This window comes from Pogona vitticeps, chromosome 5 (genome assembly GCF_051106095.1).
Source record: "Pogona vitticeps strain Pit_001003342236 chromosome 5, PviZW2.1, whole genome shotgun sequence".
NCBI lineage: Eukaryota > Metazoa > Chordata > Lepidosauria > Squamata > Agamidae > Pogona > Pogona vitticeps.
The window spans coordinates 1857478-1993699 of record NC_135787.1 but is presented as its reverse complement, the minus strand read 5'-3'; the positions used below and the strand labels follow the sequence as shown (position 1 = coordinate 1993699).

At 50.4% G+C, this 136222-nt stretch overlaps 4 protein-coding genes and 1 long non-coding RNA gene across 7 annotated transcripts; 2 read left to right on the top strand and 3 right to left on the bottom strand.

Annotated features, from left to right (window-relative positions):
* Nucleotides 1-278: 278 nt before the first annotated feature.
* Nucleotides 279-5055, bottom strand: TEX261 (testis expressed 261). Its single transcript, XM_073002180.2, has 6 exons — nt 4903-5055; nt 3947-4026; nt 3284-3437; nt 2787-2854; nt 2403-2505; nt 279-1547 (listed from the first exon to the last, which is right to left on the bottom strand). The coding sequence occupies exons 1-6, from the start codon at nt 4970-4972 to the stop codon at nt 1432-1434; spliced, it is 591 nt and encodes a 196-aa protein (XP_072858281.1). The 5' UTR covers nt 4973-5055; the 3' UTR covers nt 279-1431.
* A 15593-nt stretch (nt 5056-20648) lies between these two features.
* Nucleotides 20649-42642, bottom strand: LOC140707667 (uncharacterized). The gene is made up of 3 exons (XR_012087846.2): nt 42582-42642; nt 40904-41375; nt 20649-22878 (listed from the first exon to the last, which is right to left on the bottom strand). It is a non-coding gene; the product is annotated as an uncharacterized LOC140707667 (long non-coding RNA).
* An 8740-nt stretch (nt 42643-51382) lies between these two features.
* On the top strand, nt 51383-73230 carry NAGK (N-acetylglucosamine kinase). 2 transcript variants are annotated; one of them, XM_073002182.2, is made up of 10 exons: nt 51383-51539; nt 61867-61951; nt 63909-64007; nt 64928-65069; nt 66152-66262; nt 68282-68394; nt 68817-68904; nt 71416-71513; nt 72253-72331; nt 72799-73048. In XM_073002182.2, the coding sequence occupies exons 1-10, from the start codon at nt 51511-51513 to the stop codon at nt 72894-72896; spliced, it is 942 nt and encodes a 313-aa protein (XP_072858283.2). In that variant the 5' UTR covers nt 51383-51510; the 3' UTR covers nt 72897-73048. The 2 variants fall into 2 exon arrangements, with proteins under 2 accessions (XP_072858283.2, XP_072858282.2); XM_073002181.2 differs by having other exon boundaries at nt 51385-51539; nt 72878-73230.
* Nucleotides 73231-76053: 2823 nt separating this feature from the next.
* On the bottom strand, nt 76054-115775 carry PAIP2B (poly(A) binding protein interacting protein 2B). Of its 2 annotated transcripts, none has more exons than XM_073002183.2 (4): nt 115580-115775; nt 81540-81703; nt 76791-76976; nt 76054-76386 (listed from the first exon to the last, which is right to left on the bottom strand). In XM_073002183.2, the coding sequence occupies exons 2-4, from the start codon at nt 81693-81695 to the stop codon at nt 76330-76332; spliced, it is 399 nt and encodes a 132-aa protein (XP_072858284.1). In that variant the 5' UTR covers nt 81696-81703; nt 115580-115775; the 3' UTR covers nt 76054-76329. The 2 variants fall into 2 exon arrangements, with proteins under 2 accessions (XP_072858284.1, XP_072858285.1); XM_073002184.2 differs by lacking the exon at nt 115580-115775 and adding an exon at nt 114175-114271.
* Nucleotides 115776-122256: 6481 nt separating this feature from the next.
* Nucleotides 122257-132634, top strand: LOC140707668 (uncharacterized). The gene is made up of 6 exons (XM_073002185.2): nt 122257-122368; nt 124414-126648; nt 127683-127744; nt 129066-129107; nt 129571-129746; nt 130083-132634. Exons 2-6 carry the CDS (start codon nt 124660-124662, stop codon nt 130646-130648), a joined length of 2835 nt encoding a protein of 944 aa, XP_072858286.2. The 5' UTR covers nt 122257-122368; nt 124414-124659; the 3' UTR covers nt 130649-132634.
* The last annotated feature ends 3588 nt before the right edge of the window (nt 132635-136222 follow it).

Genomic DNA, 136222 nt, shown 5'->3' with positions numbered 1-136222 from the left:
TCCCTGGATTGCCAGGCTGCCCCCAAACTCACTGGCAAGCAGCCGGTAGCCAAGCCTCACACAAATCTTTCTGAGCAAAAAGGAAACTCCATCTCCAGCCCACCAAGGCTGTTCCTCCTCATGTCCTAGGTTTTTCACCACTTCAGAGCCTTCGGTCTGGACAATAACACGCTCCACCGTGCCCCATCTGACCCAGGCTTGTAAAGTGTTTAGAACCCAAAAGCACGGCTTTAATAAAGACCCTGGGGAGAGGAGAAAGAGGAAGCAGTTCATATCGCTTGCTTTTAAGGCAAATTTAACTATCACACCTTTATTAACACAGATTGTGTGCTAAAACAGAAACCAAATGTTCATTAATTTAAGAACAAAATGATACCGCGATCAGCCTTCGCCAGCTGGAACCTCCAGAACTCATTCCAGGGAAGGAAGATGGCCACTGGCAAGCCTAGTCTGCCTGAAGAAAAAGATATAAGCCTTTTGCACTCCAGGAACATTCAAGCAGCCTCTGGTCACTTCTCCACAAGCAGTCTTTAATTTTTACGTCCATATTCTCTCTGGTGCTCGGGGAGTCCAATTTCCACTTAGGGTGGCAGGTTCCCAGTCAGTGAAACCTTTGCCAGAGGGCAGATATGCCCTCGTTTTTGAACCGGGCTCCCCAGGTATGCAACTCAAATGCTGAAAGAGTGGGGATTGAAGAAATCTGCACAAATAATCAAGCCTAGATTGCCCAATTTTTTTTTTTAAAAAAGGCCTGTCAATGACTCTCCAAAAACACCTCAAGAGGGGGAGACTCCAGCTAAAAATGAGGGAAAGGAGAGATGCTGAGTTCCTGGTCCATGACATTAGGATCCATTTACAGAGAAGCTGATTGCCGATGTGCCTCCAGAGCTGCTTGTCCCAGCCCGACACCCAGGCCAAATTTCTCCCTGTGTCTCTCCACCGACACCCCAATACAGATGAATGAAAAAGTGCCTACGGAGGTGTAGCCTCTCCCTCGTTCTCCACCAATTTCCACACGGAAAAACTTGGTGGGAGGATGCACATGACTTCATTGTAAGTCTGCGTAAATCCCTATCATACCTCGGAAGCCCTTCATTCCAAGGAAAAGACAAGTCTGTGAACAAAAGCGCCTATCCCAAAACCATTTTGGCTCAAACAGGAATCGATAACAAAAGTTCACCCTAAGGACAGGAGACACAGGAACCCGAAGTCTCGTACGGCTTCTCAGCTTTCCTGACCACAACCACTTTAATAAAAGGCCATCAAAAATGGGAGTGGTCCAGAGCAGAGCCTGTGTGGGCCTGAGGTCGCTGGCCCGGCAGTCCCCAGCATCTATTCCTCCCAAGCGTGTCCCTTGGAAAGATGGGCCGGTCGGCAACCTTGCACTCAGAGGAGGAGCAGAAGAAGAGGCAGGGGAGGAGGGTGGGATCATCAGTAGATCTTCTGGCGACTTGGCAAGATGGCTTCCTTAACGAACGAAAAGATGACCAGGATGCCGGAGCGTTTCCCTCGCTTCCCTTTCGTGAAGTAGTTTGAGACCACGTCGTCTGAAAAGACAAACAGAAGGGGATCAGATGTAATCAGACCCTCCACGAAATAATGCTTTTTTTCCACCCCAACTTCACTTGCCCAATCCCCATTTCTTTGCGGGGGGGGGGGAAGAGAAGTATGGTCTCTCTCCCTCCCCCCACTCCCAAAAGAGCTAATGACTCCACTGCCCCATCTTGCTGGACTCATGCGTTTCTGCCAGCCAGGATCAGGAGAAGCGAAGCCTGCCCCTTTGTCTCTGGAGCTAATCGACTGGACAGAGTGAATGCATGACTCGGCTCTTGGCACATCCTGTACAGTATCGGTACTACATCCCAGAGACAGGTTTTTAGCAGCAGAAAGATAAATAGACTTCTGGGCAATGGCTAAATAAATCTATATTTCAGGAAAAGGACAGGCATGAGCAAGAGGCTTCAGGGCCAAAGACAGCGACACAGCATCCATGGCCAGCTGCACTTGGCATTAGCCACAGAAGTCGCCAGCAGCCCCAGTCAACACAGCTGCTCCACCTAGTCCACCCTAGGAAGTCCTGTGTTTGCTCTAAGGTGATGCAGAACTGCTTCTTCAACATCAGGTTCAGCCCTTTCCTAAGCCTCTCTGGACTCACTCTAGCCAAACAGGTATCTCTGATCTCTCCCCATTGATTCACGCCAAACAATGGCATGGCCGTCCCAGATTTTCCTGTTTTGCCCCAGTCCAGGGTTTGATTTTTTATTTTTTTGGCATTTTGGTTGTGATGCATTAAAGAGTAGACCTTGGGGGCAGGGAGCTGGCTGGCACTGGGTGCCTGTTCTCGAAAGATGCCCCTCTGACCACAAAGTTCACTAGAGCATGGATCACATGGCGAAACTCACCTCCCGGCTGCACTGTGGACGGCAGGACGTTTTCCCCAGCCGACAAGGAAACAAAGAACGCAAAGGGGATGAGCCACAAGCAGAAAGTGAAGTAAGCAAGAACCTGGGAAGGAGACGGGAGGAGGAAGTGGAAGAGGAGGAGGAGGAGGTCACGAAAAGCCACACACTTGGCACTACACAACCTGCCCTTCCCCGGGCCTTCCCAAACAGAGCGTGCCCCACGGTTGGTGTCCCAGAAGCTCCCATCAGAGCTAGATCAGGTCTCGGAAGAGTCTGCCGCTGCAGGCTCACCTGCCAGGGCCGCCGTTCACGAGCCGCGGCGGCAGAAAAGCCAGATGACCAAGACACACACACACACACAAATGCCAAAAGGCTGTTTCTTACCTCCGAGAAAGGATAATACTCTTCTGCAAAATACTGGAACGCTAAGTAGTGATTCAGGACAACCAGCCCTGCCAAAGGAAGGAAGGAAGGAGTTTCCACGTAAGAAACAAAATTCTCCTGCACATCCCTCAGCTGCCCTCCAGCCCCTGCCGGTGGCCGCGCAGGCGGAGGGCACAATGCCAAGCAGAGGATGATTCAGCCCGATATCAAATGAAAGGGACATGACAGAGGGTGATAGTCACTGAGGCGCTGGTTCCCTGCCTGCCTCCAGAAATAACCTTGGGACATAACGGGCAGCAGCAGCAGACAAATGGCTATTCCCTAGCTGTGAGCTCCTCATTTGCAGGGATAAAAGATCTACTTGTGCAATAGGATTCTAGCAAGACTGAATGGTTCTGCATAGTCCCAGCAAAGCAGAATGCCTAAAATTGAGAGAACTAGAAACCAACCAACTAACCAACCATCCAATCTGGCTCCACCTTCTTCCAGATACTCACCACAGGACAGTATGAAGTTTGGGGAGGTCAGCATGATGAACGGGAAGGTCTGCAATAATCCGAAATAGACCAGGTTGGTGAAGAGGCCCACGCCCACCATCAGGCCCGGGAAGTGTTCAAAGAGGTACAGCCCAACCAGCACGGCGGTGGAGAACTAGAAAAGATCGCAGAGCACCGTCAGCTCCAGCAGCCTTTACCGACCACACACCAGCCGGTCTGGCTGAAGACATCATCTGACAAAACCGATCGTTTGGAGTCCTCTCTGGTCTCAGCTGGCTTGCAAGGGCCCATTTAGGCGCCTGTTTCCAAAGGTACTCCCCAAAGCCTCCAGGCATGCGTGCGCTTTGGAGAGGAAATCTCAATGGGACAAAGCACCTTCCCACTTTCCTCCCCCCCCCGCCCCAGAAACCACAGAGAAGGCTAGAGGAAAGGGGCCAGAACAGCTGACCAGAGCGGTCTTCCCAGGGAACGGAAGCAAGACCCAAAGAGGCAGCCCGGCTTGCCCTCTGAAGGAAAGTCTCTCTCCCTCCTGCTTCACCTCAAGCATGACGCCTGGGGGACTCCTTCTTACATGCCATGGTGCGGGTTCAGGTCCAGGCCCGCCCCAACGCTCTCTCTCCAGAGGATCCCCCAGGAGACGGGGAGCGCGTTGCCCGCCCTTACCCAGATCATGTACTTGATGACCCTGCTGGTGGCCACGGTGTACTCTTCTATCAGCTCCGCCAAGTAGTACAAGCCGGCCGCTGGAAAAGGGAGGAGAGAAGGGTTGGGGGAGCGGGCCAGAAACAAAAAGTGTTTTTTTTAAAAAAAGGCAAAAATGTGGTGGCTCCTTAAAGGCAATTTTTAATACTTTTTTTTTAAAAAAAAATTTACTGTGTGCTTCTGTTGGCAAATCTGCTACCCCAGACATTGTTTTGGGGGATCTCCTTTGTTTCACTTAACGGTCCTATTGCTCCAGGGTGTTCACCGCAAGGAAGTTTCCTCCTCCTCCCCCTCCTCATCTTGCCTTGGGCCCAGCTGGAAGGGACCCTATAAGATCATCAAGACCAGCCCCTATCAAAGAAGCCCGAGGGGGCAGCGGCGGTGGGGATTTGAACTCCCAACCTTTGGCTCCGCAGCCGGAGACCCCTCAACCCCCGAGCTCTCCAGCAGAGCTTCTCCCTTCAGAGAGAGGGGCTGAGACGCCTTATTATTGGGGGGGGGCTTTGCATGTGGCCCATACCCCACAAGCGTCAGGAGGGAAACACAGGGCTGGCTGGGGATGATGGGAATGGCAATGGCCCATGCCAAGAGGCTGGCGGGAGGCAAGAGTGGGGTTGCAACCCACCCACCCCCACCCCCGACCCTCGCCCCATTCCTCAAACGAGCCCTCTCCGCAGGTAGACTGCTCCTGCCCGGGGAGGCTCCATGCCCAGCGACGCAGCTGGCGGCCACGCCCCGTTCCAGGGAGAGCCGGGAAGAACCACTGCGAGCGGGCGGGGGGGGGTGGGAGAGGCCGCGCCCCCTTCCCGGCCTTTTCCCCGGGCCGTACCACCGGGGCTCCCGAGGCGGGGGGGGAGGGCGAGGGGTCCGGCGGCAGGGCGAGACCATTCGCTCCCTGGGGAGGGGGGGTTCCTCACCGATGCCGAGGGTGACGAAGGCGGCCTGGATGAGGAGCGCGAGCCAGCTCAGCGCGTACATGAACCACATCCTCGTCCTCGTCGTCGCCTCCCCGGGCGCCTCGGCTGCCGTGGCCCCGCCCGCCACTTCCGGCCGCAGGAGGAAGTGGCGGGCGGGGAGGGGGCGGGGGCGCCACCATAGAGGGCGGGCCGGGAGGAGCGGCCAGGGAGCGCCGCGGCGGCCTCTAGCGGGCGGGCGGGAGGCGGCCCTGCAGGCAGGGCGAGGCTCCGCGGGGCGCTCGAGTCCCCCCCCCCCCGAAAGGCTCGGGGAAAACCTTGGCCGCGGTCCGGGATCCGCCGCGTGGGAGCCCCGGGCGCCCCTCCCTCCGCTTGGCTTCCCCCCCCCAAAAAAAACCAAGCCGCCGGAACTGGCCCCCGCCTGGAAATGGGGAAGAGGAGGAGGAGAAGGGGAATGGGGGGGGGGTCTTTTGTAAAGGGGGTGGCTCTTGATTGATGGCCCCGATCCGCGGTTGGGAGGGTCGCCTTGCGCAAGAGCCGAGACGCCCCGCCGGGTCTTGCTGGAGACCCCGCTCGCCGGAAAGCCCCAGGGAGAGCATGCAAGGGGGGGGGGGTTCTATCTACAGCCCCCCCCCAAAAAAAAGAACACACGCACACACAATTTCTGGAGCCCAAGGAGGTGTTATAGCCCGATGAATGTGTAGGTGAGGGAGGGGCTTGGAACGGTTCCCTTGTTGGACTACAACTCCCAGAACACACACACACACACGGGGACCAAAATGCACCAGCTCGCCGTGAGGTTGGAACTGTTGTTGTTGGGGGTGGGGGGCTCTCAGCCCTGCAGTTATTACAGGTGAAAACCAAAGAGAAACCAGAAAGTGAAAAAGAGACCAAAACGGGGGGGGGGGCACCTTAAAAGTCGAGCTTTTTCTAGCCGGATCGCCTAGAAAAAGCTTCCCCAGAAAGTGAAGGCTGGAGGAAGGGCGACGGAGGGGGGGCAGCCCCACCATCCAAAGGGGTCCCTGCCCCACAATCTCCTTTGGAAGACTCGCCGCAGCCCTTGGGCAGGGAAGCCAAGCTCTCCACCCTGGCTTGGCTTTGAGGAGGGGGGGGCATCGCTCCCGTGACTTTTGCACCCCTGTTGGGGAGGGGGGGTCACTGTAGAGCTTGGGAAAAGTGTTTTTTTTTTAACGAAAAAAAATTGCAACTCACAGACACCTTCTTAAGGCCACGCTGGCTCCATTCACTTCAGGTGGGAAGAGGTCGCCGCAGCCAGCCCCCCCCCCCCATCCCCTCCTCATCCCAAATTCGGCTGGCAGACTCCATGGACGGTCCCAGTTGCAGAAGCCAAGCACTGCGGCCAGCCTGCGTGGAGGAAGGTCCTGGCCGGGACCGGGATTTCCCCTCGTCCTTTTGCACCGAGGTTGGCTTCGCCTGTTCCCCTCGAAAGGAAGAAGGCCGGCCGGGTTCCCTCTTCCATCAGGAGGGGAACTCCGCTTCCTGGGCAGGTCCAGACAGAACCGTTCCCACTGGGCTGAGAAGGCTTCGCCTCAGCTCCAGGTTCACCGCACCGGCTCGGCTTTGCAGGTGGAGCCTGGAGAACAGTGACCACATTCCTCCATCATCCTGCAACGCCACTGGGTGATCTCGTGGGTCAGGTACTCGGGGCAGTTATCAGGCTAAAGAATTGGGGAAGAAAAAGCTAAACTTCTTGCAGGATTAAGCATCCTTCAGTCTCAAGAGACTCTGGTCACATGCTCTGAATAGAGGACTTGGAACAGCATCTAGAGTGGCTGAGAAGGCCAATTCGAGAGTGACAACAATCCCTTCCACACTGAAAACAAATACAATCTGTCCCCTGTCCAGCTCCCTAATTTTGCTCGTTTTGGGACTTCCTCTTTGCCTCGGCCTGCTGGACAAGGGTCTCTTCAAATTGGGAGAGGCCATGATGCATCGCTGGCCTCCAGGCTGAACGCTCAGAGGTCAAGGTTTCCCATCTGTTGAGATCCATTCCTAAGGCCTTCAGATCCCGCTTGCAGATGTCCTTGTATCGCAGCTGCGGTCTCCCTCTGGGGCGATGTCCCTGCACTAATTCTACATACAGGAGATCTTTTGGAATCTGACCATCAGCCATTCTCACGACATGCCCAAGCCAACGTAGACATCGCTGTTTCAGTAATGTATACATGCTAACAATTCCAGCTTGTTCTAGGACTGCTCTGTTTGGAACTTTGTCCTGCCAGGTGATACCAAAAATGGAACATGTTCAGCTTCCTCTCCTGCCGTGCACAAAAGGTCCAGGACTCACTGCAGGACAGGAGTGTGCTCAGGACACAGGCTCTATAGACCTGGGTTTGGGGTTTTCTTATTGTTGCAGTTACTTTGAAATTGTCAGATCGAAGTGATCTGTGAGATCCATAAGTGAAACCTTTTTTTACACTTTGTTTGCAACAGGCATGTGAAACTGTATCCTTAGCCCATTGTGCTTTTGGGTGGTTTGAGTTCGAAGGATTCTGGGGGACATTTCTCATATCCCCTGGCTTTGTTGCGCAGCACCCTCCCATCCTGGTAGAACACAATGAAGCCCCTCTGATTTGGGATGCTAAGCAGGGTTTGGCTTGGTTTGCCTTTGGAGGGGAGTCCCCCCCCCCAGGGAATTCCAGGAGGGGTCTTCAGGTAAGGGTTTGAGGCGTGTCCTGCCCGGGCTGCTGCCAGTCAGAACTGGCTGGAAGAACCCGAAAGTTCTGGGTCCCGGAAAGGCTGCTTTCAGCGTTGCTGTGTAACAAGAACAAGCTGCATCGGTCGATCCCGATCTTCACCCTTCTGTCTCTGAGGCAGGCTCCGGAGTCCAAGAAATAACCGTATGCTGCATCCCACATCACATTGAAGCCCCTTAAATGTCACGGACTGTCAGGGGCAGCTGTTCCTTCACATCCCCTGACAATCCTCAAGCCGGCCTCCCCGGCCGATCTCTGACAAGGGGGAGCTTTTCCCTCCGGGAGAGAAGAGCGCGAGAGTCGACATCGAGCGAGGAGGGCCCGGGAAATGCCATCGAGGAGCATGAACGGAAGGAAGGAGCATGAGATGCCCTTCATTAAAGCTGTTTGGCAGCGAGGCTGTCAGGGACGTCGGCCCGGATCGCCTTCGCCCTGGCTCGCCTGTGGCCTGGGATCGGACAGGGAGCAGAAGGCGCGGCAGTGGAGCCTTGGCTTCGTCCGTCGAAAAGGGGGACAGCTCCTTCCTGGTATACTTGTGCCCACCTCTGGGGCAGTGGCAGACACATGTGTAGTGTGCGTGCGCATGCATGCATGCACACATGCACTTGTGCCTTCACCAGGCAGTTTTGCACGGCAGCTGCGTAGGGGCTGCCAGGCCCCGGTCTTAGCGGCAGGCATTCCGGTTTGCCCCCCTGCAAGAGTGGACGCTGGGAAAGGACAGTAGTTTTGCCTTTCTGCTCCCTTCTGTCCCACGGGGGGGGGGGGGGGGAGAGGAGTCTCCAAACCCGTGGGAGGGATGCAAGAGAGATTCACGGTGTCCAAGAAGGACCTTGCCCTGAATGGGATTCAAGTGGGTTTTCGATGTTATTTTATTACATGCACACAAACAAACACACACACTCTTCAGGGAGTGGAATGAACCGTGTGTGATTCTCTCCCTGTCCATTTCCTCTTGACAGCCACCTTCTGGGTCAGACTGGGACGACTCCAGGGGACCCGAAGCATTTTGTGGCTCAGCGGGGATTTGAAACCAAGATTTCTCTCTCTCTCTCTCCCCCCCCCAAAGTCCTGGCCTGACACATGCTCCTTGCTCACACAATTCCCGAGACTCCGAGGACTCCATCCCACCCCTTCTGCCTGCGAAGGCTGTGATTTGTTGCTCAGGAAGACGCACACAACCCCTCGATCTTTTGGGGCGCACGCAGGGTGTGGCCTCCTGGGCCCCGAGATGGCCGGCCCCGGCCGGGACATCCCCACAGCCCTACTGAGACAGTCCAGGTGGTGGACATGGGAGGGGGGGGAGCCCTGCTTCCCCCCCCTCCCTACCTCCATGGCCTAACAAGGCTTCTTGGGTTGTGCCCCAGGGGGGAGGGAGGCCTTTTCCTCGAGGGGTGGGGGGGAGGGGGAGGCAGTCATTACCAGCCTGACTCCTGTCATTCCCAGGTTCTCCTGGTTTTAATGAATTGCTTTCCATGGGCCTTCCTGATTCATTTAGCCATTGGGTTTCCTGCATTGCTGAGAACCCCTTTGACCTTTTTTAAAATGCAAAAATGGTATAAGATGCACCTATAAGCCCAGCCCTGGTGGGCTGCCTTGTAGAGTTGGGTGGCTGGCAGCTGTCCCTGATCCTTAACTGTCGTGTGAATGGCTTCCGTGCTGCTTCCAGACTGCACACTCTTCTTTTAAAACCCGGATCCCTGCACCTACATTGCACCATCCCCAAAACCATCACCCGCCACTGTCTTCCAGTTTTGGAACCTATCATAAACAGGATCAGACCTGGTTAATAACTGAATGAGAGGCCACCAGGGAATACCAGAGGTGTTCAGGCAAGTCTGGTTGGGGGGGGGGGGGGTGAGGGACTTGACTGAATGTCTGGAGAGCCATTGCTGCCAGTCAGAGCTGGCAATATGGAGCCGATCGTCTTATCTGGATAAAGCAGCTCCCCCCCGTTCTGACGAGTGAGCGGGATCTCCTCCTTCCATACCAGCCTTACCTGTATGCTGAGAGATCTGTGTTGGAGGCTCCCTTACGCACCGTAGACGGCAGCCAGGAAAAGGGCCTTCTCGGTGCTGGCACCCCATGGCAGGGAATGTTCTCCCCACGAAGCGTCTGTCCTACCCATGTTGTTTTCTTTCCAGTCTCAGGCAAACAGTTGCTTGTTTCCCCAGGATTAGAACAAAAAACCGTAGAGCTGCTGTGGTTTATTGCTGAGTTCAGTCCAGATCCTAAGGATCTCCAGGTAAGGCTTGGGGGAGACCCTGGCCAGGAAGGTGGTGAAGGAAGGACAGCTGCCAGTCAGGGTCCGCCACCCTGGGCTAGATGACTCGGTTTGAGGCAGCCGCAGATGCTCACACTGACGTTGTTGCTTTGAGCTGCTCTGCTTCTTCTGGTTCCATTTTGCCAGTGCCTTTCCCGGACTCCAGTTATGCTGGTCAGCGGATGATGGGGGCTGGAGTCCAGGAAAGGAGCTTTCCCCCAGCTCTGACTTTTTGGCCCCCAGGCCCTCACTCTCCACCCTCTTTGACTCAAACACACACACCCTTATGCCATCTCTGTGAACTCCTCCCCACAGACTTTACATAGCAGGGCCTGGCTAAGAAGGGAAGTGAGGAGGGATGGGGGCCCTGCTTTGGCATGGAGGGAGGGGCTTTTGCAGGATGTTCCAGCGGCCCCCTTTCTGGGAAGGTTAATGCAAAGGGACGGCACAGGGAACGTGGGTCTTCCCACCACCCCCCATGGGGCTCTCGGTGGGGCCTGTCTGCTCAGGCTCCACCGACCTTGTCTGGCCCTTCATGCTTCTGGACAGAGAGAGCCCACCTGCCACGGGAGAAAGGGAGCCCTGGAGTTATCAGGCGATGATGGAGGATGCTGCCAGTCACAGCCTGGGGGAGACCAGATGTCACTGCAAGGAGGGGGCGCCCCCTGCTGGAAACAGAGGGGTGGAGTGGTACCCATCCCTCATCCCTTTCCGCTCCTGTCAGTCATGCAGAGCTGGGAGGGGGAACTCCCCGCTCCTGCCACTTAGGTGTTGTGCTTAATGAGGTGTTGTGCTTAATGAGTCCAGGCTAAACCCAGAGATCTGGGTTCTAGATCCACGGAACCCTGAAGCCCACCGGCCAGTCACCCTCCTCCAGCCGGCCGGCCGACCCCACCCAGACAGGCCTGTTGTTTGTTTCTTTGTTTGTTTGTTTGTTTGTTTGTTTGTCAGACAAAGCAAGGAGGGTCCTCCCCCTGGGAGGAAATGTGGGGAAAGAAATGCAACAAACAGGTAGCCAGCAGGAGGGGTTTGGTCAGTGGGTTGAAAAGATTTTTGCCACACCTTTCTCCTTAAGAAGGACCAAAGGCAGCTTACATCATTGAAAGGCAATATTTAAAGCTACTGTAAAAAAACAATATGTCTACAAATACTGAAAAGGATCCAGCAAATGAGCTGTGGACAGAAAGGGTCATACACACCCTCTCTTTCCCATCCCACCCCTTCTTCTCCCTCTCCTCCTGCCCCACTTTTCCTCTCCCCTCGGCCTCTGAATTCTGCTTCCCCCTTCAAGGTGACCTATGGTTTTCCTGGTATCGGGGGATCTTTCACGGTAGATGGAGATGATCCGCAATGCAGAGCGCAGGTCAGTCCACCTCCTCCTTTACGGCCCCTTCTGGTTTGTAGACAAGATGGAGAGTCGAAGGGACAGGAGGAGTGCACTGGGAGCAGTCGGCCTGCGGGGCCGAGTGGAAGCCGGACACCCCTGGCCCGATTTGCCCCCCGCGTGTCTCTCTCTTCGAAGAGTAAAGAGCAGGTGGACGGGGCTGTCCTTCACCCAGAGGAGAGAGAGTGCCCCGAGATGCCCGGGCCCCAGTCCCCGGTCCCCCTCTCCCACCGGCTCTCTCTGCTTGGCAGAGGAAGAAAATGCCTTTCTTTTTCGCCTGACCTCTCGCGACAAGCGCTGCCCTTTCTGGATTTTTATTTCCAACTCCATCGTGTTGCAGTCTGTCTCATCTCCCGGCTTGCAATTTGTACCTGTACGGCTAAAATCTTTTACTTGTTCACCCGCTTCCAGCTCCCGACGCACAATGGCCAAGGGGACTAAACATAACACCGATGTGTCAATGGCCTTTCCGAGGAGATGTTCTTTCTGCAGCAGAGGCTTGGAAAATCGTGGAGGTCAAGGCGGGGGCTTCAGAGGATGTGCGCACGCCACGGCCCTTTGCCCACCACAGAGACCCAGCTCCTTGCCATGCCGTCGCTGGGAAAAGGGAATGGGAAATGGAGATGCCACAGACCACATTGGATGGGTAGCCAGCCGTGCTGTCAGCCTGAGCAAAATATTTCCCCACAGAGGCCCGTCTGGTTTGGCCAAAGCCCACTCCGATGTTCCTTGTTCTGAACACCAAGGGTCTGCCCACTTTGTGGCTCCTTCCAACACATCCTGCTATTTAATGTTGATTTTGCCCTTTCCCTGTGTGGGCCAGGCTCCTCACCGGGACTGCTCTCTCGTGGTGCTCACCAACAATCCTGTGCGGGGGCTTGTAGAGAGAGAGCTCACAGAGGTGGGAGAAGCCGAGGCAGAAAGGAGAAACGAGGGGTGGGCTTCCCTGAAGCTCCTCCACCGATCTTCAGCGACCGTTTCCATACACATTGTAAACCATGGCTTCTCTTATAGATTCATGCACACACAGAGTACTGCTAATGCTTTGTGTGCAAATGATGTAGCATTAGAAATTGAGAATGTTCCCCCCCCTTTTTTTGGATGCTGGCTGGGGGATTCTGGGAGATGTGGTCCAAAAAAGGAGCTTTTCCAACCTCCAGGTAACAGCACATATATATATCAGCATATATATATATATATATATATATATATATATATATATATATATATATATATATATATATATATATATATATATATATATATATATATATATATATATATATATATATATGTATATGTATATGTATATGTATATGTATATGTATATGTATATGTATATATGTATGTATATATATATATATATATATATATATATATATATATATATATATATATATATATATATATATATATATATATATATATATATATATATATATATATATATATATATATATATATATATGTATATGTATATGTATATACACACACACACACTTGCTGCTTCCTTCTGAGTATTTCAATTGTCGATCCAAGCAGCGATGGGGCGAGGCTCCCTGTTTTCCTATCCGCTTTCCCCATGTTGGCTGTTGCAGAGGTTTTTTTAATGTTTGGTTAAATTCCTCTGCAGCAGAAGTGCAGGGATTCAAAAAGCAGAGTACCTTCCATTTCCCCAAAGTGAACCGCTCCTTTTTCTCATTAACTGGCACTTACAGTCGCAATAACTCCTTCTGAGACATTTATAGGAGAAAGAATAAAAACATTACTTACAGTTGTGAACAGATCAGACAGCAAGGTGGGCAAACACAATTGCCTTCAACAACAAACTTCAGCAGCCTCCAGAAAGGGGGAAAGAACACAGAGCAGATAGATGGGTTCTCTTTTGAATTCAGAATCAGGAGGGAATGATTGGTTTGTGCTGGATAGATTGATAGCCACCCCAACGCAGAAAGTTCCCTGCAAGCCAAAACTATTAAAGGCAGCATGTGAGGCTGCAAAAACTCCCATATTGTCTGGTCACATGTATGACTCTCTGGGTTTGAGCATGGCATATTTATTTGTATTCTCAAAGGTTTTCACAGCCAGGATCCGATGGTTCTTGTAGGCTTTTTGGGCTGTTTGGCTGTGTTCTGAAGGTTTTTCTTCCTAACCTTTCACCGGTCTCTGGCCAGCATCTTCAGAGGACAGGAGTCAGAACTCTGTCTGTGCTGTGGTGTAGTTTATGGGATGGCTGAGTATAGCTGTGGGATCAGCTTTTGTCCTTTTGAGGAGATTGGGTGATTATGGTGATCAGTGTTTTTTTTTTGTTGTGGGTGTATTGTTGTGATAAGGGGGAGAGATTATCTGTTACTGTGATTGATGGGTGTTTTTAGCTGGTCTTTTGTGTGCAGTGATCACGGGTCCTTGTGGCTGGGTAGAGTTCGTTGATCTTTTGCAGACTGTTTTTCAGTGCTGGGAGCCAGGCTTTGTTGAGTTTTAAACTTTCTTCTTTTTTGTTGAAGCTCTGGTGGTATTTGTGGATTTCAATGGCTTCCCTGTGCAATCTAACATAATGGTTGCTGGTGTTGTCCAGTACTTCTGTGTTTTGAAATAGGATTTCATGTCCAGCTTGTTTCAGGGCATGTTCCGCTACTGCTGATTTTTCCGGTTGTTTTAGTCTGCAGTGTCTCCCATGTTCTTTGATTCTGGTGTGGATGCTGCGTTTTGTGGCCCCAATATATACCTGGCCACAACTGCAAAGTATCCAGTATACTCCTGCAGTGGTGAGGGGGTGCCTTCTGTCCTTTGCTGACCATAATAGTTGTTGTATTTTTGTGGTGGGTCTGAATACTGTTTGCAGGTTGTGTTTTTTCAAAAGTTTCCCCATGCGGTCTGTGACCCCTTTGATGTATGGCAGAAATGCTTTATTTGTGGGTGGCTGTTTTTCCTCTTCAGTTTGGTATCGTTTTCTCGGTTTGATGCCTCTTGTGATTTCATTCTTGGAACATCCATTCGCCTGTAGGGCCCAATTCAGATGATTGAGTTCGGTGCTGAGAAACTGAGCTTCACAGTTTCGATTTGCACGGTCTACCAGTGTTTTGATTATGCCCCCTTTTTTGTGGGTGATGGTTGGAGTTTTTGTGTAGGTACTTTATTTGTCTGGTACTAGCCTCAAGACCTACTCATAATTTTCGGATTGTCTTTGAATCATAGAATAATGCAGCTGAAAGGGGCCTGCAAGGCCATCAAGTCCAACCCCCTGCAGATCCAACAAAGGGTTGGTTTAAATTTCTCTTGAATGCCTCCAGCGTTAGATGGCTTACCAACTCCTGAGGACATTGATTCCACTGTCATACTGCTCTAACAGTTAGGAAGTTTTTCCATATATTAAGCTGATGGGCGGTATATAAGTCAGATAGATAGATAGATAGATAGATAGATAGATAGATAGATAGATAGATAGATAGATAGATAGATAGATAGATAGATAGATAGATAGATAGATAGATAGATAGATAGATAGATAGATAGATAGATAGATAGATAGATAGATAGATAGATCTGGCTTCCTGTAGGCTTCAACCCATTATTTTGTGTTCTGCACTCTGGGATGATCGGGAACAGATCCTGCCCCTCCTCTGTAGGACTACCTTTCAAATATTTGAAAACTGTTATCATATAACCCCTCAGCCTTCCTTTCTCAAGGCTAAACATGCCCAATTCTTTCAGCCTTTCCTCATAAGGCTTGGTTTCCAGCCCCCTGATCATTCTGGTCGCCTTCCCCTGAACTTGCTCCAGTTTGTTGATATCCTTTTTAAAGTACAGTGTCCAGAATTGGACACAAGGTGAGGCCTTACCAGTGCTTAATAGAAGGTAACTGGTATCTCATGGGATTTGGAGACTAGACTTCTGTTAAAAATAGCATTCAAAAATAGCATTGGCCTTTTTTTGCAGCCGCATCACACTGTTGGCTCCTATTCAGCTTTTGATCTACATCAGACTTTCCCACGCTTTCTTCCCTGTGGGCCACAGGCACTTTTTGCATTGCTGAGCATGATCCAAAGAAGAGACATGCCATAGCTGTGGCTTCCCAATCCTGCTAGACAAGGGGTGATTCATCCTGCCAAGGGACTGCGCCAGGATGGAGGAATGGCTCCCCTTACAGGGTTGGGCTGGGGAGCATCCAGGTGGCACAAGGGTCTCAGTTGGATCCCATTTGAAGTAGGATCAGTCTGATCCAGAGGATCCTCGGATTTTCTTAATGTAGGGAAACACACAGGATTCCTCGTGGTAGTTCAGGAAGGCGTGCGAGAGCTTTTTTGTGGAGGACTCCATCCGCACACAGCACGAAGTCTGCCAGCCCCAGGATTTTGCCTGATTGAACCACCACAATTCAACCGGGATCAAGCGGCTGCCACACGGTGCCCTCCCTGTGGTTGGGCGGTGGGCAGGAGGGGGCAGGTGTGAGTGGCATGGCCGGCTCCCTCAGCTCCCCAGCCACAGCACGGCCCTGCTCAGCGCTTGCCGGGTGCCCCTGCGTGCCGCGTGCTTCCTTCTTCCAGCGGAGGAGGAGAAGGCATCTCCCCTTGGCCGTGATGTGGCCGTCCTGGACCTGTGCCAGCTGCCAGCCGGGCCTTCCCAGCGCGGTGGACCGTGGGCTAAAGGGCGGCCCTCTTAGCCTCATTAGTGTCGATTGCTCGCTGTCCTTAATGGCCTCGGAGCCGCCTGGCAGAGGCGAAGGGAATCTGGCGATGGGGAGGGCGCACAGAGTCGCCTTTCTCTCGGAGCCGCAGATGGCGTGAGCTGACTCAAAGAGCCCCATCCGGGGATCCGTCCAGAGCGAGGATGACCTAATGAGGAGGACCTTCCAAGAAGGAGGGCAGCTGTATTCCCACCATCCGCCACTCCCCACTGTTTTTCTCCTCTCGATCGCCCGCTCCTCCTCTTTCTTCCTTCTCTTCTGCTCTTGCAATGATGAAGATGATGACGCACGAGGCCCTTTCCAGAACAACAGAAGTTCCGAAGGGCAGGCCTCTGCCCCACAGGGCTTACAGTCTAGCTCGGAGGCACACACACACACACCGATTTCCAAGGCAGAGGTGGGACATTGCCACCAGCTTCCACTGGTCGGGGTGCCTCCTTGGCTTTGTCGGAGGGGGTTGGACGGGCCTGAGAAAAGTCTCCTCGCCTCCTGATGAAATGCTCCCTGGACCTGCTGCCTCGTGAGGCAAGGGTGGTGGCCTTGGTCAAAGGCCCAGGATGGTGAATGAACGGAAAGAAGCCATTTCGAGAGGGCCCTGGGAGACGGGCACCAGCGAGTACCATTAACGGTGGTTTTTCTGTTGGCTTCGAGGACTGCAGGGTGGAAGCGCCACGTCCGGCAGGGAAGGGGAGGTGGGGGGAGCTCTGGAGGGAGAGCAAGGGGTCCCGTGAAGTCTGATCCCCGAGGATCCCACGAGCCTTGTTAGTTCAAAAAACTTGCTGGAGAGGATGTCAGTGTACCCATTTTACAGATGGGGGAACTAAAGTAACAAAACGACACATTAAACCTTCTTCGTGAAACATACGTGGTGTACTCTCGAGGAGCTCCATCATTTTTTTTACAATATAAACTTTTAAAAAACTTATATATAGAGAAGCCCCTCGGAACGAATCGTAGCCTCCCACATCTCCATTCCAGGGACGGCCACCTTTGCTGGCCACAGGCTCCCTCCACGCCGGGCCGGGACCTCCGTGCTTCGGCCAAAAGCAAAGGGCAGTTCCCTGAGCGTCTGCAAGGGTTCTTCCGGAGATGGGGTATCGAGGGGGTCCTCCCTGGAGGCGAACCCCAAGAACACGTCACCCCCATGGTGACTCTTCAGCCCTGCAGGTTCTGTAAGGGAAGCTGAGCAGCCACGACTGCTACGGGTGTAACCTCTGGCAAGGGACGACGTCAGAACGTGTTCCTGCTTCTTCCCGTACCCGAAGGTTGTTGTAACCATCAGCCTGATGAAGAAGCCTGCCTTTTCAAAGAGGTTTTGGTAGTCCAGGGAAGGAATCACCCAATTCAGCTCTTCCGTTTATTGTTTCCAAAGTTATATTCTGTCACCGAGGGCTGCTCTGAACGAGGACGTCTCTGAGAAACCCGCCTGTTAACATTACACACACTCACCTACGCGGGGCTGAGGTTGTCAAGGCTCCCTGACACAACTCTGGATTAATCCAGCCTGGCACTTTTCTCACCGACTCCAAGTCACAAGGGCCAACCTGGTGTTCATGAAAACTTTCTGCGCATGCGCGGCCTGCCCGAGGCCGGTGCAACCCTCTCCTTCCTCTACCCCCCCACCACACATGCCCCTCAGGCAGCCGCAGGGCATTTGAAAGAGTAAAGAGGAAAGCTAAGCCAAGCCGGCACACCTCGGTTGTTGTGCACGTGTTCACATGCGCAGCAGTAAATCCCAGGAGGTCCTTTGTAAGGCACCAGCATAGGCAAACCACCCAGAGAAGTGCATTGTGCATAAACACCCTTGGGTTCCCGGTGTTTGGCAGGGCCAGGGATCCACACACCGAGAGGGCTGATCCATGCGCACACCGAACGCCTGTTCCCGTGGCCTCTTGGGAACGTGGCGAATGTGAGAAGGACCTGACACAGGGGCTGCCGTGCGGTCTGTTTGTTACAGGATTCCTAACAGGTAGTGTCGTCATTATTTTCTGCCTTTCCTACCAAGAGCTCAAGACGGTGTGCCTACTTCCCTACTTTCTCTTGACAGCAACCCTGCGAGGGAGGCCATGCAGACAGACAGAGAGAGAGAGAGAGACTGACCAGTCCAGGGCCACCCACTGAGTTTCACAGCCAAGTGGAGCCTTCAACTCACCTTCTCCCAAGTCTCAATCCAAGCCTCAAACACCGGAAATGAGTAGGTGAGCAGACAGGTATAGCTGTAAGCTCTGGGTTTGTTTTGTTTTGTGTGGGGGTTTTTTTGTGCCTGATGTGAAAATAACAGTGTTGCTGGTCCTCCCCGCTCCTGGGATGAAGCCCCCAAGGACTTCCCCAAATTAGGATTCTGTCTGTGGATCAAAACAGATTCTGCACCTTTTCTTCTAAATAATGCGGTTGTGTGTGTGTTGTTGTTGTCGTCGTCGCAGGGAGCCTATGGCTGTGATGTCTCTCTCTCTCACACACAAACACACCCCACCCACCCTGTAGATGTTTCAGTGAATTTGTTCTTTGAAGTTCTCTTCTTCACCGTGGACTTGGGAGGAATTCCCCTTGATCTCGGTGGGGCTTTGCGTCTGGACAGGGCTGGACTCTAAGGCAGGCTGCTCTCTTCTTAAGCGCCCGTCCGTATGACACCCAGCGAGACACAAACAGACCGAGACACACAAGCGTGAGACCAAATGGCTGGTACGAGCCGTGGGCAGAGCTGTTGGTGGCTCCTGTTGTGCCCCGTTCAGGAGGAAGCATCTTCCAAGAGAGGCTGCTGAAAAGACAGGTGGCCGATCAACACTCTTCCTTGGGCCCTGAACGGAAACGTCTCTTGTCCCTCCTGGCAAAAGAGAACAAAATCAGGCACATAGACGGAGAGCTGATGCAGGAGAAAAACAACCACCGGTCCCGGGAATTAGGGAAAGGGGGAAGGCCCTGGGAGGGACTTTATCCCAACGTGTTAAGATCATCAGGGGAGGCCTTCCTCTCGGTCCCATCATGCTCACAGGTGCATTTGGTGGGGACACGGGAGAGGGCCTTCTTCTCTGGGGCTGCTCCTTTAGACTTTGGAACTCCCTCCCACTGGAGACCAGACTTAGCCCCACCTCGGCTGTCTTTCCAAAAAGCAGGCAAAGACCTTTCTCTCCAGGCAGGCTTTCTGTCACTGCCTAAAGGCCTAAATGAGGTTTTAAAATAGATGGTTCTGCCTTACTGCCTTGAATGGTTTTTTGTTTTTTTTTTGAGTGTTGGTTTTCTTTACCATTTTTAGTGTGGCATTTGTCGGATCTTTTTTACTATTTGTAGACTTCGTTTTTTCTAGCTTTTAATGTTGTCCACTAATGAGGTGAGCCGCTTTGGGTTCGTTTTAAGGAGAAAGGAGGGAATAAAATATTGGAAATAAACAAAAATAAAAATAAAATGAACATGCCAATCCATAATGGGGTGTGTGTGTGTGTGTGTTTGCAATCGAAGGCAAGGGTGACCACAAGCCATTTCCATCGGCCAGGCTGGTTCCTCCTCTCCCTCTCCCTCTCCTCAGCCCCAGACAAGACCTTGGAGCCTGTGCGCCAACCGAACCAAACCAAAGGAGGAGAGGGAAACCGAAAGCAGATCCAGCCTGTCCAGAAGGAGAGAGACGAGGCCAAGAGAACCCAAGGCAGGGGGAAGGTGGAGGGGAGGTCCTCCAGATTTGATGGCCTCCCTCTGGCTATTTCAAGGTCCTCTTGCAGGAAGCAGGCATTCTAGACGCCAGGCGCATCTAGAAGAGTTTTACCCATGATGGTTGTAAACAAAAAGCCCCTTCAAACAACACCGGGGGAGTTCTAGCGCGAGCTTCTCGGAGGCAGAGCCCAGATTTGTGATCAGCAGTGCGACACTTCAGGTGCGTTGCTGATGAACATCTGTATGTTGGCGAAGACATTTGGCTCTCTTTTGGTCTCCGGAAGGTCACGCAACACTCCATCTCTCTTGCTCTCGAGGGCTTCCACGCCTCCTTCTGCTGACAGCCAGGATGCTGGGAGAGCTTGGCTCCATCTCCAGGTCTCAGGCTTTGGACTTGGGGGGTTGAGGCAAGGGGTGCTGCTGAGCTGGGAGCCCCCTGTGGCTGCCCCCCCTCTCCAGGACCTGCCCTTCCCTTCCCCCAACCTCCCCTGTTCCGCCGGGCTGGGTGAACAAGGCTCTCAGTGGCTGCCCCAACCACCACCACCACCACCACCACCAGGCGCCTGTCCTATTCCAGAGTCAAGGAACCCAGCGGTGCCCGTCTCCCTCTCCTCCTCCCTTCCTGTGCAGGGAGCAGGAACCTCTCTTGTGGATTTTGGGGTCTCTGAGCCCCTTAACAAAAAAGAAAAGCAAAACCAAGGCAGACTGAGAGGGTCAACGGAGAGGCAGGCTCTACCCGCCAGGCCACCCTCTTTGACGGCTGCCACGTTGGTGCAGGACAAATTGCTGCTGAAGGACACCCACCCTTGGCCCCAGGAAACACAAAGAAGAGTGCCCCCACCCACCTGTGGGTTTTTTCCCCCTCCCCAAGACCCAAAAGGACTTAAAATGGGTTCTGGATTCTCCCCTCCCTCCCTCCCTTCCTCATGGGGAGCACATTCAGGGCAGTTTGGCCAAGATGCTGGGAGGGGGGGGTGTGAACTTTGCCATGAGCCGGCCAGGGAACATGCCGAGCTGAGGGCCCCCCCCCCCGTCATTCTTTATGCACCCCTGCCTTAATGCACTCTGACATGGTAGCTGCATTTGGTACCTCACACATAAGTGATCTGAACTGCTGTGCTATTTTCGTTGATGCTAATCTGCTCCGTGTTTGGACGCAGTTCATGGCTCGGTCAGCCTTGCCCTGATACTATATTCCCGTTTGTTCCACTAAAGGTTTCTCTGTCTGTTCGGCTAAGCCTTGATGGGCTTTATGAACCGTGAATGCACCGTGGTTGGGGACCGGGGCACGTGAGCGCGCTGCCACAGCTGGGAACGAACAGCAGCAGAAGCAGGGCGGTTTGGACTGGAGGAGATGCAAACCGTGGCAGAGGGGTGGTAGAGGAACGGTGGGGGTGGGGGTGGTTCACCCCTCAATGTAGAGGAGACCTTGGGGTAAAGGGGAAGGGGTTGCTCAGAAGAAATCCCACAAAAGGCACAGACTTCATTGGCGTGCTGGAGGAAACCCTAAGTAACAGAATCAGAGATTCCCAGAATCATAGCATGGAAAGGAGTCTCCCAAGGGTCATCTAGTCTGACCCCCTGCTGATAGAGACAGGAAACCCACCCCTGGAAATATCTCTTACAGGGAGCCACCCCACCCCCAGCCGGGGCCTCCAACAAAGCAGAGCTTGCCACCCTCCCCAAGTGATCCCTCCTGCGGTTTTTACAAGTGCCGCCCTCTGGTTTCCGTGATGGTCAGCCAACTGCCTGGCGAGGGTCACCCTTGGAGCAAGGAAAAGTGTCGCCCTGGTAGGAGGTTGATCTCAGCCTCTGAGAAGCATCCGTCTGCCAAAAGGAGGAGGATTCTAGTCCTGAACATCACAGCAAGTGGTCTAAGGTCCACCCTTGCCCCTCGATGAGCATGCCGGATCCTCCTAAGAACTGCTTTTATGCCCGGGGGGGCAGATGTTGGCCTTATTTCAACCCCTCGTGGCCATTCCTGGGTTTCCAGTATTTTGCAAGCGAAAGAAGCAAAAGGCAAGGGGTGCGCTGCCTTTATTTGGGGAAGAAACCCTTCCCCGGAGCGTGAGGAGACACGCTTCTGAGTTGGCAGTGCTAAGGCAGCACCTCAGAGAGAGGTGTTGTCATAAAAGTTGAGGTGTGCAGTTACTGGTATGTAGAGAGAGAGGTCTGAAAGGTTATTCACCAAGAGAGAGTGAAACAATGGAATCTGTTCAGCTGTTTTTCTTTTTCTTTCTTTCTTGCATTTTGTTTTGTTTTGGGAAACCATGCCCCAGATGACATGGGGCCGGTGGGGGGCTGAGGCTTGGCAGACCGGTGGCGTAGGCTGGGAAGGAGAGCCACAGCATCCATATGTCGACCGAGGGCCTCCTTCTGACAAGGGGACAAACGAGGCCCGGGTATCTCTCTGCGTGCATGTCCGTCTGTATCCATGTCTGTAAAGGATGCTCCCTTCCCGCACATTCATGACCCTTGCGCTCGCTCTCTCTGGTCCCTACCCCACCCCCCATCCCCCCCACCCTGTTGTAGAATTCTGTGCAAAGAGGGACTTGATGCTTCTTCACTGGCCCCCCATGCCTTTCTCTCCCCCAACAATAATTTTGCCAGGGTGGAGAGGATGGGAGTCGGGTGGTGGTGGTGGGGATGATGATTAGGGGGTGATGTCTGGGGACATATTGCCTTGTAGGCTGCTGCTGTTATCAGCACGGAGGCCCTCCCATTTCTCCAGAGCATTCGGGGAGGGCACTTTTAGACTTTGGTTCTTTGGCACTTTGCTTTCCGGGGAAGAGGATTTCAACTTTGCCCGGTGGAGGAATCAAGGCGGCTTGTTCTGGGAGCTGTTAATGTAGCCAAGAGAGGCAAGCCGTTGGCCGATGGCTACCCTTTGGCCTCAGCCTCCTGTCCTCACACCTCAAGAGGGAGGCTGGGGAGGGGGGGGGGACTCCCTGAATCCCAGCACCATTAGGAGGTTGGCTAGTGATGTGTGAACCTCAGGGAAGGAGGGGAGGGCAGCTCAGGAAGCGGGAAGCAAGCTGCTGCGGCCAAGAGGCCTCTTGTCCGAACCCTCTCTTCTCTAGGCGGTGGCAACTGGGGGAGGGGGGGGGCTCCGAGAGACGCCTTCTCCAACTCCCAGGGTTGACCCGCTGGAAATTCCCGTTTGCAGTGCTCAAATGCGGATGGACGACCTTCCCGGCTGTGGGTGGCAGCCCTCCATGGCAGCTTCTCTTCCTTTGAACGGGGCAACGCAGGACACTGAAGACCCGGCCCTTCCAATTCCGGGCATGGTCTGGGAGGCGAGAAAAGAAAACAAAACTTCAGTCCATGAACAGCCTTTTCTCCTCTTTCATCCAGAAAGAAATTAGGAAGGAGAGGGGAAAGGGGGTCATGAGCGGCAGTTCCCACCCACCACCCACCGTGAAGTCATGCAGAGACAGAGAGTGGAGTCAAGAAAGGAAGAACAAGACCCCCGGGGGGGGGAGAAGGCGCTCACCCCCCCTGGCCCATGGTCCTGAGCTCCACGGAGGGAGAGGACGGAAAGGGTTCAGAGTCAAATGATCCGGCTGTGGTTTCATAGAACTGTTCCTCTGAACACTTGGGAGGTTATGGGTAGAAGATTTTTTTAAATAATGTGTCGATTTCCATTAGGCCGCTCCACAAAGTGTGGATAACATGTCAGGAACTGGCAAAGACGACTTTCTTAAATAACGAATCCCGGAATCCTCAGATTCTGCGGCCGGTCATCTGAAAAAGTTCTATTCTTAGTTCTGTGGATAACTCATCCCTACGAGATGGGCTTCTGTCGGTCTCTCCTGAAGGCCTGCCCAACAGTGGCTTGCTATTTTTTTTCCTGCCTTGTCAAGTTGCTCCCAACGTACGGCAGCCCTGAGAGCGTTCTCATCGTTTACATTTTGAAGCACAGCAAACGTTCCAAGAGTGAGCACCTCTTGGTGAGCTTTCCTCTCCAAGCAAGGGATTTAAACTCAGCTCTCGGGGGTTCTCCTCCAACCCTCTGCCCGACATGGGCACATCCGTGGCAACAGCCTAAGGCCGTTGCCACAGTCCACGTGAAAGTCCACGTCAGCTCCATCACATCTGGCTGCGCTCCATGTCTAAGATTCATCTGCTTTCATATGGCTGCCATGCTGCTCGCAGCTACGTTCCTCCTCCGGGCTGCCTGCTCCTTCCCTCTTGGTTTGCACGACCTTTTCTCAGGAAGAAAAGGTGTGGGAGTAACACCCAGGAGTCCCTCACGCAGCCCAGCTGGGCTGGCAGACGTGGGCACCTCCTGACACTTTTTCTGCCACTCCGGAGCTGCACACACATCACCTCCAGCGCGTTCTCTCACTCGTTTTTGCTCCTTCTCCTCTGCTGCCCACCCGCCCGCCTGCCCGCCCCTTCCTCCCCCTCCGGATCCATCTCTTTTCCATTAACACAAATACTATCACCCCCTTGCCTTGCCAGATGTGGTCTGGAGTTCTCAGGCAAAATCAGCTCACACTTGGCCAGGGCTGGGTTGCGCAAGATGCTGCCCAGGGGTGACGTGGCACCCACTGTACTGAGCTGACGGGCCTTCGGGTCCCCACTGGGCTGTGGCGTGGGAGTCCTCCTCCTCGCCCCTGTTCTGAAAGAGTGAGAGCCCCGCCCCACCCCACCCCGGCCAGCTGACCGAAACTCCCTGGGCATCTTTTCGGCAGGCAAACAAAACGAGATCCGTGTTTTGCAGGGGTCAAAACGCCGGACCCAGCCAGGACCTTAGAAGGACCTCAGACAGGAGAGAGAAGAACAGATCTGATCATGAACCTGCTCAGAAAAAGAGCAGAGCTCCCCTCTTTGGAGCCTGGGTGGGGGCCTGAAAGGGGCTGAAACCTACGGAGGGAGGTCCAGCCACGTCCCATTGCCAGCTTGACCTCTGACTTGGCACTCTAAGAGACCTGGTTCGAAGCTGCCCTGGGCTATGGCAGCAAAGATCCTTATTCAGACTACGATTCCCAGAAGGACCCGTCCAGCACAGCCCTCTGTGGTCCCCCCTGAGGAATCTGGGCATTTAAAAAGAGAAAAGTAAAAGGGATTTGTCCGCATAAAAGGAATTTTCCAAACTGAGGCCGGGCGGCCCAGCCCTTTCTCACAGATGCATTACACATGGCACTGCAGCGCAGCCCGGCCCCCATAGTCTTGAGAGCTTGGGGCAAACAATTCTTTTGCTGTCTGGGGAATGATGGGAGTTGTGGTCCACAAAAAAAATAACTTTCCCGTGCCCTGGATTGTTTCCACATTAGGCTTTGGGTAGACTGGAAAGGGACCCCTTCTTCATACACCTTGCGCACCGAGGCACATCTCTCAAAGCGCAGGGGGGGGAGCAACTGAAGACGCCGGTCGATAAAACCAGGGGGGGTGGGACTCAGAACCCTAAGGGAGTTGGGGGAGACCTTTCCCTGCCAACGGAGTTGGCTTTCGCTGCCTCAAAACAAGAGCAAGGCAGCAGCTTTCTCTCCCGCCTCTCTCTCGGGAGCAGCTGGTGTGCCGTTCTATGACCTAAATGGATTCCCAGATGTGGTTCTTAGGATCATTCTGGCTGTTAATAATTCATTGTGCCTGAGCTGGAAGAAGCACTTAGTGGAAAATCCTCCTCACACCGACTCGCACACCCCTCGCCCCTTCCTGGAGAGGAGAGCGGCCAATGTGCGGGTGTGCAGAGAAACGGAGAAGCGGCCCTTCCACCACCAGCCACCCACCCCCACCCCCCGCCCTGCACACGCCAATGTCACAGTCCGTGGTGACCAGGCACCCTGTCCCGCCAGGTCGCTTCTTAGGTGAACGTCCAGAGAACGAACCTTGCCAAACTCTGCCGGATTCTTGTGTGTCTGTGTGTCTCTCTCTCTGTGTGTGTATGCACATGTGCCAGCTTTGTTCACGGTGAGTCTGTTTGGGGACTCGAGGCGAGGGTGCTGCCTTTGACCTTTAAAATCCAAAGCAGCTGGAGAGGAGGAGTGCCCAGCTCAGAACGAGCCTCCCCCCCCCCCACTGTCATCATCTGCTCCCAAAAGATCAGGTGCTCCAGTTGGGAGCATCTCTCCAAGGGGTGGATCTCAAGAGTCAGAGACCCTTCTCCTGGGAGGCCCCTTCAATGCTCACTTAGAGACAGGCAGAGGAGACCGTAACTCCCCCCTCCAGAGATCAGAACACTACAGCTCCCATCATCCCCCAACAACCCAGCCATGCTGACTTGGGGATTCTGGGAGCTGTGGTTCAAAGCAGTCATGGTTGTACAAGTCAGGGTCCGTCATCCCAAGGCATAGCGGAAGGTCGTCTTCCCAAAGGGGCTTTGTCCTTTGGTGAAGTTTGGCTCACAGGATTTCACAAGAAGGCCCACTCAACCTTTTTTCTGTTGCTACTCCTAACCCTGGAAAAGCCCCCGATGTTGGGAAAGAGTGAAGGCAAGAGGAGAAGGGGACGAGAGAGGACGAGACAGTTGGACAGGGTCATCAAAGCAACCAACATGAATTTGACCCAACTCCGGGAGGCAGTGGAAGACAGGGGGGCCTGGCGTGCTCTGCTCCATGGGGTCACCAAGAGTCAGACATGACTTAACAACTAAACAACAACCTGCTTTTTCCTGAGGGAATAAATCCCCCACGATGGGTAGCATACACTGTAAAGCTGCTATTGTGTACAGAAAAGGGAACAAAATCCAGTGACCAACAGCACCCTAAAACAAGCAAACACGTCTGGCGTGTCCTAAGCAATCAAGGCTCCCAGCCTCTGCATATTCGCTTAGGTGAGAGGGCAACCACACAGCTGGGAAGGTGCGGTTTGTTCGGCTGTGAGTTTTTGCACCATTCCCCAGGGGAAAGCGAGTAGCCACCCAGACCGATTGGCAGAAATCAGCAGGGGCAGAGGCAGGGAGAACCGCTCGTGTGACGCTCCACCAGCGGAACTGGGGTGGTTTCATTTTTCAAAAGCCACCTATTTCATGCACATAGTGGATACTGACGGCAGACAGAGGAGGATCTTGAAGATTTCTTTCTCTGCTTTTTAATGAAAATAAGAAAAGTTTAAAGACTAATGTGCAGGAATCAGCAGGGGCAGGGGCACAATGCTTGGTTTGCAGGGAACTTCAGCAGCAAAAGCAGCCTTAAAGTGATAACAAGTGCTAAGTGGCAAGTTCCACCCCCTCCCAGCTTTGCAAATCATTTCCCCAACTGTCCTACCAAAAGTCTGTTCCAGCACTGAGTTGAAACCTTTAAAAAAGGGGGGGGGGAGATGATTCCACAGCAGGCTTTCCTGCATTGAGTTTTGCATTGCATGCTCACCAGATTTTAATCTGAATTCATCAGCGCCCAGTCCAAGGTAAAATGTGTGGTAAGGGACGATGTAGTTACTCGCCAAGCTTCAGTGAATGTGTTCCTTGCTTCTGGGCAGGTCTGTAGAAGACCACCATTTGAACTAGAGGGGGGTCGTTGGGGAGCACCAGCTTCCTGTACCTTTCATATTTGTGTGCAGGAAGAGATTTCAGCAGAGGTAGCTTGTATTAAAACCGGCGCATGCTAAACTTTCCTCCACTATTAAAGACCCGTGCCCTCTTCTCATCTGGTCACCCTATACATGGAGTAAGGAGTGTTTGAAAGATTCACCATTTCCGGTTCTCCTTATATGTGGATTTTGGAGTTTTCTTTACAAACCTGCATGCTGTTTATGGTTTATGTGATGGTAAGGGATTTTTCTGGGCTGGGGGTAATTATTTACCCAGCACCAACCCATCGTTCCTTCCAACTTTTGAGTTTCAAAGAGAGCACCACCTCTATCCTTCTCTTGGGTCAGCTGATGGCAATTGTTCATTGCTGATGATCTGTTTGGGTGGTGGCCTTGTATGTGTGTAGTAAAGAAAGCATCATATACAAGTCTGCAATTTCAAGCAACTATTAAAGAAACTTTTTAATCTTTCTCCTACAAATGTCTCAGAGTTGTTGAGATTTAAACTGCCTGTTAAAGAGAAAGGGGTGGACTATTTGGGGTACTTGTGACTATCCTTCTCTGTGGATCTCTGTCCTTACACTGTGTAGCAAAAAAAGAATTTTACTGGAACTCCTAAACTCTACAACAGTAGAAACCTAAGATTTGGGTGTAGGGCAACAGTCCTAGAACTCTTTAGTTGGCATTGTGAACAAGTGTCCGCTTTGCCACACGGGCAAAGTATTGAAATGTGAGGCCAGAAGGTTGCTGTAGTATTGTGTGATTGTAGAAGGGCCGTCACAGAAAGAGGATAGGCCCTCTTTCCAGCCGGCTGCCCTCACCTGGACGTCTCCTGTTTGTGCAATCATCAAACACACAACAGGATGAGCAGTGAAGAGCCAGAAAACCACCAGAACTTATTTAATGAAAAAAAGGTGGCGGGGGGGGGGAGATCAAAAAAAAATATTTCCTTGCTGAACAAGGACATTTTTTAAAGATATATGGGGATTTTTTAAAATAGAAATCGCATTAATAAAAGGGAAAAGGTCAATTAGCTTTACAAGAAACATGGCAATTTTGGAGAAATGAAGGTGCTGTGGAATAACAAGTAAACTGGAAGTATTCGTATTGGTCCCACTGAAGGAGTGCATATGTTAACTGTTAATTGTCATATTTTGTGGCATTCTATTTTACATATGTAACGTAAATGTATTGTTTAGCAGTGTCGCTTATGTTTCTGTTGTTATTTTAGTTGTTTAAAAAACACAGTGGGGGGGGGAGAAAACCATGTGAATTGCTTGTGTGGGGTCGCTCTTTGGCACACCCAACAACACAACAGGGACCCAACCACTACAAGGTCGCAGTCTTCCCCCCCCCCCGCAACAGCCAGACCCGAGGGCCAAGGGACCCCACGTTGTCATTTTACCTTGAGGTATTACATTTCTCTGTGCAGAGATGCTGGGGCACTAAAGCCTTCAGAAAAGCTCTAGCTAGCCGCTCAGCTCCTCTCAAGTCTTTGGGGCGGATCCTGCACCTGGAGCAGGCTGCCCTACGTCAGAAAGAGCAGGTTTGGTGCACATATTCAGATCAAATCCTTGAAGACTCCTGGGACCCATCAGGGGGAATTCCCTCCCTCCCTTCTCCCCCCCTTCAAGTTTATTAACTCATTTTCTGCCCCCGCCTCCGGTGACTGCCTGGCAAATGTTCCAGATTAGCACAGCCGGCTGGATTTTCTCAGCAGGAGGCCAGGATGGTGTGCCGATGCCCGCTCTTTCCCACCGTGCCCTCCCCTCCAGTTGCGCCTGTTAGGCAGGTTTTGCTTCCACCAGAATTCCTGAGATGGTTAAGAAGCCTGGGAAGCACAAATTGCTGAAACTGGAGGCATTTGAAAAACTGTGGTCGCTGTGTATCCTCCGGAGGTGCTCCCCGCCACCCTGTGCCCTCGATGGGGGAGCTTCCTCCATCGTTTCCAACCACTTCGGATGGAAGCTCAGCCCCGGGAGCCGTCCTGGAGTAGCGAGGCGTCACCACCCCGTAGTCATACAGTGGTGCTCGCATGGATGAATACGGTGGCTCAAGAAACAGGAAGGCAGCCGCCAGGGCTGGCAGTTGTTGAGCTGCGGTCCCGTGGTTGCAAAAAAAAAAAAGGCCCATGCCATTTTAGGATGCATGAATAGAAGCATAGTCTCCAAATCCCAGGAGGGACTAATTCCCCTCTGTTTGGCACTGGTGAAACCTCATCTAGAGTCCAGTGTCCGGTTCTGGACACCCCACACTTCAAGAAGGATGCTGACAAACTGGAGCAAGTTCAGAGGAGGGCAACAAGGATGGCAAGGGGGCTGGAAACCAAGCCTTGTGAGGAAAGGCTGAAAGAACTGGGCATACTTTAGCCTTGAGACAAGAAGACGGAAGGGAGAGAGGAGAGCAGTTTTCAAAGACTTTGAAAGGTAGCCCTCCAGAGGAGGGGCGGGATCTGCCCTCCATCCTCCCAAAGAACAGGACATGTCATAATGGGCTCAAGTTATAAGAAGCTGTATTCAGGCTGAATATTAGGAAAAACTTCTTAACTGTTAGAGCGGTACAACAATGGGAAAAAAATGACCTCAAGAGGTGGCAAGGGCTCCAACACTGGAGGCCTTCAAGGGAAACCTGGACCACCGTCTGTCCGATCTGCTTTGATGTGGATTCCTGCCCTGAGCAGGGGGGGTTGGACCTGCTGGCCTTAGGGGAACCTTCTGACCCAGTAATTCTACGATTCCCTCACAGACAAGGGGGGGGATAAGAGAAACATGGGCTGGGATGAAGGGGAACAAGGTTGGGCCAGAGGCAACCAGGAGCTACAAAGAAGGGGAAGGATGAAGTTTTCATCTTGACTCGGATTCCGCCGTCCACTCTTGCCCCGGAGGGGCCCCCAGGCTGACCATCCCCGTGCCTGCTTTTAGGGAGGGCCACCCTGCCTTAGAAGGTTCGCAGAGGACCGTCTTTGCACCTGAAGGGCTGCATCCAAGCATCCTTTAAAGAGCAAGAGCCCCAGGAAGGAGGGAGATCGGGGGACCTTGGAGTTGCCCATCCACCACTCTGGTCAGCACCACCTGGACAGCAGGCTCAGCTTCACACGCACAGCACCCCACCCCACCCCAGACCTTACCCCCACCCCCATGGTCAACACAACTTTTCAACACATCTACCTGAAGCATATTTAGATTTTGTTTGTTTGTTTTTAATTTAAGGGTCTATGAATGATGGTGCTGGTTGGCTTATTTTGGGACCTGTGGATCAAAAAAAAAAAAAAAAAAAAAAGAATGTCCTCAGCATCTGATTAGCACTTTCCATTGAGATTTACGAAAATATTATCTGAAATCAGCGATGCAGAAATTGAGAGACGTTGTACGTCCCCTTGCGGGGAGCAAACCGCATCACTTTCTGAACGAATTCCATTTGTCCTGCAAGTTCCTTTTCTGTTGGTTTAAAAACCTATTCTAATCTAGACATAATCTAACCCCATCTATGATTAGCAGAGACGTTTGGGATCTAAGAAAATCATCCTCGGTGTCATCAAAGGGATGGGGACTCTTCCTGGTGAATAAAAGCCCAGCTGCACGGCAAGCTGGACTTTTCCCATGGACTCAAAAACAAAACAAAAATTATCTCAGGCAACCCTGAAATAATCTCAATTATGGGAGTGCCGATCATTTTTAATGACTCGTTTCCCTTTGCTGTAGCAAAGATGACAGGCCTCCCTGCCACCTCCAATTAGCTAATTGCCTTGCATTTGTGAACTGACTCGATGGCCCAGTCCGCTGGTATCCAACGCGCCCTCTTCTCCCCGCTCCCCCCCCCCCCGGTTTGGTGTCTGAGCAGAGAAGGCATAATTAAGCCTTCCTTGAAAACCAGAGGCAAACAAGGGGGCCTGATAACATAATTGGGAGCAAGTGGAATCAGTGTGTCAGTGCCATGACATCTGGGGGGATATCAGGCTGTGCCATGGCCCGGGGAGCTTTCGAAAGGGTAGCAGGCACCCATTCGCTTCCTCCGGCCCTGAGTGCACACTGGAGCATTTAAACGGCATCAGTTTAACATCTGTCCATTTCTACCGATGAAACCTCAACCCTAAGAACTTCAGAACCGCAGACTCAGTAGCCACGGGCGGCTTTGGGAGAGGGACGGCAAGTCGTCCATGTAGGTGGGCGTAGGAGCCGGACGTCCCCGTGGACCCAGCCCTTTGCCTGGCACCCACCGTGTGGCCTCCTCATTAGCTATGATTCAGATAGCAAAGGAATTACTCTTTCCACCCGCCCTATGAGCTGATGGGCTCAAGACTTTTGTGAAACAGGCTGGCCTGGAAAAGCCGGGGAACGAAACTGAACAGTTGAGGAGACTTTTTCAAAGCAACAGAGCTGGAAAGAAGAGGGGGCGAGACCTCCTCAGCTGGAGGGCAGGGTCCGGATGGGCAAGGAATCCTGCACTCACTTGCGCTCTGGGAAAAACTGGGAGGTGGGTGGAATTTCTTTCTTTCTACGGTTATGGTTATGTACTTTTCTGGCTTTTATTGTTTGATTTTATATTGTAAGCTGCCTAGAGTGGACGAGTCGCCCAGATAGGCGGGGTATAAATCAAATAAATAATAATAATAATAATAATAATAATAATAATAATAATAATAATAATAATAATAATAATAATAATAATAATAATAATAATAATAATAATAATAATAATAATAATAATAATTTCTTTTTTTTCCTTCTCCCAGCAAAATTCCTCTATGTGAGGGTCCCCCCTCTCCTTTGAAAACTCTCACAGAATTTCATCATCATCATCATCATCATCATCATCATCATCATCATCATCATCATCATCTCACAACTGCAGAGCTGAAAGGGACCCAGTCCAGCCCCTGTCAAGGATGCACCGGGGGGAGGGGGAATCAAACTCCCAACCTCCCGCTCCGACAGCCAGAGGCCTCAACCCCTTGAATTCATCAATCTTTCGTGGTCTTTTCTTGTCCCAGAAGGAATACCAATCCGTGCCATTTTATTCCTGGCATCCTGCCAGCCCAAACGAAACATGAAGGTAATAAAGCAGGAAAGAACAAGACAGGAATCATGTCATCACGGAACGCAGATAAAATCTGGGGAATCTATCGGGGAGTCTGGGCGAGGTGTCTTGCCACAGCAAAGCACGGGAAACTGCAGAGAACGAGAATTTTGTTCAAAACGTCCTTCACATTTATTCCCGTGGGGTAGAAACCAAGCACCATGGCAAGAAGGAGGCCAAGGGCCAAGAAGGGCCTGATGAAGAGAAGCTGGTCACCTCAAAGACCAAAGGAAACCACTTGGGATCAGATCGGATCAGATCCCACGGGGGGAAAGTGAATAGGAAGCCAGGAGAAAAAAGAGGAGGGACGTGATCAACCCTGCTTAATGAAGCCGGCACAGCTACTGATAAGAGGTCTAATCTGCTGAATTGACACTGCCTGCCTCCTAATGTGGCTTACAGTTTAACTGACATGGCAGGAAAGGGGAAAGGGGTGGGGAGGGAAGAGGAAAACAAAGAAATTCAGGCACCTGCTCCTTCCTAAGACGTTTTGTAGCCTTTCTCATACAGATGGACTTTTAAAAAAAATTACGTATACCCTGCCTTTCTAACAAAAATGGTACTCAAGGCAGCTAAAATGATGATGTGTACAGTTTATAAACAAAAGCCCTGAGTCCACTTCCTTCCCCTTTGATTCGCCTTAAAGGGCTGGTTGAGAAACTGCCCGCGGTCAAATCCACAGCAGAAGCTTTGGCCGCAGGCGTTTTCTTGACCGCTCCTTTAAGAGAAGGCAAAGAAAAGATTTCCTCAATTTTTTTTGGTAAGTGTTACAACACGTCAGCGATAGTCTACATACAGTTTAAAATAAAATTCACTTCCCCGCCCTCTGCTGAGTAGGGGAAGTGATTAATTTGCCAATATCCTGAAGTGGCTTGCTTATTAAGCCACTTCACGATGTTGGCAGGAGCTATTTCCGCCTGAACGGTCCGTCTTGATTAGATTGTTCTAATGGAGCCCGACCGTCGCCAAACGGCCCAAACGCACCCAAAGACATGGGTCTCCCAAGAGAGATCAGACCTCTCTAGAAAAGGAGCATGGTCAGCGCACTGGCTTTGGGCGTCTGACAGGGCCCCTGGTTTGGGAATGTCTCGAAGGAGGTTCCTGGAGAGGAGTGGAAATGATTAAGAGGAAGAGGAGAGAAGTGACACGGGGAACTGTGAGTGGGTGAACGAGCCTTGCAGCCGCTGTGTCGGAAGAGAGAAGAGACCCGAGCTGGCTTTGAAGGAGAGGAGCCCGTAGAAGAAGAGAGGGAAGGGAGAGAACGCAGGGTCCAAATCGTGAGCTTTAGGCACGGAAGGAAAAACAAGGAAAAGGCCAAAGGCAGAGAAGGAAAAGAGGGAGCGAGAACAACTGAAGGGTTCAGGAGAAGGAGGAGGGAAAAAAACCCCATCCTCTCCAGGCTTTGGTTCATAGGGGGCATGAGCTCTCTCCTGGTCTCACTGTCTTCATAGGCGCCCCGACGCAGGGCGGGGCCTTTTCAGCAGCTGCCCCCTGACCCTGTGAAACTCCCTCCCGCAGACGGCCAGGCTGGCACTTAATCCTGATGCCCTTTATTTTCAGGCTGGGTTGGAAGGTGTGAACCTGCTGCCGAGGAAGAGGGGGGTGTGTGTGTGTGTGTGTGTGTGTGTGTGTGTGTGTGTGTGTGTGTGTGTGTGTGTGTGTGTGTGTGTGTGTGTGTGTGTGTGTGTGTGTGTGTGTGTGTGTGTGTGTGTGTGTGTGTGTGTGTGTGTGTGTGTGTGTGTGTGTGTGTGTGTGTGTGTGTGTGTGTGTGTGTGTGTGTGTGTGTGTGTGTGTCCCCTTTTAAATGCCTTTTTTCCCCCAAGAGATGTTGACCACCTTTTTAACAATACGTTTTACTCTTTTTAATAACCTAATTTATTAGACTTGTAACCGCTTTATTAGCAGTGTTTTCAAATCATTTGTAAGCCACTTTGCTATGTAACACACATGGACACCCTGCCAGTGGAGCCGAACAGTTCTTTTACGGGTTCCACAGGGGAGCCACCCCAGAAGCAAACACCCACACCCCCTGTCCCATGAGAATCCCCCTCCCTGACGACTTAGTCTCTCTCCCCCGACATCCACCTCCAAGGAGGAGACAGGGAGCAGGGCCTCCTGCCGAAACCCAGCCTGGCGTAACAGAGGAAATGGTCATTGTTCTCTCTGTGTGTGTGTGTGTGTGTGTGTGTGTGTGTGTGTGTGTGTGTGTGTGTGTGTGTGTGTGTGTGTGTGTGTGCGCGCGCGCGCGCGCGCGCACGCATGCACATGCACATGCACACGCGGATTGCCAACCCACCCACTTGGTCCTCTACACACCATCTTCCCTGTTCATTAGCTTCCCCAACATTGTGGCACAACCTCTGGGGATCCTGCCCACCCCACGCTGAGTTGCGCCAGCGAAAGCCCCGTGGGCAGAGCACATCTGGGGCACCATCAGCTCACAAACAGCCCGGCCGCTCTGAGCTGGGAAGTCACATTCAATCGTCCCTTCTTTTATCTGAGGTGACAAGGGACCGGGCGGGAAAGGTCAGTGTCTGATGATGCTGAGGAGAAAGATGATGTCAGGCAGGAGACAAAGAGGCCCTTCATTCCATCCATTTTCACTTCCTTCCTTCCATCATCAGCTCCTCCTTCCTTCATCAGTTCCTTCCTTCCTTCTACCCATCCATCTATCAACTCCTTCCTTCCTTCCTTCCTTCCTTCCTTCCTTCCTTCCTTCCTTCCTTCCTTCCTTCCTTCCTTCCTTCCTTCCTTCCTTCCTTCCTTCCTTCCAAATAATCAGCTGGACCTCCTCGCTAATTTCCCCCAGATGGCACCTCCGTGAGAGGCCCCAAATCTACGGAGGAACGTTTGCTCTCCAAATTTCTGGGGAAGAGACTGCATTTTTTCTGGTCAAACTCACTAGTAATGCCAGATTAGGTTTCAGTTGACTCCTAATCGACTCCCTTGCTTGAATCCTGCGGAGCAGACCATCGGCCCTTCTGGACAATGGTTGAAGATACAGCCAAACCCAGATCTTAGGTGATGAAGGGAACCCAGAGATCCAGTGTTCTGCCTGGGGATCCACCACAGCAAGTCTATGAAGCTGCAGCCCTAGTACCGCGGTAGGGCACCTGCTCCCTGGGTTCCATCCCTGGCATCACGCAGTAGGGCTAGGATCCTTCCCAAAGCCCTGGTGAGCTGCTGCAGCTGCTGCTGCTGCCAGTCAGAGTTGCCAGTGCAGGCCACGATAGAGAAGGAGGAACCGATCCACCAGAAGTCAGCTTCTTCGGTCCCTTTGCGCCTGTTGCTGTCTTGTGACCGTTCCTCCCTACCCAGGGCTCTCTCTGGATGTATTGGACTACCATGGCCAGGATCCCTCAGGCCTGCACATCTGCAAGGCAGGAGATTTGCTGAGGCCTGCCAAGATGAGGTGGGCTTCAGGCTGGCAGCTTCCTGGTCTGCCCTGAAAACTTTCCTGGGAGATCGCAAGTTTGCATAAGGGGGAAAAAAAGGGGCCAGACCATTCCCGGGTGGTCCCCCACCCCACCCCACCTAATCTGTCGGTTCCTCTTGACAGGTCGCCTGGTTTGGCTCTAGCTTGGCCAAATGGCTGGACTCTGGCATCATCATCATCATCATCATCATCATCATCATCATCATCAACTCTCAGGGCATTTCTGCCTCTCTTCTCCCTATCCGCCTGCTTTGCTGGGGCTTTTGGATCTGGGTGGCGAGTCAGAACTTCGGAGGCCTGGGTTTGAATCCAAACTCACCGGGGGGGGAGGGGGGAGTGTGGAACTGGTAGATGCCACTCCTTATAGATCTCGCTTGCATTAAAAGCTCGGTTAGGGTTGCTAGAAGTCTATTCCAACTTAACAACACACAACCACACCACCACAACCACAAGGACTACACAGCCTTTCCCATAAACACCCAGTTTGGCCCCAAGACCCCACGTGGAAAAAGCCTGGCAGGAATCGACCGTCGTCAGGCAAAGGAACTGCGTGTTTGTGCTTGCTTCTGAGCTATGTTTTTTACCCCCTCTGTGTGAGTTTTGATCACTAGGCAAGGGAAATAAACAAACTAAGAACTTGAATTCACTCAAACTCTTATCAACAAAAGTGAAAACAGCAAGACAGGAAAATATTGTGCTGTCTTTAAAATGAACACCGTTGTTTCAGGGCACACTTTCAGGGCATCCAACTGACTTCTTCGGCATTTCTTACACCCGAGGAAGTAGGTCCCAAACCACCAACCCAATCCAACCTACCCACCCACCCACCCCCCGCTGAAATAAATGTGTTCATCTGAAGGGCTCCTCAAGAATCCTGCTCTTTGTTCAGGCTTTCCTTAGCCGGTTGGTTAGTTTGCTTTCTTGCTGCTGCCGGAACAGATTCACACAGCTGCTTCTCTGAAAGCAGCCCCGAAATATTAATTATTAATCCTCTGATTAAGTAATCAGCTTCTTTAACTTGATGACAGTGCTTTTCTGGCTTTGCCCTCTCGTCTGTAAGGGACCGTGACGGGGCTTGTAAAGGCTTCCCCTTTCGCACGGCAGGGAAGACGAGCCACCAGAAAAGCCCGGCCTTCAGGAGGAAGGCGAAGGCGAATGTGTTTCCAGACTCTGCCAACCCTTTGGGTTTTTCTGGTGGCGTGGATCGTACCCAGGACCCCTAAGGCCAGCCATCGCAGGTGGAGCGATGCAGAGACAGGGTCCATTTCGAAGCATGCCAGTTGTGTCATCAACATCCATACGACGTGCCGTCCGGGCAAAGAAATCAATTCACCCCCGGGAATGCAGCACCCAGAGAGCAACGGCGTGAACCTGCTCTTCTTCTCTTCCTGCAGTACCGATATGGGTGATGGTTTTTGCAAATGTTCCATAACTCTAACCGGGCAGAGCACTCCTTGTGCTCGCGGAAGGACACTGGCTACGTTCACTCCAGGACCGGCATCACTCATCCCACACAGAGGCCATCGTACGGCCATGGGGCAGAACCCACACCTTAGGCCTACTGGCTGATCTCTGCCAGAGGGCTAGGCTGCCAACCCAGTTGGAGAGGAGGGCGCCAACGGGGAGAGGGGCACATTTGGGAAGAGCCGAAGAACAGGAGAAGGCATAAGGGGATCCGTGCACAAGGCGCACTTCACAGGAGAGCAAGGCTTGAGGTGGAACTAAATGGAGTGGAAGAGCTCATTTCCAAACCTCGTGCCTCTGAACTCCGAGCAAAGCCTCATTAAGCGGAGCTGCAACTCCAAAGCCATCTTAACAGCATCCAAAACTCAAGCAGTCTCTCTGGGTAAAATGCACACTAGGAAAAACAATTAAGTTACATTTAAAAAAAAAAACAAATTTGTGTAAGCACAGATGGTGGTGGTGTTCTCCAGAAGAACGAACTTGGGGCTGAGGTTAACAGTTCACTGAAACCATCAAAGCAACACACCTTGGTAGTGAGACAGGCCAATGCTAGGGGATAGAATATAAGGAAATAGAGTGAGAATAAAACTGCCCTGCCTCGTGGGACTGCAATTGGAGCAGCACCTATGCAGTCTCGGTTTTCCATTCTCAGAAAAGATCCAGAGAATCTGTAGCTGAATGATCAGGGTACCGGAGCACTTTCCGTTCCAAGGAAAAGCTCAAATGTTTGGGGCCTTTTATTTGGAGAAAAGGCGGCTCCGACTGAGTACCCAACGCAGGCTTAGAGCATCACGTGTTGTTAAAAGAAAGTGGATTGGGATGTTCCTTCTCTCACAACACTGGTTGTCCCGGTGAAATGGACGAGATGGGCCAGCCAGATGGATGAAGGGGAACTTTTACCTGCCGCGCCCCATTAATTGATGGGACTGTTCAGCTGTCGTGATGGCCGCTGGCCTGGATGCTTTACAGTACTAGGGTTTTAGCCAGATCAAATTTGGGAGTAAAGGTGTTTCTTTGGCTGCTGAATTCATGACCATTAAAGGGAGATGCTCAGATTACATGCATTCCATTCGGCCTCTGATACGATAGGTTAGAGGAGGGCGGGAAGCCGACCACAACACAGCCATTGCCGTTATGCCACGCTTGTTGTGAGCTTCTTGGAAACATCCGGGGAGTCAATGGAGAGAGAGAAGGCTGGATGATCCGGATCCTAACTCAAGAGGGCTTTTCTTGTGTCCTTAATGGTAGGGAATCGGCATGCAATCTGAGGGGTTTACCTGGTACCCCTAACAATGTTGCTGAGGGATCAGTGTTGGGCTGTAACCTTCAGATCATACCTGGCATTCTGAAAAGTGAAAAAGGAAGGAAGGAAGGCAGGCAGGCAGGAAGGGAGGGAGGAAGCGAGGGTGCAAGCATATCTAAATGTTAGCTGCCTAGCGTGGTCGTTCGACTAGATAGGCGGGGTATAAATAAATAAATAAATAAATAAATAAATAAATAAATAAATAAATAAATAAATAAATAAATAAATAAATAAATAAGGTACACAGAAAGATGCACTAGCTTGAATCCAGTAGTAAGTCACAATCAGAGTAGGTCTACTGGATTGTTGGACCTTGCAGAAGAGCTAACTCACCCAATCCCCCACTGATTCAATGAGCCTACTCGAGTTCAGCAGGATTTCAGCCACTGTGTTGTGGCGGCATCTGCCGCATGCACAAATTACGTGAGCGTACCACGATGCAGACCGGGCTCCTTTGAGAACTTCTGGCTGGGAGGCCAGCCAGCTGAAAAGTGGGCTCAAAGGACGGCACAAAAGAGAAATAAGAGAAAACCACCTGCCCCGCCTTCTCGTCTACACAGAACGGTTCCTAATTCATCATGCCTTGGAATCTCCTTTTTAAAAAGTTTTGGCACTTGGTTCCTCCCTTCCTCTTTCTTCTCCGAGAGCTCAACTCATGCAGGTTCCAAGATCTGCTTGAACCGTGAACTTACATTCAGAGGCAATAAAACAAAAAAGAAAAGAAAAAAAAACCACCACCACCCCCAGAACAACAACAACCACCCCACCCTAATCTACAAAGCCACCAGACCCAGAGCAAAATGCCAGCTGGGCTAGGCAGTAATTTGCCAATCTAGTGGCTTGAGAAGAGAGTTCAGAGCAGAGCCCATTTTGTGTTCTCGAAGGCTTTCATGGCCGGGATCAGATGGCTGTTGTAGGTTTTTTTGGGGCTGTTTGGTCAGGAAGAAAAACCTCCAGAACATGGCCAAACAGCCAGAAAAACCCACAACAACAGCCCATTTTGTCTGTCGGGTCAAAGGCAGGCTGAGTTCCAAATCAGCATCTTGGGGTTGCAGTGCCATCCTCTTCCGTTGGCACGCCCCGTGTTCAACCCCTGCCTGTGGGGCGCTCCTCCAGGCTCCCCATGGGTCATCCAACAGACCTGATTCCAGCTTCCAGATGCCTCGAGTGTCCTTGGTCAGAGGCCAGCATTCCCTTGGAGCTGCATCCCAGAAATTCACTCCCGCTTCCTCGCCTGCAACTCTTCCATGCCTCCTGACTTAAAGAACAAGCACGTAGAGTAGACCTTCTGACTCCCAAGGCCCTCTGCTTGGGCTAATCACGGAGGTGCACGGCAAGGAGAGCCAAACACAACACCCACCTTTTGTACCGCCTACCCCTCCTTTCGTGCAATTGGTTTTCATCCAGGATTTTGACTGGCTGGGGTTCACGCCGCCCACCCTTTGTGGTATAGGGCTTCCACCATTCATACCCTTGGGAGGATAGGAAGGGAAAAGAGGGGAAACCGTTCCGTTCCCCCAAAAGAATTTCCACGACGGTTCCTCGAGAACGTTTTGTTCCCCTAGCCGGAATCTCCTCTCCTTTGAGCTCTTGAACCAAACAATCCGTGCAACGCGAAAGCAGAAACGCCAGGAGTCCCATATGAATTCTGCAGCAGCCCAGAGCATAAGAAAACCTGGGAGCCCCAAACCTCCATAGATAGAAAAAGCAGAGCTACTCAAAAGCGCAGCTCCGCAGAGCAACACCGCCCCTTACTCAAAAAGGTTATGAAGCCGGTCTCCCTCCTGGGCTACCTTGAGATATAGCCTCTCCATTCCTTTCGCCAAGCCTGTTCGCTGCGCCATCCGTTTCCACCCAAACCGAGGAACGTGGGATGGGGCCTGCACCTCTTGACTAACGCGGGGGGGGGGAGGGGAGCGACCGTATTTTGGCCACCAATGGATTCCTTGTGCCACCCTCTTTAGGGACCCCCTCCACACCCCCTGACCTCCATGTTTTTCCCTACCTTGGCCGGCCTCCTCATTTGCTGCGAAGGAAAGCGGTCTGGTCATCGGCCCCCTTGGGCCATCGTAGAGGGCTGAAAACCACCCCAACTGATCAAGATGGACGATGTTGGCCTGTCTGAGTGTCGACCCAGCTACAGGGTGGGTTATGTGCAATACAAAATGACTGGCATGAGCGCTCACCAGTGGCCTCCCACACACCATCACATACTTCCTGAGCGCATGCTCGCGAAGACAGCCAGCTTCACCATCCGATAACTGGACTCTTAACTTGGGAGCGCCATGTGAGCAGGGGAGGGGAGCGGAGGCCATACCTTTGCCCGAGGGAAGGCACCCTGCAAGAACACCTAGGGGGGGTGGAAACCAGACATTGCTTATGGCTTTCCCCCCAAGCTGACCCAAATCTTTCTATTCTGTGGTTAAAAGAGTGCCCTTTGATTTGGCATTCCATTTCGCTTTAGGGATGCTGAATCAAGCAGCTCAAGGTCAACCCCTCCTTCCCCATCCACCCCAGGCCTCTCCCAGTCCACGCAACTGGAGAGAATGGTTCTTGCCATACCTCTCTCGGGTTTCCAGTGTTCCCCCGCTCATGAGGAAGCGGTGGTGGTCTTGGAGGATCCAGAGGGGGAAAGGACCCTTCCTATGGGAGACCTTCTTCCCAGGCCTTCCCATACACAGAGAGCAGGCATTCAGAGGTTTACAGCCGTTTCTCGTACACTCTTAATCCCAGTCTTCAACCTGTTGCAAGCTGTCTGCTCTGGGCGTTGAAACCAAGATCCTGTTGTGGATGGGAAATTCCTCAGGAGCGACCTGCAGGCTTGCGCTGGGGTGATTAACGGTTCTCCTAGAAGTGCACAGAGCCTCTGGCAAAGCGAGAGTCGGGAGCATCTCTGCAGGAGAGGAGGAGAGGAGTCCCTGGATCCAGAGAGGAAGCATTTCCCTTCCAGCCAGAAGTGAAATCTGGACGGGCAAACCTTGGAAGGAACTAAACGCCAAGAATTATAAGGGGTCCCGAGCAAAATCCTTTAAACCTAGATTGAAGGGATTGGACAGATTGAGTAAGAAGAAGATGAAAAAAGAGAGATATCATGGTGGTTACAAAAAAACCCCCACCAAAACCCTGAAAAGCAACTTAGCCAGATGTACTTTGGAGATAAATGTTTACAGGGAGCCAAAGGCAATTTGGGAGCAAGCGGTTGCTGGACGGCCACTGTTGAGTTCTCTCATTTTCAGATTTAGCAGATTTTTGGATGGTTTCATAAAAATCAGCTTTGCCGGAAGCATCAGCGAGGCTAAAGAAATGCATGTTTGAGGCACATACCGTGAGAAGCAGCGGCTCTCTTAAAACATTTTTAACACTCTTGACGGTGGGTCCCAATGAAGCCAAAATTCCAGAAGACACGTGAAACAGCAAAAAACATCAGAAAGCCCAGTGGCATCAGAAAAGCTGCTGCCGTTAAACCTGCCCCCCCCCCCCCCGCTTTCCATAGTCAGAGCTCTTTTTTTGGCCAGATGCAAAGTTGCAGCATAAAGAAGTTGGAAACAGCCCTGCACACCATGGGGCCTGAAGCAGAAGGCAAAGTTAGGGAGAGGAGCCACTTCCCCTTATGGAGTTCAGGATTCCTGCGCGCTCTTCTCCTCTTGCAGCCAGAGGACGCAGAGAGGGGATCTGGCGCTCTCTTCCGTGTCCAATATATTATAGACGAGGCAAGAGCGAATGAATTTCATCCACCAGGAAGGAGACTCCGATTCTGCCCTAGGAAGAACCATCACTGTTCTCCCTGCTGGAAAAGTTCCTTAGCAGTCCGTTGACCCTCTCTCTGAAGGAAGGCTCCCAGGGACCAGGTGGGAACATTTTAATCCCAGTTCAGGGGACACAGAATTACACCAGAAGACAATCCAACTCTCCGGAGTTCCCATGGGGAAATTTCCAGGGGATGAGGCCTCCACGCAACTGGGTCTGGCAAGGTAAGGACCTCACCGGTTTTAGCTCACTTGCATCCAGAGAAGTGGGCTGCAGTCCATAAAAGTTGGCAGCCCAATAAAACTTGTTTCCCTTGCCAGGGGCCACACCTTTCTTCCTTGGATTTCCCTTGTAGCCGCCCTCCCACGATATGGTTGCAAATGTGCCTTCTATCCACCTCCAGATTGTCACAACATTTCATGGAGGAGAAGCTTGGCTCTCCCCAGAGCCCACCCACCCAAATCCCTCTGGAAGTCAGGCATGGGAGACTCACCTCGGCCTCAGCTTCCCAGCTGTCTCAACACCGGACTGAAACTTTCTCCCAAGTTCACTCCAAGCAAGAAAAGAAAAGGCAAGAGGCGAAGCAAGACAGGGAGGGCAGGGGGCTCCTTGAGCCCTCCCCTCCTTCCCCTGTTAGTCCCTGCATCGGCCACCAAACCGGACAGACAGGCTGGTGCCAGAACGCTGGGGCAGTTAATGAAGTGGAGAATTGGGTGGCGGCAGCCGGGCTCCCCTCGCCTCACCCCACGCGCCCACTCCTGCCTGATGTGCTTTGGAAGCTGCGGTTCCCTTAACCCTTGCCCTGCCACAGCGCAAGTGGTTGGGAAACACTGGGGCTGGAATGAGAGGGTGGTGGAAGCAAGATGAGCAGGGGATGGGAGGGAGTCACAGCCCGGACCACGCCTGACGTGTGGGTGTGGGTGCGCTTGCACCCGCCCAAGAAAGAGATGCTGAGAAGAACTGAAACGCCTTCAAAGGTGCACATCTCAGACGTCCCTTGGGTTGCAGCAAGGGCGGTGGGCAACGCATCCCTGCGCAGCGCTCCATGCACCCGGCTTGCAACGCAACCAAGGAAAAGAAGTAAATGGAACTGGGCTGAAGGCCATCGTTTCTCATGGGGGGGGGGGGTTGGAAGTGGTGCAGTGAGTGCTCATTTCACTTGTCCTGTTGTGGTCGCCCTGAGAAGGAAGAGCATTCCTGGAGACGTGGAGCTACGCAGCTCTCGCCGTTTCGTCCTCCTCTGACGCCTCTGGGAACCCTGGGATTGTTGGTGGAGCAAGGGACCCGCAGTCCTCTGGCGAGGCGCAAGGGAGTGCCCAGAACCTGACCCAAACTGCCGGGCCTAGGATTCCATTCTGCTAAGGTGCCATGAGAGCTAAAGCCGGACGGGGCTCTTAACACTCCTCTGTGGTGTGGATACAGTCCAAGGGCTTGGAAGGGAAAGCCTTCCACAGAGCCCAGCCTCGTATGCGCTCTCCCTCCTGATTTGCTCTTGGTTCCAGAGGAGCTTCTTGAGCATCTGGCACAACAGGTGCCTTCCAGATGCTGACAGGCTATAGCTCCCATTGGCCCAAGACCAAAGGGCAGGAACCGTGGGAGATGCCGTCCAGCTGTCCGTCCGGCGAGGTCGAGAAGGACACGCTTTGCACCCTGTGGTCTACAAGCCCAGGATCTCAGGAAGGCCAGATCCGGCACCAGGATGTGAGGTTTCCTCGCCCTGCTTTTACAGCATTTGCTGGTGGGCCTCGAGTGTTTGCAGCAGCTGCATTCCTGGGCCAGCTCGCTTGATGGAAAATGGATTGGGATCTGGCGCTCGTTTCCAAGGTGGAAAATAGCTGGTTTGTCTCAAAGGGTTTCATCTCGGCCTTTCCACGAGCCTCTCAGAGGGCAACCCCTGAACATAGGAAGCGGCCCGACACCAACCCAGGAAGCTGCCCAGATACCAAGCATCAAATGTTCTTTGCTGACAAGAGACAGCTCTCCAGCGATGACCAGTTTCCCAGTCCTCGCTGAAAAGAGGAGACAGGATCTGTGCAAACATACCCACAAATTTCAACTAGGGAACGTTAGGAAAGCCTGCAGCTTTCCTAAATAGAGGGACCCGTCTCCATTTGTCCTGCTGAAAGATCTCATTCGTACCCTTGCAAATCCCGGCAGGGCCGACCAGAAATTCTGCTTTGTTTAGCGGAAGTGTCTGCTTTGGAAGCCCTCGAAGGCAGGGCATGACACTTCCGAACAACATTTATGACAAACCCTCCAAAGTTGAAGCCATAAAGTCCTCTTGCGACTGCAGGGCAAGGCATTAGAGACAGAGCAGCCCTATGACTCAGGTCACCACCAAAAGAGTTACCCTCGTGGCAACTTAAAGACAGACTAGCTTTTTCTGGATCCCACCTCTCTTGGTTGGCTGTGCCTGACTCAATGGGCTGCAGTGCCTTGAAAGGCACATAACTAAACTTGTTACAGCTTGCCCAGACACGCATTCTTTTTAAAATTTTACACCTGGTTCACCACTGGTGTGTGTGTGTGTGTGTGTGTGTGTGTGTGTGTGTGTGTGTGTGTGTGTGTGTGTGTGTGTGTGTGTGTGTGTGTGTGTGTGTGTGTGTGTGTGTGTGTACGCGTGTGCATGCACCATCCACACGATGCACAGTTTGTCTCAGTTCAATCAGCAACAAAATCTGTGACTTTTGCAGGTGTTTCTTTCTCCTCATAAAGCAATTTTTTCTTTTTAGCTTGGTTCATCCTGGGGGGGGGGCATTTCCCCTTTCATTTAAAAGGTTAGCGTTCCCCTACTGGAAGGGGATCAATCTTAACAGCAAAACAAACCAGCTTCAAAGTAGCAGATCTAGCTGGGGATAAGTAGCTTTAATATTTCTTTAAAATGATTTCATTTCAGGGGAGAAGTGCTGAAGTCTGTTTGTTAGCTTATTAGGTTTATCAGTTTGCCCTGGGGGATTAGGTTTCACGTACAGTAACTCATCAGGACATGGGAAGTTGAGAAGTCTGGCCTGCTAGTAAAGGGTAGCTATTAGTCATTATTGATTTGATGGCACAGGATGATGGTGATGATGGTTGCCAAGCTTCACAGCTTTCAGCACCTAGTCAAAGAAATTTCCCTTCTAACGGAGACCTGAGCTAGACCAACAATGGCATCCTCTCTAGAAAAGCAAAGTGATTTTAATGCTCCCAACAGTTTAAATGTACTTTAAAGTGTGTGTGTCTTTTCTTTCAAAATTTATACAGTATATTATATTTTATTTATAAAATTCCATATATGCATTGCATTCCATGCATGGCATGGAATTACAAACGTTATACAGTACAGACAAATATTGCGGGGGTGGGAGGGGGGGGATTTACTGCAGGAAGCTAAGAATTTCTTATAGAAAAAGCACGACCCACAGAGAATGGCGACAGCAGATGGCTAAGGATCACGGTATCACAAAACATACCTCCAAAGGTAGGATACTCTGGTCACCTAATGAGAAACAACAAGTGGAGGTTGTTACAGCTGATCATTCAAGGTATAACACATGAGAAAAGAGGTGCCGGAAAGAGAAGAAGCACTTTTTGGCTCAACAACCTGGGAGGCAGGTTTGGAGACCTCGGGCACCTCCAACGTCACAACAGCCAGGATGACAACCAACGTCCGGCAGGAGAAGGATGGAAAGGGCACATGATGTATTTAATTTTGGTTACCTTTGGGTATCTTATTATCTTATTTTGGCCAACGGGCCCTAAATTCTGTCATAGGGTAGAATACAAATACAAATAGGCTAACTAATTAATTAACGAGGCCTTCCTCAACAGGGCAACCATGCCCCCCCCCACCATTTCCAAAGGCTGGTGTTTCTTTTCAAAGCCCCTAAAATGGATCAGCCAGTGGGGTCCTCTCTCCAAGGCGACTTGATGCTCGGCACCACACCTGACATCTGTTTGGTGTTAGGGTCCCTCGCAGGTGTGACTCAAGGATTCCTACTTTCTGTCTTTCCGTCCATGTTTTTATGACCCTGTGGTGCCCTGAAGCATTTTCTGAAGAGGGGATGTCAACCCACAAAGATGGACACACACACACACACACACAGAGGGTAGGGGTCAGGGGAGAGTAAGGCTCTCCTGGGCGCAATGGCCGCCATCTTGGTCCTTCCACCTGGTTTGTGCAATCTATGTGCCATCATGAGTGGGATCTGGGGTTTGGCTAGCAGCCTGTCAGCCTCCCACTGCCTAGCAACCGGAGCTCTTAGAGAGGACTATGGTTGCTATGTTGCCCTAGCAACCACCGCTCAAAAGCAAGGCTCTGCGTGGCCTAGCAACAGCCCTCCCAAGCGTGACAAAGGTCCGCAACTTCTAAAGCCCACATCTGGAGAAGGATGGCCAAGGAGGGCACTGCTGGGTTGCCTAGCAACTCCTAAGATGGAGGCTGAGGCCTGCAAGCAGCATGAGAAAGCGTTCTCATCGCCATCTGCTGAATTCAACTAAAACAAGAGAGAGAGAGAGAGAGAGAGAGAGAGAGAGAGGAGAACCCTACAAGGGAGAGTGTGGAGTTTGTCCTTGACCCAGGGGTGCGAAAATGCCATTTTCACCCTCGACTGCAAGCGTGAATGGCGGACAAAACCCGGGGGGAGGGGCGCTGCCTTATCCAGAATTGAACTCTTGGCCTCCGTCACCCAGTAGGTTCCACTAACTGCCGTTTTTCAACCTTTGGCCTCGGAATGGGTGAGAATTCTATGTCCGTTAGTTACAGATAAGAAGATCTGGCTCATCAGCAAGTGCTCTCTTGCCACGATGCATTGCTTCTGAAAGTGAAGGATCGGCTGACGGACGGCCATGGCCTGGGGGACGCCCTGGTTGTGTATTCATTGCCCCTCCAGAGGTATGTTGAGAGGTGCTACCAAATAATGAACAAAGTCAAGTAATACAGCACCAAACCCATCCATTTCATGGACACCAGCATCTCATCTTTACTTTCGTGGGCTTCCTCATCACTGCAGAGGGTGACAGCAGCCGTTAAATTAAAAGACGCCTGCTTCTTGGGAGGAAAGTGATGACAAACCTAGACAGCATCTTAAAAATGCAGAGACCTCACCTTGCCGACAAAGGTCCGCATAGTCAAAGCTATGGATTTTCCAGCAGTGATGTACGGAAATGAGAGCTGGACCATAAAGAAGGCTGACCGCCGAAGAATTGATGCCTTTGAATTGTGGTGCTGGAGGAGGCTCTTGAGAATCCCCTGGACTGCAAAGAGAACAAACCTATCAGTTCTAAAGGAAATCAACTCTGAGTGCTCACTGGAAGGACAGATCCTGAAGCTGAGGCTCCAGTACTTTGGCCCTCTCATGAGAAGAGAAGACTCCCTGGAAAAGACCCTGATGTTGGGAAAGTGTGAAGGCAAGAGGAGAGAAGGGGACGACAGAGGACGAGGTGGCTGGACAGTGTCATCGAAGTGACCAACATGAATTTGACCCAACTCCGGGAGGCAGTGGAAGACAGGAGGGTCTGGCGTGCTCTGTTCCATGGGGTCACGAAGAGTCAGACACGACTAAACAACTAAACAACAACAACAACAAAGCATCTCAGACAATGGCTAAAATCAAGGACAAGTTTTCCATGCTCACCTCCAGCTCTAAATATGACACCAGAAGAGGCTAGGCTAAACCGATGCCAAATAAAAACGATACACCTTGTCGAAGGGATGGCAGCTGCAGAGGGTGGTCTCTTGCTAGGGCAGTGACCCCCAGCCTTGGGCCTTCAGATGTTTTTGGACTTCAACTCCCAGAAATCCTGGCCAGCAGAGGTGGTGGTGAAGGCTTCTGGGAATTGTAGTCCAAGAACACCTGGAGGCTCAAGGTTGGGGACCACTGCACTAGGGCAAGGCTCAGCTGGACCATCCGAAAGTCACGTAATAGACTTTCAAGTGAAGTAGGAAGATCAAAGAATAATAAAGTAAAATGGGACTACTTGGATAAAGTTTCTGTGAGTGTGGAGAAATTCAATCCATGTGGCACTTAGGTGCATGCAATTTATCACCCACCATGTGTACAAGAGAAGAACTAGCAAATCATCCAGATAACACTATTGACGTAGACGGTTTCTAGTCAAAAACAGTATAATTATCTTAACATCTTAATCTGTATTTCAGATAAGTCTATAATTTTAAACTGTTCAACACTCTAATAAGAAGAAAGCAAGAATAGACAACAATCTACTAAAAAGCACCATTTCTTCATATTTGAAGAGAACAAGAGAATAAAAATACTCTGCACACAGTTTGTAGAGAATGTAGCGCAGTTGATCTCTTGCACGGCTCAACTTTCACAAGGTACAGAAAAAAGAGGAAGTGCCCAAACAGGTGGATTTGAGCACCCAACCTCCTAAGGGCTCTGGGCTTCTGTTGAAGGGTCTGATGGCCAGCATTCTTGGCCGGGGGGGCAGAAAAGCCACCCCCGCCCCTCAAAACGTTAACAGGCAGGCCAAGTCCTGCTCCATCTGGGATTCCGGCCGGCCGAGTGCTCTGTAATCTAAGCAGGATCTGTCCTTTGCCCCTTGCTTTGATTCACTGCACCAATCCTCAATTTTCTTTATACAATCTGGTGCTTATGCTTAGCAGTGATACATGGAGATAAAATAAACAACAGATACCAAGTGCACGAAGTTTGATAATCAAAACACAGCAGTTTGTCTTTAAGGTGCTACAACGTTTTTGTCTGTGTTATTTTTCTTTTGTTTTTGCCTGGTATGCTAGCAGGACTTAATGCCATGAACTAATGCCAGGCTCCCTCAGAATAAATGTTTTCATCCAATGCAGATGGTCGAACAACAGTTTATTTACTAACCTCTGGCACCCTCTCATGTCAATCCTAGAAAACTGCTCCTCCTGACCATCCAGAGGAGGAAGAGAGGAACCTGGGGCTGAAAGGAAATGAAATGGTTTCCGAGGCAGAGGTGGCTTCCCATTGATGTTCACACAAACACACACAAACACGTTTCACCTGTCCCTCCGACATCTCTGGTTAAACACGTTTTTTTTGTTGTAATTTAAAATAACGCCCAGGTGGGCAATCCTAGGCCAGCGGAGGCAAATCCATCCCATCTTCTCAGACGGATCGTCCACTAAATTTCATGCCACATAATTCTAGAAATGGTGCTAAGTGTGTTTGACTGGAGGCAACAGAAAGAGAGAGCCCGGGGGGGGGGGGGGGAACCATCAGCAAGCTTTGAGTTTCTCTTATTTCTTCCACTGCAGGCCATGATGAGGAATTAAAACATTATTTCCCTGACCATTAAGGATCGCAGTAAATGTCTCAACACTCTGCATACGATTCTTGCATTAGAAACACAGACAGAGAGAAAAATCATATTTTTGCATGGAATTATACCTTTTTGCAAAAAGCCATGCAGATTTTGCAAGTGGGCAAATTGCAATAAACTAGGCTGTCTGCAACTTATTTCAGTTTTGGCCTATGTAGAGGAAAAACAGAAAACGGGCCACACCTTAAAAGGTGGATGGATTTCGTACTTCCGTCGTCCACAATCCACTTCCTCGACATCCATAAACTGCTTTATTTGGGTGGGTTGCTGGCGTCTTGTGAAGCGGCCGGGCTGCCCTTCTGTGCTGGCTGAGCAGGTGTGGACTTTGCTTCTCAGACAGACAGAAAGGCAAGGAGAGGCATTTCTTTCTTTAGCCACCTTCTCTACTGTCCATCTGGCTACCAAGGGCCCTGGGGGGTGGGGGGTGGGGTGTTTGGAAACAAAGAGACTCGTTTGTCCTGGAGAAATCCCAGTTTCCTGTTTCTTGCCAGCTAGAGGCACCCCTGCTTGGATGTCTGGGGAACTCCCGGAATTCCCCAGACAGACACCACTTGGGGGATTCTGGGAGCTGTAGTCCAAAACCCAGCCCTCTCACTCCACAGTCCCCATGACAGGGTTGAGCAGGTGTTCTTGCCAATTCCACTCAGAGGGTGCCTTCGGACCAGCCCTGCTCTTTCAGCCTGGCCTACCTCCTGGGGTTGTTCTTGGGTGATCCTTGCGAACAAACCCCGGCAGGGATGGCGAGAAAGACGCAGCCCAGGATGGGACCAACTTGCAGCGAAGGGCGAAGCGCCATCCGGGAAGCGCCTGAAGGTCCCCCCGGGAGGTTCCAGGGGGGGGATTTGGGGAGGGCGGGGGGAGGGGGGCTGGCCGGAAAACCTGAGTCTCTCTCTCTCTCTTGCTGTCCTTCAGTGTTTGTAGCTTGAAAGGTGGCCTTTTCAGGATGGGCAAACTCACTGTTTTGTTCTAAACGGCAGGCCGGGTAGGTGGGGCTCGTCAGCCATGGAAGGCAGCCCATCTAGGAGAAGGAAAACTCCGATTTCAAACCTCCACTGCCTCGTGGCTATATCCACTGATGGAAAAGGCTTCAGGCGTTAACCCCCTCGAGGCAAAATGCGGAGCCAGAGTCCCCGAGGCAATTCGTGTCGTTCTGGCAACTCTTGCAACATCACTGGTACCAGTTGTATTGGCTCTTGCCTTTCCATTGGACTATTTCAGTGACATAGAGAGGGGGGATCTGCTGCTTGGGTAACAGGCTATCCTCCATATTACCTTACCCGGGCTTCATGCTCTGGAGAGGACACTCCTCGATTCAGAGCATGTTACCATAGTCTCTCGAGACTGAAGGATGCCTATGTAAGGTGGCCCTTTTAAGGAAGGAAGCCGCCTTGGGTCCTTTACCAAGGAGAAAGGCAGGGTACAAATATTTACAATAAATACCATATATAAATCTCCCAAGGGTGTCGGGAAAGGGGGGGGAGGATTGCTTACTGTAGGTCGATTTCTGGGCCACCTGCCTTCCTCCCGGGGGGGGGGGGGGGGTTGGGCATCCCAGAGTGAAAGGAGGGGAGGGAAAAAATCTCCTTTCTTGGAAGAGAAGGTGCAGGGTACAAGGGACGAGGGAAGCTCCCCCGTGCCCAGCCCTTCAGCTGCGTTCTTCCTTCCTTCCGCCACCCCCACCCCGTCTTGTCCCGCGCCTCGCCCACCTTCTCCATGCCCCCCCCACGACAACCCTGCGAGGTGGGCCACCAGGGAAGCCCTAACAGCCAGCATTGAGACAAACTTCAACACACACACACACACACACACACACACACACACACACACTCCCCCGCCCCACTCCTAGGTCGGCCAGGCGTTCTCTCCGCCGGCAGGGGGCTCGCTTGGCACCCCTCCTCCCCACTCCCGCCCGCCCCCCCCCGTTGCTCCTTAGGTCTCCGCCCAGCCCAGCGGCGCTTCGCCAGCACGGCGGCGACGCCCCTTCGGCTTCGGCTTCGGCTTCGGCTGGCCGAAAAAAGAGGCGGAGCCTGAGCCGGGGCGGGCTGGCCGGGCGCGGCCGGAGGAGGTCCCTTGGCGGCGGGCCGGCCCTCCCGCGCGTTGCGCCCGGAGGCTCCATGGAGGCGATCTATGGCGGCGTGGAGGGGTGAGTTGGGGGGGGGGATGAGAGGAGCCGGGACCACCATCCCCCCCCCGAGAGAGAGAGGGGACGGGCTGGGCTCGGGGACGCGCGGAGCCTGGCCCTGGGGCGCGGGCGGTTCCGGGAAAGACCCCCCCCCTCCGCGTGCCACTCTTTGCCAGCCCCCTCTCGCTGCCCCCCCGCTTGGAAACCCTGGCTGGGGGGTTCTGGGAACTGTAGTCCCCCCCCGACCCCGAAGCAACGTTTCCAAATTCCACTCCCCTCCCCCGCCCCCCCCAAAAGGAACCTTCCCGAGCTCTGCCGCCCCCACCTCCACATTCAATGGGGATCTCATCCCCCCCCACATACACACACCTTGGTTCAAGGGGGGGCGGCGGCCGAGGGGTCTGCCCGGATTCCTTCCGTGCCTTTTTTGTCAAAACGTTTCCTTGTATCAAAAAAGCTTGCAAGGCGGATGGCCCGGGTGTGTGTGTGTGTGTGTGTGTGTGTGTGTGTGTGTGTGTGTGTGTGTGTGTGTGTGTGTGTGTAAATATATGTAAATACTGTATACTTGGATGGATGGATGGATGGATGGATGGATGGATGGATGTGTGTGTGTGTGTGCGCGCGTGTGTAAATTAGTAAACGGGATAAATGGATCCGTCCATCAGTTTGCAGAGAAGAGGCCACTGGGTTGCTTTTTTAAAGAACAGCAGGAACAAAACGGCCAGGAGGGAGGGAGGAAGAACAGAGGGTGCCATAACAAGAGGGTCGGATCCAGGGTCCAGATCAGGTCTAGATCAGCCCCTTTCCAGGGTCCAGATCAGGTCTAGATCAGCCCCCTGGATCCAGGGTCTAGAGATCAGCCCCTTTGCAGCGTGGCCAGCCCGGGCATCTCTGCTGCCGGGGGGGGGGGGGAGTCCCCATCTGGTCAGAGGGTCTGAGTGTCCGACCGGGGAGGGCTTCTCCTGCAGGCGGGACCCACGCGTGGGGCTGGCAATGTCTGGGGACTGGACTAGAGCCCTCATGAGGGCCGGGAGTCCTCACCGCATCGCCAGATTTTGAGGGCCATCATTTCGACGGTGCCCAGAGGCCGGGATGTGCGTTGTGCGGCCGGTCGTGTCCAGCCACGTACTTCTTCTTCGTCCCAATTTCCTAGTGGTCCTGATGGGTGGACCCGCGGGCGACACACTGCAGCAGCCCAGCAGACAGAGCCTACCCCAGCCGGGGTGCCAGTTCTGAGCCCCCGCCGGGCCTCCAGTCAAGGCAGGCCCTGTCAGCCACCCCAAGCGAAATGGGAGCGAACGCGCGCCCCCCCAAGAAGGGGCCAAGCACCCCCTCCCAAGCCCACCCAACACCAGCAGCAGCTCCCTCTTGCCTCGATGAACCCCAGCAGCAGAGGTTTTGATTTTGCGAGTTCTTCCCTGCCCGGTCGCTGAAAGGAAGGGTGGCAAAGCGGTGTCTTTCTTCTGATGCAAGGCCCCCCCTCCCCGGGTGATGGGGGCCTTCCCGCTTCTCCTTTCCTGGATGCGTCTGTGTTAGATCCCTTTTGGGGGCTCCGCTCCTTCCCCGGGAGACCTGGCTGCCTTTCCAGAGTGTCTAAAGCATGGCTTTCCAGACACTTAGAAATACAGCTGCCACCCACATACCGCCATACCATGGGCAGGGCAAGCCGGGCCTTTGGGAAGATGAAAACATCTGTAACCCTCTCCCCCAGCCGCCCCCCCCCGGTCCTGGCCAGAAGGGCCTTTTGCTCATGTGTTGCACATAGAAAGTGACCCTGAGAGTCAGTTTGGGAGGGGAGGGGCTCCCCAAAGGCACCTTTGCACATGGTGCGCATCAAACAGAGCACGATTGTTCCTGAAACGACAGGTGGGCTGCAGAAATAACCTAAGCGCTTTTCTTGGTGTAAAAACACTTTGTGGAACAGTGGTCATCAAAGGGCACACAACCTGTGAGGTGTGTTCCAAAAGTCCTTGTCGTGGGGTGGAACCCACTCCTCTGACCGGCCTCTTCAGCCCTGGTTTGGTGACTTCCAAACCTTCACAGAAAACGAAAGACCTTCCCTCACCCGGTCAGAACTGTTGCTCTGGGCTGGCTGACCTTGGAGGCTTTTCAGATGGGTCAGTACGGGGGAGGGGTTTTGCTTCTGGCCCTGGAGGTCCCAGATATGATCTTTTTCCTGTAAGAATGCGGAGCTGACCTGTCCTGTCCTTGCCGTTCACCCCCTCAAACACTTCCCAGAAAGTTTTCTCCCAGGGATTTCGCCAAAAGCTCATGGGATGGAGAGCAACTGGGTCTGTGAGGGATGGCCAGTTTTGACTGTCACATCTGTTGTGCAGGTTTTCAGTAAAATCACGTCCTTTTTTTAAAAGACGGGCACAAAGGTGTCCAGGACAGCTGGTGAAGATCGTTGTTTTCCTATCAGTGAAGGAAAATACTATGTTGCTGCAGAGTCCCCTGAAAGTGGAATAGAGGACAGTTTGGTGAGTGCCCGCACATCTAAGGTTACTACTTCTTGGAAGCACCTGGAGCTTTTCAAGCTGCTTCCAGGCCCACAAATTTCTAATAAAATGGCAAGTGTGAGGCTCTCCAGTGAGCAAGCCTTCTTTTCTATCCAGTTCATGCATCACTTTTGTTATCTTGCTAGTTTATGGCATTTTTTCAAAAGTGCTGATCTTTGTAATTGGAGAGATGTTTCTGTCTTTCTTTCTGCTACTCAGCTGGAGGACAGCAGGAGCAAACCGTGGCAGAAAGATGTTTCAGCAAGAGAGAAATGACCAGGTTGCATGAACTCAAAGATGCCTAGGGACCGGGGGCAAGACTATGGTTATAAATAGAAAAGGAAACGCAGATGGCTGGAAAAGCCCCTTGAGGCAAGGGTGCTTTTGTGTGCATGGCGCCGCTCTGCGCTTTCTGTTTAGGGTGGATTCCTGTCTTTTGGCTTCCCCTCTTCTTGCAGCAGGGGTGAAAGGGGGAGCTCACACTCCTCAAGTCGATTGCATGCATGGCTAATATGCTGGAGGGTGGGGTGTCTCTTAAAAAACAGATGCATGTATTTGGTTTCCATAAAGAACCCCCATTATCTGCAAAACCAGCCCTGTCACTTTTCAAGCCATCGTTGGCCGAGATGATCCCCTTCACCGGGTGCCGATTTGCCCCAGTCTGGCGTGAAGCTGGAAAAGGCAGCTGGTCGGATGTTTGTGTGATGATCACCTGAGCTAATGCCTGGGTTGATTTGGCACCGACGCCTGTTTGTTCGGGGGGGGCGAGCGAGCACTGGCAGGACACCAAATGGCACCGCGTTTGTGTCTCCCCACCTGTTTTACAAGGGCTTGGTGGGGGAAACGGGCTAAATGTCTTGCATTTTGAAAGTTACACAGGGGCTAGGGAAAGGTTGTTTTTTTTAGAAGGCTTGTTTTTCAATCTGTTTCGTTCATGAAACACTTGACGCTGTTTTCCCCCCCCCCTTCCCCAGTGGGTTTTACTTGGTTCCAGCATGCCTTGCTGAGTTGCTCGCAGGGCTTTCAGAAGGCTACTTGTTTGGGAGAACTGGCTAGTTGGTTCGCCACACGTCTGTTTCTCAAGCCCTTGCGTATCTACAGTTTGAAGGGGGCAGATTTGTGCCACTGGTTTGCAGAAATGAACTTCTAAACCTTTCCCTCAGTTTCTGTTCTCCATTTCCATGTGTGGCGCATGCTTTGCGCCGCTGGCGTCTCCCTTTCTGTCCTTATGTCCCATCAAGTCATTTCCGGCTTTTGGTGACTCTTACATTTTTACCAGCTTTTACCATTTAAAAGGATATTGAAATGAACCGTGGGGGGGGGGCTGCAATCTATGAAGACATGTGACAAAACATGTGACAATGAAAACATGTGACAAAACACGTGCTCACTGGAAGGACAGATCCTGAAGCTGAGGCTCCAATACTTTGGCCATCTCATGAGAAGAGAGGACTCCCTGGAAAAGACCCTGATGTTGGGAAAGTGTGGAGGCAAGAGGAGAAGGGGACGACAGTCTTTTTAAAGCATTTAATAAGATAATCATGAGATTTATATGGCAAGGCAAAAAACCAAGAGTTAAAATCAAGGCAATGCAAGATGCTAAGCAGAGGGGCCGCCTTGGACTTCCAGATTGGGTTCTGTATTATAGAGCTTGTATTTTAGATTGGATAAAAGAATGGATAACCCTAGAAAACGATAGATTACTCATCTTGGAAAGACACGATTTGCAATTAGGTTGGCATGCTTATCTATGGTATAAAAAGGATAAAGAACAAAAGAACTTTAATTCACACATGATAAGAAAAGCTTTACTGGGAATGTGGAGAAAGACTATACAACAAATTTATTATAAAATACCTGTATGTGACACCTGTATGGGTGTCACCGACAGAGGCCTTTACACAACCTAACCTTATGACAAAAGCAAATCTTTTAAGATCTCAGGATTTATTTAAAAAGGATGGTGAATTAAGCTCTAAAGAGGAGCTAGAGTCACAGAATGTTTATATAAATTGGTGGCCTAGAGCACAGCTAGAATCTACTGTATCTGCAGTGGACCCTTGACTTACAGACGGCTTGACTTACAGACTTTTTGAGTTACAGACTTCTCTGGCCGCAAAATTTAGATTTGACTTGCAGACTGAGATTTGACTTACAGACCAGAAAAAAACCAAAATGGAACAAAAACGGCCTGTTACGGGATTAATCGGTTTTCAATGCACTGAAGCTCAATGGAGACTTGACCTACAGACTTTTTGACCTGCAGCCACCATTCCAATACGGATTAATTCTGCAAGTCAAGGGTCCACTGTACTGCCTGACTGTATTTTCCCTGCCTTCCCTGAACCTTTCTTGACCTAAGAAAAAAAGAAATAAAATATCCCCCTCTAGTGGTCGAAGGCAGAATAGCAGCTTCCCATTAGTTTCTATGGACGGAAAAGAGCAGATACGGATCAAATGGTTTTCAATGCATTCCTATGGGAAATGCAGATTTGACTTGAGAACTTTTTGACTTGAGAACTGCCTTCCAATACGGATTAAGTTCTCAAGTCAAGACCCCACTGTATATTGAAATGAGAACATTATAAGGCAGAAAAAGAGTAAACAGTATAACTTAAAATCTTGATATGGCAATAGGTATAGATTGGATATCAGTATGTTATTGTCTCCCCTCTTCCTCATTAATTCCAATTCCCCTTTTCCTTTTTGTTTGGAGAGAGGCAGGCAGGGGAAGTGTCTGTGTGGAGGTCGTTTCTGGAGTTTAACCCTCCTGGGGTTTCGGAATGGATGGTGCTGTCGTGTGTGTGCCCTTGGGCGTGTGTGGCAACGCCGTGCCTGCTGGTTTGGAGTTGTTCTTCCAGCTAAACTAGTGATGAAAGGGTCCCGCTTTCCATTTCTGGCAGCCGCCGCCTCGCCGCACATTCACCCCAGCAGGCAGTGAAAGACGAGAGCCTGGACGCGGAGGACCTCAGGTCTGCCAAGCGATTAGCGGCCGTGCGTCGTGGGTTGCCTCTTGGTTGGGCATTGCTTTCACCCCTTTGTCTGGAGCCATTCCTTTCGACGTAACTTTGGCACAAAGGCCAGTGTCCTGCTCACTCGATGCCCCCACTAATGCCCAGGCTGTGGATCTGGAGAGAAGGCAAGCAGACAAGAGAAGCGGTTGAGTTTGAGTGATCCCCAGGTGGAAGCTTTCCTCCATTGCAGGTGGGGAAGAAAACTCAAACAAGGTGGGGGATCTGGTCCTCACCGTCTCTTAAAGCCACAGAAGAGGACACTCTGGTAGGCGTTTGGGCTGGGTTGGCAACCTTCTCTGCTGCCACCAGCATCACATCCCCCTTCCTTCCCCAGAAAATGTCCAAGTGACAATCCACCTTGTTTAAGCTTGTCCTCCTTGCGGATGGAGTGCAGCAAGAAAGAAACTGTACAAAGGAACATAGCTTAGACCAGGGGTGCCCAACCTTTCCCCTTCCCTGGGCCACATTAGAAGATGAAAATTTGGTTTGGGCCGCACATAAAATAAAATAACAGTAACGCTGCCTGATCATCCCCCCCCAAAAAAAAAACCCATAGAAAACATAGTTAACAAATGAAATTTATTTGGAGATGAATTTAGTGAGATGTTTGACATTGTTTCTCAGCCACCAATGCATCCATATTTGGTTTGATGGAACTTGTTGCAATTCTCAGTGAGTGCTCAAGGTGCTCATCAGATATTTTGGTTCTAGTTTTATTCTTTGTGTGCTTCATCCTTGAAAATAGCTGCTCACAAATGTAGGTGCTTCCAAATAGCGATGACATGAATAAGGCATGATTGTGAAGTGAAAGATACCCAAGCCTACTACTGTTTCAGAGGCTGTGCATTTCTGGCTTCTCAGAACCACTTGACTAATGAGTAAGCAACATTCTAGACTTGGATCCAATCCGGCAGGTCACCTCTTACATTTTTGAAAGAGGGAAAGAGACTTTAACTCTGAACAACAGTGGAATGATGCTTTCCATTTGTCCACATTTTACTTTTTTAAAAAATGTTTTGTTGCATTACCTGCAATGGTTACTTTTTGGAACACAAAGAAGTGTAAAGATGTTCCTTTTGAATTTTCTCACCCACATTTAGGCTATTTAAAAATTTTAAAAACCAAGGAATGAAGAAGTAATCAAAAAGCAGCCGGCATTCTAGCAATGACATTCCAGCAAGGTTAAGAAGCCACTAATTTTTTTGTGTATGTGTATGTGGTATCACTAGCAAGCAATCAAAGAGAGAGATGCAAGTTTGTTTTTAAGTTACAAAAGTAACTTAAAAACAAAAAAAACCCTTTCCATAATACAGTGGTGCCTCACATAGCGATCGCTCCGTTTTGCGATGCATTTTTTGCGATAGCAAGAGATCGCTTTGCGATGTTCCCTATGGGGGAAGTTCGCTTTGTGATGACCAATCATCGCAAAGTGACCATTTTCGGCCAGCTGATTGGCGGTTTACAAATGGCCACCGGGGAAAAAATATGGCCGGCCGCTGTTTTCTGGGACGGATTCCTCGCTTAAGAGGCACCAGAAATGTTTTAATGCGTTTCTATGGGCTTTTTTATTTCGCGTTGTGACGTTTTCGTTCTGTAGCGATTTTTGCGGAACAAATTAATGTCGCAATGCGAGGCACCACTGTACTGCTCTTTCACACAGAGTTCTAGCCCTCCAGTAACAACATCTGTGGTCAAGTGCATTCTGACATGGCAACCCTTTTCACTGTTTTCCAGGTAGACAATACTCAGAGGTGGTTTACCCTTCCCTTCTTCTGGGGGTGCCCTGGGACTGTGCATCTTGCCCAAGGCAATTGAGGCTGGCTCTTCTCACAGAAGGCACAGCAAGGAACTGAACCCCTACCTTTTCCCAAAGCACTCAGCTACCTAGCCATCCACACCATCCATTTATCCCAAGAGTGGCAAGTTTAGGTCAGAAGAGGTGCAGCAAGGCTAAGGCTGCCTGGGGATTGTGGGTGTTGTACTCCGGAAGAGAAACGTGCCCAAACTATGAAACCAAGGAGCCAAGTCGGCATCTCTTGAAGGCTCAGCATAAGGGAGGGAGGGAGGGAGGCTGGCAGCCAACCCCACCCCACCCCCCAGCCGTGGCTCACCTGGCAGAGAAGGTCCTGTAGGTGGCTGACGCAGGCGGCATAGGCGGCCTGGTCAAGGTGCCCGCTGACACTGTAGTAGCGCTCCAGGAGGGCGGAGTCGCGCTGCGCATCGCAGCAGCTGAGTATTGCACGCAGAAGGTGGGCAGGTACGACGCCACGCCAGGCAACAGCAGCGTGTGGAGCAGGGCGGAGGGCAGCCTGGGCCGGCGGCAGGGAACCCAGGAGCACATCATGCTTTGCTTTCCTACCTCAGGGAAAACGCAGCCTGTTGTGTGTGCCAGTCACGGGGAGGACCCTGGCGCGCCCTCAGGCATGACGGCCTCCCGCGGGCGCCATGGAGTCCTCATTTCCACACACCCCGGCTCCCAGGCAGCGTTTGCAGCCGACTCTTCTCCCTCGGCTTTGCACCTCGGAGGTTCCTCGTGCGCTTCGCCGAGGGCTCCCCCCCCCCCGAGGCCGGTCTTGCCAGAGGGAGCGAAAGCAGCTGCCGCGGTTGAGAGAGACGGGAAGGGAATGCCCCACTGGCCCGGGTGCAATGAGCGCACGGGGGAGGGGGAGCGGCACCGTTTTACTCCTCAAGAAAGGGCGAAGAAGATTCAGCGCCGGTCGTCCTGCCAACACCCAGGCCGCCCCCTCGCTCTCAGAGGCGCCTCAGCCCCGAAAGCAGGGCGACGAAGCGGAGGCTCCGCCTTCCCCCAGCCTTTTTGGGGAGTGTAAATACTCGCTGGAGTGGCGCCCGCCGAGCGGACGGAGCGCCAGGGAAGGAGGCGCAGGCTGAAGCGTCGGTCCTCCCGGCAGCTATCCGGCTCTGCAAAGGGCTGTGGAGCCTGACCGGCCGTTTGGGCACCCGTGGCCAGTGGCACAGCCCTTTTGCCTTGCCGGGTGCAAGTGGTGCTCTAGAGGAAAGTCAGAGTTTTCCTGCCCTAAGCACTGGGCCGCATTACAAGCTCTCCTGGGCCGCATGCGGGCCGCGGGCCGTGGGTTGGACAAGCCTGGCTTAGACCTCTGACTTTGGGGGCCAGCCATTCCCAGAATCCGCCAGCCCTGATTCTCAATGGATTCTGGAACTCACAGGCAAAAAACACAAAAAACAAAACAAAAACCAGAATACATTCTGGATACTGTTTTCTTCATGATGCAACTTGAGCCTTGTGTGTGTGTGTGTGTGTGTGTCTATGCGTGTGTGTGTTGCAACCCTGGCAGCTCTAGGTGTGCATGCATGCTCATGCAGGTTTGAGTGTGTGGACAATATATACCACAGAGTGTGTGCAGGACACAACTGCTGCTGCACAAATATTGAGTAGCCTCCACAATTCAACCCCTGGGTATTTAAGGTGAGGCATATGTTCCAAAAGAGAAAAGGGGCTTTTAAGGCTGGTGTCAGAGAACCGTTTTTTATTATTATTTGCAATTAAGGCGCTTGTGTATCCTTAGGCATGGAATTTTCTTGTTTTGTCCTGTAAAGCCTCCTTAGGAAAGGGGCCAAGCATTATATGGAGTGCAGTCGCCAGACCGTTTGGGAGTTCGATTCCCCGCTTGGTCTCCCCGATAAGAGCTGGGCTTCTTCAACCACCTCGTAAATCCAAGGATCCATCGGGCCCCTTCCAGCTCGGCGGTCCTGAGGTGGTGGGTTCCAGAGGAAAAGTTTGACCCAGCCCGTAGGCCCTGCTCTCGTGCCAGGACTTTGGGGTGGGGGTGGGGGCTGCTGCTAGGGAAACAGAGGCAAGAGCCGCCGTGACTGCCAGTGTGAAGGTGAGATGCTGCGGAGGTGGCACCTTGCCACAAGCGGGCAGGTTGAGAGGATCACTGTCTGCTAAACAAATCGGGCCGGGGGCACGCCTGAACTTTGCTGTGTCAGCATAGGAGGCCGAACGTCCTGAGCATGTTCTCCTTTTGCAAATAACCTCATGATGGAAAAGCCACGTCTGGAGGTTGCCATGGGGAAGGCCGGCCAACCTGCCAGCCTCATTTCCCGAAGCCCCGTCTCGTTCGCCCACTTCCTCCTCCTGCTGATGCCTGGAAGCCGACTTATTTATAACCTGATTTCGTAGCCTGGGCCCGAGTGAAACAGCCTTGGGAAGTCATGTGGGACAAGTTGTGAGCCGCCTAGAGTGGTCTATTGACTAGATAGGCGGGATATAAATAAAATAAATAAAAAATAATAAAGTAGGTTTTGGACTACAACTCCCAGAATTCCCCAGGTGCCATGGCCCCGAGCATGGTCTCCCCTCAGTGCTCTGCTGAGACCCCCCACGCAGCAGGTGGGAACTTTGCCAGGCAGCCTACTTTTGATTTTCCATATAATAAAAAGAGTAGGTCATGGCTATGCAGAGCAGGGGGGATTTTGGGAGTTGTAGTCCACATAATATTTCCAGGTTCCACAATACCTGGAGAAAAAGGGCCTACTCTTGACACCTGAGTGCAGACAACACTGTCCTGAGAGCAGGTCACTTGCCTTTCAGGGACAAACGATGGGAAATATTCTGGAATTTCTCTTGGTTTAAAAAGTAACCCATCCACGTGCCTTCTGCTGTTTCTTCTCTTTTATTGTCTTTTGGCGTTCTCCTCCCCACCAAAAAACCACCACCATTTTCTCATAGCAAGTGGTATCCTGGGTCATTTATTCTGTCCATGCCCTGTGGTGAACATCACTGAAGAAGTCTGTAGAACTCCCTGCCACTGGAAACTTGGCTTATTTTGTTTTTTTTCCTTGCTTCCCTCTCAGGGGAGGAACCCACTCCAAGGTGGTACTTCTGTCTGAAGATGGCAAGATTCTGGCAGAAACAGAGGGGCCCTGCACCAACCACTGGGTAAGGCCTCTCCCCCCCACATCCTCCATCCCAAGGTGCAAAGGTGAGGGGGGGAAGAGGGTATCTGGCTTTAGAACAAGCCTTTATTCGCAGGTTGAGTGGGAAGAGAAATGATCAAAGAAATTAAAAACAAGCTGTGTTTCCTTCCCCATAACATCTGGTTTGATGTGATTATTTCAGGAGATCTAAATTTGTTTTCCTATAAGGCAAAAATCAGTTCATTCCTCCAGATTAACCTGTGGAATCCAATCCACACAAAAGGGAAATTGTGCTTTGGAGAGGGCCCTATGTGGAAACGTTCTCAAACTTGCAAGGCCCCCATCGTAGACGAAGGAAGTTCATTTGAGACCCTCTTTCCCAACAAGCAACACAAAAAAGAGCCCACCAGCCGTTGAGAGGGAACTGTTCAAATAAACTTTCATTTATAATTTTTCATTGCCACATGGGTAGGTAATAGGGTATGTATTTGGGTGAACTTTCAGCATGATGTATATTCCCCCCCCCCATCCCTCCTGTGAGTAGCCAGCCCGGGTGGCCTTGGGCCAGCTGCATGGTGATCCCAGGGCATTCCCCAGAAGAACGGAAGGGGAAACTACTTCTGAGTCTTCTCTTATCTGCAAAGGGTCTCTGTATGTAAGGCTTGACTTGACTCCAGAGGAGGAGGAGGATTGCAGGGAGAGAGGCAGTTTCACAAACTGGACTCCTTTGGTTTGGAGTGCCTCCATATACAGTTGGACTACAAATCCCATGAGCCCTAGCAAGCAGAGTCAGCGCAGAGGAACTTGGATGTGGAAGTCCAGCAGCCTCTGGAGGACCACAGCTGCTCCGCACCGCCTTGATCCATCTGCTTACTGTATTTTGACAGGGGCTCCCTGTACATCCCCTAGAGAAGGTGCCAGGTGACAAATGGAAATAAACGGCTGAGAAATCAATCCTCGGTGGGGCTGCCAGAGACGACTAGGAAGAAAGTGATCTGCAAGAATGGCCATGCCTCGAAGGAGCCCAAAGCTTGCTTTACTTTTTTTATATTAGGCGTCTTTCAGTCTCAAGAGACTAGGGTAGCATCCTCTGTCTGGAGGACTTGGAACAGTGTCTTGTGTGGCTGAGAAGACCAATTCGAGAGTGACAGTCCTTTCCACAATGAAGACAAATACAATCTGTACCCCGTCTAGCTCCCTGATTTTGTTGCTTTTGGGACTGCCTCTTTGCCTCGGCCTGCTGGACAAGGGTCTCTTCAAATTGGGAGAGGCCACGATGCACCGCCTGCCTCCAGGCTGAACGCTCAGAGGTCAAGGTTTCCGATCTGTTGAGGTCTATTCCTAAGGCCTTCAGATCCCGCTTGCAGATCTCCTTGTATCGCAGCTGTGGTCTCCCTCTGGGATGATTTCCCTCCACTAATTCTCCATACAGGAGATCCTTTGGAATCCGACCACCAGCCATTCTCACAACATGCCCGTGCCAACGTAGACGTCGCTATTTCAGTAATATATACATGCTAAAAATTCCACCTTGTTCTAGGCTACTCTATTTGGAACTTTGTCCTGCCAGGTGATACCAAAAATGCGTCGGAGACAACACATCTGGAAGGTGTTCAGCTTCCTCTCCTGCCGTGCACAAAGGGTCCGGGACTCACTGCAGGACAGACATACTTTGCTTTAAGTGTGTGTATATTTGAGCAGGAGCGACAAGCTCATTTGCACCTTCCCCACAAGGTGTTCTTGGACGACTGCTCCTGGAAGGCTTCACCCCTCGCTGGGCTGGCCAGGATTTCTTGACGGGTGTTGCCGTCCAAAAACCTCTAGGGACCCCAGGTGGGGCACCATGGGGCCTACGCCCTCTGTAAGAAGACTTTGGAGAAGAGGACAGAACTGTGTCTGGGATAGTTTTTGTGTGTGTTGAAAGCTGGCCTGTAAGAGTAAATGATGGACATTGTTTATTTCCCCCTTTTGGCGAGCAGCTGGTTGGCTCAGACAAGTGCCTGGAAAGGATCAATGCCATGGTTAATGAAGCCAAAGGGAAGGCCGGAGCCAACCTGCAGGTTCCTCTTCGCTCTCTGGTGAGTATCTCTTTGCCCCCCCCCAATCCTCTTGTGCCCCCCCTTCCCCAGGAAGCCTCCAGGCCAAGCTTGAACTCCTCGGAGGCTTGGGAGCCAGACCTGGCCCTTTGGAGAAGACCACCTGGAGGCAGGGGAGCAGCCGAACCTCCGAGCGAAGGGTTGGTTGGGAACGGCATCACAGTTCGGAGGCTCTCCTCCTCCGTCCCGGGGAATCTGAATGCCCTCGGAAGCCTTTAGTGGCTCTTCTGCGACCGCCATCAGGGCAGACGCCCCAAAGCATTTTTCTGGCATGATCCGTCCATCTCCCCGCAGGGCCCAGCAATATAAAAAAGGAAGGGCTGAGTTTGTTCCAGGAAGGCTTGGTGGAGGGTAAACCACGGGGCAGTGTGTGTGTGTGTGTGTGTGTGGGGGGTTGTCAGCTCTTCCCAGTGTTTTGCACTTGGAGGCCGAGAAGCCCCGGCCGGCAGAGGCAGCACCAGGGATTCTGGGGCACTGAAGTGCAAGGTGTGCGGAGGCTCTACCTGAGAGACAGCCGCTGGAAGAGGACGCTTCTCGTGCTCAGAGCGTCCGTGGCAGGCTGGTGGAGACGGCAGCAGAGAGGAGGAGAACTGAGATCCAAGTGGAACAGGTGTGGCATATGCTAGGGGTGGAGATGCTGCCAGGACCACTCTGAGATTTTTTGCAGAGAGGCTGAAACGGCCCTTTCTCTGGGGTCCTAACTTCTGCGTGTTCCATGAATGGGGGTTCCATGCAAGGCCGGAGAATGCGTGACGCTCTAAGGCGGTTGGACTACAACTCCCCCCCTGTCCTAGCCAGCCCAGCGGGTGGCAAAGGGGTGCTGGGACGTTGGCCTTGGGCAACCTGGGCAGGTTGAGTCTGTGCCTGCAGGGGAGGCTGAGGGTGGATCTGTGCGTCCGCAGGGTCTCTCTCTGAGTGGAGGAGAGCAGAAGGAGGCCATCAAGAAGCTCATCGAGGAGATGAAGACCCGCTTCCCCCACCTGAGCGAGAATTACTACATCACGACCGATGCCATCGGCGCCATGGCCACGGCCACCAACCATGGTAAGAGCACCCGCTGGGTGGTGGCGAAGATCCCCCTCCTGTGTTGGTACCAGAGCTGCCAACTCTCCCGGTTTTAAGGTTGATCTTCCGTCTTTGTTTTTCTTCAGTTTCTTTTATTCTTTCTTAGGGAAAGCCCCGCGCACGTTTCTTCTGTAAACTTTAGAATGACTTCCATTTGTTAGCAAGTCAGGAAAGGATGGCTTTGCCGAACCTGAGCTGCTAGGCCTCTCACTTCTAGCCTGCCCAGCAGCTCAGGTTAAGCAGTGTTCTTCCTTGAACCCATCCCTCTTGCTAACAACTGAGGGATTCTCACATGAACTTTTCTCCGCCAAGAGCTAAGGAAGGGGTGGCCCTCTGGATGCTGAGGAACCTGAACGGTCTCTCTCCTCTCTCTCCTTGCGGGCAAAGCCAGTTGTGAGGGAAATGGGACCTGAAGTCTAGCCCCATGTGGAGGCCTGCGTGGGCCCTCTTAGCTGTGACCTAAAATGAACCTATACGATCTCCTTACGTGTGCGTGGAAAGAGCACGCTTCTACCTTCCTGCCCCCTCTCCCCAAAATCTGGCCTTTTGTTGAGAAAGCCCGGAGGTGTGTATTTCCCTTGGGGCATGGTTTGGGTCTGAAGGGGGGGGCTGGCGAAAGATCAGGGGCTTTGGGGTGGGTGCCCTTCCTTGCTTGAGGTTTGCCAAGGCAGAACTCCCAGCCAAAAGGAAGCGGACGGGAGAAGGGGAACCAGCCCGTGTGGATATTGGCTCGCCCACAAGCCCTCCAGCCGTGCTCCCGGCCTCTGGGCCGAAAAAGACAAAAGGGGGGGCAAGGGGGGTTTCCCTTCCTTCCCTTCCCAGCTGCTTCTTTGGGTGCTCTCGACACTTCTGTAGGGAGGGCGCGCTCAAGAGCCCAAAGTCTAGGGCAGTTGAGGGTCTGCACCCCTCTTGGGCCACCTTTCAGAGGAGGCGGAGGTGCTCGGTGGAGGCCAATGATGGTGGGACGTGTTTGGCTGCCGATAAACACGCACGCACACACACACACACCTTCGCAGGCTTAAGTCTCGACAGGAGGTTCATGGGTGTCCTTCCCCTTCCAGGTGGAGTGGTGCTCATCTCTGGAACGGGCTCCAACTGCAAGCTGATCAACCCGGACGGCTCTCAGATCAGCTGTGGAGGATGGGGCCACATGATGGGTGACGAGGGCTCAGGTAAGGAGACGGGAGGTCAGGATTCCCTGGCCCGGAACCTGTGGCACTTAGGTTTCCTTGTGGATCTGCAGACTTGAGCTGGGCTTTGGGTGCCAGGTGGGGAGAAGTCCAGATGGGTAAGAATTGCTCCTAGTCCTGCCCTCTTGGCCTCGGCTTTGCCTGTTCTGTCCTGGGTCCTGGGCCCGCTGGACCTTCGCTGATGGGCACTGAGCCCCAGAGACCCTGGATCTTCTGTCCTTAGTTCCTGGGCCATAAACAGTGCCCCCTGTATCCCCCCCACCCCCAGCATCAAGGAAATCCAAACCAAAGATAGTATAGGGGCATTGAGTCCTTGTTCTGCCACAGGATGATGCTAGGGAGGCCTCATCAGTGTGTTGCAGTCTCCGGAGAGGTGGGAGTGGTGAAGGCCGTGCAGGTACATCAAAGGACACAAGGGCCAGAGAACGATTCCAAGGAAGGAGTCACTTCTGTGTCATGTACATTCTCCATTAGTACCACAATGGACAGTGGAGTACCACAGTTAGTACCACCTCCTTCTGGAGGTTTTTCCACCATAACAGCCGAAGCACACCTGATCTTAGAATGATAGAGCCATGAAGTCGGAAGGGGGCCCTCTAAGGCCCCCCGAGTCCAACCCTCCTGCTCAAGGCAGGAACCCAAATCAAAGCAGATCGGACAGAGGGTGGTCCTGTTTTTCTCTTGAAGGCCTCCAGGGATGGAGCATTCACCAACTCCCTCTGAGGTCATGGGTTCCATTGCGAGACCGCTCTAACAGTTAGGAAGTTTTTCCTGATACTCAACTGAAAGTTGGATCCCTTAAACTGGAGCCCATTGTTGCGTGCTCTGCACCCTGGGATGAGTGAGAACAGATCTTGCCCCTCTTCTGTAGGACAGCCTTTCAAATATTTGAAAAGTGTTATCCTATCACCCCTCAGCCTTCTTTTCTCAAGGCTAAACAGGCCCAGTTCTTTCAGCCTTTCCTCACAAGGCTTGGTTTCCAGTCCCCTGATCATCCTGGTTGCCCTCCTCTGAACTTGCTCCAGTTTGTTAGCATCATTCTTGAAGTGTGTTGTCCAGAACTGGACAAAGTACTCAAGATGGGACCTAATCAGTGCCGGATAGAGTAGTGAATAAAGAACTAGTATCTCACCGGATTTGGAACTTCTGTTAATGCAGCCTAATATAGCATTTACCTTTTTTGTAGCTACATCACACTGTTGGCTCCTATTCAGCTGGTGATCTACAGCAGTTCCAAGATCCTTCTTGCTCATAGTATCGCTGAGCCAAGTATCCCCGATCTTGTAACAGTTTGCTTTCTTTTTCCGAGGTGCAGGACTTTGCACTTATCTCTGTTGAATTTCATTCTGTTGTTTTCAGTCCAGTGCTCAGGGCTGTCCAGATCATTTTGAACTTTCTTTCTGTCTTGTATTAGCTCTTCCAGCCCATTTTGTGTCTTCCACAAATTTAATTAGCATTTTCTGCCCCCCCCCCAATCCAGGCCATTAATAAAAATGTTGAAGAGCCCTGGGTCAAGGACTGAGCCCTGGGGTGCCCCACTTGTTCCCTACATCCATCTTGACTGCTTTCAGAAGCTTAGCGAGGCTCCTGTTGAGGGATGGGAGACCACCAGAGAATCCCAAGGATTCCCAAGCAGGACTGGGAAAGAATCTTTCCTAAAGCCCTGGGATCCACAGCTGTCAGACAGAGCTGACAATAATGGGAGAATAACGGGACCAACTGTAGCAATGGGGGCAGAACACTGGCTCTGTGGCCAAAAGCAGCCAGGTTCATCCCTGCCCTTCCCAGGTACCAGGTGGGGAGGAAAAAAAGTCCCTGGAGAGCCCTGGACTGGATAGGAAGGCAAGGGTCATGACCTGGGAGGAGCTGCTGTCCAAAAACCCTATGCATGTCTTCCAGGAGTGGTGGTGGTGGTGGTGGTGTTCTCTCAGGCCTCCAGCATCCGAGCCAGAGCTGGAGACAGTTGCTTCCTTTAACCCCCTTCCATTGCTGTCTCCCCAGCTTACTGGATCGCTCACCAGGCAGTGAAGATTGTGTTTGATGGCTTGGACAACCTTGAGGTTCCCCCTCATGACATCAGCTACATCAAACAAGCCATGTTTGATTACTTCCAGGTACGTGGCTCACCTGTCCCCACCAAGTCTACTACCGTTGTCCCGCTGGGTTGCGTAGCTCTTTTCCTGTTGAATGCCATGGGGCGAACGATCATTTTGGAGCAATGGAAGAGAGATCTAGCGCTGGCCGGAAAGGGAGGGGCCTGGGAAGGTCTCATGTGCCAGCCCCCATTGAAAGGAAGAAGAGACGGATGTGCCATAGCTCCTCCAGGCGGGGAAGCGTTGCAGTCTCTCTCCTGGTGGAAGAAATGCCTGCCCTGATGAAATGGCAGATCCGTTGGGGATTCAGGGATAAGCTGTGTGTCTGAGCGGGTAGAAGCAGCCTAGATGTCTGTGTCTGATACTGGCTGACCTCAGCCCCTTCTTCTGGATGAAAAACCTACACCTGCCCCACAGGATTTTGGTGTTCCCCATCTCTGCAGGTCTCTGACAGGATGGGCCTTCTGACTCATCTCTACAGGACCTTTGAGAAGTCCAAGTTCGCAGGCTTTTGCCAGAAGCTGGCTGAAGGTAAGCTCAGGACGGACAAGGGCTTTTGTGAAAAGTATAGGGTTTTGGAAGGGTCCAGTGGAGCTTGGGGCCAGTCTCGCAACCGGGATGGCTTGCCCACGGTGCATTCTTTGGTTGCTGCACACCGGCTTTTAGGACGGGGTCTAGAGAGCAAGGTCCCAATTGCAAGTCGGTGGCCCGTGGGGTGCTGGAAAGCACTCTTCAGACTGTTGAGGCACCACCACTGGTCTTTCTGGCTAATTCCCCTCTTTGAGTGTGGGAATGGGGCAGGCAGCTGTTCTGTTTTGTCATCCTGTCAGTTTCTGGCAGAAAGAGACAAACCGGCAACTCACAGCACTCTGGAAAGCAGGTGGTTTCCACCATGCATGGTCTATTAAAGTCATTTCGAAACAACTGGAAGTGAAAGCAGAAGAAGCTACCCTGGGAAGTCAGGGCTGCTGCAGCCAAGGGTGCTGGGGTTTTGGGAGAAAGGAGATGCTTCTCACTGCTTTGTTGGTCCGCAAGTAAAATGGGGACCATGATGCGGTTGAGGCTTGTGAGTTTCTATTCCACTTCAAAAATGCACTGGCCCGGTTTTCTTAGCCTTCCCACAGAACCTTGTGCAGGCAAAAGATGGCAATGAAACTCCTTCCTGTGGTTGTTGTAGGTTTTTCTGGCTCTTTGGCCGTGTTCTGAAGATTTTTCTTCCTAACTTTTCGCTAGTCTCTGTGGCCGGCATCTTCAGAGAACAGGAGTTAGAACTCTATATGTGTTCTGGTGTAGTGTGTGGAATAGTTGAGTATTTGTAGCTGTGGGATCAGCTTTTTCTCCTTTTCAGGAGATTGGGTGATTACGGTGATCAGGGTGTCTTTTATTATGGGTATATTCTTGTGTTAAGGGAGGAGATGGTCTATCGCTGTGATTGATGGGTGTCATTAGTTGGTCTTTTGTGTGCAATGATCCCCGTTCCTTGTGGCTGGGTAGAGTTCGTTGACCTTTTCAGGCTGTATTTTTCAGTGCTGGGAGCCAGGCTTTGTTGAGTTTTAGACTTTCTTCTTTTTCACTGAAGTTCTGTTGGTGCTTGTGGATTTCAATGGCTTCTCTGTGTGGTCTAACATAATGATTGCTGGTGTTGTCCAGTACTTCTGTGTTTTGAAATAGGATTTCATGTCTAGCTTGCTTCAGGGCATGTTCAGCTAATCACTGCACACAAAAGACTAGCTAACGACACCCATCAACCACAGTGACAGATCATCTCCCCCCTTATCACAACAATACACCCATAACAAAAAAACACCCTGATCACCATAATCACCCAATCTCCTGAAAAGAACAAAAACCTGATCCTAGAGCTACAAATACTCAGTAATACCACGTTAGGAAGAAAAACCTCCAAAACACAGCCTAACAGCCTGAAAAACGTACAACAACCATTGGATCCAGGCCATGAAAGCCTTCAAGAATAAACTCCTTCCTGTTTGTGGCTCAGTTTATGGTGTCAGTGTGGGTTGGAGCCTTTGGGGGTATTGTAGGAGGAGGCATCCCATAATACTCTGCATGAGTATTCTGCTGTTCCGTCAGCCACGGCTCCAGCCTACAAGAGCCAAGATGACCCCCGGCAGGGTGCGGGCAAGGACTTAGGGTGCTCCAGACTGGCTTCCCTGATGCCAGGATAGGCCACGGGCTGTTCTCGCGGCTGCCAGAGCCTCCACTTTCCATTACGTGGCTTGCCCAAGAGTGCTGCTGAAGGGGTTCAGCTCCACCAGTGTGAAAAGGATTCGGTCCCGCACCTCCTTGTGGCCACAGGTGCACAAACGCTAGCTCTTCCTGAGAGGAGACCGATTTTCCAGAGGCAGAGTGCGTCCAAGCAAAGCCGGGGCTGTGTTCTGCCGGTGTGGCAACACCACCACCGTGTGGTCTGCAAAGGGCGCCGGTCACGTTTTTCTAAAACCGTTGCTCCAGCTGGGTTTTTTTTTAGGCCCCATGAAGAGATGGAGGGGAACCTCCTGATGACTTCACTTGACAGCAGTGTTTTTGGGGGCTGCCATTTAAATTGCCCCCAGCCGTCCATAATAATAACTGTGTTGAAGGCATTGTAAAGGGGGGGGCCGAAATCTAAGGGGATGTCTCCCATCCCTCTTCCCCTGACTTAGCCTGCGTCTGGAGGGCTCAGAACCAGCATAAGTAGACCTGCAGCAGTAGCTGCCCTTAAGCGCATGGCTTCGATGCCAGGCGGACGATAACAAGCCCATGTGCCACGTGCGGACGTCTAACAGGGTTGCCAATCGGGGATTCCTCAAAACCAGCCAGCCCATGCCAAGTGCTGAACTGGGATTGGGGAGGTCAGGGCTTAAATCTGTATTGTGGCCGGGTTAGGGACCAGTCACAGGACAAGACGGGGGAAAAGGGGGGGGAGGGGTGTCAGGCTGTGCCACTTTGGTGGTCCTGTTGAGGTCCCGAGAACCCTGGCAGGTCAGAAGAGGCCACCGGAGGAGACAGAAAGGAAACCCCCTTCCCTCTTTCTCCTTGCAGGGGCTGAGCTGGGAGACCCCCTGTGCTGCTACATCTTCAAGAAAGCTGGAGAGGTCCTGGCCCGGCACATTGTCGCTGTGCTGCCCAAAATTGACCAGGTGCCTTTGTATCCCTAGTCCTGTGACGCCGAAAGGAGATCGGCTCAGTGGGAGGGGCTGGGGCACAAGGCCGTCACAGGCGGTAGACCCAGAACCCGGGGGGGGGGGGAAATGTTGCTCTGCGCACACCCACTCCAAATTAACTTTGGGCACCATTTCAGCCAGGCAGGAGTTTATAATGGGGACAGGGGGAGGACCCTGAAAAGGCCTTGCTGTTTCTCCCTTGGAAAGACGTGGGTTGGGATAGAGCACCAGGTTTCTCCTGCACGGGGCCAAATCCAGCCTCTGTGTTGCCACTGACAAGTGGTACTTTTCTGCTGGCCAGGGACTCATTTCTTCTGGATTTGTGGAAGGAATGAGAAAAGGCGACTCCTTCCATGGAAATCCCACCTGGAAATCTACTCCGGGCATGTCCGGCAGCCACACGTGATCTCAACCCAGAATGCCCACCTCTGTAAAGAGGCTGCTTTGCCAGAGGCTGTGCTGGGGGCGCCCTTCTGCCAACTCGGGCAATGTGCCCGAGTTTCTCCCTCCTCTCCCGGTCTCTGGCCCCAAAGGTGCCTGGCTGTGTGTGTGCCCCAAAGCCCCAGGTTTTGTTTTTCCGTCTCTGAAGGCTGCTTTGCTTGAGTGTCCCTGGAAAGGACACATCTTGCATTTGCTGGAGGGAAGAAGAAAGGGGTGGGTGTCTCGCGGAGGGGGCAGATCCGGTGAGGTGACTGTCCCATTTACTTCTTCTCAGAGCCTCTTCCAAGGTGACCTGGGATTGCCCATTGTGTGCGTTGGATCCGTGTGGAACAGCTGGGAAATGATGAAAGAAGGTGAGCAGGTGGAACGTGTGTGCGTGTGTGCGCGCATGCATCCAAGGGCGGCAGGTCTGCGTTTGTCCAGTGATCTGCCGTTTGGGCTAGGAAGAGAGAGAGAGCCCTAGGAGGCTTGAGACTCAAATGCTGTACAGAAGTGGGCAGGCAGAGGGGCTCCACAGCATGCTTTTAAGGAGCAAGTGGAAGAAGACAGATGCTCCGTCACATCTTCTTGGCAGGGAGGGAGAGCTTTCCTCTCTGCATCACTCTCACTAGCCAGAGAAGGAGAAAATCCAGAGAAACAGGATAAGCTGCTCTGCCCCCTTCGCTTGCTGGAGAGCGGCTACAAAGGCAAACAATGACAAGCCGTTTTGGCCCAGCTTTTAGTCTGCTAGGCAGAAAGATGTACCTAGAGGAGGTTGGTCAGCAAAGTAGCCGCCTCCTGGTCAAAACCTCAGGTGAGTGATACGGTTCACCCGAGACAGAGAGCCCACGGGAAGGTGAGCCTCACACAAGGGTGCGCTGCGCTACTCCGAAGGAGCTACCGGCACTCTTCTCCTTCAGGGTTCGTCCAGGTCCTTGACCAAGCCCGCAGCGAGCACCCCGGCAGCGCCTTTTCCAGGTTCAGCCTCCTGAAGCTGAAACAGTCCTCGGCCCTGGGAGGGGCCAGCCTGGGTGCCAGGCACATTGGCCAAGACGTGCCCCTCGATTACACCGCCAATGTGGACGTCTTCTACACACACTCCTTCGCTTAAGAAACGGGGGCAGAGCCTGTGAGCGGCCACCCGCCCATTCTCCACGTCATCCCTTGCAACTTTTTTACATTCAGGTTGTCTTCTCTGTCTTGAAAAGAACCATGTTGGACTTTTTGTATGGGCATACTTCTTACCCTTCATTAATAAAAAAGCAAGACCACACAGAGGGCATCGCCACCGTCGGCAAGTGCTTCTTTGTAAGTTGCCCGCCATTTGCTTTTACGGCTGTGAAAGCGTGGCAGTCCTGAGTGAGCTGCAGGAAGCCTGCCCGTCCGCCCAGAGGTTAGATGCTTTGTAGGAGCCCATAAAGGGATGAGGCCGAAGAGAAAGAGGTGCTTAACAAACTGCTCTCCTGTCTGAAGAAGTGTTTGGGTTAGGGTGTGTACTAGTTTGCCAGCAGGTTCACAGGGGTGTTCTTTGTGGCGAAAGAAATCCTCTTCATTTATGGAACCTTCCACCTTGTGCTTCAAACTTACTGTTTTCCACAGTATCTCAGGCGGAGGAGCTGGTCTTCAGAAACTGATTCTCCCTTTCAGGAGATGGCACGAGACGGAAAACCTGACCTAAGGCAGGGCCCTTTGGCTTGCAGCAGCCCAGAGAGTACCAGCAATGTGGTTGGTAGCTTCCAGGAAGACCCTTGGCAACCACACCCAGCTCAAAACCAATTTATTTTTAAGTAGGTGTTGTAAAAATGGACAGCACATCATTGTAAATACTTCCTCCCTCCCCTAGACAGGGCCTGCAGCGTGGGAGAGAAAAGGAGGGCAGGAAGGGACAAACGGAAGGTACCAGAAGCAGTTTGCCACTCACCCTCCCTCTACGTGCCCCACAGATATTATAACATCTATATATCCCGACAGAGTATGCTCTACTGGCTTTAGACCATAGCTCTCATTCCCCCCCCTCAGGCAGGACAGTCAGAAATGGTGGGAATTATATTCCAAATCCTCAGGGGGGGACCAGCTTGGGAGATGCACCGCAGGTTGTCCTGAGGAGAGGGGAGACAAGCCTGGACCCCAGGCAAAAAGGGAAACAGCAGCTCCGTATTCTGGCAGCTTCCTCTCCCCACCCTACCAAAAAAATGGAAAATGGGCAGCTAGTGTCCAGAAGCTAGAGGAGAGCTCAGTCCCTGCCCAGGAGCTTTGACTGGGGTGGAGGGAGACAGTGCACAGCCTGCGAGAGAATGCTCATTCCCTCTTCCTGTTTTGTGGGACAAGCATCTATATGGGACCTCGGTTGGCTGCTGCCCACAGATCAGCTAAAGGCCAGCTGTTCTGGCTGGCCCAGGGATGGGGAAGAAGAGTCCCGGTGCACAGGTAAGCTTGTGGCCAAGTACCATTCCACCCTTCCTTGGAAGAGCTTTGCCTGCACAGGCATCCCTTCCAAGGCTGTGGCTCTGTTGCATTCTTAATGCAGAAAAAGAGCAGGGAGTCAGTGTTTGCTGGGCAAAAGGTGCTTTACGGTGAGCAGGGACCACATTTTTAAGAAGACAAGGATAGGGAACAAGGGGGGGGGGAAGGGAATGGTGGTGCAAGAACAAGAATCCTAGAGGCTACAAGGAAGAACCATGGCTGTTAACAAAGGCTACGCTCACACTGCCTTCTCTCTGGCACAAGCCTTGAGGACAGGTGGTGGAAGATGGCAAAAGGATACTTTTGGCTAAAGAAAGGCGCCCGCAGCTCTGATGGGGAGCCAGTTTTCTCTAACTACCACTTGGTCTTTTCAGCTGAAGACAGCACACCTCCAACTATTAGGGGATCTGTCGTGATGTAACAAGTTACCTTAGCAATTTCAAATATTACACCATATTGATAAAGCCAGGGAGTAAAACGTGGGGGAAAGGGTCCACATGTAAAGTTTTTTTGCTTCCTGAACAAAATTTGAGCTACAACAGCAACTCCCCCATTTGCTCCCTTGCCCCCCACAAAAAAAATTCCTAAGAGAACTGGCCAACTACAGCCTGCACAGCCTAAGTCAAAGTTTCCTTTCCCCTGAAAGGAGCAAAAGTGGAATCCAGTTCTAAAGTTTAGAAACACAGTCAGGGTCAGGGGAATTTCATTTGCACTCCTGAATGCTGCTGGAGCCTCTCTGCAGAGGTGTGGGGAAATGGCGCCCATGCCTGCTCATGGGGCCAAGACACCTCTCTCAAGTTTTGGTTCTCCTTCCAAATTACTTTGCATCGGGAGTGCAGGAAAAGCCATCCTGTTGGCCAAGCACAAACAATCCCCAGAGCAGCAGGAATGTGTGTCCCTGGTCTCCCAGAATTCCCCAATGGTGGCTTGTAGGAGCTGGTGATGATGATGAAAGCCCAGGAATGGGCCCCTGCCCTATACTGTATTTCTCGAGTTAAGCTCATTTGTATGGATCAGGCAGTGGCCAGGTGGAGAAGTGAACTCTGCCTTTCCCAGTTATTATGTCTTAGTTAAAGGAGGGTGGAGGTAGGAAGCGAACGGAGAAAAGGGAGATGGACAGAAAAATATTTCCGTGGGGTTCTGTGTTCAGGATCACCTTGCCCCCACCCCGCAGACCAAGAACCCTAGAATATCTGGGGACACTAGTCCTGCGCCACCAGCAGGAGGCATCCATGAACTTGCAACCAGAGGGGAGAGAATTCAAGCAGGCTCCGTAAAACCATCTGTGTCGCCAAGGGTCCCGCAACCGCAAGAGGTTTAGTGATGGGTACAGCTCGGTTTGAAGCTGGTGGCCCAGGGGATGACAGCCTCACCAGCTGGGAGCACAAAGCAGCCTGGGAGGGGGGGTGGCGGCAAGGGGGGGGGGAAGCAGAGGAAGGGGCTGCTCCAAATCCAGGAGGAGAAGCTGAAGCGTGCGGCTGCTGGGGCAGGCTGGGAAACTTCCACCAAGAAGAGCCATCCGGACTGCCTTGCCTGCCCTGCAGCAGCACCCACCCAGTATCCAAAGCACGCTCAGGGAAGGGGGGCTGCCCAACGAGCAGAGCGGTGGTGGGGGAAGACCCAGCCGGGAGGAGGCGGAGGACGTTTGTCGCTGTTTTGACACCAAGAGAAAAGCCAACAAAAAGGCACACCCTCCCAATCCGTCACCTGTCCTACAAGGGGTCCGAGTCCTCCTCAGTTTGTTTCAGAATGTCCTGATGCAGCAAAAAGCGAGATGGGTCGAGTAGCGGAAGATGCCCCAGTGCTCTGCCCACAGAGGGTCTCTGTCCCTCCCCTACTTGTGGATCACCCGCCCCAGCCCACCCAATCCAGGGCAAAAAAAATGTCTCTGTGAAGGGTGTCTGAAGGTTCAGTACTTCACTCCAGGGATAAACTCCTTGGCGTCGGGGTTTAAGGTGCTTTTGCTCTGGAAGGGAGAAAGGAGAAAGAGATCAGCAGCTGGCAGGGACAGACCCCTTGCCAAGATGGTCTCCACCCACCCGCCTCATTCCAGGGGTGTCTCCCCACACGAGACACCCCCGCCTTCTTGCTCTCAACACCCCGTGTCTTCTGATGTTAAAAACCACGGTGAGATCAGTGAATGCAGTGGGCTCTATCACACTGACACAAAATAGATGTCGAAAGCACAGCTGATTCGCCTGCTCCAAGAACCTCCTACACCTCAGGCACATTGGACTACAACTCTCATCATCCACAGCGAACACAGACAGCTGCTGCTGCTGCTGGTGGGGCCGCAGAGCAGCTCTGCCACCTTTTCCTCCCTGCCCAGGCTGGTATCTCCCCCCCTCCTGTTAGCACTTCTTTGCTCACCAAAATGTCTTCCGAAACGTGGCCGTGGGTGCTGTCGTTGACCGAGAGCCCGTTCAGCTGCTGCTGCAACTGCCCGATGCCCTGGGGCAGGTCGCGGGACGGAATGAACCACTCCTGGTCCTCTTCGTCCAGCATCTCCTGGAAGCAGCGGTCAAGGAATTCCTGCTCCTGAAGCTCTTCCTCCACCTAGTCAAGAAGAACAGACCCAAGGAGTCAGAAATTCTGCCGCCCCCCCCCCCTCCGTCATTCCTCTTCACTGCACGAAGACTGCAGGACTGTGCACACTGACTCTATTCCCCCACCCCCATTTATCTATACAATGACGGTGGTGGTGGTGGTGGCGAAATGACCACAGAGACCCTGAGTTCCAGTTTATGGGGACAGCCAATCTCCATTTATCATGCTGATCTGCCCCCAAAGTGTGGGCAACAAAGAAAGCGATTAAGGGGGCCGGCCAGGGCACACACAAACAGCATGGCAACAGACATGCCCAAGTGGCTCATGCCACAGCCAGATCTCCAGTTTAGCTGAAATAGAATCATGGCCAATCCCACCAAAGAAAACGTAAGGCTTAAATGATGAGATGTTCTGGGTCAGCGAATGTTTGGGAGCGGTCTCTGGGACTCAGGCCACAAGCTGCTAAAGAACTGTATGGCAAACCCAATACAACAAGGGGAGAATTAAGGAACCCTTAGGGGTGGTATTTATGTTCGTTTCCGTCTCTTGTGGTTTCACTGTTGTTGCAGGGCACGCCCAGTGTCCGCTCACCCGCTCGCACCGCTTGCTGCTTGGCCTTTCCGGGTTTGTACAAATACCTTTTTGCCAGCAAGGGGGAGCTTTTGTTCTGCCTTCCAAACAACGGAAAGCTGGCTTGGACATAGTGTCGGGAGAGGACAGGGCCCTTCTCAAGCTGGCATGAGTTATTTCTCAAAACGTTTCCTAAATCTAAGAGGTTCCTCCTCTTCCTTGCTTGGATCCAGCCTGTCTTGGGTTGTGCCTCTCCCGTCCCATCATGTCTGCTGTCACGGGAAGAGGCAGAGGAGCAGCTGCTCCCAGAAAGAGGACCGGGACAGGGCAGCCCAGCCCAGGTTTGGGGTGTCCTGGGCTTGCGCCAGTTGCCACCAGAGTGACCACATTGGGAAGGGAAGCTGCTTTCCTCCCAGAGGACAGCCGGACGCCCCCTTCATGAGTGGGTGAGGACGAAGAAAGCATAAGCATATCTGCAGAAAAAAGTAGGGAGACCTCTCGGGGTCATCGTAAAGTATGTGATGCCTTTGAGCTGAGACCTGCAGCAAGTCTCCGAGGCAAAGCTACAAACATCTCCCCATCTAGGGAGAAAACTGTCTCTTCCCCCCCCCTCCACTGCATCCAAGAGAAGGGCCCCCTCCAGTGTTTTTTCCACTGGGTCTGAGAAAAGCGTCCCTCTGAGCTTCACAGCAGGCAGCAGCACATACTTCTGGGCCCATACTTGGAAGCACCTCGTGAAGGGCTTTGCCTCCCCAAGTTGTCCCAAGCCTCCCATACTCAGCACGTCGAAACACAGACGATCCACATGTCCCATCAGATTTATGGCTCTCGAAAGCACCACCACCACCAAGTTGACTGGATTCTTTTAAATCCCTCTGAGTTTGTCTTGCAGCAGGAAGTTCCACAGATTAACGGGGAAGCATCTCCCAAGAGCTTTCTCCTCTTCAACTTGAATGGACAATCAACTGCTTTTAGGATCTCTGGCTTCGGGGTGGGGGGATGCAGTTCCATCCACTCCCCCCCCAAAAAAAACTCATAATATTCTTTTGGTTTGACCTTTTCTTTGGAATTACTTCAGCCGCTGATGGACCAAATGGTCAGTGCAAGCCTGTTTCACTTACCCAAGGGGGCAGACTGGTGTTGCTCTGGACAGGGCCCCACTACCAACAAGTGGGGGAAAATCAGCTTTGCCTGCCATGCAGGAAATGGTTTGAAAAAAAAATGCAAGGCCAAGTTATAGCATTGGCAACAGATCTCACTGCGCACCCTCCGTATTTAGCTCACTGAAAAACTAAAAAATAGGTATAATAACTTTTAAACACTGTTTTCTTTAGCCAAAAAAAGTCACTTTGTGCCTTCTAGTGGCCAATTTGGTTTTTTAATTCTTAAAAACTGGGATATAGCAGGCTCCCAATTTCAACAGGGGAAGAACAAACCACTCCTCCTGCCTTGTCCCCTATGGTATTATAAACTGCAGGACCATTTTTCAAGAACCGTCCGTCTCCTGCCTCAGTGACCATAACCAGGATGGGTCTTAGCCAGAGACAGAGTTCTGACAGGAAGACTGGATCCCTCCTTGCCCTCCTCCTTCCTGTGGGTGTTTATGCCACTGACTTCAGGAAATCAGGAAGGTAAGCTGGAGTTCTCTTCTCTAGACAAGAAAGCAATCCAGTTTCTTGCTTCTTCAAAGCCCACCCCAACCTCCACACAAAGCCAGCAAGACCACAGAAGGCAGGCACGTCGCCCCTGTGGAAGGTCCCTCCTGCTGCCTCAGGGTCTTCCTCCTGCATGTGCTGCTGCCACAACGCAAGCTTGGCAGCCAGCCAGCCAGGAGCCCAGGACAACAAAGGAAGCAGCAAGGGCAAGCCGCCTACGCTCGGAGCAGAGCGTTGAAGCAGTTCCAGACTGGCCGGTTCCATAAGGAACTCAGCGATATGAGAACTGTTTACCTGATATATCGGGAACTCCAGCCTTGAATCTGACAAGCTTAGCAGCTCAAACTAGCATCACCATCTCACACACAAACACACACACACACACACACACTCCTGCTTCTCTGAGGCCCCTCTCTGTGACTAGGATGTCAAACAGGAAGCCAGGCCAGGGAGGAGGTAAGCAAGCTACGAACAGGGATGGAAAGCTCAAGTACTCAGCTACGGCCCTCCAAAGAGAGGGTGTGGGGAAGAAAAAGGGCGATGGAGGGATCTGGAACAGGCAAGCAAGAGAGACACAAGGACAGTAGGCAGCAACAGAAACAAGTGGATCGGGAAGGGAGCTGCAAATCCTGCTTTGAAATAAAAGCCTGGGACCTGGTGCACACAGACGTTTGACACTCAGGTGGAGGATCTCCCGCCTGTCGGACAACCGAGAGCCCCAACAGCACCTAAGCTTCGGCAGGCCTGCACAGAGATACCCCGGAGGACAACTCCACAGCTATAGCTGATAAATGACAGTGGTGCCTCCCAAGAGGCAGAGCACGTTCAGCCTGTTTGGCAGTAAGTCTGTGGCAGCTACCTGGTCGTAGCCCAAGGCCTCTGAATCTGTCCCTCCCCTATGAGCTGGTGGCGCAAGATCTCTAGGCCAGTGGGTTGAGCCCTCTCTCAAACAGCTTTGTTACCCAAAGCCAGAACTCCGACTGCGAGGTGCAAGGCCTTTCTGACAGTCATCCTGAAGCACTCAGCTGCCGTCCCAGAGGAGACGCACAGCCTATCCTTTCTCTCTTCTAATTGGAAAGAAGCACCATTTCATTTTGTAACATTCTTGGCTAGTGAACAATTGTTTTGATTTTCTTACACACACCCCTTTTTTTCCCCAACAAGGATTTTATTTTATTGTATGATGCTATTCTCAAATGTTGTCCATGCCTTCTGCCATAAGCACAGGAAAAGTTGGTTGAAAATAATTTAAAACAAATCAACAGATTCAGACGGAGACTGCTTTTCTTGCCACTGGAGACCTGACAGCGCATCTGAGTCAGAGACTCGTCCTTCCAAAGGTGGAGGCAAAATTAGAAGTGGGGTGAAAGACTGAGTAGGCCGGAGCCCCAAATGGCTTGGGCTGGGTGCTCACCTGCTCCCACATCTCCCTTCCTCTGTCCACTGAAGCCTCTTCTCTTCCTGGGCCACCCTCCACCCTCTCTTCCCTCCATGCCCTTGTGAACATGTCCTTTGCCAAAAGAAGGGTTCTCTAAAGGAAGCCCTAACGGCAGGCCTAAGGCACCAAAGATCTGCACCACAAAGACAGTACAGTGGTGCCTTGCTTAGCGATGTTAATTGGTACAGCAAAAATCACTGCTAAGCAATTTCATCACTAAGCAATTTTTAAAAGCCCATAGAAAAGCATTAAAACGCGTTTAATGCGTTCCTATGGGCTTAAAAACTAACCATATGTGAAAATCCTCCATTGCGGCAGCCATTTTCGGTGCCTCTAAAGCAAGGCAAAACAGCGGGTGGCCATTTTATTTACCCGGCGGCCATTTTGGAACTGCCGATCAGCTGGCTGAGAATGGGGGCTTTGCGATGATCGCTTCCCTGCAATCATCGCAAGGCGAAATTTCCCCAAGGGGCCATCGCAAAGCGATCGCTCTTGTGATGGCAAAAAGTCCATCGCAAAGCGATTTCATCGCTATACGGAGCGATCACTATGCGAGGCACCACTGTACTTTGTGTTTAGAAAGAACATTTCCAATGCACAAGGCACTGCACAAGGGCACACACACACTCAGGCTGAGTGATTCTGACAACTGCCCCCCACCCCCAATCAGGTAAGCAAAGATCTATACCAAAGACTGGAAGGCAGGAAGAGAGAGGGAGAAAGTGAGAGAGAGAAAACCAAGAGACTGATAGCAAAGAGAGGACATTTTGATCACACCTGTAAGCCACCCAGAGAGTGTCTCTTATAAAGTGTGCTGCTTGTAAGGCAGCCTGTCCATGGCACGGCACACATGTCTGTTCACATCTACAGGAATAAAAAGCATGCAGGTTCACTTGCTCCCTGTCTCACCTGCCGGTTGAAGTCCTCCTCATTCTCCATCCACATGTACTCTGCAAAGGGGTTATTCTCCTTCTCCTCATGGCCGTTCACTACCTGGTCCTCTTTGGATTTTGCAGGGGTGGTTGTAGCTGTGGTTGTGTTGGCCACGTTGGAACCATTCATCATTATGGGATCTGAGAAAAGAGGTCATGGGAAGAAAAAAAAACTCCCATTAGCAGTACAGAAGAGATGACGAGATGCCATTAAAAGTCAAAGGCTGACAGAGGTGCCGCACCTCCTCTTCCCTTACACAAGAAGGATGGAGAAGATATAGCCCAGTAGACATGGTTAGCCTACAACACCCATCATCCCTTGCCATCCCTGAACTGGCTGGTGTTGATGGGAGCTGCAGTGCAGCAACATCTGGAAGACACCCGTCCCCCACCTTTGCCACTTAAGCACCACCACTTCCTATGTATCACCTTTCAGACTCACTTGCCAAAGATTGAGAACTTCTGAAAGTTTAGGAAGATGAACCTTTTGCAATTCAGGATGAGAGCCACTACGAATATTTTTGAAAAACAGAACGGATCCAGAGCACTGATATGCCTCCCTTACAGTTTGCTCTATCACGAACAGGGACATGCCTCAGACAGGAAGGTAGGAGGCAGAGGGCAAAGGAAGATATGCCCAATGAATTCATGGGCCCTACTCCTGTATACCTAGTCACAGAATCACATCTCCAACCCATCATACTCTTTTCAAAGCAACCATAACCACCAAAAGAGTTGCCCCTGAATGCCTTGCTCCTACTTGAATTCTCCCTGGCTTCAAACGTGATATACGATTGTATGCACTCCTGTACTGCAATAAGTCCTGGACCCTTTGTGCACAGCAGGACAGGAAGCTGAACACGTTCCATAGGTGTTGTCTCTGGCACATTTCTGGTATCACCTGGCAGGACAAAGTTCCAAATAGACTAGTCCTAGAATGAGCTGGAATTTTTAGCAAGTATACATTGCTGAAACAGCGATGTCTACATTGGCTTGGGCACGTTGTGAAGGTCGGATTCCAAAAGATCAGAGACCACAGCTGCGATACAAGGATATCTGCAAGCAAGATCTGAAGGCCTTAGGAATGGACCTCAACCAATGGGAAACCTTGACCTCTGAGCGATCAGCCTGGAGGCAGGCTGTGTATCATGGCCTCTCCCAATTTGAAGAGACCCTTGTCCAGCAGGCCGAGGCAAAGAGGCAGTCCCGAAAGCAGCAAAATCAGGGAGCTGGACAGGGGACAAATTGTATTTGTATTCTGGGATGGTCACTCTTGAATTGGCCTCCTCAGCCACACTAGACGCTGTTCCAAGTCCTCCATATGGAGCACGCTACCATAGTCTTTCGAAACTGAAGGATGCCTAATCAATCGTGATGACTAGTTTGGAAAAGAGGCAGTTTGTCTTTTGATGACAGAGACACAACAGCAGCCTCTGTGCAGTTAGCTACCTCGAAGGAGCAAGCTCAGGAGATGAAGGCAAGATGCAGTTCTCTCAGGTAAGTGCATGTGGCAGCTGGGAAGAGAAACAAGATGGCGACCGCTTGCAAACTGATGTAGGAGGAAGCCCTGTTGAACCCCACAGATTTTCCTTCCAAGAATTAGGAAAAAGATGGTGTGGTTCAGGATTACACAAATGCAAGAGTTCCATGTAGATACATATACACCTGGGCTACAAGCACCTCTTGTAGGGTACCGAAGGAAGAAAAGTGGAAGGGAGGCTCCTGGGGGTGTCGTGATAGAGACACAAAGAGGCAACAGATAGTCAACCCAAAAAAACCAGCTACAGAATGAACACACTGTGGCAGAGAGGAGCGCACAAACATACACTACGTTGACGGTAATTTTCACTTGAGCACCAGAAGGACAGTGGCGTCCAGTAGCCAGACGAGGCTCCCTCAGGAGAGAATCCCACGCCACGAGCCACTTTGGTGGAGGAGGCCCAGTCCCAGCTCCCCCTCACCATCTCACTCAGGAGGAATGTCTGCTGAGGTTCCCAGGGAAGGAGCAGGCTCGGAAAAAGGTGGAGGAGGCAGGCCTTCGGGTGGATGGCCTGCTCCTGAGACCATCCAGAGATTCGAAGAATCAGTGCCACTAGCGCTTGAGCTGGGATGGGACCAAGTTCCTGTTCTCTAAGACCTTTCCTTCTAGGAAGGGTTCCTGAAAGCAAATGAGGGTTTTCATGGGGAAGTTGCATTTTCAAAAATCTTTCGAAATGTGCTTTCAAGCGGTTATAATTTAAAAATAATAATACTGCAATGCTTTTTTAAAAGGTTTCTTAAGATGGCTTAGGTCCCTTTGTTGGGAGAAGTGAGCAGGGTGAATGATTAATTCATAATTCTGGGAGTCAGCACAGCTGTTTAAACAAGAGGGATCTTCATCCACAGTCTTGCAACTGCATTGTGAGCTGTAGTTTTCACTTTTCAAGAGGAAGCCCAATTTACAATACATTGCAACCATCTAGCCTGGAGTCTAACAGTGAACGTACCACTGAGATGAGGCTGTCTTTAGGGAGAACAGTGCCTCAAATGGCCCAGGGGGCGAAGCTGAGGTTTTGGCTACTCTTAAACTTGAACTGATAGTTGGCAAAAACTGCCAATGACAGGCAGAGGTCTAAAACCCAACAGACAATTAAAGGGTGTTTTCTGGGCAGGGTGGAGATGCTGCCAACAATATGAAAGAAGCTGAACCCCACGTTTAGCACCTCTCTGCAGGTGCCAGGCAGGGAGGATGGCTACAGACCTCCAGTTGGTACTTGCACAAAATGTATTATCATTAGGTACTGGATTATACCCACATCATACCCCTATCAGACATTATGGGGGTCCAATGTGCTTACATTTGGGGGGGGTTGAGTCATGAGCAGTGCTGAGGAGCAGAAATGTTTCTGGAACAGTTCCCTTCAAAATTGCTGTTTTCTACAGAAAAAAATAATAATGGTGGCCAAAATCCTGTTGCCTAAGTTATGCCTGTGGAAAGGTGCTGATTAGAGATGGGCACGAATCGGCTTGTTCCAGTTTGTGGCAGTTCATAAAAGTGGCAGCACAGGTTCTGCTGCTCTCCTGCCCTGCCTCCTCTGGGCTCAATCAGCCACTCACCAGGCCTAGCATGGCAGCTTCCTGCGCCTCCTCAACCGATCTGCCAGTCCCAGCAACAGCTCAGGCTTCTCTGTCCTGCTTTCTGGGCTGATCTGCCACTCAGACAAAAGGGCAGGACAGAGAAGTCTGTGCTCTTGCTCATGACTGGGAGATTAGTTGAGGAGATGGAAAATACATGTAAGATGGGCTGGAAAGTGGATAGATTGGCTGAGGAGGTTGGGGGACAGCAGCACCTGTACTACTGCCTTTACAAATTGGGACAAACTGGAACGAACCAGTTCGTGACCATCTGTAGTGCTGATGTTACTGGAAGGAGATTTCCTGTAATTAATTGTGTAAGCTGCCCTGGGCCGTTTTTAAGGAGAAAGATGGTGTAAATGTATTTTAAATAAATAATTAAAGACTTCTTCCTTCTGTCCTATGGTTTGTCCAACTCATAAGCAATCCATTTCATTGTGTGGAAGCTGTGGAATCTGCAGGTGAACAGAGAACACCTTTAATAATGAAATATCTTTCCCTTCTGGTAATATCATCCTCCCTCTGCATGTGTAACATGCAACAGAATTTCGGCTGCTGTTTCAACCTCCCACCCCAACCTTTAGGAGAAGAAAATATGGTCCAAATAGTTTAAGTGAAATTTGCTTCATACTGAAACTGAACAAAGTACTGCAAGTGATTCTGCAGGATAGCAGTAGTAAAACGAGAGATGCCCCAGAGAGAAGAATGAATGGATGGATGGATTTATTATGGTCAACGACCAGCACCAGACAAACTGAACAATATAAAACAATAGAAAATGTGCAACACCCATTATGCCAAGCACTACAAGCTCAGAGAGAATTAAACCCTGTTGCAAACAGGTGAGTGGATAATCATAGTATATCATGGACACAGCTGCCACTGCCTTTTTTTTTTTTTTTTTTTTTTTGGCCTTAAGTTTAATCAACCAATGTAAGGGAAATATCTCTCACCTAACACTGAAGGAGCAGTCGAATCAGCCTCATCTAAACAGTTAACCTTGCCAACACAGACTTCTGCAACATGCTCTACATGGGGCTACCCTTGGAAAAAAGGCACAGCATCTTCAGCTGGTGCAATATATGGACACTCAGCTGCTAACTGGTGCAGGTCATAGGCAAGGTCATAGGCACCTGCCAGTGAAGGCTCTGCACTGGCTTCTGACTGCTCATCAGGCACAGCTGAAGGTTCTGGTTGTAACTTACAAAGCCCTATAAATGGTTTGAGGCCCAGCTGAACCATTACGAACCCATCCAGATGTTCTACATTTCCAGGGGACAGCCTCTTGAGAATGCTGGCAGGTGCAGAGTCCCACTTGACAGACTCCACAGACTGAGGAATGTGTTTTCCCTCAAATAGTTGCTACTCTCCCTGCTTTTACGAAGGGTGTGAAAGGACATCTTTTTAAACTTGCTTAAGACAGCATTTCATTTATTGTAAATAGTTCGACTGCTTGTAGATTTATTGATTCATTTCCCTCATCCTGTGTTTTGATTTTAAAAACTATGTGCCTGATCTTGTTTTAACTGCTGCTTTTAATCATTTACTTACCTTAAGTTACCTTGAGCACTGCAAAGTGGTGGAAAGGCAGAATGTAAATGTAATGATACATGATGTGAAAAAACTGAACCAAATATAAGCCCCTATGTAAAGTTTTGAATCTGTTTAGGTATAAAAGTGGGTCCTCCCCCCCCCCAATCAAGTTTTGTTCAGCAAATGTGAGCCACGTAAGCATGCTAAATCAGATCATGTTCTATTCAGGGCGCTGCAACATTTTCTAGAATTTTTCTAGAATTAAAACATTTTGGAAAGCCAAGATCCCTGGTTATGAGACAGAAGCTACCCAGACTTACAAATTTAGATGAAGCTGATGAATATTTAAAAGAGACACATCCTTTCATTCTCACATCTCCGGTCCAAAGATCCCCTGAGCAAACTCTGCTATTTACAGTCAAAGGCTTGTATTGCCCTACTCCCTCCGAGGTCAAGTCCCATCTATCGGTCAGGAAGATATTTCAGTCCACATAAGGATGGGAAGCCACAACAGGATTCTGGATCATCTAAAACTATCTAAGTCAATTTTCCAGCACCAGCACCAGCTGGAAGACTTTCAACTGAACCTCAGCCATGACACCTCTGATCTAGTTTTCACCAAGGTGATCAACCCGTGTCTGGACTGCACCACTATGGGAAGCGGGGGGGGGGAGATTATTCAGTTGAAGGGTCTTCCTTGTGAAATACAATCCCTGCATATGACCTATACGTGCAGGTTGAATAACTCAGGGAATGAGGATGAATAACTTAGGAAAATAGAGGAATCGTATTATTCTAGCGCAGGAGTCTTTTCCCTGCCTCTGTTTCTTATATACTAGGAGGACAAACATCCGTGATGAACCTAGCAGGACTATTGAACTAATTAATGAGATTACCACAAGGCATGCTGCATGCTAGAGAACAACACAGAAATTCCAAAGCCATCCACACCCACCCTAGAATGGTAAAGTCAAAGCCTTCTGATGCAACAGCCCAGTCGGCTCAAGCAACCAACTGGAGCATGTAGCAATGGAAAAAACCACAGTCACACACAATACTGGGCTGGAGGAATACAAAGGCAGAATCCCAGCCATGTGGAAGCCCTTATGCAAAGCAAAAATAATGCTGTGTTTTGTTTGCCAAACAATCGAGATTACGTTATGGGAAAAAATACAGAGGCCATGTTCCCAATTAAGCAGTATCTTTCATTAAGATTTATCCTAACCATCCTCGGGGAAGACTGTGTTCCCAGCTGACCATTTGGATAGAACCAGAGCCAAAGAGCCAGGAAGCAAAAGCCAAGGAAGACAGAAGAAATGACAGCAGGATGTCAGCATCATGGCAGAAAGGTCAAGTTTGCTTGGACATGGCTAGACTGCAAGACGTCTTCCACAAAGTTCTACTGGATTTGTGCTACAATATAAGATATATCCTGGCAAGAGGAGAGCAGCTCCTGGGCTCAGACCCCTTTCTTTCATGGGGGCCCCTGAGAAAACCATCACTTCATCCTCCATTGCCCATCTGTAAGATGGGAAGAGAACTGCTTACCACCATGGCGGCTAAACAGGGAGTCCCAGGCCTTCTCAGATTACACCTTCCAGAAGCCTTAGCCACACAGGCCACAATGGCCGGGGCTTCTAGAAGACTTGTTACGAACGAGTATGTTTTATATATGTATACACACAGCAAGTGAAATAAGAGTGCTCAACTAATAAAACAGATATACAGTACTGTAGATGGATTCCCCCACTGCATTGTCCCTTCAAAATATAAACCAGTGGTCTTAGCCCCAACGGGAAAAGGAGAGTGTCGTTTTTGTGTCTGGAGCTCTAAAGATGTTGAAGGAGAGCAGGAGCAGCCTCCTCCTATCAGTGGCACATATTCTACCCAGAAGCATTTAAACCGCTATTCTCAGGGCCACCAAGGCAACTGTTCTCCACCTAAGTAGGATGTCCTTAGGCACATGGAATAAACAACATGGTGTAAACAATGGCATGGTCTTCTTCAAGAAAGGACCTGATGACATAAGCTTATCTGGTTCCCTAGGGTGAAGGAGCAAATGTCAGCAAACTGCTCCCCGTTCCAGGAGCTGTTTTATTCTGAAAGTGGGCCTTTTTCAAAACCAGAAGATACTGAAACAGTGCTTTACAAACTGTCTGATAGGGCAGGCTGAAATCCCCACCCCACCCACTCCTGTATTCGGAATCCTATACATTCAATAATTATCTTCTTTTCTTTGCAAATTATTATTTTTAATTTCATGCCTTTTAATAAAATCCCAGAACTACCTGCTATCACTACAATTTGATCTAGACATGACCTATGTGACACGAGATCACCTGGAGAGCTGGAACATACTAACTGTGGTGCTGTGATGAACGTACAAACCATGGCACAGTACCACCTCAATGTCAGGCTTCTGAAAACAGAGACACCCATGGATGCTTAGGTCTCTGGAACACCACTTTGAGAAGTGCTGACCTAACCAGCTTAAGCTGAAACCAGCTTCAGCTGAAATTGCTTCTTGAGACTATTAGATGGTACCTTTACAGCAATTATTTTGGGGGGGGGAGAGAGAAGGAAATAGGGGTGTGGGTGTTGGAGGAGTAAGTGCAACCTCAAGTGCTAAGGTGTGTGGGCACACACCCACACCCAATTTCTGGGACCCAGTCTACCCCAAAAACTTCATATCAAAGAAACTCACCTAGACTCAAAGAATCCTGAGCCTAGAACTTTTTTTCATCAAGCACCAGAACTCTGGCGGGTTTGCCATCTTTCAAACAAACAAACAAACAAACAAACAAACTCCAGGTTTCTCTGTTGTGATTCATCAGTGTAATTTCGGGTGCCATTTTGTTGCTGCTATTCTGCTCATTTATTGCAAGTCACACAGAGATTCTACCCAGCGACCCAGCTCTACCTTCTGTTCACCCCTAGGGAAGAAAATAGACATGGAGGGGGGAAGATGGTTTCGAAGGTGCTGCGCCTCATTGCTTGGCATGAGAATCCTTTCACACATACTGCTTATTTCTACAGTTCTGCTGAGTAAACAATCAGTTTGCCTAGTAAATCTGCAAGATACAGGGAGTCTGGCTGGAAGTGGTGAGCCAGCTGCCAGAGCAAACTCCCCAAGGCGGAGAGGGAGCAGGCACCAACCTCAGTGAATGAATGTGGAGAGGCAAAGGGGCCCTTGCTGGGGAATCAGAGCAGCAAAGGGTGCTTTCTTGCCTCTAACTGGTTCTAAGGATATTCAGCTTCAGAGGACAGGTTAAACTTCCTTTTCCACAGGAAACAACAACCTGCAGGATTTCTGGAGGAGAGGGGCAGAAAACCTACAGAAGTTTTGAAAAATCAACAGTTCTATGAACAGACATCGTCTTCAAACGATTTCACTTCAGGGTTTCTGACTTGGACGTTACTTACACAAAAACCATTCTCAGAGGTAGACTGCTGCTCCAGAATGCCATCAAATGGACTGCTGTTTCACCACATGCTAGAGGAAAACACAGCTGAAAAGAATGCCACAGACACAGGTAGCACCAGCCATTTTGAACTATGCACTGGAGATCCCTGGGACTTCTCTGCCACATTCTTCTATTCATGCATTTAATCTGTACACTGCTTTTCTACCAATAAAGGGCTGCAACGCAGGACACATGGTAAGGGGTGCCCTATGGAAAGAAAAGTGCTGCAGCTCAAGCACTTCCTGTAAGTCAGTCACTGAACAGCTCTTTAGCTGGGTCTTCCCTGGGAAGGTTGATCCTGGTGGACGGGTAGCCAAAATAGCCAGCACTAAAGAGTCACACATTATTGGAGTAGACCCCCCTAAACCCTTTGAAACATGAAGGGCCTCTATGACAAACACCTGGGAATTTCTCAGTCGAATCATTCATATATAGTGTGAGCTCCTCTGGAAACAAAAAGGCCCCAAACATTCAGACTTAAGGGGACAGATTGTGGGAAGCAGCATATGAAAATCCAGGTTCCTTCCCTGCCACTTCCAGGTTTAAAATGCACATAAAGACATACTCTCTCCTAATAATGGGAAACTTCACACTGAGGTCCCCTCAATGGAAAAGCCAATGGAAATCTGCACTGCATCACGTTTTATGTGCCATCAACTCGTACCTGACTTAGAACAACCCTAGTAAGCTATTCTAGGGATGTGAGATATTTAAGCAGTTATTTTATCGGTGCAACCTCTCAGTAAATTTGCTTACATGGGTTCAAACAGGGATTTAAATCCACGTCTCCTAAATCCTAGTCTGACACTATGTCTGCTACATTTCACTGGCTCTTTGTATTGTGTACACAGCTTTGGAATATGCCCCCGAAGCTGGTTCCACTCAAGTGGTGGCCTCCATAAGCAACGGACCACAACTCACACCCTCTCCAGCCTGCATTGTTCTTCTTGTTATGGAAGATGGGAGCTGGAAGGCATAGAACTGAGGAGGGACACTCTCAGTATGTGCAACACACACCTCTACCCAGACTGCTGTTTCAGAACCCGGGTCTTGTTTAGCAACTGACCATTGTCCTTTCGCTATCAAGGCACATAGCAATGCTATTCCTCCATCCACAGCAGCCATCTGAGCCCCTCGTGGGATCTGCAGCCATTTCCTGAGAAGCCCAAAGGCCTTTTCCCAGGCATTAGCCAGGTGCTGGGCAACAAAAGCGGTGAGCTGGCAATGGCTCCTACCATATGGGCCATAAATCAAGCCCATCTGTGCCGAGACCCTGGAGAGGAGAGTCTCTGCCAAGAGGGAAACTGGCAGAAGAACATGAAGTGCGTCACCCAGAGAGGTTATGGAAAAACACCACATGCTGCCGCCAATGAGATAAATGACCAGAGAGACCCAAACGGGGAGCTGGCTGGCACCAGTCCAAGGAACACAGCATTGCTCCAGGAAAAAGGGGTTGGCGAACCCGGCTTCCCTCTTGCCTGAAGCCCCGTAGCAGAGATGGTGAAACTGCAACTTCACAAGCCTGACTCAGAAAATATGATCAATCTAAATGCACAACAAGGATGAATTTCTCCAACAGGCACAGAGCGGGAATCCAGAGGACTCGACTGCAGGACACCGAATATCACTAAACAACTGCTAATGCCAGAAGGGCCACTGCTGGACACGGAGGCTAGCCATTTCTCTGGGTTTGAGGCTTGACCTTGGAACTGCCGAGGGCTAGAGTACTCACTGCCTCCTGAGGTCATGGGTTCCATTCTTATACTGCACAGACAATTAAGAGATTTTCCCTGATATTCAACCAAAATCTGGCTTCTTGTAACTTGAGCCCATTGTTGTGTGTTCTGCACTCTGGGATGATCGAGAACAGATCTTGCCCCTCCTCTGTGTGACAGCTTTTCAAGTCTTTGAAAAGTGCTCTCCGATCTCCCCTCAGTCTTCTGTTCTCAAGGCTAAACATGCCCAGTTCTTTCAGCCTTTCCTCACAGGGCTTGTTTTTCAATCCCCTGATCATCCTTGTCACTCTCCTCTGAACTTGTTGGCATTCTTCTTGAAGTGTGTTGTCCAGAACTGGACACAGTACTCAAGATGAGGCCTAATCAGCGCCGGATAGAGTAGTGAATAAAGAACTAGTACCTCACAGGATTTGGAAACTATGCTTCTGTTAATGCATCCTAAAATATCATTGGCTTTTTTTGCAACCACATCACACTGTTGGCTCCTATTCAGCTTTAGATCTACAGTATAACAATTCTTCTAGCTCAGAGTATTGCTGAGCCAAGTATTCTCATCTTGTAACTCTTCATTTAGTCCCCACCCCCGCCCATAGATGCAGAACTTTGCACTTATCCCGGCTAATTTCATTATATTGTTTTTAGTCCGGTGTTCGAGAATATTACAAGCTTTTTGAATTTTGCTTCTGTGTTCCAAGGTATTAACTACTGCACCTAATTTTGTTTCACCTACAAATCTGTTAAGCACCCCCTCATCCAAGTCATTAATAGAAATACTGAAGAGCACTTGCCCAGGACTGAATCTTGTTGTATCTTACTTACTACCTCCTCCCAATTTAAGGAGCCACTGATAAGCACTCTCTGTGTACGATTCTGTAACCAACTGTATATCCAGTTGACAGCTATTCTATCCATATCTAGCACATAGCTAGTTAACTTGCTAAAATCAAACACCATGTGGCACTTTGTGGAAAGCTCTGCTGAAAACAGGTTATATCATGCCTATAGTCTACCAGAGAGGTTACCCAACCAAAAAGAGATAGGATTAGTCTAGCAGGATTTGTTTTTGCCAAATCCATGTTGGCTTTAGGCTAATACTGCACTATTCTCAAGATGCTGGTGGAGTGATCGCTTTATAATCTGCTCCAGATTTTTCCCTGTGAATGATGTCAGGCTGACTGGTTGGTAGTTCCCAGGTTCCTCCTTTTGAGGACAGGGATGTTAGCCCTCCTCCAATCATCCGGCACTTCACTCCATGATTTCAAGAAAATAATATCCAGAGGTTCTGAGAGTTCTTCAGCCGGCTCCTTCAATACTCTTGGGTGCTGTTCATCTGGCCCTGCAGATCTGCACTCATTCAAAGTACAATAATAAGGTATTCTTTGTGTATCAATCTCAAGCTGCCATCCTGTCCCCTCCCTTTGTACTTCACATTTCCCTGGAAGGTCAGAGACTGTCTTTTGAGAAAAGGCCAACCTAAAGTAGGAACTGAACATTTCTGATTCTTATTATATAGCTGAGTCACTATTTCCTTTTTCTGTCTTTTGGTGACAGATGTACCTGAAAAACACCTTTTTGTTGCTTTTAATGTCAATGTCTCTAACTAGCCTCAGCTCACTCTCAGGTTTTGCCTTCCTAACGCCATCCTTGCAAGCTTCTTGTCTGTACTCTTCCTTGGTGGCTGGACTTCCTCCCACTTCCTATATGTGTCCTTTTTTTCCTTTCTGAGCTTTTTGTGAAGCACACCTTGTTTGTTTGTCGTAGTGCTTTTTTTGGTGCTGTCTTCCACCTTTTTTATTGTTGTTGTTTGTTGTTGGAACTGTCTGTAGTTCTGCCTTTAGAACTTGCTTTCAGAGAAATATCCTGGAAAGCTGCCTAACTGAATGTTTCTTTCTAATTTGGGCTACACTACCTCTGTAGCACATGGCTCGGCTTTCTCACTTGAGCTGTACAGAACTCTGACATAGCCCTTTCTGAAGGAGCCCGGGTCTCCCTTTGAGACATACCACAGGACTGATCTGCCCGAGGGGCTTTGCACATGGCTGCAAACGTTTTTGTCATGTAGTGAGCCTCTAGAAGCTGCTCTTCTCCAGCTTTCCTAAAAGTCAGTCCGTATGGCAAACTAGCCAAGCAAGGTCGGGTTAAGAATGTGCATAATTTGAACCCCACTTTCCTGGGGCGAGGAAAAAAGGGTCCTCAAAAGGTTCACAGTTTATGCAGCAAGACTTCCATTTTCCGCAGCTGCTCCCAGATGATCTTGAACTTCTTCCCTCTGCTTTGTGTTTTATGGTCTTGTCACCATGGGGAAAATGAAACATTTACTGTATTTGCTACCAGGACAAACAAGACCAAAGCCAATCAGAAAAAAAATAAGGACTTTCCGAGCATCCCAGTGAGGAGAAGCCAAATCTTCTCAGTGAGTGAATGTATGCATTGCACAGAACTGTAGCTGCTGCTCCGGAGTACAGAACTTCACTCCTTGAGATTCTGTGATATGAGGTATTTTCCTGTTTTTACAAAGCAACATTTCAGCATTTGAGGCTGCAGTCAAAACTCTGAAGGCCTTGGTGCTGCAGAAGCTTTGTATGTGAGCCTATACAAGATAGGATTGGCTGTACTTCCAGGCTGGCTGTGAAGCAGAGGGAAGCCCCTCCTCTGTGATCTGCAGAGGAATGCAGACCACTAGCCAGTTAGCAGGCTAGGGAAAATAAACACCCTGTCTTTCACCATGCAGTCCGACAGATGAAAGAGAGCGTGATCTCCCTGACAGCTTGCGACATGTTCATGTTGGTTATGGAAGAAAGAGCCTTCCATTCTCTTCAGAGACCAAGTGGACCAATGGACAAGGGGCTGCCCCTCCTCCTGCAGCCTGCTCACTCCCCTGCATGGAATTTCTGGTCACCAATGGCTACCAGGCAAGCAGCTGAATTTGACATTGTTCTACATTGTGGTCTTGGAAGAAATTGAACCATTTCTTTTACTAGGAAGGAAATAAATCTGCACAGATTATATCCTCTACAGCCCGTAGTGGCCTTCAGGTTTCTCTAGGGCAAGGTTGCTGCTCCTTAGAAAGCCTGGCCTCTCCCACTCTTCCAGAAGGGTCTTCTGAGAAGCTCCTTCAGCAGTGGCTTAAAGACTGTAAACTGAACTGTACTCAATCAGCTAGCTTGAAAGCTTAATACAGAATGCCTTGTTGATTGAAATGCAGCCAACATTAGCATAGAAAACACTCTAATTAAAGAGAGTGGGGAGGCTCATGTTTTATGCCTTTCCAATTAATAACACAATACGCAAAACATAACAGCTTTGGAGATCTGGAAGGTGCAAGGTTTCTGAATGACCAGCAGGCAACAATACAGAGGTGGGTTGTACAGCTGGAAGCAAAGGCAAGCCAGGCAAAGCAAAGGCAATCATTGTAATTCCTCTCCCCTCTGCACCATTGCCAACAAGGCTGCCTGAAATTAAATGAAAAACCACTGAACTGCCACAAAGTGGCTGTGCAGGCCCTGTGACCTGGAAAAACCATCACCTGCTCTTCTGCAGCCCTGATGACATCCAGACTTACTTCTGGCAAACCAACAGCCCATTCAGAACTAAGCTAGCCACGTATGGTGTGACAACAGTCTAGAAGAGATAAAGGAGCTATTTGCAAATGTTTCTCTGCCATCTTGCTTGAAGAGGATTTTCAGCTTGCCACAGACAACTGTGTTTTTGCACACTTCCATCTTTCCCCACCTACCACCAAACACAAATATAGACCATTTCATCACTGGGAAAGGCTAATCTGCAAAGGCTAACGGCTGCCTTGACATTTCCTACATGCCAGAACCCTGGTATCTCAGAACGGGTTGCAGCACATAGTGGCAAACCTGAGCGCCCAAAATGGACCTGGGGTGCCGTGGTGGCGGAATAAGATCTGCTCTTCAGAAGGGCCAGCCAAGGTGCTTTTTGTAAATGATCAGCCAGTCAACAAACTGAGTGATTCTCTGGGCTATTTATAGAAGCTGAAGCTGGAACCCAAGCACAGGTGGCTCTTTTCTCACCTCACCCTTGACATTCCCAACTCACAACACACTTGGCCCAAACTGTAGCTTCAGCAAACACTGTGGCTGGTCTGGGACAGAGGCAGAGACTGTCCACAAGGAAACTCGGCTCCTTCTTCCAAATAAATTCACTCATGCCACCTGTATGCAAAGATGCCACTTTGCAGTTCTGCCTGACTGCACACACACACACCCCAATCCTCTGAGGTATCTGAGTAACCTGAAAGGAAAGAACCATTCTGTGTGAGGTTCCTTTGACCGGATTCTTATTGCTCTGACGAGCGGGTATTTGCATGCCAGAGTTCATCCAATGTCTTAAGGCCTGCAGGGTTGAGCCTCAACTTGGGCAAGGGTCAGATTACAAGTATCCTGTGACTGCCTCCTCCCCACCCCACCCCCAAGTGTGGATCTTACTACTGGGCTCCAAAGTGTGCTTCCTACAAGTGTCAACGTTCATTAAAAGAAGTCAATTCCCAGGCTTAAGATGGAAGGTGAGACCGAAGATGTAATTAGCAAAGATAAGGGGAGCCAAAAAGGGATCATGGAGGGAGTTCCCAGGGCCAGGATGCCCTGCAGAGTTCTCAGGCCTAGACTGTCTCTTAAGAGATTCCTGAAGACAGCGAGGTTACTTATCTGTAGCTCTGGTTCTTCGAGTGGCCATCTGTGAATGCACACTAATGGGTTTAATTTACGCATGCGCAGAGATCTCTGGAATATTCTAGAGCTCAAACATGTGTTCGCTAGGACTGCCACCCAGTACACATGGTCCGCCTATCATGGTGTTTACCTCAGTTTCCCAAAAAGCCCGCTGCTGCCTGCAGAATGAGACAGACATGACGGAAAGACAGAGGGGAGGATGGGGGGGAGTGTGAATTCACAGGGGACCACTCGAAGAACCAGAGTTACAAGTAAGCAACCTCTCTTTCTCCTTCGTGGTCTCTGTGAATGCACACGAATGGTGTGGGAAGAAGGTAGGTAGGATAATCGGTTGACAGTCATGGAAATCAGAAATGACCTTAGGGAGGAAAGAAATGTCTGGATATAGGGTGACTTTATCTGGATGAAATTGTAGTCACCCTATATCCAGACATTTCATTCCTCCCCGATATAGGGATGCAAATGGTTGAGATCGACTGTGACAGCCTCCTCTCACGTCACAAAGGAGCTGCCACGTCACTCTCACTCCCTCACTTTATTCACGCTGCCACCAACCATTCCCTCATAAAACTCTTCAGACAAATGTATGATTTTTAAAATAAAAACTTATGTTTATTGATAATAACAAAAGGAATGGTAAATCACTATAATAATTAAAATAAAAGGCAATCAGTATAATAAAGTAGCCACACACATACTCTCTCTCAGACCTTCACTCTCTCTATATAGCACAGTACTACACAACATGTACAAGCCCTAACTCCCTAAGTCCCTAACCAGACCCTATCAAGTCCCTATCTGACTCACACCCCATTCACTCCCCCTTAAATACCCTAGCTCCACCCTCTTATGTCCCACCTCCCGTCATGCTATTGGCAGATGACAAACAACCATAGCAATGACGGGCAGATGACATCACCGTTACTGTAACATCAACGTAGGGTCACCCTGATATAGATGTGTTTGCCACGGCAACCAGTACCAAATGTACCCAGTATTTTTCGAGAGCAGCCATCGGCCCAGGGTTTCTCGGCGATGCTCTCATGGCGAGTTGGACCATGCACCTCCTTTACCTCTTCCCTCCAATACCACATCTTGTGCATACCATCGTCAAACTGAGGCACGGTCACGCCAATGCCATTCTGATCGCCCCGTATTGGCCGACACAACCCTGGTTCATGATGCTCACGTCCATGATGTCCCAATCCATCTGTCTGCCTCACCTCCCTCATCTTCTCACCCAGCACCGCAGAAAGACCTACCATCCTAACTTACAATCCCTACACCTAACAGCTTGGCGAATCCTTCCTCCCCAAACATCATCCTTACCCATTCCAGGAAATCATCCACAAATCAGCTTTATTCATATAAGTGGTCTGCTTTCCTAAAGTTCGCTCGACAGAATAACCTTCCTACGGCTCCAACTACCCTTTGAGCAGTCTTTGCCTTTCTCTCTCATCTCTTTGGCTGCCATCTATCATTATCCACAATTAAAGTCTACATGTCCACTATCATAGCTTACCATCCACAGGACTCAGATGCCACCTTGTTATTCCAGCATCTCACACTGAGGCATTTTCTCCGGGGAGTGGCTCATCTCAATCCACCTAGGCCCTCTCCTACACCCCAGTGGTCGCTACACACGGTCCTCCAGCATTTGTCACTTCCGCCCTTCGAACCTCTTGCCACTTCCTCCGAGCGCTTGCTCTCCTTTAAAGTGTTTTTTCTCATAGCCATTACATCCGCTCATAGAGCATCTGAATTCACAGTCGGTGTCAAGATCAATAGTTGGTTGGCTCTGTACAGGATGATGTCATACTGGCGGTTCAATTTCTTCGGTTTGGTACCAAGTGGTTTTGAAGTAGTCTTAGGAGTCACGGTGGATTGAGACATCGATCCAGAGGATTTCGGCTTGGACAATTTTTTTTTAGGTTTAGGAGACTGCAATGGTGAATTGATGACTGAAGAGACCGGTGGCATTTGTGAAGCTTGAGAATCCTCCATACTGTATGGTGGACGGAGAGATTGCCCCCACAGGAAAGATTTTAGATGTTGTTGACGGAGCTTGATGGCTTGTTTAGGAAAGTTTTTTGCAATAGGAGCAAGAAGTTGGTTGATGTGATTCTCCCAAACAAAACAAGCAAGAATCGTGGCCGTCAGAAACCGGCAACTTATTTGTGTACGAAGTGCACCTCTTAAACAGCCCTGTCGGGGCCATAAAAAAGCGTGAGGAAAAGGAAAAACGGGCGGAGGGGGAATAAAAATGACGAGAAACTAGAGGAGTAACAAAAGGTTACAAAAGTCTATTTGAAAATACAAATGATTAATTTTGTTTTCCCAGCAAAAGAACCAATTTGTGTGAACGGAATGCTCAGAGATGAGACCTCAGCGGTGGCAAAAAGGAACTGAGGTAATCACCACGACCGGCAGACCACGTGTACTGGGGGGCAGTCCTAGCAAATGCATGTTTGAGCCCTAGAATATTCTGCAGGTGCAGATTAACCCATTAACCCATTAGTGTGCATTCACAGAGACCACGAAGAAGAAACTACTCTTCAGAGGGGGCTTTTGATTGCAACCTCATATGAATTTTTGCCTCATGCGCTGCCAATTTATTATGAAAATGTTACGGCATCTAATCCTTTTATGGTTTCATTCCATCTCTATGATTTTCACTTTCTTTGCCTTGGTTTTGTTTGCCTGATTTTACCGACTGTTAATCCCCTAGAATAGTGCACTGCACTAATGGGGCTGTAAACAAGCAAGCAAGGCAGGGTGTGCACTGGAAACATGCAGAAGCAGTTACGGAAGAAACACCAAGTTACAGAATCAAGTGGCAGAATCTCATTTCACTTCCACCATGATTTCAGGTACACACTTCCCAGGCCTAAGAGAGAACGTTCATCTGTAGCAAGCAGTAAAATCAGTTGGTGTGACATAAATCGGTCATGTTTATGCCAGCACACCACCTTTCTAGGCTAGACATATAACCTATACCAATCAATATATGAAAACTTCATGGCACATTAATATGGTCCTTTTATATGCTTACACATAACAGGTCTGATAAAAACCTCGTGCCTGAGGTTTTTTAGTGTTCCCAATACTCTGGCAAGGAGCAGCACTGTGGCAAGATGTTAAAAACAGAATCAACCTTCCCCTACCCTGAATGGGCCTAGCAGACGTTTTACAGTGCACACCCAATAGAAGGGCAATGAATTAACCATCTGACATACAATGACACAGGGCTCTCTTAAAATCAAGTCCAGTGAGGGTCATGCAGATCACAAGTACCATCTGCCTGTAGTTATTTCTGACAGTCATATCTTATTTGGGGAAATAACAGCTTTTAAAGTTTCTCTGCCAGATTCCCTCAGCACGGACATCCACTGTCAGGCTTGCTAAACATAACAGTAGGCCCTATCCATGGAAAGAAAAGCTGGTCTCAAAGAATTTGCAATGCCTCTCAGATGCCTGGCACATTTTTCAAACATAACCTCAGTCCCACGATCCAGAGAGCTGATCCAAATCTATACTTTAAAGGGGCCCAGGAATAAAGTATAGGGTGTTGGAAAACCACGAGACTCAAAAGCAGCAGTTCTGCTATGGACTCTCTTCCAGATGATGCGCCTGTAAGCTCAGCCTTGCTCCCTCCCCATCTATAAAATGGGCTACTAGAACTCAAAACACTCATCAGGTCAGTTATGTACATACTGACTTTAAATATTCAACAAATATTCAACTGAGCTCTAACAACCGCGTTTCCCAGAAAATAAGACAGGGTCTCATATTAATTTTTGCTCAAAAAATGCATTAGGGATTTTCAGGGGATTCTTTCTTTCTTTCACGTACAACAATCAGTCATGTCATCTTCTTCTGGTTGCTGCACAACAGTGGAGGGCAGGGTTTCACTTACCTGGGGCTTATTTTTGGGGTAGGGCTTATATTACGAGCATCCTGAAAAATCATTCGTTCGTTTAGTCGTGTCCGACTCTTCGTGACCCCATGGACCAGAGCACGCCAGGCCCTCCTATCTTCCACTGCCTCCCGGAGTTGGGTCAGATTCATGTTGGTTGCTTCGGTGACACTGTCCAACCATCTCATCCTCGGTCGTCCCCTTCTCCTCTTGCCTTCACACTTTCCCAACATTAAGGTCTTTTCCAGGGAGTCCTCTCTTCTCATGAGATGGCCAAAGTATTGGAGCCTCAGCTTCAGGATCTGTCCTTTCAGTGAGCACTCAGGGTTGATTTCCTTTAGAATTGATAGGTTTGTTCTCCTTGCAGTCCAGGGGACTCTCAAGAGCCTCCTCCAGCACCACAATTCAAAGGCATCAATTCTTTGGCGGTCAGCTTTCTTTATACTAGGGCTTATTTTCAGGTTAGGTCGTACTTTTGGGGATATGGGGTAGTCCAAATTCATGGGATAAATTGGTATTACAGTGGTGCCCTGCATAGCGACGTTAATCTGTTCCAGGATTAACGTCGCTATCCGGATTCGTCACTATGCGGGGGGAGAACCCATAGGAACGTTTAATGCATTCCTATTGGGGAAAAACTCACCGCTATGCGGGGAATCCTCCATCCAGCCGCCATTTTCACCGCCCAGTAAGCGAGGGCAGGGCACGAAAACGCTGTGGGTGGCCATTTTGTTGACCCAGCGGCCATTTTGGAACCTCCAATCAGCTGTTTGTAAGACATCGCAATGCGAAGATCGGTAAGCGAAACGCTTACCTATCATCACAATGCGATGTTTTCCCTATCTAAAACATCGCAATGAGATCGCAAAAAATGTGTCGCTATGCGGATTCGTCATTAAACTGTGCTCTCGTTAAGCGAGGCACCACTGTATTTGGTCACTGTCCCAAACACTGCCACATTCCCCAATCTCTGGTTCATCACATACACAGCAAGAATCCAAAATCAAAGAGCTTCACTCAGCCAGCTCCTCTGTTCCCTCCTTCTACTATAGAAAAAACATTCTGAGCAAAGAGGATGCATTTTCAGCCAGACGGTACCAATATTCTGAAGAGACTGCTTGGCCTTCAGACAAGTGAAGACTCGCAGCCTCACCAGATGGCCAGATCAGCCATGTTTTTGAAATATTTAGAGTACCACACAATTAGATTCCATTTCAATCTCGGTATTGGATGTTAATCCACTGCCTCAGTAGCTATTTAATCGGCTTTGGGCAGAAACTAACAGAACTGAGAATCTTCAACCAAGTGTAACAGAATCGGGACCAGATACCCCTCCACTAAGGGGACATAGGCACACATATTCACTTCGTGAGCCTCTAGCTGAGCAGAAGACCCAAATCTCTGTCTAGCCGCCCATACTCACTGTGTTCAAAACTAAACTTCAATCCACTGAAACTAAGCGGTACCCAAAGACAGTTGTTGCACTGAAACCTGTACTCATCCAGATCTTCTCCACGAAAAGGTGCAAAGCCTCAAACAGCGGCTGGGTTGCTTCTGCCAGCATTGTCATAAAAGAACAACACAGTTGTTCATATCGGCTGTCTTTAAGTTCCCTTTCTATAAAACCAGTGTTATTCCAATACAACCATGGCTCCTTATCGAGAGTATAGGTTAAAGTTTATGCAGAAGTATTATTTCTGAGAAAATATAGCAGGAGCATCATAGGTTATTGGATGTTTTTACACAATGAACGTGTCAGGAAGTGGTACTGAAACCACAACACAGATCAGACCACAGAGGCATTTTGAATAGGATTCATTTCCACTTCTGTGGCAAGAATTACCACATCAGCAGTGTTTTAAAATCACTTTACATTTAGGAATGCTGCTTTTGACATACTCAGTGCACCGCCCCCTCCCCAACTATTAGATCTCTGTAAAGAGAAGATCTGGTGGACAGTAGCAGTGCACATGGTTAATCCATTTTTATATTCAGGGATGAAGGAGACATGCACCAGTAGAATATTAGAGAATTTATACACCACACCTCAGTATAGGCTGCCAGACTGGCATATAATTATAGGACCAGACAAAACAGAATTAATGAAAAGACAGTACAAAAATAGGAAAGGACAGGGGCAGTGCTCTCGCACACATAAAATATTTTAAAAGCTAGTTCTAAGATTCCTTTTTATAAAGGACTAAAAGACCATACCTTTTTATAAAAGACTAAAAACTAATTGAGGGATCAGAAAGTAAAGAGTTGCTTTGTAAAGATTCCAACTACAAGATGAAACTCCTGGAATTATCACTGTAACTAATTAGTTTGTAAAAGCAACAAACTTTGAAAGCAGGGGCACTCAGTTCCACGTTCCCCCATACTTCTTTGCCATAGTGAGAAACAAGGCGAGGAATGGAATAATGTAAATTACTTCTGCGGGGACCTATGACCCTCTGATATTTTCTAATATTATTCCCAAAACTAACCCACCTGGTGGAGGCTGATGGAGTTCAACAACATTTAGAGAGTAACAAGCTCCCCAAGTTCAGCCCCTGCATTATACAGATCTCCATATGGTAGGACAGGAATTACCTGCCAAGGAATTTCATTGTAGAAAACAAGTGTTCCCTTCCAAGTGGGTTAGAAAGAAAAAAAGAACAATTTCAATGGGATGCAAATAGTTTTTTTTTTAATGCTGACACCTGGGTGGGGGCTTGTTTCTGAAAAGGAAAGACTTGTATGCAGAGGAAGGCTTTCTTGGCAGAAACTACACAGGAAGGTGGGCCAGCAGACCTCCACAGAGAGCAAGGTCAGTGCTGAGGCCACCCACAGCAGTGAAGCCAAGGAGAAAAGGGGCTGCACTGCAATCCAATTTGCAGCTCCCTTTATGGCAGCCTGTCCAGTCATAACCACTACCACAACACAGAGGCTTCAGCAGGCAGTATCCCCTTGCTTCTGCCCCCACCCTGCTCTGGAAGGCAGATTCCCATTTAGGAATCCACCGCACAAAATCAGCCTCCAGCATGGTGAAGCCCATGACACTTCCATGCTGGATTCAATGGCTCTCCTGTGTACAGTGGTACCTCGCAAGATGAACGCCTCGCCCCACAAAAAACTCACAAGACAAAAGGGTCTTGTGATTTTCCCATGACTTGCAAGATGGCTTTTCTTATGGCCATGCTTCACAAGATGATTTTTTTTTTTTTTTTTTTTTGGTCTTGTCATTTTCGCAAGATGAAAAAATTGCATTCGTCTTGCAAGGCATCTCATAAGAATGCATTGAAGGCAATTTCAATGCATTCCTATGGGAAACAGCGCTTTGCAAGACAATAGTTTTCGCAGTACAAAAGGACTCTCAGAACGAATTGTTTTCGTCTTGAGAGGCACCACTGTACTATTAAGGATGCATGATCTCTTGCTCCTGCAACCTGTGATGCAGGTCCTCGCCCACTAATTTTGTCACTCCTAGCCTCACAGGACTTTAAACTTATAAAGGAATTTATCATCACAGCTATGCCCAGGATAACTAGCAGGTTGTTGCGTCTATCTGACAGACACAGAAGCGAGGAACAGGAAGGCAACGGAAATAGTTTGCAGACATCTGAGCCAGCCTTCACAAATTACCTCTCCGCACAAAGGAGCACAGACGGTCCCATGTGAAAGGATGCTCCCTGCTTTAAATGCACGTCCCTACACATGTCTATCACCTAAAACGCACCAGCTGGATACAGTAAAACATATCTTAGTACCATCCTGTTTGTGGGACAGGAAGCAACAGTTAGAACTGGATATGGAACAAATGATTGGTTCAAAATTGAGAAAGGAGTATGACAAGGCTGTATTTTGTCCCCCCTGCTTATTTAACTTATACTGTATGCAGAATACATCACGCGAAATGCCTGAACTAAAGGAATCCCAAGCCGGAATTAAGATTGCCTGAAGAAATATCAACAACCTCCAATATGCAGATGATACCACCCTGATGGCAGAAAGTGAGGAGGAATTAAAGAACCTCTTAATGAGGGTGAAAGAGGAGAGTGCAAAACACGGCCACGTCCCATCACCTCCTAGCAAATAGAAGGGAAAGATACGGAGGCAGTGACAGATTTTACTTTCTTGTGCTCCAGGATCACCGCAGATGGTGACAGCAGCCACAAAATTAAAATACGCCTGCTTCTTTGGAGGAAAGTGATGACAAACCTGGACAGCATCTTAAAAAAGCAGAGACATCACCCTGTCGACAAAGGTCTGCATAGTCAAAGTTATGGTTTTTCTAGTAGTGACTTATGGAAGTGAGAGCTGGACCATAAAGAAGGCTGACCGTCGAAGAATGGATGCTTTTGAATTGTGGTGCTGAAAAAGACTCTTGAGAGTCCCCTGGATTGCAAGGAGAATAAACCTATCAATTCTGAAGGAAATCAACCCTGAGTACTCACTGGAAGGACAGATCCTGAAGCTGAGGCTCCAATACTTTGGCCATCTCATGAGAAGACTCCCTGGAAAAGACCCTGATGTTGGGAAAGTGTGAAGGCAAGAGGAGATGACAGAGGACTAGATGGTTGGACAGGGTCATCGAAGTGACCAACATGACTTTGGCCAAACTCCGGGAGGCAGTGGAAGACAGGGGGGCCTGGCATGCTCTGCTCCATGGGGTCACAAAGAGTCAGACACGACTTAACAACTAAACAACAACCATCCTGTTTGGAGGACTTCAATACTACCTTTGACAACTATCTGGAGACTTTAGCAGGCTCAGACTGCTAATGACCATACGAATTTACAGGGACCATGTTACAACAGCTTCACTAGCGATTAGTCAGGTTCTGAGCACAGTCTGAAAGGCTGTTTTTGACCTATAAATCCATACAGTATAAGACTTGGTACCAACTCTTTTTAAATGCTGTACTGGGTTCTCCCTTATTAGCCTTGGGACCCATCATCTCTGAGGGGCCCTTTTCTGGTCCACTACCTTAGGAGGCACACGGGGAGGGGGGGTATCTTGGCGGCTGCTCACATGCAACTGGAATCCTTGGCAAGGAAAATGAGCTTGTCCCTCTGACTGCTGTCCTTTCCCCTGCCAGCAAAGATCTTCACTCAGGCCAGAATGCTCTTGAACAGGGCTTAATTGTTTGGCTGGTCTTATTCCTTTGTTAAAATATTTTCAAATGTTTTTGTAATATGCCTGTATGTAATTGTATTTGTTTTTATTTGAATTTTATTAAGCCACTTGAGCACTATTTGGAAAGGCAAGGGAAGCAGTAGATACATTTAATAAGCAAATGAAAGGAATCCACTATTTCCAAAGTTGTTCCCAACAGAGAAGGTTATTGGAAGAAGAACATGATTGATTGGGAGTAAATTTTCCTGAAAAAAGAAGCAGAGCATCAGAGCTCCCTTGGTTGCAAGTCTCCTCGCTGGAGAAATCAGAAGAACAGATGTGCAAGCCAGGTGTAACATAGGGTCATTTTCATTTGAAAAAGAAAACCCCTGGTTAAGCAACCTTGCAGCTGAGTCTCTTTGCTCACCTATCTATGGATTGGAAAAAAGAAAAAGCTTATTTAAACCTCTACTTTGGTCTGAATAGAATTCTTTTTCACCAGAATGCAACTATCTAATAGCCTCCATTCAAACACCTCTTGAAAAACTGTTGCATTCTTATTCCTATTGATGGGTAAGACCAAGCCAAAGGAGCCATTTGTACAGTACTGGGCAGAAGCAACTTCCAGCACAGCTGAGGCAGTTGCAGGCCTCAGTAGGGGAGAACACTTGCTGCCCCTGGAGCTCAAAGCAGAGGCGCTCAAGGCAGAGTACAACCGCCCTACCTTCCTGCAGGGCCCTAAACATGAAGTATGCAGGGGAGAGGAACCTGCAGCCTTCCAGATGGGCTCACTTTATCACACACAGAGGGTTCACCTCAGGGGAAAATAAACATATGGCTTGCCAAACAAAGAGAAAAGGGACAAACTGGTACAGTAGTAAAAGATAAAGGAAAGTGAAAGACCGCTGTCAATGTGCCCTGTTCCTGCATTGGGCACTGCTCAGCCAGCCTGAGAGAGACTGACCAACGAACCACTAGCAGCCTCTTGGGATTAAGCAAGATATTTATACATTCTTGGCTACTGTACCTATCTGAAACAACCACACCAGGGTAGGAGTGGAACATGGCTTTTGGGCTTCTCCAGAAAATAATTTCTGGGGCCATTTTCCAATCAAAGTCCACAACTGCCCTGGAACACATATTGAAGCTGAACATTTGCAGAATCGAGACTTCAAGAATGATCCCATCATTCTGTTTGTTATTTGCTCTTGGCAGATCTCTCCTAACAAACCCCCCATGCTCAGGAGCCACAAGGCAAGGTGACTGGAATGCACTGGCTGCCTCCATCACTCTCCTCTCTAGCTGGGAGAGAGAATTTGCAGGGTTCAGCCAAGGGAGATGCAGCTGCTGGCTGGGATGTTCCCGTAATAATATCCGGCCTTGTTGCTGCATGTTTTGCTGTGAAACCTGAAGAAGAGATAGGGAATCAATCTCAGAGCATGTAAAGCCAAGCAACAGACTAAGCCATGTGGGGTCGGGGGCCTGGACCTGCCGTAGTGGGGGGTGGCTTAGCCCAACCAGTAAACAAGCCGGCACCACACTTGTTTCTACTGGCCTCATTGCCTAATATTTCACATGCCCAGGGCAGGATGCACAGCTGCCTCAGACATCATGAAAGCTCCATCCTTCTCTCTATCTAGAGGTCATGACCAATTCTTTTTTAATAGAGGGTTAGCAGGTGAAACCTTGGCACCAAGCACTAAGATGAGCCAAAGAGCAGTTTTCAACAAGGTAGCCAATATATATTTATAAAGTTGCAGCAGTAGATTTACTTCCATATGGCTTTCCTGGACTGCAACTTGGTTCCTAACACATATGGAGCATAAGAGTGTATCTTGTTGTGCTCCTTTACCAAAATTATATATACAGTATATAATTTTGCTTTAACAGCCAAACAGATGACTCTAATCTGGAGAGATCTGGGATATTCCACCCCACTCCCATTGCCACCTCAAAATTACATCTATTATTTCCAACTACAACCTACTCTCTAGTCACCCTTCAGGCTTTAAGCTACTAATTAATATTCACATCATTAGAAGCACCATCAGCAGAAATGCCACCTTACAGAGCAACATCAGGAAAGAAGACCAGCTCCCAGTCCAAGGGACTTCAGAGTCCACATTTTTCAACAGTGGAGGGAAGAGGGAAAGAAACATTGGATGAGCATAAGCAAATGCCATTACAGAGACAGGCTTTTTTCCCAGTGGAAGGTGAGATCTAAGAGTTTATAGCTTCACAGCACAGGCACAGGGTCGGGCTGAGATTATTTCAGAAGTGCAGGTTCATTTCATGACAACTTCTGGCAGATAGGAGCATCGAAGATTCTCCATGGCAGGCAAGCTCGCTTTTAAAATGCTCAGACTGTGACAAGCCTCTAGGATCAACTGTGTGAATGCTGGTCCATTACAGTACTGTCAAAGGGTGGCATCAGGGCAGGGGTGAGAGACCGAGGGGTGTGTGTGTCTCTGAGATACGCAGTCAAGAATCAGTTCCTGCCTCATTGGACCAGCCTAATTTTACATATGTAGCATCATACGACTCCCTCATTACATGAGGCACTGCGACAAAGGAGGGCTACCAAAATGTGCCAGATACATTTCTAGTGTGAAAGAAGATATAAGATTCTTCACAACCATCGAATCTCTATTAACGCAATCAATCAAATCTCTATGCACATTCTTTATTCTATTCTCCTTGACAAAGCACTGCTAGATAGCTCAGTGGTTTAGGTCTCTGGCCATGAAGCCAGAGGTTGGAAGTTCGACTCCCCTATGGTGCCTCCTTGACAGGGGCTGGATGGGATGTTCCATCGGGGCCCTTCCAGCTCTGCAGTTCTACGAGTACAGTGGTGCCTCACACAACGATGTTAATTGGTTCCAAAAAAATCAACGTTGTGTGAAACATCGTTCTGTGAAACACCATTTCCCATAGGAATGCATTGAAAACCAGTTAATCCGTTCCAATTGGAACGGATTGCCATCACTGAGTGAAAATCCCCATAGGAAACATCGCTGTGTGAAACAATGTTTCCTTCATTGGAATGTATTGAAGCCGACTCAATACATTTCAATGGCTTTGCGAAGTCCTTTTTCGCTCCTGTAAAAGTGTCTTACAATGTTTGGAAGCTGTTTTAAATGATTGCAATGGTTAGCCCACCTCCTGAAACCTAAGCAAACTGATTTTGGTGTTGTTCTGACACTTCGTTAATTTATGGTAATTTTTTGTTTTCTCCATTGAAAACCATTGGATGGTCTGTCTAATGGTTTCCAATGGAGAAAACAAAAAATCATCATAAATTAACGAAGTGTCAGAACAACACCAAAATCAGTTTGCATAGGTTTCAGGAGGTGGGCTAACCATTGCAAGCATTTAAAACGGCTTCCAAACATTGTAAGACACTTTTACAGGAGCGAAAAGGGAGATCGGGAAGAAAAGGCAAACGGAGATCAAAGAGCCCTTTCCCGATCTCCCTTTTCGCTCCTGTAAAAGTGTCTTACAATGTTTGGAAGCCGTTTTAAATGATTGCAATGGTTAGCCCACCTCCTGAAACCTATGCAAACTGATTTTGGTGTTGTTCTGACACTTCGTTAATTTATGATGATTTTTTGTTTTCTCCATTGGAAACCATTAGACAGACCATCCAATGGTTTCCAATGGAGAAAATTCAAAAAATCATCATAAATTAACGAAGTGTCAGAACAACACCAAAATCAGTTTGCATAGGTTTCAGGAGGTGGGCTAACCATTGCAAGCATTTAAAACGGCTTCCAAACATTGTAAGACACTTTTACAGGAGCGAAAAGGGAGATCGTTGTGTGAAAATCCCCCATAGGAAACATTGCTGTGTGAGGTGGCAAATTTAACAGAAAAAGGCATCGTTGTGTGAATTCATCGTTGTGTGAGGCACCCGTTGTGCGAGGCACCACTGTATTATTATTAAGTCTGAACTGGGGAAGCTTTGTAGAGTGCCAGATCTGCAGGAAAGCCCAGAGAGGGACCAGCAGGACCTCCCAAGTCTCATGGAAAGGGGAGGAGCGCCACACAGCCACATTCAACCTTCACAGAGCCTTTTCATGCCTACAGGCTGGTGATGACAGCAGGGAATTCAGGATTTCCTGGAGACTGAGAAAAAGAGCTAAGGACATACATACATTACTGAACACAAGCACCATCTCAGCAGCTTCCCTCTCCTTGCTTAGAAGCTGTGAGATAGAGGTGCTGAAACCACGCCTCACATATCTAGCACAGGTTCATTCAGCCAGGACTCTTAAATGTGTGGTCCATTTGGGTTTGAGGCAATCTTTGTCTGCTGTGGAAGACAGTGGGCCTAGAGGGAGGATGGGAGGGTAGGCATATGGAAAGGCCAGGCAAAACTCTGGGCCAGGGTTACTCCAACTCTCCCAGCCAAAGCCTCCTCAAAGAAATAAAACCATTTAAGCTTCTAGCTAGAACAAAACATAAAGGCAGATGGCTCATGTGGCGGTTCCAGCTCTTAACCCCAAACCAAGGGCAAGCAGATGGAAACAGAAAGGCTGCAAGGCAGCACAGTTACGATGGGCTGTCCACCCTACCCCCACAGCAGCTTCTCTTGATGAATCACCTAACTCACTCTCCCTCTACCAGGTCCTCCTCCTCTTCCTCTTTGGGGCATCAGCCTGCCCGTCTTCTGATTCTCTACCTACCAGAAGCTGCTAAGCCAAGCCTTGGGATCCCACAGTTGAACGCAATGTTGTTCCTGATGATGAACAGGTTCCCAGGGGTTGGAACAACTCTACCTATGCAGGTGAGTCACTTCCTTTCCCCATCAGGAAAGGTGAGAAAGTGGTTTCCTTTTCATGTTGAAACTTCTGCCAGGCCTATAGTCTTTCCAGATGCCCAACCTCTCCTCCCAGCTCCGCCATGGTGGCTGCCTTCAGCTCAGCCTCTAACATGATTCTTCTGCCCTCATGTTCCCCAACTTCCCAGGTCACTCAAGACATTTCCTACATACGGCCCCCTCACTCCATACCTAATGCCAGTGGGATAGTTCAACGGTCACAATATATCATGATGTACTGCAGCACAAGCTCACCACAGCAAGCCCTGGTTTCCTGTACAGTGGTGCCTCGCAAGACGATTATAATTCGTTCCGCGAAAATCACTGGCTTGCGGAAATTTATTAGTCTTGCGAGGCATCAGTCTCGGGGGGGGGGGGGGGAACCGTCTTGCGAAGCTTGGTCATAGAAAAAAACGTCTTGCGAGGCACCATAGGGATCGCTAAAACCAATCATCTTGTGGGTTTTTCGTCCCCCGAGGCAGTCGTCTTGTGAGGCACCACTGTATTCCTCCCTCTGCTTCTAGCCTGGTCACGAGACATGTGCAAACATTCATTTCCCCTGCTATTTAACCATGATGTGTCCTTCTTGCCTGACCCCTGACAAACTTTGATTCCTCTCAGCAAATGCTTACTTTGAGATTGACGTTTTAAGCAAGCCATGGTTAATATGAAGTGGCTCATATGAAATGTAGGCTAGTCACATAATGTTAAGTGGTGCTTAAACAAAAATGGAAATAAGTTTCCAATATGCTCCTTGCAGGTGCACCAGATATACGGAGGGTTACATGAGCCTGAGGTTCACTATGGCTCATTCCTCTCACAATAAACCTGGGTTTACTGACACATCCAAACCAAATGACTAATACTCCAGAAAGAACTGAACCAAAACTGAGAGGTTTGATGATGCAAACATTGCCACAAATTTTAAAAAGTCACTTTATGACATGCTTTTCCTGTATTTTAGCAACTGCTGTAGCAAGCTGACCCTTTTTCTGTAACAGCAGCTCCTGCCACACATGAAGATATAAACCTATGTTGTTGGGTGAATGCGCCAACACTGTCCCTCCACAGTGCTCCACAAAGTTACCACGCAAATAATTAAAGAGAAAGAGCTCTTGTGCTGTTTGGGTCATAGCGTCTTCTGTGCAAGTCTTTGTTCACACAAAAAAAGGTGGCACGAGCTCACGTTCCATCCTATCCAACGTCAGTCTCTGATCTAAAGAAAATTACACATTTTATTCTTCCATTTTATTCTTCTGGCCTTTGCCGCCAGCTTTGCAAACTCCAAAGGGATGGCCGAAGAATATTAACGCAAGTGAACCTGATGTGGATCACTTCAACCACCCACCATCCTGGAACCTTCATAGATCAGAGTTCACAACTTTTCTCACACCTTCTTTCTGGACAGACCCAGAAACAGCCAACATTCCTAGATTGTTCTGGCTTGCCCTTCCAAACTTGCCTGACACACCAGCTTTGCTTGGGGCCCCTTCAGTGCACACTGAACAAAGTACATGTTTTTCTGGTTTGGTGTGTGCTAGGCTGCTAAACAACGTTTAGAATTGATCTGTACTTGGATACGGGATCCCTTCCCAAAAGCTGCAGCACACAAGCTCCTGCCAAACACCACAGTGGATGCTATGCCCCCCCCCGCCAGGAAATTCCACAGCACCTCCCTCCACTTACTGAATTGGGGCTTTCTAAAAAGATAATGATAATTTAGAAAGTCATCAAGCTGGATATACGTTGGCCACAAGGTCTTAAGTCAGGCTCCAAAGAAATCTAAGACTGAACAAAAACTTAAAATCCTTAAAACTACCATGACGTCCACCTATCTAATGGATAATCAAAAGAACTGGGATATCCCAAGATGTCTCAGTAACAAGGAAAACATATCTGTCTCCAAAGAATGACAAATCTGAAGACTCAGAGGTCAACGAACTAGCTTCTTGACCTCTTACTCGTCTGAGGCAAAATTATACAGCTGTAGATTCCAGCAGTTTGCACAGTAAGGCAATCCTGCTATCTATTAAGAAATCATCTCCAGAAAATCTAAATACAAGACTGACAGGTAAGCTGGCAATATTTGCTCCTGCCTCACAGAACCATAAAACAAACAGGAAATCAAAGTGACAGGTAAACCTTGCCCCACTTTTATATCTGCAGAGCAGACAGGGAGGATGGGGCAGGGGAGAAAAGTGAGGAGGGGTACAGTTGCTTCATTTAATCGCCTGCACAGCAATCCACAAGACAGATGGTCCAACCAAGAAAACACCCACGCTGACAGTTCACAACCCAATTCCTCTCAGGATCACCACCGGATGTACACTACAGCCCAAAAGGCTCATTTGACCAGGACTCTTAAATCACAAGATACTGCAGACTGCCAGGAAGGCAAATAAGTGAGTGCTGGATCATCTCAAGTCTAAACTTTCTCTGGAAGCAAACATGACTATTCTGAGACTATGACACTTTCGGCACATCATGAGAAGACAAGGCTCCTTGGGAAAGACAATTATGCTGGGGAAAGTGGAAGGAAGTAGGAAAACGTGAGAAGATTTGATTCAATAAAGGGAAACTGCCCTTCAGTTTGTAAGACAGAAGGAGGCCTGTCAACAACAGGGTCTTTCGGAAGCCACTAATTCATAGGGTTGCCATAAATCAGAAGCAACTTGACAGTGCATGACAACAACTGAACCATTCCCCATAGCTGCAAGAAAGAGGCCACAGCTCAGAAGCAACTGCTTTCTTTGCTTAGACTCATTTCAGAGGGATAGCCTTTTAAAGTCAATTGCCAAAAATCCTTCCTTCTTTCTTGGGGCTGAAAAGCCAAGAAGAAAAGCAGTGAAGTAATCTCCAGCAAAAATAAAAAAAATTTAAAAAGCTGCGGAGGCATGAAGTACAGTACCCTACTTTCTAACACCAGAGTTAATGGGAACCAGAGAGAAAACACACTACAAGACCCTTGCTGGAAGGGGGCAGAACAGAAAAGATTCATTCTCAGGTGACATTTGCCAAGCCTGCAGTTGGGAGTCCTGGGCTGTGTCTTGAGAGGCTCAGATTCTAGTCCCCATTGAGCCACTAGAGGACTTTCAGCATGACTCAACTCACAGGGCTGTTGTGAGGACAGTGGGCAAGTCACACAAGCTGCCTTGAGCTCACTGGGGAAAAAGCACAATAGAAATATAACTAACGAGGTGCCTACTTCAATCCCTCAGAAGAGGCCTGAAGCCCTGTGGTGTTCCAGCCTCTAGACTGCAACACAAAGCAAACAAAACACTAGTAATTTCATTCTTGGGCATCCTGACATGAGCCAGGATGGAGATCATCTTCCCAGCAGTGCATTGTTCCCCAAGAATCTGGACAAGTAAACTCAGGCCAAGGTTCCCCCACACCTTTGATTTATGCATAGACTGAACACAACAGCAATTTGGCCACAGACTGGGAGAGAGGAGGGACTAAGAGTCACAGGGCTGAAGGTGAAACCCATCCTCCAAGACCCATACTTATTGAAGGACCACTGGGTCAGAGACACCCTTTTGCCTCCACCTGCTGGGCTCAACCACAGCTGCTGCCCCCCACCCCAAACAGCAAATACCTGTTAATTTGGCCAGCTCCCCCGCCACACCCTTGCCGCTCAGGGCTGATTACAACATCTTAAGAAGCCACAACAAAGCAACCTGTGTGAAAACCTTAATAAGCAAGCTGGAAAACATATGGAGAATTTGCTCACAGACAGAAGCTTCTGCTCAGCCAGCAAAGCTGGCCTGAGTCAAAAGGCCAGGGAGGCTTCCCTTGTCCTGACAGAGCAGGAAGGGCAGCGGCAGTGATTTGTACAACACTTTCAGGTAACCCTTCTTTTTGCCATGAGGCTGAATTTATGGTGTGCTTCAGAAGCCTTCAGGACTTCCATCCTCTGTTCCAGTGGGAGCTGCAGTGCAGTAAAATCTGGATGCCCACAAGTTGTTCTTCCCCGACGGTTTGATAGGCCAGTGGGGTGAAGCTCTTTCTGGGGGCGAGGGCTTCTGAGCCCACTGCAAATCTGCGATCTCACAAAACATGTGTCCATGGGAGACAGGGAGAGACTTTTACAAGTGTTCTTCAAAGTCTTGAAGGGTCATCAGGGGAAAGTGAGCAACCATTTGTTCTCTGCGAGACTTTTATAACAAAAGGGTATGTTTGGGCTGAATGATCATAATTGCAGGCCACCAAATTGATTCCAACTTACGACGAACCTTTCCAGGGTTTCCAAGACGGCAAATACCCAGAAGTGATCTGCCAGTCCTTTTTTCTGAGGGTGCCTTGGGACCTGTGCAGCTTGCCCAAGGCTCCACAGCCCAGTTCTTCTCCCAGGAGGCACAGTGGGGAACTGAACTCCTAACTCCACAACCAGAGACTGAAAGCACGGAGCTATCCAGCCAGCCCTTTGGCTGAATAGGAGGAGAGATCCATTCGGGAATAAGAATCCAGTTTCCCAAGCAGGCTCTCTTTTGCTAGACTTACACAAGGAGAAGGTGGGCAGCCATCTGTTTGGCATGCTCTAGCTTGATCACGAAAGCCAGTATGGTGCAATGGATACAGCAACAAACAGTGACTCAGGAGACCTGGGTTTGAATCCCTGGCCGAGCTACAGCAAGCAACTCCCCAGGGGCAATAGTGGCAAAGCCACTCCTTCCCTGTCTCCTGCGCCTTGGAAAAGCCACTGGGGTCACCTTACATCCTTGACAGCACAGAACCCGACAGTTTAGGGCAGAACTAAAGGTGCTCCCCCAGGCCGGTCTCAAAACCTCCAGCTCTCCTAGGACTCCCTCTTCTTTTTCTGGCAAAAGGGATGAAATGCCACCCCAGGAAGCCCCCACAAGTGGCGATTTACCGCCGCCCCCCATTTTGCCCTGGTGAGCACCCAAAGGTACTCATGTCTCAAAACCTTCAGCGGACCTCTGGCCAGTTTTGTATTCCATTCATTTGTCTTTTTTGGGGGGGGGTTGCAATGCTTGCCACTCGTGGACCAACTGCGGGGCAGAAAACGAGGATTCACGGCTCGCCCGCTCGCTCTCCCCCCCACCCCACCGCCCCCACCCCATAAAAACCCCCTGTTCTTGCTTTAAGGCCCCCGGAGCAGGAGTTGGACCAGGCGGCCCTTTCTCCAGCCCCGCTCCGACTCCCGTCAGGCGAAGGCAACCCAGAGGGGGAAGAGGAGCGGCGGGAGGGAGGAGGCTCCCTCACCCCCCACCCACCTCCCGGGATGGGGAGAAGGGGAGCCTGAGGACCTTGAAAGGCCCGAGCAAACGACACCCAACGGCAACTCGCCCCCCGCCGGAGATCCCGGGGACGAGGCTGCCAGCCCGGGGGAGGAGAGGAGGGAAGCGGGGAGAGGGCTCGGCCTCGGCCTGGCTTCCCTCCGCCGGCCCCGCTCTGACGCAAGGCCCGCCCGGGACCTGGAGGGGCGCCGACGGAGAGGAGGCGGAGGCAGGGAGGCCCGGAGAGGAGCCCCCGGTATGTGTGTGGGGGGGTGAGTGAGTGAGGGCCAGGGCCGAGAGCGGGAGGGAGGGAGGGAGGGCCTTTGGCGCACAGGCTCCCCCCCCTGAGCCCGCCTGCCCGCCCGCGGGTGGCGTGGATGACGAGCCGCCGCTGCCCTACCTGTGAGGGGCCCCGCGGGGCGGCCCGCTCCGGCCGGTGAGTCCAGGAAACGGAGGGGGAGCGTCGCTCGCTCGCTGGCCCACCGGGAGGAGGAAGCCCGGCTGGCTGGTCGGTCTCTCGGTCGCTCGCTGGCTCGGCTGCCTCGCGCTCCTCTCGCCGCCTCAGCCACGACGCGCGCTCGCTCCCTCACACGCTCCCTCCCTCACGCGCCGCTCGCGGGCTCCCCGCGGCCACTGGCCCCGCCGCCTGCCACTCACGCCCGCCCCGCGCGCCCATTGGCCTCGAGGCGCGCGCCTCGGCGGCCCGCCCCCCCACGCTGCCCTCCTGGCCGCCAAGCGCGGGCGAAGCGTCCCAAGCTCAGCTCGGCTCTCCTCCACCCCCTCCCCTCCCGTCCTCTCCTCGCCCGGCTTCCCATTGGTCCCCAGGAATCTCCCAATCTTACGTGCCATTGGTGGCTTCTGGAAAGGTTCCTCCCCTTCATCACGGCCCTGGCTGACTCTTGATTTTTATTGGTCAAGAGACCCATCCATTTACAAAGGTCATCCAACGCCTTTCATTCACTGGTCCGGTGGGCGTGTGTGCGTTTTTTTTTTCTTGTCAAAGCGGGGAGACCTACTCCAGCCTTCGAGCGCTGATTGGTTAAACGTTTGCACCGCCCCCTCTCTCTCTTTCTCTTTCTGAAAGCCACGCCGGAGGGGGGGGAGAAAGGCTGCGTCCCCCACGTGGGGACTGGGGGCACGAGCGCTATTGGCCGCCAGCAGCTCGCCCCCCCGACAGCGCTCCCCTTCGACCAATCAGAGGAACGGCAGGGGCGACTAAACCATGCGCGATCCTTTGGGGGGGTCTTTTGTCCTGGATCCCGCCGCGCGCTCGCCTGTCCTCCCGCGCAGGCGCTTGCTGGCGGGTGCGTGCGCCCCGTTGCCTTCTCCGAGGCGGAGCCCTGCGCGAGCCTGCCTGGTGGAGCGGGACCCGGGCGGCCCCGTCCCTTCCACGAGTCCCGCCTCGCTCGGCTGGAGGGGCTTCCCCGAGCAAGCGAGCGAGCGTTGCGCGGGATCCTCGGAGCCCGGAATCGCCCCCTTCTCTTGACACCCCGTCGCTCTGCGAGGAACAGGAGCAGATCCTGGCACGCGGCCCTCCGACCCCGGCAGGAACATGACCCCCCCCCCCAGTTTCTGCGCGCAGCCGGCCGTCTCCACGTGCCCGGGGAGATACGGGGAAGGAGCTGCGAGCCTCGGGGGCTGAGGAGGCGGAGCGACACCGGGGATGGTGGTGGTGGTGGTGGTGGGATTTCAGCAAAAAAAAAGAGAGAGGGGGGGTTGCCTTTGGTTTCCAACCCATCGCTGTCACTCATTCACACACACACGCACGTGCACACGCGTGTCCCCCCTCCCGTTCTGCCTGCCGGCTCTCTCTGGGCTCCAAATGCAACTTCAACGGCAAGGTGGCCTGACCGCTCCTGGGCGAGGGGGCCGCCGCCGCCGCCGCCGTCCGTGCGGGCTCCACGGAGGGGGATGTAAGATGACCTTTTAGGTTAAAGGGACACGAGGTGTTCAATGGGACCAATAGATTGAATTTACCAGGACCCCGGGGCTCCTGAGAAGCCACGATCGCGCACGAGGAGGGGTGGGGTGGGGAACAGACCTCTGGCTCTGGACCGCCTCCACTTCTCTCTCCCCCCCCCACACCCTCCACTGCAAAGCACTCAGGAGCAGGGTGGGGGGGTAAGCGTAGCAGGACTTAAAAGGGGTCTACTTTTCCATGGGGTCACGAAGAGTCGGGAACGACTAAACCCGGGACGGGGGGGGCGAAGGTGTATGTCGGCGGGGGGGAAGAGGATGCCTAGGGGAAGAGATCACCTGGGCTTGCCCTTGCATTTCTCCGGGAAAGGCCCGTGGAGGCGGGGGGGGGGCGGCGGGAAGAAGGGAGCGAGAGAAAGCAATGAAAGAGCAGCCGGGCCTTGCTTGCTTGCCCGCTGGCCGGATGAGTGGAAGTTCATTAACTAGATGGTACATATAAATAAATAAATGACAAATTACACACAAACACACACACACAGCTGCAGCAAGGATAAGGTCAGATGACCCATAGATATGAAGCCCCTCACAAAAACTCCTTGAGGCTGATGATGAGGAAGCCGAGTCTCGGGGCACCTGTGTGGCCCATGGATCTCTAACGCGGCACAACATTGGGGATCTGCTTGAGAAGGGCTCCCACTTTCCACCGACAATCTGGCTGTCTCTCGCCCCCCCCCCCCCCGGGGCCTTTGCTAGCTTGCAGCAAAGTGGGGCCCCGCAGCCAATAAGGAGGAGGTCAATGTGATCAAAAGAAAAAAAGAATGGACAGAGCAAGGAGACTGTGGCGATGTTTATTTTCCTCCCATTCACCAGTAGGCTTACCTCTAGATTTTGCAGCCTTGTAAAAATTGGCAGGCTGGGGCTGAGCTGTGTTTTGAAGTTTTCCATGAAAAAGGAAACAACCTCAGCAATCCTTTACCCCAGGAGGTGCGTCTGGTTCTTGTTGCTTTTACATCCTTCCAAGTAAGGCTACCCAAGGCAAGCAAAGTTTTAAAAAAAACCTTCCCCTTTTGGCAGTCCACCAACTGCCTCTCTGGACCTGCTGCCGGCTCCCTCGGGCTTTTAATCTCTGGACTATCCGTTATCTTAATTATACAAAGGAGACTGGCTTTTTACAGTAGTTAATGACCTTTCCTTTATTGGAGGTTTTGTAAGCAGCTACAATTGATGGGTGAATTTTCCCAGGTAACAGAGGACCTACAAGAACAACATAGTAATGAGTGAAGATTTGTCTTTAAAGTTTTCAAGGTGGATCTCTTAAGGAGGAAAAATTGGCATCCTTCAGTCTCGAGAGACGATGGTAACGTGCTCTGAATGGAGGTCTTGGAACGTCTAGTGTGGCTGAGAAGGCCAATTCGAGAGTACAATTATTGTAGTGTTCATATTTAGTAGCGCCCTAAGAAGCCTTGCTCCCGCCAACGTAGCGGTTCGAAAGCGTGCAAATGCGAGTAGATAAATAGGGACCACTTCGGTGGGAAGGTAACAGCGTTCCGTGTCTAAGTCGCACTGGCCATGTGACCACGGAAGATTGTCTTCAGACAAAACGCTGGCTCTATGGCTTGGAAATGGGGATGAGCACCGGCCCCTAGAGTCGAACACGACTGGACAAAAATTGTCAAGGGGAACCTTTACCTTTTACCTTTAAGAAGCCTTGACTTATGTTGAATCCATTGAGATGGGTGTCTAGCACATGTATATATTTTATCACAGCTGTCTCCCTCTGGATTCTTACTTGTAGTTTCTTTTCCCCAGAATAGACACTTTTAGATCTTGTGCAGAGTGTCCTGGTAAAATAAAATGATGTGAAACAGGTTTCTCTGTGTTAGCAGTTTTAGAAGAGGTAGCTGTGTTAGTCTTTGTGAGCATATCAGGCAAAACCAAATGAAACAAAACACGGCATGGCATAATTTTACGTTCCTCTGTTGTGGTAGTTCTAAATTTTAGCTCCATTTTTAAATGGCTTGCTATGTGACCGAGCATTCCTGGATCTAATCTGGAATTCAGTTTTCCAGACAGAAGCGAGGAAGAGGAATTTATAGGATTCCTTCCAAGAAATAAAATAAAATCATCTGCTCTTAGCTGCCATCTGCTGGAAACAAACTGTTTCCCCCCTCTTCCCAGCTAAAAGTGTTAACAAAAATGGCAACGTGATGATGTGTGGAGTACCCGCTCTTTTCTCAGGGTTGTGCATCACACTTTCCTCACAGTGGGATGGGCTGTGCTCCCCAAAACATCTGTAGAGCATCTGGCTATGGGGCAGGCTGTAGTAGTACTTTAAAAAAGTCAAGTGTGATGAATAAGGGTGGGTTTTGTGAGATGTAATGGGGGGTTGCAAAAAAAAAAAAAAAAAGAACAAGAACCCAGTTTCGTAAAGAACCAAATCCCTTATGAATACACAGTGGAAGTGAAGAACAGATTTAAGGAACTAGATTCGGTGGACAGAGTGCCTGAAGAACTATGGACGGAGGCTCGTAACATTGTACAGGAGGCAGCAACAAAAACCATCCCAAAGAAAAGGAAATGCAAGAAAGCAAAGTGGCTGTCCAACGAGGCCTTAGAAATAGCAGAGAGGAGAAGGGAAGCAAAATGCAAGGGAGATAGGGAAAGTTACAGAAAACTGAATGCAAGGAGAGACAAGAGGGCCTTCTTAAATGAACAGTGCAAAGATATAGAGGAAAATAATAGAAAAGGAAAAACCAGAGATCTGCTCAAGAAAATTGGAGATATTAAAGGAACATTTTGCGCAAAGATGAACGTGATAAAGGACAAAAATGGTAGGGACCTATCAGAAGCAGATGACATCACAAAGAATTGGCAAGAATACACAGAAGATTTATACTAGAAAGACTTGACTGCTCCGGACAACCCAGATAGCGTGGTTGCTGACCTTGAGCCAGACATCCTGGAGAGTGAAGTCAAGTGGGCCTTAGAAAGCCTGGCTAACAACAAGGCCAGTGGAGGTGATGGCATTCCAGATGAAGTATTTAAAATCTTAAAAGACGACGCTGTTAAGGTGCTACACTCAAAATGCCAGCAAGTTTGGAAAACTCAGCAGCGGCCAGAGAAATGGAAAAATTCAGTCTACATCCCAATCCCAAAGAAGGGCAGTGCCAAAGAATGTTCCAACTACCGTACAATTGCACTCATTTCCCACACTAGCAAGGTTATGCTCAAAATCCTCCAAGGCAGGCTTCAGCAGTATATGGACCGAGAACTCCCAGAAGTACAAGCTGGATTCTGAAGGGGCAGAAGAGCTAGAGACCAAATTGCTAACATGCTCTGGATTATAGAGAAAGCCAGAGAATTCCAGAAAAAAATCTACTTCTGCTTCATTGACTATGCAAAATCCTTTGACTGTGTGGACCACAGCAAAAGAGCCTCGTGGCGCAGTGGTTAAAACGCTGTACTGCAGCTAAAACTGTGCTCATGACCTGGGGTTCAAATCCCAGGTAGCCGGCTCAAGGTTGACTCAGTCTTCCATCCTTCCGAGGTCGGTAAAATGAGTACCCAGCTTGCTGGGGGGGGCAATGTGTAGCCTGTATAATTGAAATTGTAAACCGCCCGGAGAGTGCTTGTAGCACTATGGGGCGGTATATAAGTCCAATAAATAAATAAATAAATAAACTATGGCAAGTCCTTAAAGAAATGGGAGTGCCTGACCACCTTATCTATCTCCTGAGAAACCTATATGTGGGACAGGAAGCAACAGTTAGAACTGGTCATGGAACAACTGAGTGGTTCAAAATTGGGAAAGGAGTACGACAAGGCTGTATATTGTCCCCCGGCTTATTTAACTCATATGCAGAATACATCATGCGGAAGGCCGGACTGGAGGAATCCCAAGCCAGAATTAAGATTGCCGGAAGAAATATCAACAACCTCCGATATGCAGATGATACCACTCTGATGGCAGAAAGTGAGGAGGAATTAAGGAACCTCGTAATGAGGGTGAAAGAGGAGAGTGCAAAAAATGGTCTGAAACTCAACATCAAAAAAACTGAAGATCATGGCCACTGGTCCCATCACCTCCTGGGAAATAGAAGGGAAAGATATGGAGGCAGTGACAGATTTTACTTTCTTGGGCTCCATGATCACTGCAGATGGAGACAGCAGCCACGAAATTAAAAGACGCCTGCTTCTTGGGAGGAAAGCAATGACAAACCTCGACAGCACCTTAAAAAGCAGAGACATCACCTTGCCAACAAAGGTCCGCATAGTCAAAGCTATGGTTTTTCCTGTCGTGATGTATGGAAGTGAGAGCTGGACCATAAAGAAGGCTGACCGCCGAAGAATTGATGCTTTTGAATTGTGGTGCTGGAGGAGACTCTTGAGAGTCCCCTGGACTGCAAGGAGATCAATCCTATCCGTTCTGAAGGAAATCAACCCTGAGTGCTCACTGGAAGGACAGATCCTGAAGCTGAGGCTCCAGTACTTTGGCCATCTGATGAGAAGAGAGGACTCCCTGGAAAAGACCTTAATGTTGGGAAAGTGTGATGGCAAGAGGAGAAGGGGACGATGGAGGATGAGATGGCTGGACAGTGTCATAGAGGTGACCGACATGACTTTGACCCAACTCCAGGAGGCCGAAGAAGACAGAAGGGCCTGGTGTGCTCTGGTCCATGGGGTCACAAAGAGTCGGACACGACTAAACGACTAAACAACAACACCCCCAACCTAGGAAGAGATGGTGGGAGCTGTTGTTAAAAACAAAACAACAACCCTTTTCCAAGCGGTGATCTTGCTTGGACGAAGAACGCTGCTGGACTCGGAAGCTTGCGCGCCGGTTTCCTCCGCGGCAGCTGCAGCGCCCATTCCCGGGCGAGCGAGAAGAGCGCAGGCGCGGCCAGAAAGAAAGAGGCCCCGGGGTGGGAGGGGCGAAAAAAAGAGCGCGCGCTCCTGCGCGACAGAGCGTGCGCAGTTGTCCGCCGTGGGTTCTTTCTCTCCCCGATCGCAGGTAGCCCTTCCCTCCCCGCGCGCGCGCCGTCGCCCGCCATCCGTGGGCGTTTCAGCTTCACCTCGCCTCCTGCGCAGGCGCCCGGAGGGTACGGCTCGTTACCAAGGGTGACGGACGGGGAGAGGAGCGCGGGAAGGACTCCTACGGCGCCTGCGCAGCGGTTGACCCGCCCCGTTATGATTGGCCGGCGCCATGCGGGGAAGACGGTTGTGAGGGGAAGCTCGCGACCGACCGCCCGACTGAGGGACCCGCCGGCCGGAGGTAGGCCGAGGGCGGGCCGGGGAAGAGCCGGAGGAGGAGGAAGCGGCTCCTGAGGAGACCTGCCCCCCGCCCCTTCTCAAGACTGACCGTTTGGGGTGGGGGTGGGGGTGGGGCGGTGCTTGTTCTCGGGTTTCTCGGCCTCATGGCGGCGGCCAAGCGGCCTCGGGCCTGAAGCGCCTCAGGGCCCCCGGAGGGAAGGAGGCGGCCAGTCTCTCTTTTTCTTTTTCCCTGAGGGAGAACCTCCCCATCCCGCCAGCCAGCCGTCCTCGAGGCAGCGGGCTTTTGTTTCCCTTTCCCCGCTGACCCGTGTCAAGGCTGCTCGTCTGAAGGCGTCCTAGGCTAAGGCGCGGGCCAGCCGCGTGCTCGGGCCAACGCCGGGCGAGGAGGAAGGACGCACACACACACCCCGAGGCGCCCCCCCCTCTTGGGCTGGCTGGCCTTCCCGGGCAGAGCTCCGGTCACCTCCCTTCCCCGCCCACCGAGCGGACCGGACCCTCCCCCCTGACGGCCTCTCCTCTGCGGGGGTGGAGTGGGGGTGGGGTGGGGACAGAGGTAGAAACGAACAAACTGGAGGGGGCAGGGAGGGTTTCCACACAAGAAGCTGCTTCTCCGTTCACAACCTCCACTTTATTAGGGCCTCCGGCCCGTCACTGGTCAGCCTCCCACGGCCAGGGCGAGTGGAGATGTGCGGTCCCAGAGGAGACAGGGGCCTCCACGTGTGAGGGGCCTGTTTCCACATGAGATGTGCAGGCCTGGAGGGAATATGCACCCGTGGAGGATGGGCCCTCCTCTCCCAGAGGAGATCTATGAATGTGCTTTCCACTTGCCTTGAGCAAGGATTAGGATCTTTCAGGCAACTGCCCGCGAAATAAGAGGAGTGCAGACGGTACAGTCCTCGCCAGCATTGTGACTCTTGTGCCCTCGCCCTTAGGGATCCTGTCCAGTCCATTGGATGGACATCAGGAGCGTTTCATCTATACGCTCGTTTAGCCGTGTCCGACTCTTCTTCGTGACCCCATGGACCAGAGCACGCCAGGCCCTCCTATCTTCCACTGCCTCCCGGAGTTGGGTCAAATTCATGTTGGTTGCTTCATTTATACAGCCCTCCTTTAAAAGCTTTGAACTTAGGCGAGGAAGGTAGGAAGAAGGATATTTGCATTGTTCCGCCTCACTACAGAGGCCCCAGTTGCTCTAGGTCAGGGGAGCCAGCCTCAAGCCACCGTGTGGCCCTTTTGTGCAAAGAGGGACATGGCACATATGCACCTATATGTGTTTCTCACTGTCTGCTCCCTCTTGAAGAGGAGGGCTCAAGTCACAGGCGAGGAGCCACATGTGTGTGTCATTGGCAGGTGGATGCAAGACTCATAGTCCCATCCCCTCTGTCTGCTAGCCATTGCATTTTTATTTGATTAGGGAAAAGTCAACGAGGAATGTCTGAACTATATCAGATGTGACGATGAACCTGCCTGTAGCACCAAAACACTGCAGATTTTTGTCCGTGCAATGAAGTGGTGAAGCAATGTGTTTTCAATATGGGTGGGCTGATTTAGAAAGAGACTGGTTGGGTAGTACCATAAAAAGTTAATGGCACTTTTGAATTTTGTCCATCTGTTTGGTATCCTGCAGCAGGCTTTTTCATTTTCTTAGTTAGGAGATAATCTTAAGGAAAAAAAAAGCAGGGAGCTGACTCTCAAACTATGCAGAATCCCAGCCATTTGAGCTATAAAAGGCCAAATTGGTGCTCCAGAATGCACCTGGGAGCAAACTTATGGATTCACGTCCTGGCCGCAGTGGTGGCCTACCAGGGCCCCTCTATCGCACACATCAGACACACATGGGGTGCAGTACTTTACAGTTAGTTAAGCTTTTCAGTGCTGTTCAAGGGCAGCTGTACCTGACTGCGAGTAACAGAAACGTAGATGGGGGTGGCTAAAGCTTTTATCTCACCTGATGTCACAGTCAGTGGAGCAATGCAGCTGAAGAACAAACCATGCAGCAGATTTGTACAGTATGTGGTTTAATTTTTGTGTGTTTTTAACTTTCAGCTTCATCATGTCCACGCCTGGCTTTTGTTACTTGTGGATTCTCGTGATCGTACCATTTTGATGTCCTTTTGTGGAGCCTTCATCCTCCGCACCCTGTTCAAATTTTCCTCTGCAGTTGGCTCCATCTCTTGAGCAGTTGAATTACTGTATCCTCTTTTGCACCATGCTGCTGCACTTCATCCTTTGACAAAGCGGGGAGAGCTTTAAGTTACCATAGACAAACATAAGGGAAATAAGTTTTCAAAGATGAACGGACCTCGGGGAACTACGCCTCCACACATGAGAGGCCCTTGTTCAGATCAAGGAAACATGCCCCCGTGGAGGAATGGCCCTTGCCCAAATGAAATGTTTGATCAGGAGGGGTTGATGCCTTCATGGAGGAGGGGGCCATTTCAAGAGGAGATGTGCGGGCCTGGGAGTGGCATGCCTCCACGCATGGGGCGCCCGTTTCCAGAGGAGATGTGCGGGCCTGGGAGAGGCATGCCTCCACGGATGGGGCGCCCGTTTCCAGAGATGTGTGGTCCTGGAAGGGACATGCCTCCACGCATGGGGGGCCCATGTCCAGAGGAGATGTGCGGGCCTGGGAGGGGTATGCTTCCACGCATGGGGCGCCCGTTTCCAGAGGAGATGTGTGGGCCTGGGAGAGGCATGCCTACACGCATGAGGGGCCCATGTCCAGAGGAGATGTGCGGGCCTGGGAGGGGCATGCCTCCACGCATGAGGGGCCCATGTCCAGAGGAGATGTGCGGGCCTGGGAGGGGCATGCCTCCACCCATGGGGCGCCCGTTTCCAGAGGAGATGTGCGGGCCTGGGAGAGGCATGCCTCCACGGATGGGGGGCCCGTTTCCAGAGGAGATGTGCGGTCCTGGAAGAGACATGCCTCCACGCATGGGGGGCCCATGTCCAGAGGAGATGTGCGGGCCTGGGAGAGGCATGCCTCCACACATGGGGGGCCCGTTTCCAGAGGAGATGCGTGGTCCTGGAAGAGACATGCCTCCACGGATGGGGGGCCCGTTTCCAGAGGAGATGTGCGGTCCCGGAAGAGACATGCCTCCACGCATGGGGGGTCCATGGGCAGAGGAGATGTGCGGTCCCGGAAGAGACATGCCTCCACGCATGGGGGGCCCGTTTCCAGAGGAGATGTGCGGTCCCGGAAGAGACATGCCTCCACGGATGGGGGGCCCGTTTCCAGAGGAGATGTGTGGTCCCGGAAGAGACATGCCTCCACGCATGGGGGGTCCATGGCCAGAGGAGATGTGTGGTCCCGGAAGAGACATGCCTCCGCACATGGGGGGCCCGTTTCCAGAGGAGATGTGTGGGCCTGGGAGGGGCATGCCTCCACGCATGGGGCGCCCATTTCCAGAGGAGATGTGTGGGCGCGGGAGAGGCATGCCTCCACGGATGGGGCGCCCGTTTCCAGAGGAGATGTGCAGTCCCAGAAGAGACATGCCTCCACGCATGGGGGGCCCATGGCCAGAGGAGATGTGCGGGCCTGGAGGGAACATGCGCCCATGGAGGAGGGGCCCTGGCCGAGAGGAGATGTATGAACATGGGAATAATTCATCTCCGTGGATGAGGGGCCCCTGCCCAGATGGCAAGCTTGGGCATAGAGGAAGCACATCTCCAGGGATGAGGGGCTGTTCCTTGCCTGAAAAGTGGAAGGCAGGAGGAAACATGCCTCCACCAAAGGAGCCAAAGCTTAATACATCTGACCCATCGCCGCCTAGCTCTCCAGGGCCAGGAAAAGGTGATCTTCAAGGACCACCTGAAAACAGTGGCTCAGACCAGCCAACTTCAGGAGAGAAAGAGGAATGTTCCATGAGTGATCACAATGTTTACCTCCAGGAAGGTGCTGCAAGAATTTTAGAAAGCTTTGGTTTATCCAGTGAAGACTTTGATGAACTTTGTCGCTATCCAGATGACCAGCTGACGCCTGAAAACATGCCTGCCATTTTGGATGACATCCGGAAACGCAAAATGGCTGGCCTGTCTCCTCATGTACCTTCCTCGGAAACCTTTGGTCAAGATGGACCACACGTTTCTCCAGAAGGATCTGAGGTACCCATGACGGTCCAACCCGCTGTTCCTGAGCCTCCAGTAGTTCCCGATTCTTTAGAGGCTGAAAAGGGGAAGAACTGTCCGACCCCATCAGTAATGAATGACTACTGTTCTGTTGCCCCGAGAGCATTTCCTCACACGTGTTCTCTGTGTAAAATGGAATGCAGACATTTAGAGGTGAGAGTGTTGTCAAGTGGTTTGTGCTTTTGTTTTTTGTTTTTTAATTGGAAAAAAAGTAATACACTTGGATTGAATCTGTGTTCCTACATTTGGCGCTGTTGCCAAGCACCTTTTCAAGAAAACTGCATTGCTCCTATGCCACCAGATGGGCTGCCGTTCACTAAAGTAGGAGTGTCCATCAAGACACTTCCTGGTTTTATTAAAACAATAACTATTTTAGATCATTTCCGGTAGTGGGGTCTGGAAGCTGAAGTTTGATCCTCAGTCCTGCTGACATTGGCTACATCGGCTCTGAGAGGCTCAGGGTTTCACAGGCATTTCTTTTCACCCTACTGAATCTAAGTCTTGCCAGTGGTTCTGAGATGTGACCTCGGCCAAAGTCAACCAGGGAGATCCAAGGGGCTGAGTCTAGTCCCCCAGATATTTCATCTGCAACTCAAGTGCACTTGACTTAATGTGATTCAAATTAGTGGCTGTAGTTAAATGATATTGCTTTGAAAATCTTACCATTTAAAAGTGAATCCTGTTGTGAAGGAATGTTTAGGTGGGTACTGCTGTGCCACATTGTTGTGGATCACAGCCCATGTGTGGATATTACAGTATGTGGATATGGGGCAGATCTGAGCTGGCTTCTGTAGTTCCAGATGAGTCAGAAAGGGTGTTTCTAACTTAAACTCCTGCTTCCTTTTAAATATGAAATGCTCTATAGAATTTTAGTAATGTTTTCCTTAGGCTCACATTTCTGACTGGAGGAATTCCTGGTGAACTCTGGAAGCGTTTGTGAAAAAAAGATTCTTGTCATGCCTAGTCCTAAAATGGGTTCAGACAAATTTGTGGCAGGTAGCCTTCCTTGTGACCCCCCCCACTTCCCACAAATGCTGTACAGAGGAGGCCCTTGAGGAGGGCTATTGTCCCCATGCCCTCTATGGGCTTTCCAGAAGCTTTTTGGGTGGCTGCTGTGAAAAGAGGGTAAACGTAGTGTCTGATCCAGTTGAGCCTTTGTCTTTTCATGCCGTCTTTTCCTCCTGTAGGGTTGGTCTTTGCATCTGAGCACTACTGCCCATTCAGAGAGCTGCCATCAGCTGCGTCAACAGTAAGGAATTACAGTATGCTTATTTCATGGGATGTAGACTTACAGCCGTGCAAAATTTTAAAGCAGCCCCTGGAACAAATAACACTGTGCTTAAACCAGCTAAATCATTTGCTGATCAGTGTCTTGGTTTGTGTCTCAGACCTAAAGGTTAGAGCTGGCCTGACAGTTGCTTTGCAGCACCGTCTGCTCTGGTTTTTTCAGCGCAGGTGATCCATAAGGCATCATAGAGTTGTGAGCCCAGTGGTTTATTTCGATTCAGATGATTATAGGAGCTTCCAGAGCATGAAAAGGATTCATGGTGGTTTGACTTCTTCTGGAGATACCAGTCCTTGGAAGCTCACATCCCATGGAATGATCGAAACCTTGTAGTATTGGAAAGGACGGCTAAGGCCGTCTAGTCCGGCTCCACACCAGTATAGGGAATCCCAGCTAAACATCCTTAATCGATGGTGGTTACCCACACTGTTGGTTAACAGCCTTCAGTGGAAAAAAAAAGGCTGTCACCGTTGGAAGAGATCTTACCATCAGGATGTTCTTCTTAATGTTTTGTTGGAATCGTCTTCCTTTCAATGATTCTTTAGCCTCTAGGTTCCCCTTGACAATTTGTCCAGTCATGTCCAACTCTAAGGGGTGGTGCTCATCCCTGTTTCCAAGCCGTAGAGCCAGCATTTTGTCCGTAGACTGTTTCCATGGTCACGTGGTCAGCACAACTAGACACAGAACGTCGTTATCTTCCCACCGAGGTGGTACCTATTTATCTACTCGCATTTTTACATAGTTTTGAACTGCTAGGTTGGCAGGAGCTGGGACAAGCGACGGGAGCTCACTCCGTTGCGTGGATTCGAACTGCTGATCTTTTGACCTTGCAGTCCAAAGGCTTTGTGGTTTAACCTACAGCGCCACCACGTCCCACCTCTTTAGCCTCTGGAGCATCAGAAAATATCCTTACTTCATTCTCCTTGTGACCGCCCTTCAGCGTTCTGAAGGTGGCCATCACTGCTCCAGGTTAGACATATCCATCTCTCCCGTCGCTTGCTCAAAAAGCTCCATTTCCAAACTGTTTATCATCTTGGTTGCCCTTCTCTGGACTCACTCCAGTTCTAGCTTTTAAAAAGTCAGTGAACTCTTGTGAGTACATCCCAGAACTTCCGCAGTTGATCAGTGCCATGCAGTTACGTGTAACGGTTAAAATCATATTTAAAGTTGTAAGAGAAGTAATGGTCAGGTTGTGTAATACAATGTCATCAAAACAGAATCAAATACATGTAATATAGTGTAAGAAATGAAATGGGTTCATCAAAGATATTTGTTTTTGACACAGATATCCAGACTGGAATCCAGAAGACTCCTTGTGGTTAAAGAGGTAAGCTTTCAGTTTTCAGTTGGACTCCTTTGGGCCACTTGAAATAGGTCTCAGTCATTTCAAAGCTCCTGTGTCACACATTGATATACTTTTGGGCAGCTTAATTCAGACTCTAGAGTGCCTTGTTCTCCTTCCTCTCTGTGGAGGCTGGCAGCTCAACTGTTGGGAGGCTGCTGTGGGGCAAAACTGCCCTGAAGCTGTTTTGCTCGCAACGGCCATCTCTGTCTGGCAGCTGTGAGTCTCAAAGAATTATAGTATCATTTGGTGTATCCCAGATTTAAAGAACGCTGTTCTGTAGGGTACCGGTATTTTTTTAAAAAAAAAATTATTGTAAGAGCTCCTGTTCTTTGCTTCATTTCCACAGAGAAAAGTAACATGCTGTAAACTGTGAAATCAGATCAAGCTATTTCATTCTTCAGAACTGTTTGAGAAGACCTATATTTTCTGTCTTCTCCATTTACAGATACAGAGATGGCAAAAACGCAAACCATCCTGAAAGGCGACCGTCTGCCAGCTCTAGTCCAGAACGCTCTAGCAGCAGCCCCAGATGTCGGAGTCGGTCACGATCTAGAAGCCCAAGGCTTGACAGAACCAATCAGCCAAGACCCCAAAATCCAAGACAGCAGCTTAGTCCCACACGTAGGTCAAGGTCTCCCCAAGGAACTCCAAATTCCAACTCACCAGGTTTCCCATCCCATAAGGGAAACATTGTCGCTTTGAGGCATTTCAGTGCTCCGGGAAATGTTTTTGGCTCTTTTGTAGTTTCCAGCCACTTAGCGTGTCCCTTTACCTCTTTCTGCCCTAACAGGCAGGGAGGATAAAGTTTGAAATCCAGTTGTGACTTAAAAGCATGTTGGGAAGGGTTATACTGGCTGATAGCAGAGGCAGGGCTGGAAGAGGATCAGTCTGTAGCGCTGAAAGTTCATGACTTCAGATCAGCGAAAAATTTGCCTTTTTTTCCCCCTCCTGATTTAGAGTCACCTACAGAAGCAAAACCTAGCACGTCTGCAGCACAACATGAGGAGAGTAAACAGCCAGGCAGTGAAACAGCGCACCCAGGGGAGCTGCATAAAGGCCAGGTTCACCAGGAGCAACCAGAGGACAAGCCCGCAAGCCAAGAGCTGCATTGCCGTGAGACGTCAGAGGAAGGGGAGCGGCCACTCCGCAGTTCTCCACAGTTGGAATTGAGTTCTCTCGTTGAAAAAAGTGTGGCCCAAGCTATGTCATTGTTGCAGCCTAGGGGAGCAGTGACTGCCGGACTCACGCAAGGGACCGGCTTGAGCTCACTTCCTTCTGTGCAGCTTGATCCAGGCACAGTGCCCCAGGACCTGATCTCCATTATGAAGCTGGTGGCGACACAGGTGGTTCAAGCAGCCTTGGCTTCCAAGGAGGCCTCCAGTGGGCAGGTGGGCTCGGATGGGGCTGGCGTTTGTCCCCAGCCCAGTGATTCTGCAAGTCACAAGGAAAGAGAGGAAGATAAGCAGGAACAGAGGACACAAAGCATTTCTCCACACCCAGGTGAGGAATTGCTGAGGATTTAGAGGGAGCCGGGGTGTTGCCTGTCTGTAAAAGGAGGTACTGCGTGTTAGGGATCTCTTTCAGGACCTGCTTTGGTGTCGTAACAGAAGAGGGACTTCACATTACCATTATCCTGTGTGGATTTAGGTGGGCGAAAGGCTCTCCCCTCATTATGCCTGCCCATCAGGAGCTACGGTTGGCTTTTCTGATGGTATGGCATGTTTAATTGTGACTCTATATCTGCTGTTTCTGCCACTGTAAGGGAATGAGGGTCTTTCAGGTCTTCATCCATGCAGTGTTCCAAGGGTCTGCACAAAATTTCACAGAAATGTTAGCGGTCATAAAATGCAACTGTCCGGTTTACCAGTGAAAAGAAGAATGGTGAGTCATATCTAAAGAACAGTAACTCTGAGTTTTCCGTCACACGCAGCTAGCTGGAGTCATAAGCCAGCAAGAGACCTGCAACTGGGAATTTTTTGGGGGGGCTGTTGGACTGCGTCCTGTGAGAAACAAATGAGGATGGAGGACTTGGGAGTTGGTTTAGCAAATCCAGCTGGCAGCAAAAGCCGTTCGGCAGGGGCAGAAACACAGCACTTGTGAGTTTTCTCAGTGGCAGCTGTGATATTGTTTTCCAAGCACATCAGACCAGAAACAAAAAGAAACCAAAAGGAGTCAAAAACTTTGTGGCACCTTAAAAGACCAGCTGTTGTATTTTAATGTCAGCTTTCGTGGTTATCCCAAACCTGATCTTCCTTGGTCCACAAGCTCTGGTCCCTATTTACTGGAGAATGTTTCAGAGGGAACAAAGCTCATTGAAAAGGACTGAATATCTAGCCGGGGTCTTAAGTCATTACCAAGTGCAAAATGCCACATTGACCTATACAATGTGGTACCTGTGTCTGCTGTTCGAACTAGCCATTGTCACTTCACCCCATCCAGTCATGGGGCTAGGTATAAACTTATTTAACTGTATTATTTATATGCTGCCTTTTTCATGGGGACTCAGGGCAGCTCACAACAAAATATGAAAAAAGACGATAGCTTTCCAAAATACTATATCAAAATGTTTCTTTTCTCCAGAAGATTTTAAAAGTGGAGGAGTCTCCTATGAGGTGATGCAATCTTTCAAATAGCCTGGACCCCAGCTGTGTAGGGCTTGATAGGTAAGAATCAGTGCTTTGACTTGGGCCCAGAAATAGAGTGGTAGCCAGTGCAGTTCCTGTAACAGGGGCGTGATGTGCTCCCTATAAGGCAGTGCCAGTCAGCAGCCTGGCTGCAGCATTTTAAACTAGTTGTAGTTTTCAAACACTTTTCAAGGGCAACCCCTCGTAGAACATGTTGCAGTAATCTAAATGGGGTGCAACGAAGGCATGTGTCACCATGGCCAGGTCATACATCTCAAGGAGCAGGCGCAGCTGGTGCACTTGTTTTAATTGTCCAAAGGCATTCCAGGCCTGCACTGAAACCCATGCATTTGAGGGCAGGGTTGAGTCCAGTGGTTGCCATATGGTCTCACTCTTTTGTCTGAGGAAGTGGACTTGGTTCATGAAAACTTACATTCAAATACAGCAGTTAGTCTTTAAGGTGCTCCAATGTTTTGTCTCCTTTTTCTAATGGTTTTGGTTTTGTTTCTTTCCTGAAGTGTTTGTGAAGGATCAGCCAAAGTTTCCACGGCTTCTTGCTGTATCCCCCCTGCTACATTACAATTCTGGCTGTAGTTCCCCTTCGAACTTTAAATTCACTTCCTATTTTATTTCCTCAATGCCTCTGTAGATATGGGAGTGTTGGGTATTAATGGTGACGTAAACCTTAAACCTTGGCTTTCCTCTTCTAAAACGGATTCTTCAAAATGAAGTAAGCAACTACCCAGTGTCAGAGCTCTTAGAGGAGGGTGCAGGCAAGAAAACGATATCAAAAGGTTTAAACCAAGTTAAGACTTCCAAAATAGTACAGACTGCATTAGAACTGCTGTTCAGTATCCTTTTAAATATACCTGTTCATGTACTTTTGAGGAAGTTGTTAATAGTTCTGATTTCCCAGGTGTGCTCTTAGACAGAAGAAACAAGAGTGTATTGTACACAACACTGCAGTGGCTCATTTGCGGTTCACTTGCTGACACCACAAGGTTCCTATGGAAGGTGCAGGAGAAAACCCACAATGATGTAGAAGATAAAATGGCTGAGCTCTGAAGTCTGCTTAAGAGAAGCAGCTCAAGGGGTCACACCAGTGGAAAGGCCGCCCCCATGGTTTCGGGCCCTCCTTCAGCCTTCTGCTACTCCATGCGCAGAGTATGGCTCCCGGTGTTACAACGGGCTGGTAGCGCCCAGGTGGAAATAGCCACGCGATTGGGATGCCAGAGGTGTGGCCTTCTCTTCCCCGTCCTTGAAACGGTTGTGCAAAGAGTGTGAGTTTCGGTCTCCCAGTCCACAGAGCATGACTTAATGTTTTAGGCTTTTGGGCCAGTTCTGGCCACTTAAGGTAGTTTAAAAAGTTTGCCTCGGGCTTTCTCCCTGTGTAAATATGCTTGCCTGCGGTTGCTTTCTTCAGAATGGTGAGTGGGAGCACTGCACTTGATTCACAGAGTTGCAGAAGGCTGGGGGAGAACGTGAAACCCACCGTTAGTTTTGCCACAGGCGTGGCCCCTTGAGCTGCTACTCTCCAGCCGGTGTGTTAACAGGGATGTGAAATGAGGTGTCTGTTTCAGGTGCAGATCAGTGGACGGTGTTTTCAAAATCAAGTCCCCTAGGCAGTGGCGTGGGGTGGAGCCATTTTGCTTGGAGAAATTGGCATCCAGGATGAAGTACCAGGATAGCTGTGTGGGTGCCCTTTTGGAGGGGGGGATGCTTAGCTTTCTTTCTGTTCTGTGGAGGGGTGTGAGTCTTTTAAGGAGCAGAGACAGAGGCCAAGGCTACCCTGACTGCATCAGGTCTGTTTGCCAGCCCGTTGAGCAAGTGGACGTTCTATTTGCCAAATGAGAATTCAGCCTTTGAATGCCCTTGCCGGTGCCTGAGGCTGAAACAGAAGTCCCACTGCATTTTGTTGGTAAATATGCGGCCCACAGGCCGATTCTGTCAACCCGTGGGCTGTGTCAAGGGCCCCTTTCCCTTTAGCTAGCCCTGTGGCCGTGCTTTGTAGAGGTTGGTGATCCATTTGGCGAAGAGGAGGATTCCCTCATCAGCTGTCTCAGAGTACCAGAAGCCCAATGCAAGATTGTGGGGAGCTGGCGTTAATATTTGTGTGCCCTACAAGGTTTCTTTTGCTCACAGGTTGTAGCCTTTTGCTGATTTTATTTCTGTTTAGTTGCAGCCCCCAGAAGTAACATGGTTTTCATTTGTGGGCATACTGTCATGTGAGGTTAAGTCTGGCAGAGGATCCCGGCTTGGTTTGGGTGACAAGTTGCACTTCAAAGGGCTGTGTGCCAGGAGGATATGCCGTGGGACCCACCGGTCCTTGTGCTTCAGCAAGAGGGGACAGGGAACGGCCCTCCTAAGGCAATTGTGGTGCAACTTGGAGAGAATGACATAGGAAAGAAGAAATGCTTCCAGATCATCTTTACAGTCCGGAAGGATCTGCCCTGGTGTTCCCAGCACTTCCCCGGGGACCACACTGGTCTGGCCTGAGATTCTGTCGAGGCAAGAATGGAAAGGATCGAAGGGTGTTCCGAAGATCTATCATGTGCCACAGAAGATCAACAAGGCTGTGCAGTCCTTTCTGAAGTCCCACGGTGGTTTTGTCGTTAGCCACCCAAGGATTTTTTTACACAAATATGCTGAACTGTCCAAAGAGGATGAGTTTTCTCTCTCAGATGTGGGCATTGATATTTGGCTGGAAGACATCCATTCGGTCCTCGTGGGCCTCTTGTAGCTTCTGTGGCTTCCTCTGTGGAGCCTGGGAGAGGAAGCAGCCTCTGCCTCTGGCGGTGCTTGGAGATCAGGCCAGGGCTCTTGCAGTGAGATGGGGGCAGCAGGGTGAAAATCCCAGGGTGATGATCCCGATGGGGCAGGGGGACTTAACAAGCCGGAGGGTGTTTGGTAGGCAGCCAGTCACCCTGTTGAGTTCTCTTGAGAGCCGCACTCCCTGGTGTAGGCTGTCAGGGACGTGGAGCAACTCCTGCTGTTGGGGAGCTGCAGCCTTTCCTTCCCAGCCTGACCTGTGGCTGCATCCGTTTCCAGGCATCAGACTAGTTTGGCTGGCTTTTGCAAAGGCCGGGATCTCATTCCTGACCTCATTTGTTGCCTCCAAAGTGCAGCCTATGAGGCCGGGGTGGAACCTTCCCTCGCTAGCATGAAGTGAGCGTGGGGCTGGGGCGTTTTCTCTTGCCCTCCCCACCTCAGAGCTTGAGGAGGGCAGGGGCTTCCTTGTGCCCCTGTGCCTAGTGGTTGCCCTGTTTTTGGAAAGTCCACCAGGTGCAAAGTTAATCCGTACACCTTAATCCCCACCTCTTCAGCTAGAAATGAGAAGAAGCAGGGGGAGGGTTGGCTTGTACAGCCTCTGCATGGGGAATGTGTTTGAAACCTCTTGGCGTATCCAGTACAGAGAAAGCCCGTCTGCCCTGGTTCTCCACCTTCTGGTCTGGAGCTTGGGGCAGGAAGGGAAGGTGGGTTCTGGTGCTATGCTATGCTTGCCCCCAGAGCTTTGAGCCTAGGCCGATGCCAGACTTGAGCAGAAGAGCAGGGCAGTAGAGAGTTGGGTGTGGCTCTTCACCTTGGCTGTTTTACTTTCTGGGTCTGCCTGTTGCTGGCCAGGTTTGCCCAGAGCTGACACTGATTTCTCACCATGTCAGGAGTGGTGGGCGAGACTGTCAGATCCTGGTTGCTTCATCCCACCAGCCTTTACACACTGCCAGTCACATGACGCTGTCCCTAGGTTTCAGGCAAGGAGTAAGAAGTGTGGCTTGTTTCAGCCATGCCCGAGTGTGGCTTACTCATGTGAGCACAAAAGATTGTTTGCTGAGAGGAAGTGAGGCTGGCAACCTGTACAGCAACGCAAGGTTTGCATTTAAAAGTTTTACGTTGGGTGTGGTGTATTGCAGTGCATCCTTGGTTTTTTCCCCGGGGGGGGGTGGAAGAGTTCTCCAGACAGAATTCTGGGAGTCCCAACCCATATTCCCAAATCTACAGACACTTACATTTCACTCCCTGGATTCTTGTTTTACTGGGCTAAAAAAGAAAGCTGCCGCGATGCTTCCTGGGAGTGAATAGGGTTTCTATGCTTTAGATTCTATAGAGGGAACCTCCTGAAGAACTAACATTCCCAGGAAGTACTGCAGCAGCTTCCTTTTTTGGACTTTAGCAACAGGAAGCAAAGGCCATGCAGCCTGGAGCTGGGTCCTTCTCAACAGGAGTGACATGTAGGTGTCAGTGAGTGTGGGTCTGTGGAGTGGAACTCCCAGAGTTCTGCCTAGGAAATTCTCACAGAATTCTGGGAGTTGAAGTCCCCCCTTTTCCCTCCTGTTTCTCTAGACTAGCCTTTGAGAGCTCCTTGGCCAGAATTTGCTTAGAGCTAGCCTGCTGTCACTTGCTGCAGCTCATTGCTGGGTAAGATCCGGCCAGACCACATTGGTAAAATGTTAGGGGCTTGATTTTGATCCTGGACTT

Bases quoted from the DNA above. Each gene is read 5' to 3' on its own strand.
- LOC140707668 (XM_073002185.2), top strand. From the start codon at position 124,660: ATGAACGGACCTCGGGGAACTACGCCTCCACACATGAGAGGCCCTTGT. The intron at 126,649-127,682 runs GTGAGAGTGTTG...TTCCTCCTGTAG, and splicing joins TGGAATGCAGACATTTAGAG to GGTTGGTCTTTGCATCTGAG. The intron at 127,745-129,065 runs GTAAGGAATTAC...TTTTTGACACAG, and splicing joins TGCCATCAGCTGCGTCAACA to ATATCCAGACTGGAATCCAG.
- NAGK (XM_073002181.2), top strand. From the start codon at position 51,511: ATGGAGGCGATCTATGGCGGCGTGGAGGG. The intron at 68,905-71,415 runs GTAAGCTCAGGA...TTCTCCTTGCAG, and splicing joins TTGCCAGAAGCTGGCTGAAG to GGGCTGAGCTGGGAGACCCC. The intron at 72,332-72,877 runs GTGAGCAGGTGG...CTTCTCCTTCAG, and splicing joins CTGGGAAATGATGAAAGAAG to GGTTCGTCCAGGTCCTTGAC.
- PAIP2B (XM_073002183.2), bottom strand. From the start codon at position 81,695: ATGATGAATGGTTCCAACGTGGCCAACACAACCACAGCTACAACCACC. The intron at 76,977-81,539 runs GTGAGACAGGGA...CTTCTTGACTAG, and splicing joins AGGAGGACTTCAACCGGCAG to GTGGAGGAAGAGCTTCAGGA. The intron at 76,387-76,790 runs GTGAGCAAAGAA...TCTCCCTTCCAG, and splicing joins ACGTTTCGGAAGACATTTTG to AGCAAAAGCACCTTAAACCC.
- TEX261 (XM_073002180.2), bottom strand. From the start codon at position 4,972: ATGTGGTTCATGTACGCGCTGAGCTGGCTCGCGCTCCTCATCCAGGCC. The intron at 4,027-4,902 runs GTGAGGAACCCC...TCCCTTTTCCAG, and splicing joins CTTCGTCACCCTCGGCATCG to CGGCCGGCTTGTACTACTTG. The intron at 2,855-3,283 runs GTGAGTATCTGG...TTCCTTTGGCAG, and splicing joins AAACTTCATACTGTCCTGTG to GGCTGGTTGTCCTGAATCAC.